Source organism: Rhinatrema bivittatum, chromosome 1 (genome assembly GCF_901001135.1).
Source record: "Rhinatrema bivittatum chromosome 1, aRhiBiv1.1, whole genome shotgun sequence".
Lineage (NCBI taxonomy): Eukaryota > Metazoa > Chordata > Amphibia > Gymnophiona > Rhinatrematidae > Rhinatrema > Rhinatrema bivittatum.
In genome coordinates, this window is record NC_042615.1 from 812,975,158 (window position 1) to 813,119,336 (window position 144,179).

The following is a 144,179-nucleotide window of genomic DNA, read 5'->3' on the forward strand; positions in this document are numbered from 1 at the left end:
AACCCCTAAAGGGGAAAAATCAAGCAAGAGACAGGAAGGGTGGAATAAAACTTCCTTGCTTCAAAAGTGAGGAGATTCTCCAAAAAGATAGTTACTTCAAAGATGAAACTCCTCTGCAACGGGTCACTGTCAGGTCTATCCTCTGAGGGAGCGATAGCGCACTGCAGGTCTTCCCTACCCCCAATCCAGCCTGGAATATAGGGACGCCCCAATCTACTGCAAGAAGGGGGACCAGGCTCTCACAGGGAATTACACAGGTCAACAGGAAGCTGACCCCAACAGGAAAATCCCCTCTCCATTCCAATAATTAAGGAAAAGGGGCAGCTCCAGTCCTTTTGAAAGGCTAACTCAAAATCAGTCTGAACAGAAGCTAAACTGTTCTAAAGCTAAAGTCTAGAGGATGTGAAATGAAGAGTGGGTGGCTCACGGGAACGACGGCTACTACCTGGTGACAATACCCTTATTCAATAAACATACACATGGTTAATGCGACTCCAACATTGCTCTAAGCTTCAGCGGCAATGAGGAAATGTGGAAAAAAGAATTTACATTCACAAAACAGCAGGGAGTAGCTTGCTTCTTACAGCGGTTACTACCCCAAACCAAATAAGCTTGATACTTCACTTTCAATGCATATAAAGCATAGCTCTCTGCTTCAATGGCAGGGGAGAAAGTCTGACACTTCACGCATATCCAGCATAGCTCTCTGCTTCAAGGCAGGGGCGAATGAAGAAACGTGGATCTATATTCAGGCAACAACCAACAAGGACTGAATTATATAGTCTGGATAAACAGATAAGCATGGATGTAGCTTGCTTGTTGCGGTGGTTAATACCCCTAACTAATTAAGCTATTTTACTTAGATGCAGTTCCAACACTACTCTCTACATTAATGGCAGGGGTGGAAGGGAAATAGAATAAAAAAGGTTAGTAAGAGCCAAGAGTAACAGATAAGTATGTGAGAGAAAAAAAAAGTGCGAAAGCTTGCTGGGCAGACTGGATGGGCCGTTTGGTCTTCTTCTGCCGTCATTTCTATGTTTCTATATGTTAAACTAAAACTCCATGGGGATACATGGTGCTTGGGGATGATAAACAGCTAGGACACACCATTTACAGCTTCCACATGGAGGAGTAAAACCCAAATCTTATTTCTAGTTTCTGCAATGAACCTCCCCATTCGAAATGGTATAGTCCTTTTGGTAAGGGAATCCATTCCTATAGGAAGATAAAGTGCTAGGGGTGTGCATTCATTTCCAACATATTGGTAATCCACAACGTATAGGGCCATCTTCGTTGTATTCGTGGGGAAACGAAACGAATCGCGATTCCCCATGGATACAACAAATCTTCGTCGAATTATTCGGCTGTCTAAAGGAGCGAATTTAAACAAACCCCCACCCTCCTGACCCCACCAAGACTTGCCAAAACTCCCTGGTGGTCCAGCGGGGGGTCCGGGAGCCATCTCCTGCACTCACGCCCTCGGCTGCCGGTATTCAAAATGGTGCCGATAGCCTTTGACCTTACTATGTCACAGGGGCTACCGGTGCCATTGGTCGGCCCCTGTCACATGGTAGGAGCAAACCATTGCTCCTACCATGTGACATGTGACAGTCTAATAGCGCTAATTACATGCAAATGCATGTGATTGAGACTATTAGCATTCACTCCAGAAGCAAAAAAAAAAAGAAATGTGCGACCAGATGCCTGACAACAGAGATGAGATTCCTACACCAGGACACACATTTAGAGCTCGGCAATTAACGCCTGCCTTGCATTATTAAGTAGGAGGAAAAACAAAATTAAATAAAGTTAAAAAATAGAAAAAAAACCCCACTGGCAGTCGGGTGCAGGAAACAGACGCTCGAATGACAAGCATCCGTTTCCTGAACCCCCTGGCTATACGGCATTTAGGAAACCCGACGCCGATAAACTCTGCATCGGTTTCCCTAACCGGCGGACCGCCGATGCCGATCGGATTCTCGTTAGCAAGGAGGCGCTAGGGGCGTGCAAGCAACCCTAGTACCTCCTTACTATCATGACCCCCTAATTTAAATATTGCATGGCGCCCCCCTGGGGGTGCCTGGGGTGCGTTAAGAAAGCGGGCACTGTCTGTTCAGCGCCTGTTTTCTGCACATATTTATTGCATCGGCCCCATGATGACTCAACCGCAGATAGGCAAAGTAATCTCTTGCTGCCAAGTCATAAGTCTGCTGAAAGGGCTGAAAAGATAGCATCTTCCCATCCTCATGTAGCACTGTCTTGGGATGAGTAATGCCTTTGGACGCCGGAGAAATGAACACTCTATAATGAGGCCCTGGCAGGAAACTTAAATTACCTTCAAATTACCTTGGCAAATAAGGGGAAACTTCTAAGGAAAGCCCCTTCCGTTCACAGAGTCATTTCCACGCCTTCCGTATTTCCAAGAGAAGTTTGTTGCTTTTAATACTACTCGGTAACGTCTGTAATAGAAAATGTAAATGAAGATGGGACACTAAGTGCCTCTCTAAGTCCACTGAAGTGTAATCAGTTGTATCCCAAAACCAGTCTTTAAGATGATCTAATGATGATCGAAAAAATGGCAACTGGGCTATCTTGTAAGTGTAAATGTAATTTTCTAGAGATCTGGAAAGCCTACATTCAGATATTACCCACCAGAGTACGCAGTTCAGTGCTTAATGTTCTAGTACCCCCATTGGACCTGGGCCAAACTGTGTTTTTACTCACTATCTGATTAATATTATTGTCTTCTAGGTAAGAACTAATCATTTTTAGACCCAGCTGGGTTTGAAGGACCTACATACATAAAATGACTGGCTCTAATAATAAAGACAGGTCTTAGATAATGTATATTCTTCAGGTTTAAATATTTTACCCTTGTATGCCGTTCAGGTTAGAGAGGATTTCACTGATATTTTCCTTTTGAATTATGATTGACAAAGGGTTGATAAAGGAAAAGTATATGATTAAGTTGTAATATGGTTAGATGTTTATTCAACTCAGTCATTATGATGTTTCAATGTTATATTTTGTTTATTGTAATGAAATGAAAAGCAATAAATAAAGAATTAAAAAAATAAACAATTATTGTCTTCTGTTCTCTCTCCTCTACTTGTGTACTTTCTTAAGATCTACAGAAGTCTGGGGGGAGGGGGTTGACTATTTCATTTGTATTCTGTGTAATTTTCACTTGTAGTATGGGAAAAAATGTAAATTGTATTTACTATATTTACCAGTGGCATGCATCAAAAACCACCAGGTGCTGCTATTCAGTGGCAAATTGGCCCACCAGGGGATCGGGCATCCCCTGGTGGGCCGTTCGCACTGGTCATGTGGTCTGCTGAGAGGGGTTACTGCGGAAGAAGGTCTCGGCAGGGGCGCAGTGAAGTTCTACCAGCTACCCGCTGAGGCCCGTAGAGAAAGGCCTACCTGGCTGGAAGAGTGATGCATCTGGCGGTTGCAGGGCCTCCCAGAAGCATTGTCCTCCTCCCACCTGTCCTCCAGCAGAAAATAAAGAATAGCGCCCATGTTAGGGCAGAAGAGCCCCAGAGAAGAGATAAAACCCCATGGACCTAGAAAAAGAGCAGTTTTCCCCCCCCCTGCATAGGAAGGACCTGGGAGGCATGGGCCTGCTATGGCCCTCTCAGAGAGCCCTGTGCCTGTGTCCAGATCAGAGCAGGGGCTGCATGTACCCTCTAGAAGAGGAGAGACAGAGGAAACATGCTAGGGACATTTAAATACTTGAAAGTTATTAACAATGCACAAGAAGTGAACCTTTTCCAGTTGAAAGGAAGCTGTAGAACTAAGGGTCATGACATGAAACTCTTAAGGGAGTAGACTTAGGAACATCAGGAAATATTGTATTCATGAAAAACAACGTGTCAACCTGACATGAACCACATATTGGAAATCATTCTGCGTCAGGGGAAACGTTTTTTTTCTCCAAAATGAGATCTGTATTGGGGAAAAAGGTTGAAAAGAAGATTGGGGTATTTAAGTTTTGGAAGATTTTCCCAGTAAGCTCCCTTCCCCCCTCCTATCCCCCCTTATAGTCACTGCATCGCTTTCGCATCCAGTTCACAACCCGCATTTAAGCGCGGTCCGCATATAAGTGCCACTTATACAAAACACTCTATATCAGACTCAAGGCACTTCCAGTACGCCCTTGTTAAGTTTGCTTCGTTTAAGTCTACTTCGTTAAAACTCTGCTTATGGCTAATTCAGCTCCCAAGTTGCTACAACCTTGTTTTATTGTAACTTTTGCTTCCTCTTCAATGTTAATGTTATAACCCCTTTGTTCCTTGTAAACCGATATGATATGATCTGTATCATGAATGTCGGTATAGAAAAGAGTTAAATAAATAAATAAGATAAGGGATTTTACGACATTGACTATACCATATAGTGTGAAGTGGTTTTAAATGCATAAAAAAATGGCAAAACAGACGCGGGCCCAATGATGAGAGTTTTAGGGGCACAATGGAAAAGAGGTTCGAAACGAGTCATATACTTGAGGCACCAACGCCCCTTTCTGATGAGCCTAAACATGATCAAACAATTGTTTTTCCAAAAAAAAGTCCCAATTGCTAACGTGCATATGCGGTCTGTGTTGGGATGAATATTGAGATGAAGTCTGGGCCCGTTTCCCCGCCAAAAGATTTTTGTGTGCCTGCTGGCAGATATGCGCGTACTCGCGCGCTTTTCAAAATCCCCGCGGCACACGCCGGCCCGACTTCAGCGTGTATCTCCCGGTTTTGGCGCACATAAGGGCTCTTAAAATTTGCCTTTCAGAGTAGAAGGAACGTTGCTGTCTGTGCTGAATAGAAAATGGAACATTCACTCTGGCAACCAGCCGTGAGCTCCAGAAGGGTTTGGGTAACAGGAGAAAGTTTATGACGTGTTAGTTGAAAGCAGTCTAAAAAAAAAGTAATTTTTCATTTTTAAAAAATCTTCTTAATGATCAAAGTCTGCTTTCTGTAAGTGATAGTTCCCTCGGGAAGACTTGCACTTGTCAGAGAAAATGCTCTTGACCTAAGTGGAAACGACTGCTGTCGGCTCGGAATGTCTGACTTGAGTCAGGGGTGATTTTTTTGGCATCGGAGTCCTTTGTTATGAGTCATTATTTTTATTCTGTATTGATGCATTACTTGGTGCCAGCACATTTGAAGGTCAAAAGACAACGGCTTTGGAACCTAGGAAAAAAATGTTGCAGGTGTTCAGGAAACTGCGGCCAAAGGTAAACCAAACCAATGAAACCAAAGCTGCCGGTGATGCTAGTTGAATGTCAGCCAGATCTAAGCAAACATGATTTTATTCAGTCCTAAACTGAATAAACCATGTGCCCCTCCAATTCTTTAATTAACCTATGATCATGGCTCTTAAAACTTTGGTAGTTCATTGCTTTTGGAATTGCCGTTGCATGGGTTGCTCTAAGCAGCAGACCCAGAGTAGGACCTTTTGTCTGTACCGCTCAAGGAATCTTCAGGAATATCATGGAATAGATGTGCTCGGGCCACAGTCCACGTTATTATGGGAAGCTCAACCCTAACCAAAGAGAATACTGAAGGGTTCCGCTTTCGATATGTAACGCCCCCTTCCCATGAAGGGGGTACTAGGTGTGGTTTGTTCTTGAGTTGGGGCCAAGATTTACTGCTGGATCCTTAGGGTGAAGTGCTAAGGACCCACGAAAACAGTATTCCAGTGCAAAATATTTGTTCCAAATAAAGTCTTTACCGTAACGAAACGTCTTCAATAGAGATGATTAAATTGACAAACTGGGTGCTTTGAAGAGTCTGAAGCCAGGACCTCCTTACCACGTCTGTGGCGGGTTGTCCTACTGACTCTGCTAACCGAACTCCTGCATCTTTTAGGATACCCTTGTACCTGGGAATCCTGGTACGCTGCACCTCCTCTCCTTACCTTCTGTGCAAAACGGCCCTCCTCCCAGTATACTTCTTCTTCTCTCTTAATATCACAGCAGACTGCTGAGTGGGTCCCAGATGCCTTCTGGACAGCCTGCCTGGATCTTTCCCTCTTTCAAGGAGAGGATCTTTTGCTTCCTTGAATACTGCAATCAGGGGCAAGAGCGTTCTTCCACTTCTTGGAGAATTCCTGCTTCTCTTGTCTTCGACCTTCGGACAGCAGGGATATACTAAGGGGGTGGAAAGGCTCGCCTCTGCTTCCCCTCCCTGACTTTCCTGGAGGGAGCTCACCGCTCAGCCTGCAGCTGCTCTCACTACACTTTTTCACATCACTAAACTCTCTAGAAAGTAACGCCAGACGCTCGGTATTCGAAGGGATCTAACAGGCCAAGTAGACACCTAGCCGGCTAGATCAAAGCCTCTGAAAACTGGCCAGGCTAGGCTGCTAAATTTGTCAGGTTTCACTATGCCCCTAAATTAAGCCAGCCAAATTCTGGGAGGTTCTCAGGGGGTCGGGTTAGGGCAGGGGAAGGAAGTTAGGAAGATAGACCGGATTTTCAGGGCTAGCCGACTAATTTGGCTGGCTAAATCTGGGTTCTGCAGGAGCAGGCCTACATCTGGACGGCCATCCTCACTCCGATGTTAACTGAAAGGCAAAACAAATCAAAAACATACGCCACGACACGAACCCCTCCCTCCTCATCCCCTTTTTAAATATTTTTTAAATCGCTGGCCCGCAGCAACGCTGAGCCTTTCCCTCCCAATTCCCCTTTTAAAAAGAGTAGGACTATTCCTTGGCAGTGCCCCAGTCCTCCTCCCCACCCAACCCTCTTCTCACATTAAAAAATAAATACATCTATAACCACTTTCCCTGTGGTGCCTCGATCCTTCCAGCTCCCCCTCTTTTTGATGGCTGAAAAAAATCCCCGCGGGGCCATCTTCCTTTCAAACTCCACGCGCTTCTGCGCCCCCCCCCCCCCCCCCGACCTCTCCCCAGAACCCCCGCAGAATGGTTTCCCCCACGAGGGCACGGACTCGCCTCCTTCCGCCTCGGCTCAGTACTGAGTTCTGAACAGGGATTGGCTCCTTTGGAAGGTGCCGTGAATAAATTAATACTAAGTGGCTGTCCGCTGTACCAGCACTTAGTGCTAAGTGGGGGTCTACGTCTTCCTCCCGCCTCATGGGGGAAGCTTTTCCAGAGGCTCTGGGACGTCCTGGGAGAGCGGGGGGGGGGGGGTGTCGGGAAATGGCTAATATATAGGGATTATTATTTTATTTATTTATTTTGTGATTGGAGAGGGGGGGGAGAGGGATCAAGGCAGTGTGCGGAAAGTAGGTCAGAAGGGAAGGTCCTATTTAAAAAAAAAAAAAAAAGTGAAAAGGGGTTCAGGAGGGAAAGGCAAGCTTTTCAAACATTAGAGGAAAGGGGTGCAAAGAGGAGCCCGGATAGATTTTGGGGTGGTTTTTTTTAAAGGACTTAGCCGGTTAATGTCCCTGAAGAGTGACGGTTAGCTGGGGGAGCCAGTGTGCAGCGGGACCCTTACAGTACCACCGAACTCCTCCACTCGAAAACTGTTCCCTCTGAGCGCCCCTACATTTCACTTATTTATTTCATGCCATGGGTCCCGTTTTTGTTCTTATTGCATTTTAACTTTATCGAATTTTAAAAATAACATTCAAGAGATTCTGGATCCAAGAAATCAAAAGGCATGTTGAGGAGACAGCTAGAAAGGAAACAAAACCTCAACAACCCTTCAAATCACATTAAGGGGGGAGAGAGAAAACAATTTTAAATGCTTATAAACAGCAAGAAACACCTCTAGCCATCTTATCTGTGTAGGCTTGACCTGAATTCAAGACCGTGTTGGGACTGAATGCAGTGAACTTATTCTATAGGAAATTTTCTATTTGACTGGGATCAAGGAAAATGTAGTTAACTCCTTGAGTCTTAATAACACATTTACATGGGAATTTCAATAAAAAGGTAGCCTGAAGAGCCAATAGTCTTGGTTTTTTTTAATCAAAAAAACAATCGCCTACGAGCTTACGTTTCCTTCACTTCATCTGGGAATAGAGCAAACTTATGCCCAAGAAAAAACAGCCTTTAAAACAAGTCACGAGCGTGAACTACTAAGTGAGTAGCTCTAGCCTTAATAACTGAGTTAGATTCTTAAAAAAAAAGCGTGGTAAATCAAAAGAATCTTCTTTAACATTTTTCCCCATCATCATCAATTGGATGTGAATTGCCTCCTTAGAGATCTTAAGAAAATCTAAATAAAATCTTCTAATCATCCTCAAAGGAGAAACAATAAACATCTTAGGAAAATTCAAAAAACCTCGGATTGTGTCACTTAAGTGTAATTAGCCATGCTTTCAGTCTTCCTGCGCAAAAGCTGATTTCCATTTCTCGGGGAAACACTAGTTTCAGGTAACATTTGAACACATTTCTGTAACGAGCAACAATCTGTTCAGCTTGCACTGAAGTCCTTTTTTTTTTTTTTTTTTTGAGAGTGTTCATTTACTCGGGCAGTCAGAATGCCTAAGGATCCTAAAACCGAATCAGTTCTAGAGGAAGCAGCGGTCTCCGGATTTGTAACCGCTGTCCACCGTGACTCCAAGGTTACTGCAGCAGGTTCAGCCACTGAAGTCGAATGAGGAGTAGATGTCCTAATTCCTCTGTTTAACTGAGGCCTCCCATCCGGGGCAAGAGGAGAGGCACTGGTGGTAGCCATGTCTTCTACCCCAGGCCCTAGCAGCACCCACGGAAGCCTCTTTTTGAATGCAAGCCATGGCTATTAGCGCCCAGCTCGGTAAGGCCCAAGGCTTGGCTAGCGAAATTGAAAGGTTGGGCTAGCTGAGGGGTAAGATGAGGCACAGCTAGGTCTACCTTCAAATTACCTTTCCTCTTCTTCCCCACATTAACTCAGGAACCCAAGAATTGGTTTATTGCATTTTAAAAGTTAATTTGGTTTCATTTTGTTACTTACATATGTAAAATATGTCATATGTCAGAGAAAGGGCCAATGGGGAACAGTCCTGCTAGAGGAGGCTCTCCAGCAAGGGTTCCCTGGTGGGGGAGGGGAGATTTAGGGAATTCGGGATTTGCATGGGCCCTTTATTTTCTAAGGATAGTGGGAGGGGCCTGCTGGGCCAACTTGAGCATTTTAAAAAGGTAAGCAAGATAGAGAGAGAGGACTCTCTGATCAGGACCCTGACCACCTGGCCCACTGGGCCAGATCTCAGCAAGGGGGTTTTGCATACTGGGGAGGGACAGCCGGTGCGTGGGAAGTTTAATGCCCACGGTAGCAGGAGACACGCTGCAAGGCCTCCCTAGTAGCATGACTCCTTGCATTGCACGGTAATTGCTGATTAGGCCGTTATCCTGCAATTTGCATCAGATGGGGCCGAGCTTACTGTAGGCTTTTTTTTTTTAGCATGGGTTTTCTCTGGCGCTAAAGCCCTTTTTTACATACCAGAGCAACATCAGTGCTGGAAAACCCACGTTAAAACGTGAGTACAAACCCAGGGTAGTCTCAGCACGGCTTATTCCATCACCCCCCCATAAAAGGCAGGACTACAACTCAGTACCCACAATGGGATAAGAGTTTGAAATAAGCAGTTAACCTGATCTGTCCCTCATAACCTCCCCACGTTGGGTAACCCTAGCTTTAACGGGGGCAGCAGAGGATCTCTAGTTACCTTTTACTATATAATAACATTGCTTATAAATGTTACCAGCGAGCTGCTGAACCGTCTGTCCTTTTTCATCTCTATGGCCTTCCACCTCAAACTACCTAGCAGGACACCCAGAGCAGACTGAACCACCAGGAAACCCAGAAAAATCCCTGTGGGACACTGCAGGTATCGGAACCCATAACTGGGGAATCTGTGGCATTGACCTAGTGTTACGCCTGTCGGTCGCATCCCCCCCCCCCCCCCCCCCCGGATGATGTCACTTCTCATGGACATTTAAGCCGGCTGGCCCTGCCTGCCTAAGACTTGGCAACGAGTTCCTTCATTGCTGAATCCGCTCACTCCGGACCTGCGTTCCAGCTCCTGCTTCCTTGACGAGAGACATTCTGGGTACCCGCTCCTCGGGGGCCCTACCTTGTCTCTGGCCATCCGCTCCTCGGAGGGCCTTGCCTCTTGGACTGCTCCTTGCCCTGTTCCCTGGGCTTCCTCCGGAACTTCGCTCTACTACAGTGAGTACCCCGCTCTGCGGAACATTGTCATACCAACGCTACCGCGGACCCTCTTCTGTGTACCCCGCTCTGCGGACCATTGCCGTACCAACGCTACCGCGGACCCTCTTCTGTGTACCCCGCTCTGCGGACCATTGCCGTACCAACGCTACCGCGGACCCTCTTCTGTGTACCCCGCTCTGCGGACCATTGCCGTACCAACGCTACCGCGGACCCTCTTCTGTGTACCCCGCTCTGCGGACCATTGTCGTACCAACGCTACCGCGGACCCTCTTCTGTGTACCCCGCTCTGCGGACCATTGTCGTACCAACGCTACCGCGGACCCTCATTGGTGTACCCCGCTCTGCGGACCATTGTCGTACCAACGCTACCGCGGACCCTCTTCTGTGTACCCCGCTCTGCGGACCATTGTTGTACCAACGCTACCGCGGACCCTCATTGGTGTACCCCGCTCTGCGGACCATTGTCGTACCAACGCTACCGCGGACCCTCTTCTGTGTACCCCGCTCTGCGGACCATTGCCGTACCAACGCTACCGCGGACCCTCTTCTGTGTACCCCGCTCTGCGGACCATTGTCGTACCAACGCTACCGCGGACCCTCTTCTGTGTACCCCGCTCTGCGGACCATTGCCGTACCAACGCTACCGCGGACCCTCTTCTGTGTACCCCGCTCTGCGGACCATTGTCGTACCAACGCTACCGCGGACCCTCTTCTGTGTACCCCGCTCTGCGGACCATTGTCGTACCAACGCTACCGCGGACCCTCATTGGTGTACCCCGCTCTGCGGACCATTGTCGTACCAACGCTACCGCGGACCCTCTTCTGTGTACCCCGCTCTGCGGACCATTGTTGTACCAACGCTACCGCGGACCCTCATTGGTGTACCCCGCTCTGCGGACCATTGTCGTACCAACGCTACTGCGGACCCTCTTCTGTGTACCCCGCTCTGCGGACCATTGCCGTACCAACGCTACCGCGGACCCTCTTCTGTGTACCCCGCTCTGCGGACCATTGCCGTACCAATGCTACTGCGGACCCTCTTCTGTGTACCCCGCTCTGCGGACCATTGCCGTATCAATGCAACTGCGGACCCTCTTCTGTGTACCCCGCTCTGCGGACAATTGTCGTACCAACGCTACTGCAGACCCTCTTCTGTGTACCCCGCTCTGCGGACCATTGCCGTATCAACGCTACCGCGGACCCTCTTCTGTGTACCCCGCTCTGCAGACCATTGCCGTACCAACGCTACCGCGGACCCTCTTCTGTGTACCCCGCTCTGCGGACCATCACCGTTCATCTGTACAGAGGACTCCTCCATGGGTATACCCCTCTGCACAGACCTGTGGCACCTGTACATCTGTGTGACTTTCTGCTTCACTCCCTGCTCCGCGGGCAGTGTCTCTCCGTTTCTTTAATAAAGACTCAAGGACATTCTAGCTAGACCTGACATCAGCTCCCTGTGCTGATGCTCTGTGGCTCCACCCCCTTGGGGTCACCATCTCTAGCTCTTCTGCCCTCTCCTCTCCACTCTCTCTCTCCAGCACCTGTTGCTCTGCGCGCACTCCTAGCTGAGACCTCGCCTCCCGATGGTGAGGCTCACGGGGCTCCTCCTCGTGGGCGGTACCACCTCTCACCTCGGCCCAGGGGCCCACATACTCACATATCGTAACACCTAGAGGCTGCAGGTTTACTACCACTGCTTATCATTTCTATAGCTCTATACGGTTGCACATAAGAGTCAATCCCTGCTCCGTAGAGCTTGCAATCTCTTCAAGATAGACAAACAGGACAAACAAGAGACTTAGAGAGTTTCACTTATTATGGAAAACGGTTAAAGCCACAAAGGCAGAACCAGGGGTTACGATTTAAAAAGCAGCCTCAAAGAAGTGGGTTTTTACAACCCAAATAGTGGCTTTCAGGAGGGTTCCCAGCTTGTTCAGAGCCTGACAGCCAGACCCCCCCTCCCCCCCCCCCCAAAAGGCTGCAAGAAGGAAAGGTTTCCTCTGGCCAGGGTTGCCCTCAGTAAAACTCTCTCTCCACTGCACTGCTGTCTCTCCACCCTCACAGCCGGCAGCACCATGGGAGTAGGTGGCAAATTCCTTCTCTTGCCTCAACAATTCAACTTTAGAAAATGCAGTCATAGCTGCAGGAAGGGCTATTTTAGTTGGTTGGGGGGTTTTTTTAGGGTTGAGTGACATGGTGGGGGGAAGGGGAGATGTTGAAGAGCTGCGAGGGAGGGAAATATGAGGGGAGAGATAACACCAGAGGGGCTACTCGGTGGGGAGGAAAAATGTGAGGTGAAGAGATCACATTGTTTGCTTACTATCTATTTTTAAAGCATTTCTCTTTCCAGAAGGCCGGCCCCAGTGAAGGAGGATTTATCATGCATTCTAGACAGAAGAGGTAAGTGGAAAAGACTCTAATTATATTTAGTCCTTCTGCTGAAACCTGGAACCCCGACCAGCTGAAGGAAGGGGAGCAGTCATTTCCTGACAGGGGTTTAGTCCAAGAAAACACAGAGGTCGGCGATCTATGATAGCCGTCAGGAAAAACACAAGGATAGATGCCTGGATCTTTTTCAATGTTTATTAAAACAGAGACGTATTTATGAAATTTGCCCGACTCAGGCCAAGTTTCGCGGCTCAAAAGCCGCTCCTCAGGGGCTTGAACACTTCACAGTTGCAAGCAACACTCAGTAGTACAAACTCATCCAATATACAATCATTGATTGTCAGCAATGCATAGAACAACGTTCGCACCGACATGCAGCATGTAGTCTCTGCTTCACATGCTGCACGTCGGGCCGAGCTGCTTTTCCACTTACTAAGGCCGCGCTGACCATGCTGTTGATTTTGATGGGGCTGTGCTGCTTTTTCTCTTGTTGAGGACTTGCTGCCTAACTCCTGCCGGCCCCGGGAACCCAAGGGCTCAACATGTGGGGAAAGGGACTGGTAAAGGTTCTGCCAGCTGTCGTTGAGCGCCTACAGGGCTTTCCCATAGGCTGCATCAACCTCATCACAGCAGCAAGGGGTCCACTTCATTTACACTGGACCTGGGTCTAGGCTAGGGCCCAGTCAAGGCCAGGTCCTGGCCACCTAGGTCCAAGTCTAAGGCTGGATCTGATGCTCGTCCAGTCAAGGCTGGGTCCTGATTCCGAGGCAAACACAGCCAAAGCGAAGAGTTCATTGCTTTATTTAGCAAGAAAATAGCTAACAACAAAATAATCTTTCATCCCAGATTCAAGAACACAAACTCCCGTAGGATACAGGGCCATTTGTTATGAGGGGCATTCCTTGATGATAATTATGGAATCTGTTTTATGCTTCTACAGAGCAGGATAAGCTAAAAACCACCTTGCACTATGCTGCTAGCATTAACCAGCGATCATTTGTTTAATAAGGTGCATAAGATCTGTAATTAAAAATAAAACAATGAACTTATAAATATAAAATATGGGCAGCAGTGTACAAACTGTTAATAAGCACTAAATTATTGAATTTTCCTTTTTCCTGAATGCGTCTACCGCTCTAGTTCTCTTGAAGTTTTGATGCTTGGTCTATATCTTGAGATAGACAGATAGATAGATGGAACATTGAAATGTGTTTGGTTATTGAATGATCCAATCTGATGATTAGGAGAGTTGGCTAATCCAAAGAACACCCTTGTAGCCTTTGCCATGTGTGTCCATCTGCCTCTGTCTTTCGGGCCATCCAGCCATTCATCCATACGTATCAGGCATGGGGTTGTGTAGGAAGAAGGAAGGGCCACGTCCGGCAAGGAGGAGGGAGAGGGTTGACCGCGCCCACTACTCTGCTTGCACAGTATCCCCCCTCTCTCCATCCCCCACTGGGAGTTTCTGTGGGAAACTGGAAAGAGAGGCAGCCCTATGAGAAGGACGGATAGGGCAAGCGGCGAGAGGGAGTGAGGAGCTGATGGCCAGCGATTGTCACCATGTGCGTGCGTCATTGTGGGGGCGGAGTAAAGATAGTTGGATATACATTTACCTGGTTGGCTTGAGCCATTTATTCAGCCCCATTCATTTATTTATTTTGAAATCCAGGGAAAACATTTCCATACCCCACAATGGGACCCACATCGCAGGACAATACAATTCTCAGTTATGAAACCATAAATAAACTAATTTTGCAGCTAAATATCTGACTAAATCTTCCTGCTGAAAATTTTGAGAAGGACATTTGCATGGCCGGATGGTTAAATTAAGTAATTTATTTACCCGTCCAGCTAAGTGGCATGCTACCTGTATAAATTCGGAAAACCCAGCCTAGGAGCTCCTCCAGCCAGCCCTTTATTTATTTATTTATTTTAGAAATTTTTATATACCGCGGCACATTAAGAACATCACCTCGGTTTACAATAAACAATAATTCAGCAACAGGCTTTACATTCTAATGACCATAGAACAAAACATGTATCCAAAAAAATTTGCAATTTAACCTCCCACATATTTAGCCAATTAAGGGGGTCATTTTCCAAGGAGTTACTGCAGGAGATAATTCAGCAAATTTCTAATTTGGTATTCAGGGGGTGGAGCACAAAAAAGCCTCATTTGCATGGGAAATGCCCCTTACTGCATTACCAATGCAATATTGGAAAATGAGGCCCTAAATGGGTCACATGTTCAATTTACCTGGTTAAAACCTGATTGTGCTGGGTTAATCTTTTGAATATTGGCCCGTGCGTGTTTGTGTATATATATTCGCGGTTCCCGTTTTGCGCAATGCGAATAGCATGGCATTTTCCCATCTTCTTCTGTTCACGGGACTGTCCTGGGGGTCAGGAGCTTTAGCATGAAGTATATTCAACTTCAATCAGACGACAAAAAGAGACGGCAGGAATAAAGTCAAAGAGACGAGGATGGACAAAATTAAAGCACTGACAAGGTGAAAGAGCTTTAAGCAACTTTGGGCACACTTTCTCCACCACTCTCTCTGCTGCCTTTCTGGAGCTGGCAATCGGGCTTTTATAATCTCATTGTACAACATAACCAGGCAGCAATACATTCCCCATGATTTACTGCCTCTTCTCAGAGAATCAGATTTGTTGCATTAATAATCCCAGGTTGCTTTACAAGCAGCAAATGATATATGCACGCTTTAAGGTTGGTGGTTTTTAAAATATATATATATATATATTTTTTTTTTTTTTTTTTTTGCTTGCATTGATCTCTCAGTTCATTTCATAGCACTCGCTCATTAGCTCAGGGGAATCTCTTGGCCCCCCAGTATTAGCACTCAGAGACAGAGGAAGGTATGGAATTAATCAGCTCGCGCTCTTCGCTCTGCTCGGGAGCTATTGATGGCTTTGTTAGTCGGGAGGAGGGAGTCCCTGACAGGGAAAACAGCAGGAAAACGGAGGCACACAAAGGTCATTCACTCACCTGTGGCTTTGCTCTTATTTCACGTTTGTGGAGTCTTCTATGGGAGTTTTGTTAATATCAATGTATTATTATTAATATTATTCCACCAGGGATTGCCAGGGTATATGTGTGTGTGTAGGGGGTGGGTCTCCCATCTCCTGGAATCTCACTATACAAAGGTGAGCATATATACAGACGCTGCCAAAGATTTTGTAAAACTGGATGCACTGTGCCTTGGAAGGGGGAAAATGGAAGGATTAGAGAGCGGACAGCTAAGCATGAGTTTTTCATGGTCAGCCTAATAATTTATGTTAAACATTTTAAGGTCCATATCGGAAGGGGTTTGATTTGTTAAGTTGGCACTTAACCAGTCAAATCCCGGGTTTCAAAAATCTCGCTGGTTTCACCAGCCCTGAATTGTCTGGTTAAGTAGTTAGCCAGCTAATGGGGATGTGCATGCATTTTGAACGAATGCCAATAATGCAACAAATGAGGTCCCTTCTGAAACGAAAAAAATGAAAATAGCCTTCTAAGTAAATATCCAAAACCTTTTGAGGATTTTTGTATTTGTGGTATTAAAAGAAAAAAAAAAAAGAAGAAGGGTCCCTGGCAACCCTGGCAGGTCTTCCCAAGCCAAAAATCTGCCCCGATGCTGGAACCTGCTCCAAGCCAACCCAGCGCCGCGGCCTGCACACGTACGCCCAATTTTATAACCGTAGCTGGGATTAGTTTTCCTTTCATGCATTACTTTCCACTTGTCCACATTAAATTGTATCTCCCTTTTCGAAGCCCAGTCTCTTGGCTTCATAAGGTCCTTTTGCAGTTTTTCATAATCCACTGTTTTAATGACTTGAAAAATTGTGTCATCTGCAAATTTGGTCATCTCACTGATCCCTTTTTACAGATAATTTATGAATATGCTAGATAGAACAGGTCACAGTACAGACCCCCTGGAACTCTCCACCGTCAACCTTTCTCTATTCAGAAATCTGATCATTTAGCCCTACCCTGTATTCCCTGTCTTTTAACCAGTTACCAATCCACAATAGGACATTGTCTCCAATCCCATGATCTCTCCAGTTCCCGAGGAGCTCCTTATGAGGGATCTTTTCAAATGTCTTCTGAAAATCCAAATGCACCGTATCTACCGGCTCCTCTTTGTTCACGTTTATTTACACTCTCAATAAAAACGAGTAAATTGGTAAGGCAAGACTTCCCTTTCCGAAACCTATGCTGACTCTCTCCCATTAAACCACGTCTATGTATGTGGTCAGTAATTTGGTTTTTAGAATAGCTTCGACCATTTTGCCCTGCAGCAATGTCAGGCTCACCGGTCTAGAATGGGTAGATGTGAATCGGTTATTTACTCTTTCAGATAAAAGAAGGACCAAGGGGCACTGGATATTTTGGCAATGGCATCAGCGCGCGCCCCTTTTAAAATCTCCCCACTTATGCGGTAGAAACGGAATTTGCACGCCCATTAAAACTGGGTGCACGTATACGCGGCCAGCTTATTTTATAACATGCGCGGGCCGACGCACGCGCACATACATGCGGTTTTAACAGTCACCTTTTAGAGAATAGCCACTGCAATTCACTGCACGATAGTAGCATGGGGGTTGGGGGGTGGTGGTGGTGCTGGTCTGTTTACCGTCTGGCATCCTGCCAGGTAACTGTGACCTGGATTGGCCACTTTTGGAGACAGGATGCTGGGCTTGATGGAACCTCAGTCTGACCCAGCATGGCATGTTCTTATGTTCTTATGCTTCTTTTTAAGTGGCATAAGCTTTGCCTCCTTCCTCCCATCTAGCTTAGAAATCAGGGGAATTAGTCCCTCTTTTTCATGAAGCGAAAGTATTCACACTCACACTCCCCCATGTGTCTTCTTTTCTTGTCAAGCAATGGGTTCCATTCAGTTTGATGGTCCACAGTTCTCCCCCTCCCCAGGGACTCATCGCCACTGCCCAGGATCCTGGAACAGACATCGCAATAAAAGAAATGAACCAATCAAGAAAGAAAGACGAGCCATGTGATGATTGATTCTGGGTTGTGCTCTTCCTGCTGCCGGCTGCTTCACAGAGGAAGGAGACTGGACGCTGCCCACTGTGGGGATAAGCCAAGGTTGATTAGCTCATCACTTCCTGTTGCATGTCAGGAGGTCTCCGTGAGGAGGGGGGCTTTTGATTCCGAGATGAACAGGAATCACGTGCCCAATGTATAAATTCAGACTGAAAGGAGACGTCGTAATCTTTTGCAACACCTGAGTGGGAAATCTTGGGTGTCAGGAGAAGGATCCTCTACTGGGGAACTCTAGTGGCCATACTGCAGTATCAGTATTATTTTATCGATTCATTTTGTTTATGAAGCATAAGGGAAAGAAGGAAAGTGGAAAAAAAAAAAAAGGGACTGTGAAAGAGGTGCAGTTTTTCCCGTTTTCCCTATGCTCATTTGAGAATTGTTTCTTTCAGCAGAGAATAAAGGTTTTCTTTTGTACTTAACTATTTTCCATGCAGAAATGACTAGGCCTAATTTTCAAAAGCACTCACACGCTTAAAACTGGGTTTTACATGTATAAATGCACTTTACCCCATGTAAGTTGCTTTTGAAAATTGCTGCAGTATGTGCCATTGTCTTGGCCATAGGATTTACCTGCGTTAAGTGCACTTAACATGGGTAAATGGCTTTTGAAAATTGCTACGACAGTATGTTACATTTACTTGCGTAAGCCTTTGAAAACCCACCTGATACTGTTTAGAGGAATTCGATCACTGTTAAGGTATCAGATTCCTGAATTTATTACTCCTTCGAGCCGATACAGTAAAGCCCGCTCAGCTGAGCGCGCTGTTTAACCCGGGCTGGACGTGCGTTTGAACGCGTGGCCACAGCCCCTTATACTGTAAGGGGTTTATCTTTGTATTTACTGGTACCAAGACCTGGTATACCTTTATGCTATCAGTGAGCCCACTATAATCCCCTTGGATATATCACTACACTAATCACTGGGCCCAGTAACACACATGCATAAATAAGTGCAATTATACCCTAACCCTCTACGGGTATGTGCTTGTCATGCTTAATGTTCCTTGAGCCACAGAGGTTAGGAAGCCACGTGATGCGCCTTTGGCCTTCTAAGGATGACAGGCAATAGTAACGCGCAGCACGGGTTTAACTGAGATGAGCACAGAGATGCCCCTTACGCACCTTCGTTATGGTGATGGGACTAGAGTTTAGAGGGCTAAAGCTGAACTTACATGTGATGCAAATGAATATCTTTAAGGAGATGAACTTCACTCTAGTGAGTCTGCAGCTCAGAAATCAGCACCGAGCCTAGAACCTTTTGCGAGTCTGAGAAAAAGGAACTCGCGCTCCCAATGGCTACTGGGCAGTATTCTGATCTTCACTCTAGGAGCCTTTATGGCACACAAAGTTTGTCTACAGCTAGCCGCTCTCCTGTCACAAAACTGTAACGGTACAGTAGCAGAATTAGCGAACGCAGCACTCACAATAGGGGGGGGGGACATTGCAACTTCTTATGTAGTTTGCCCCAAACTATCTGTTTATCTTCCGCCGCCCATTCTAAACAGGATACTCGCTGTGAAAATCCCCTACAAGGGACAGCCAACCTTATGGAGCTGAGTCTGAGTCGGTGCATCTGTTGCTTTCTCTGTCTCCAACCGTTCTTCTCACAAAAAGCCCAGCCAGAATTGAAAGCCGTCCCTCATGCACTCATTGGCTCTAAAAAGCACAGTGCGCAGTAACGTGATGCAGTGACAGGCTGGGGCAGCCATGTTGTGGAGGTCTGCAGGGGTCTCGGAGGCATCACCTCATTAGTGCCCCAGCTGCTTTGTGACGGGCACAAAAAGCCAGATAAGGGGCACCACACAAGCAAGGACAGGAGAACGCAGAATGATGTGATTAGAGGAGTAGTACTAGGTCCTAATTTTAGACTAGTTCTTGATGCTCTATTTCTTCCTTCTCTTTCCTTATGACTTATTGATATGGCACGCTAGTCCAGGGTCTTTTACAACAATCTAAGTTTCAGTGATGATACAGAAAGGAAATGGAGTTGAGAGAATTAATTGAAGGCCTGAGGATCCTCTGGCTGTCATGGTGCTAGTCTGCTTCATAAGTAATGTGCGAGAAAGCGAGACTGTCGGTAGTGGTTGATTATATGCAGGGGACCACCGGAAATATATGGGGTAGAAAAGTGGAAGCAGCTGGAGATAGAAGAAGAGGAGACTGAACAGAGTGAAGAAATATGGAGAAGCAAGTCCATGAAATATTTAAATGGAAGAGTTAAAAATTCTGAATCATCACCAAAATTTGCAGGGAAGTAGGGGATGCCTGGGCACACTTACGGAGTCGGGAAAACTGATTAGGCTGCAATGTTTTGGAGGGCTTGAAGCGGGCAAGAAGAGGATTCTGCTCAGCCAGCCAGAAGAGCACTTACAGTAGTCCAATTCCCTGCGCCGGGCATGTCCTGTGGCCTGGTGCGTTCCCACAGTGCACACTTCTTCTGTTGGTCGCACTAATTTATGTGCAGGCGGAGCAATCGCCACCTGCTTCAGAGCTCTGTCTACCAAAGGCCTGGGATGCATTTCCAGCACGAAAGAGAAACAGATGTTCTCCTTCTTTTGTGCTGGTCCCAGTCTTCTGTGTGTAGCGGGAATCAGGCTGTGTACGGTAAACGGCAGAGTCTGAGCGCAGTCTATTGGCTCCTTGTTTGTGAGGGTCTTTGGGTGATCTCGTCTTTTCCCTGGCTTGTAAATTCATTCCTGCTGAACAGCAAAAGAGAGGGAAGCTTATTGAAAAATAATGAGAAGTTGTGAGCTGTCCTTGCTTCTTCTGCATCTTTATTTTTAGTGTTCCCATAGACTTAAATAACAAAGTGACTACAAGTTTACGAGTTAAGACTATTTTATTGTTGTTTTTTTATATATATCTTTGGATTACTATATAAAGGGACAGCACTGTATTTAAATCATCTCAATTCCTTTGCATGTGAATTAGGCAGCGATGTTTTTGCATGTGAGCCAAGTCTCATTTTATATTGATCACTGCCCCTTCATCTTACTCAGTGAAAATGATGTAAAATAAGTAAGCCCCCTCTTCTCTCCCCTCCCCCCCCCCCCCACATACATATCAGCGAAATATGGAGGTATGCCAAAATATTTATTTATTTATTTATTTTGGTTTTTTATATACCGGTCTTCTTGCATTAGATGCAAATCAAATCGGTTTACATTGAACAATTAAACTTGCTTGAAAAGCATTACATGTAACAAAGAACATCCAAACATGAAAAACCTGTAGGAACAATAATAAAACATGGAGTTTGAATTATTCATCTTAACCAGATGCCTTACAGAAAAACCAAAGAGGGATTAAAAAATTAAAAATTAAATAACAAATATTAAATATCATACCTAGACATGCATCTCCATGGGAAAGAGCTACATACCTGCCGAGAAAATCCGACTGCCTTTTGCAGAGCAAGAGAAAAAGAAAATGCAGCGGGGCAAACTCCTCCATGTGCCCAGCCGCAGACACCACTCAGGAACCTTTCAGACCTGTGGCCACAGCAGCTCGAAGACTGAAGTGGGAGACGTGAAATCCTTCAGTGCGAACTAAGACGAAGGGGCAGCCCGTCTACCCCCAGGCTGAAGAGATTTGCGCCGTTCCTTATCGCAGATCGGTTTAGCTGCATTAAAGCTGCGAGGCAAACTCATCGCGGTTTCCCATTGTTTTAGTCAATACCTTAGCGCATTTCTCGTTTCAGCCCCTACCCCCCCCCCCCGAAGACATGACTTAAATCAGACGCGGCACGGGGGGGTTCTGAAGGCCCGCAGGTACGTGCGGTGCATGCATTGTAAATACTGAGGCAGGTTACACGTGAACAAAGAGGTCGGTGAAAAACGTTCTTTTTTTTGCTCTACGGAAGTTCCTGATCTTTTCAGAAGGCTTGTAATGTCAGACCACGAATGAAAAGATGCGCTGGTGGTTTTAGAAGAGATGGTACAAAGTACGATGACGGGTCTTGAACATAATCAGTCTCTAAGCGCGCTTTGAGAAGGTTTTCTACGAAGCCATACTAGTTTGGTGGTGGTGAAGATGCAGAAAGATAATAACAGCACGATATAACTTATAATAAAAGACTGAAGATTTTTCTCTTACTGGCTGTTGGAATTCAGTGTTTACTAGCAACTCCTACAAGTTAAATCATGTTTGGAGATGTGTCGAATTTTCTCACAGCAAGAAAAGAAGCAAGATTTCCATCCTTTCACAGAGTACATTGGTCTAAATTGCATAGGATAATCTGTGGAACATCGCAGAATCACATGGCATTCCTTATCAAATATTAACGTATTGTTTAGAATTTCACAGCAAATTCCACATCATTCCAGAGAATTCTGTAGTGTTTTGCGGAATTATACCAACTCACTAGTCTGTTATACAGGCCTGGATTCATGCACAGGCCTACTAGGACCTCACCTAGGTTGGCAAAATTTGGAGGGTGGCAAATTTCCTGCCAGTCGTGCTCCAGGAGTATTACTACTACAGTAACATCAGTAACTTGTGCTACCAGAATTGCTCTCAAGGTAACATATGACGCTGCCACAAGCAGTACGTTTATATAGGTAGAGTGTTGCAGGGGCGGGAAGCTTGGAGGGGTTGGGAGGTAGAGGGAGCTAGCTGCTTTACTTTGACTCTAGCTGACGCTGCGGGGGAGGGCTGCATCATGGGCATTTTGGCCAACCACATTTTTTAAAGATTTCAAAGGACTCGAGGAGTAGGGGGTATGGTCCCGCTGGCTCCAAATTCAACACCTCTTGGGGGGTGGAGGAGTGCATGGATCACAAACCCAAATCTTGTTTATTTTTAAGTCCCATCAGCGCTTATAAAAACATAAGAAGTGCCATAGTGGGTCAGATTAAAGGCCTGGTATGTTCCCACATCTTGCTTCAGACAGTGACCAATCCATTAAAGTAGATCCAGCGTCTTGTTGTTCACTCCCTATATGACCAGTGGTGGGTCACCCAGTTTCTTCCAAGAACTTCTACAAATCCTTTTCAAGATCAGTTATGCTATTTGCCTTGCCCACATCCCCTGGCAGTGAATTCCTCGGCTTGATTGTGCACTGCGTTTGTTTTAAGCCTGCTGCCTATTAGCTTAAAGGAGTGTCCCCTAGTCCTAAGCGTTATTTGAAATTGTAAATAGACATTCTCCATTTACCGGTTCTACTCCACTCACGATTTTGTAGACCTCAACATATTCCTTCTCAATCGTCGCTTCTCCAAGCTGAACAGCCATAATCTGTTTCACCTTTCTTCATAAGGGAGCTGTTCCAAACTCTTAACCATTTCAGTTGCCCTTCTCTGTACCTTTTCTTTCTCCTGGGACAAGCAGGATGGGAGTCCTCACACATGGATGACATCATCAGATGGAGCCCAGCAGGGAAAACCTTTTTTCAAAGTTTCTAGAACTTTGACTAGGCACACTGAGCATGCCCAGCATGCCACTATCCACGCGTCCATGCGGGGTCCCTCTTCAGTCTCTTCTTTTCCGTAGAGCTGTCGTCTCACAGATGTGAAGCTCACGCTTTTCATTGGTGCCACTGCCCCGGGAGTCTTCAATGCCCTGGGGAGCACCGATGCTGCCTCCAGCAGAACTGATCCCGGTCGCCAATTCCTTGGATGAGGGCGGACCAGTGGGTCCGATGGCGTCGCTATGGCGTCGCTGTCACGGCCATCTCCACGGTCGGCATTGCCTGAGCCTCTGCCAGGCCCCTGGAAGCCCTTGGGGATGTCAATGCCCTCAGTGCCATCAGTGCCTTGGGCTGCAGACATGGTCCAGCCACCTCCACCGGTGTCCCAATGGATCCTAAGTGAAGAGGATGCCCCGTGCAACCCATGGGGTGATGATGCGTCCGAGTCCTCATCAGAGGACACCGAGGATCTGCCCTCTGAGCTGTCACCTTCTGAGGAGAGATGTCGGTCCCTGCCAGAATACTTGACATTTGCAGGCTGTGTGCGAGCCATGGTGGAGGGCCCTTTTCAGCTCCTGACTGAGGAGGACTCTTGCCACAAACTCTTGGAGATTCTCCAATTGGGAATGTGCTGAAAGAGGTGGTAGCTGTCGCGGTACATGACATCTTTAAAGATCACTTTCACTGGCTCTGGGAACACCCCCATCTTGGTAACTCCCCGGTGAACAGGAAGACCGATACAGTGTACCTGGTTCAGCCCACCAAGGGGTTTGAGAAGCGTCAGCTCCTGCACCAGTCGGTGGTGGTGGAGTCCGCCCTCAAAAAGGTGAAGCATTCTTGGACCCACGCCTCGGCACCCCCAGGCCAAGAACATAGAGCTTTGGATGCCCTGGGGAGGAAAGTCTTCCAAGGGTCCATGCTGGCGGTGCATATTGCTTACTATCAACTGTACATGAATCAGTATTCCAGGAATCTCTGGAAGCAAGTCCAGGATCTGGTTGAGCGCCTGCCCCAGCAACTGCAGGAGGATTTCCTGAAGGTGGTCCAGTAGGGTTGGAATGTACAACATAAAGTCAGCTTTGCCTATGATGTCTTCAAGATGTCAGTGAGAGTGGCAGCTGCTGGCATTGGTGCCCAGTGCATGGCTCCGTGCCTCCGACTTCTGTCCGGATGTTCAGCAGCACATTGCAGACTTACCGTATAGCTGGGAGAAACTCTTTGGTGATAAGATTAAAGAGGCAGTGGCGCAGCTGAAGGATCACCATGAGACCCTCCAGTACCTTTTGGCCAGCACTTCGGACCAGCAGTCCTCGGGCAAGAGGTCTTCACGGCAGGGACCTAAATGTCTGTTTTACTGCCCGAGAAAGTATTACCCTCCAGCGACCCAGGTGAGAACTAAACGGGCTGGTCAATGGCCTCGCCCTCGGCAACCCCAGGTTCCTAGGCCTCCACCAGCCCCCAACAAAGCCAGCCACGGCCCTCCAGTCGGAGGCCGGCTATGGCTCTTTGTGGGTCATTGGCCATCCATCACCTCGGATCAGTGGGTCCTGTCCATCATTTGTTGAGGGCACAGACTAATCTTTCAGGGTACCCTGCCAGACTCTCTGCCCTGCCTCTCCTGGGGCATCTCAGCGGATCAGGAGATACTTTTCACAGAACTCTCCACCCTTTTAATATCTAGGGCGGTCGAGACGTTCCGCCGCATCAACAGAGGAGAGATTTCTGCTTGAGATATTTCCTGATTCCAAAGAGAACTAGAGATCTCCATCCTATCTTGGACTTATGGACTTTGAACATGTTCCAGTTCCTGAAAAGGGAGAATTTCAAGATGGTTTCTCTCGGCTCCATGATACGTCTCCTGCAGAGGGGAGTCTGTCTTTGCTTCCTCGACCTAAAAAATGCCTATAACCATATCGAAATTTCCCGCACCCACAGAAAGTATCTGTGGTTCATGGTGGGTGGGCAGCACCAGAGCAAACGGACTCTTTATAGCCTGGATTGCAAGACAGCCTTGGCCTTTTACCTGGAGTGTATGGTAGGCAAAGGCAATCCATACAACTCTTTCTTCTTTTGACAAGAACCATTTAGGAGTTGCTGTGACCAAGCAAACCTTATTCAACTGGTTGGCGGATTGCATCTTGTATTGCTATGCGCAAGCAGGAATGGAGCTGGATGGCCATGTCAAAGTCCATTCTGTTAGAGCCATGGTGACTTTGGTGGTACACTTACAAGCAGTCCCCGTGGATGAGATCTGTAAACCTGCGTCATGGAGTTCTCTCCACATCTTTGCTTCACATTACTGCTGGACAAGGACAGATGATGCGACAGCAGTTTTGGCCAGTCTGTCTTCCAAAATCTTTTTCAGCTATGAAACCCACCTCTTCCAGTCTATGGCCCTGTTTTTTCAGGTTCAGGCTGTCTCCCTTTGTTACCAACAGCTCTTGTTGTGCTTGTTGGCACCTAGTTCCATTCTTGTGTTTTTTAATAGGTGTTCAGGAGCAGCCTGCAGCTAGGGATTCACCCATGTTTGAGGACTATCATCCTGCTTGTCCCAGGAGAAAGCAAAGTTGCTTACCTGTAACAGGTGTTCTCCTGAGACAGCAGGATGTTTGTCCTCATGAAACCCACCTGCCACTCCGTGGAGTTTGGTTTCTCCTTCGTTTATTATTTTCTTTTTTCGTAATTCTATGTCACGAGACTGAAGAGGGACCCCGTTTGGACATGTGGATAGTGGCATGCTGGGCATGCTGTGTGCCTAGTCAAAGTCATGGAAACTTTGACAAACGTTGTCCGTGCCTGGCTCCATCTTATGTGAGGACTAACAAACATCCTGCTGTCCCAGGAGAACACCTACTACAGGTAAGCAACTTTGCTAAATCCACTAAATTCCTTTTGAAATGGGGTACTAGAATTGCACATAAAATTTAAAGAGTGGCTGCACCATTGATCTACTCAGAGGCATTATGATAGCCTCTATTTTATTCTCCATGCCTTTCCAAATAATTTCTAGCATTGTGTTTGCTTTCTTGGCTGCTGCTGCACACTAAGCTGAGGATTTCAACATACCGTCTGCATTGATTCCTAGATCCTTTTCCTGGGTGGTTATGCCGAATGTGGAACCATCGTGTACCTAAAAATTAGGGTTGTTTTTTTCCTATGTGCATCACTTTGCCCTTGTTAACATTAAATTTCATCTGCTAGTTAAATGCCCAGTTCTCCAGTCTAACAAGGTCCTTCTGTAGTACCTCACAATCAGCCTGTATTTTAACTACCCTGAATATGTTTGTGTCATCTACAGATTTGATCTCTTCGCTCATTCTTTGAATACAGCCGTATAAGATTAAAGTAATCCAGCAACACGTTCTTGGATAACTTTATGCCTGCTAGTGACCACATTTAGAATTAGGTCTTTGGTTAGCTCCAAATATCAGAGTTGGCTGAATAAGTTTTTCGAGTAATTCAACTCTGGCCTGGAACACCCGCAAAATGCTCCTAAGTTATCCGGATAAACGTTAGTCAGGTAAGCGCTGGCAATATTCAAACATTGGCATTTATCCGGATGACTCAAAAGCTATCGGGGCAAATGCCTTTCAATATCGGCTCCACTTGCGTTCATCGCACGCTTTTAAAACACAGAGGCTCCCTAGTGGCGCGAGGATGGACATGAAGTACATTCCCGATGGACCTGCACAGAGCGGCAGGGACGACCCAAAGCAGCAAGTGACACAATTGCATCAGGACTCCCGAAAAAAGCCTGGATTGGAGAAGACGATAGGCTGGCTGGTCCAAATCTCTAGAGCAGTTTTTATTGGAAAGATGGGGGGGGCGAAAGATAAAAGACAAATAAAGAAAAGGATAGAAATAGAAAAGAGTAGAGGGGAAAGACATATATACCCCAGCAGCCAGGTGAACAGAGGGCATTGTGTGCAAGCATAGATCGGATGCTGTGACAATGGATATTTGGGGGTAGCAGAGCGATCTTTTCCAGACCCTCAACGCTGCGGGTTCAGTGGGACTCCGCTGCCACCAGTGCAAGCTTTAAGGCCTTTGATTTATTCTGCGAGCTCCATAAATGAAATCATCTCCCCCGGCGCCCTGCTTCCCCGAGAAGATCAGAGTGCTGTGAGATCTCTGGCAGGATATTTTCCTCCTGCCCCCCTCCCCTTTCCTCCTTCTGTTTTTCTTGGCTCTGTGCAAAATTCATCTTCCAGAGCCTTGCTGTTCGGAGTAGCATTAGCGCAGGGTAATTTATCTCACTTGGGCTGATTGCTTCGAACGCTTATGGAACGTCAAGCCCTCAGTCCTTGGGGGGAACCGGGAGACACCGCCTGGTCCATTAAACTGCTCCCACGACATGCCTAAGTGAAACAAAGGACAAGACCCATGCTATGGATCTGTTTTAAAAGTCAACATTTATTCTCCTAAATAGGATAAAAAGCCAGAGGGCAGGTCACCTACCAGACTGGGGACAAACAAATGGAATTCTATATGATACTCGGAGGACGGCATTGGCACAGTAGACTATTTACTTTCTGCTTTTTTATATTCTGATGCAACACACTTTGGCATTGTTTAGATAAGAGTATCCTGAAAACAAATGCAACACAACACCGCAACAGTGTTAATCAAAAGTCTGCATATATAAATAGGTGTAGCAATCTTTCTAATGATAGTGAAACATATTTTTACAACAAATTCAACCAATGAACAGGGTATCAAAGAGGCATATCAAAGTGCATACATTTATCTGATGTCTCCTGCCATGCAATGGGCTTCAGGCATTTTCAAAACAAGCACTTTCAATTAATATCATTTACCTGTTCGTTGAACTATGTAATACCCCTATAATTTATTGTTCATACATCTTCTTATTATCTCATTATATCTCATAAAATAGGACTCTTCAAAAAGACATGAACACTGAATTATTCACCGGGCAAAAAACAAACATACCCTCATCTAATCCACAATGTATATTTTATCAATGTGTATTTTATCAACTGTTCTCACACGAGTTTAAGCGAAGGCTTCAGCATGCCTGAACCCGACACAGGCCTATATTTCAACAGAGTAACCATCTTTCTCAGGGCTCAAGAATTCTGAAAAAATAAAAACGTGCAGAGGAAAGGGGAAGCGCACATCTACAAAAGTCTGAAAAAACATTAAATTGAAAGTAAGCACAATGGAGGGCTCTCACCTTTTCATCTTACGTGCATATACCAATCAGTACAGAAACATGGCAGAGAAAACACAAACGCCTTCACGTTCACAATGCATGATTTAAATTGCCCATCACATGCATGGCTTAGAAACGTGAAAGGCGTGCTTAGGAGCACGTACATGACACGTACTTCAAGGCGCATACTTCAAAGCGCATGTTTAAATCACACCAAGAGGGCTATTCAACATAAATGCCAATCTACTTTTATTCAGACCAAATGGTTGCGCAGTTCGTAACTTATATATCCATCGCTGTTCTACCCAGGTGAGCAATGTTTCATATTCACCTCCTCTCTGTTGAGAACAGGTGTTTCTAAAACTGAAAAAGTATAATCACTGAAAGAATGCTGCTTTTGCATCCTATGTTCAACTATTGGGGCGTCCGACTTTCACTGAGAGATCGCACTCTTGTGCGCAATGCTCCGTGTGCGCAGTGCTCTTCTAGTTTTCCCAATGCACAAGAGTGTGTTTGTTTTTGTCCAGTGAATCATTCAATGTTGATGTTTTTTGAAGAGACCATTTTTTATGAGATATAATGAGATAATAAGGAGATATATGAATAATAAATTATAGGGGTATTACATAGTTCAACGAACAGGTAAATGATATTAATTGAAAGTGCTTGTTTTGAAAATGCCTGAAGCCCATTGCATGCCAGGAGACGTCAGATAAATGTTTGCACCTTGATATGCATCTTTGACACCCTGTTCATTGGTTGAATTTGTTGTAAAAATGTTTTTCACTATCACTAGAAAGATTGCTTCACCTCTTTATAGAGAGAGATCTCTTGATTTTTTTTTTTACACAGACCCATAGTGAGGGTGTCTCCTGCTTTTTATTTTAATGTACTTTTGGCACAGCCATTTCCTTCTCATCTGGGCCTTCCACTCAATAGGAATCAGACTTGACTGGACAACAGCACCTTAAGCTTTCATTCATAACAAGCTGGGGGGAGGAGGGAGGGTTCTCCTTACTTTTATAATCCTTCCTGGCCCAAACATTGCAGTGGGCAGGGATGAGAGGCTGCAGCTCTCTCCAAAGCCCAGGGTGCTTGTATACTGGTCCCAGCCAGTAACTGTTGCTGTTGACTGATGACCGGAACTCCCTTTACCCCTCTCCCCCCCCCCCCCCCCCCCCCCCCCCCCCCCCCCCCCCCCAGGGATTGTGAGTGCTGCCTCCGCAGCTTCCCTAGCCCTGGGAAGCAACAGGCCGGGTCATGGAATTAAATCTGAGTCTTCTGTACGGCAGTACACCGCACTCTCCTCCGAGCTCGCCCTCCTGGTTCGTGTCGCTTTGCACTGCTGCGCGTTCACACTTCTTTACTGGCGGTTTCTTACTTGTGTATCTTTTTCTTTATTGGGATTTTCCGTCCACCCAAAGCCCATCATAGCACTTCATAGCGCTACATGTGCAATGCACTCACCAGCGTGTCTTTTCAGTTCTCCTCTGACATGCAGACATAAGGAAAAAAGCACAGGACTACTTCTACAGCCGCCTCCCAAAGCAAAGCAAGTCAAGCAGCACCATCTGAATTATCAAGAAGGCTCCTCGCCCAGTTAAAATGTTGCTAGCAGTAATTTTATTATGGGTTTGACAGTTGCTTGGCTTTAATTGTAAATATTATTACCCTTATCATAAGGCTTGGGGTAACCTGTTTGGAGTGGCAGTCACTACCGTGAGAGAAAAATGGGGATATCCTTCACAGAGAAACAGATACTGCCATAAGAAGCTGGCTGGGCAGACTGGATGAGCCATCTGGTCCTTTTCTGCCGTCGTTGCTATGTTACTATGTATTTTGTACATCTTCAACGTTTCAGTTCACCCCAGCATGCTCTTATCTGCAGTTCAAGATGCCCCATAAACTCACATTCACTTTCTTCTCAGCTTTTGCAGTAGTCTTAATTCAAGTACTGTGCAGAACAGTGATTCTCAAGCTGATCCCAGAGTACCCCCTAGCCAGCCTGGTTTTCAGGATAGCCAAAATGAATATGCAAGAAATATGCAAACCCTGCTCTAACACAGCTCTAACTGAGTCATCATTCTATATAAACTGCAGAGCCTTGATTTTTTTTTCCCCTCTTTTTTTCTCCTAATATACTCATTTAAGTTTTTTTTAGAAGCCTTGGGTTGTCTATCATTTCTAATAAAATACATCTCTAATACTCTTCCTGAATCAATTATGCCCTCACTCCTTCACTGCAGTTTCTATCCTGGTGCTTTAACTTCCAAACCACATACATCTCTTTCTCGCGCTCTCTCTCTCACTCGCGCTCTCTCTTTCTCTCTGCATTGGGGCACAAGAATAACTCTGTTTATGAATGAAGTCCGCTGGCTCCCAATTTATGAGTGCATTATTTTTAAAGTTCTTACAATTGTATATAAGGTGCTATCTACTGAAACCTTCTGTTTAAAGGAAAAGATAAACTGGTAGGTTCCGTCTCGGGTGTCGCGCTCTTCAACGCCAAGATTATTAATGGTTCCAGCTGTTGGTATATATCACTTGCAGGAAATGAGGCGGAAAGCTTTCTCAAGAACAGCCTTACAATTATGGAATTCACTGTCCTTTGAACTTCATAACGTACAAGGATTTTTTAAAATTTTTCGTAAACAACTTAAGGCAATGCTATTTACACAGGCTTATTCAGATTAGCCCAGGGTAGATGGCAGTGATAGTTTTAAAAAAATGCATAAAATGTTTTAGTTTTTAATGGTTCATTTTATGATTTTTTTTAATGTTACATTGTTTTATTTATGAATGCATTTTTGTAATAAATAAATATATATACATATATATTATATATATTGCATAAACAGTATATACATTACACATTTATAAAAATACATGCATACACTCAAATGCAGAGTGATTGAGAGCAAAAGCTCAGTAAGATAGTGGGAGACACAAAGGGGCAGATTTTCAACGGGATTCAGATGCTACCTAGAGTTAGTTGGCTAGAACCTGCAGGATGAAATTTCCACTCTGCACAGCAGCTATCTCACTGACTCAATCTGTCTGTCTGTCTGGGGGAATGATATATTCCATAAAAGACAACCAAACACGTCTGAATTGGGGGGAGGGGGGAGGGGAGAAAAGAGAAGGTGGAACATGGGCCCGACGTTTACCAGGCTGAAAATGATTTCGATCCGATAAAGGTAAGGTCATTTTCTATAGGGTCAAAGTTGAAGAGAGATAGAAAATCCATGAGTAAGCATGGTTTTCACTTCCTTCCTTGTTTTTGCTCTGCGATCTGTATGTGCAGATTGAAAGATGACCATCCTGCAAGTAGGGTTGCTAACTCAGCCCAGGTCGACCAAACAGGTTGATCCAGTCCTGGTTTGTTGCCCCACTGTGTGCAAGGAGTTGTAGTTCTATCTAAGGACCTACGACTCTGTGCGTGCAATGGGGCAAAACCAGAACTGGATGAGCCTGGGGTGAATTGGCAACCCTAACTGTAAGGTGTAATGAGTGGGCAGCAGCGGGCGTTCTACTATATATGCAAACATCTGGAAGCTCTTAAGCAGGAGATTTGAGGTAAGAACAAGAGGCATGCCTTAATATTCCACTAAAATACATTTATAGATGAAAAACTGTTAGGAGAACGAAAGAGGAAGTGGGCATATGGTTTTAGCCAGAGAAGGAGGGAAGGCCACAACTGTAGTGTGGGATCACTGCTCAGTGCTGTCTATACAGCTGCATCAAGTTCTTTAAGGAGTCACCAGAACCGGACGTTTTTAAGAGCAGATTAGATAAACTCTGCTTGCCATAATCTAGATGCAGGGGAGTGAGGACTGGATGGGCCTCCTGAAGTGCCTTTTCAGTCTTTATCCTTTCTATGCAAATTAGCTCATTCCACTGTGCGTCTGACTGATATGTGGGTTTAACAAACTCGTGGCTGTTGATCCATGAGGTGACCACCTACTGTATGCAGGGTTAAGGAGGAGTTGGATGGAAGGATTCAAGCACTTTCCTGAATGCTTCAGAGCGGATGCTGTTTCCTGAAGGCTCTCCGGGGGATGGAGGGGAACTGGACCACCAGCTTAATTGAAACCTCCTCAGCGTGCAGGGATGAGCCACCACCATAGGTCACCGACCCCTGCTCGTCCAACTCAACCAAGGAGCTTGGCCACCCCAGGGACCTAACAACCCCCTAGGAGGAAGGTCTTGAAAGAAATCTCTCTCTCTTTTTTTTTTTTTATTCCAGACTGCAGGTTTTGTACCTATACCATCTGCTGGAGACAGAGAAATACAGAGGGACTACAGGTTAAGCAGCAGTGTCAGTAAAGCTTTTCTTTTCTGTCTCCATCAGCTGGCAGGGAGGCAAAACCCAGGCGACTTGGCTGATCTGGGGTACAAACAGGAACTGGAGATTTTCTGGTTCTGCCCCAAGAGATGGAGAATCTAAACTGCTTGGGCGCACAGCAAGTATATTATATACAACAATATTAAATGCTCATATATAGTGAGGCCCCTTCTCCCATGGGACCTATTTTGATTTTTCATTCTATTCTTTTTTTTGGGGGGGGGGGGGGGAAGGGAGTATAAAATTCTTTAAATATTGTTAAAGCAGATTAAAAACATCTAGCTGCATCACAGTATTTAGGACAAATGCACGAGAAAGGAAGAAAAATATATTGGCACAGGCAGCTTTTAAGAAAACCCAAAAAAATTAAAGTTGGGAGAGAAAACAAACCATAATGTTAGGTAATTACAATCATATGAAAAGGTCCTCCACAAAGACCTAGGGTCCTTCTATTGGAGAAGGTATTGAGATAGTCAGAGTAGTGAGTAGCCTAAAACCTTTGCTGTGGAATCCCCCTCTAGGAGTGGCCACAATAGCGTAGTTCAGGGTGCTAGTCAGAGAAGCTCAAGAATATTCTTATTAGTTATGAAGAGTTTGGACAGGGATGAAGCAATTCTCTTGTTTCCAGAGTCTAGCAGTGGGTATAGAGGTCCACACTGAGAAGTTCCTGTGGTGGTGCTTCTGATACGTCACAGAAAGCAGAGTTGCTTACCTGTAACAGGCGTTCTCCGAGGACAGCAGGATGTCAGTCCTCACACATGGGTGACATCATCAGATGGAGCCCTGATGCGGAAAACTTATGTCAGAGTTTCTAGAACTTTGACTAGGCACACTGAGCATGCCCAGCATGCCCTATACCAAGCATCCACATGGGATCTCTCTCCAGTCTTGTAACAAAGAATTATAATTAAAATTAAAAAATAAGAGAAACCCAACTCCGCGGGATGGTGGGCGGGTTTCGTGAAGACTAACATCCTGCTGTCCTCAGAGAACACTTGTTACAGGTAAGCAACTCTGCTTTCTCCGAGGACAAGCAGGATGGTAGTCTTCACACATGGGTGAATCCCTAGCCACAGGCTGCTCCCCAGCACAAAAGGGGACCAACAGGCACCCAACCATGTGTCAACGGGCACAACAACACCTGTGCTGTTGGTAACAGAGGGGGCAGACAGTCTGAAACAAAACAATGGGCCCTAGGCAGGAAAGTTGGGTCCTACCACCTCAAACATGTTCTGAAGGACAGACTGGCCGAGCTTACTGTCGCATCGGCCATCCCTATCCAGACAGTATTGAGATGTAAATGTATGGAAAGAACTCCATGTTGCAGCCTTGCAGATCTCCTCCATGGGAAGCGCTTGGAAGTGGGCCAACAATGCTGCCATAGCTCTGAAAGAATGAACCTTGACTTGACCCCCAAGATGCATTTCCACCTGGGCATAAAAGAAGGAGATTCAATCAGCTAGCCAATTGGATAGTATCTGTTTGGCAAAGGCAAACCCAACCTATTCTTATCAAAAGAAATATAAAAGCTGACTGGACTGTCTATGGGATTCTTTCCACTCCAGATAAAAGGCTAAGGCTCGCTTGCAGTCCAAACTGTGCAGTGCTCGTTCACCATGGTGCAAATGGGGCCTGGGAAAGAATATTGGCAGGATGATTGGTTAAGATGGAAGTCCATCACCACCTTAGACTGGAACTTAGGTTGAGTTTGCAAGACCACCCTCTCATAATAAACTTACTGTAAGCTGGATAAGTCACTAAGGCCTGGAGCTAGCTGATCCTGTGCGCTGAAGTGACCACCACCAAAAATATGACTTTCCAGGTCAGGCATTTCAGGTCACAGGTGTGTAGTGGCTCAAAAGGAGCTTTTATCAGCTGAGCTAACACCACGTTGAGAACCCAAGACATAGTGGGAGGCCTTAGGGGAGGATTCAATTGAAGTAGGCCCCACATGAAATGTGCAACTATAAGCTTTACAGAGACGGGCGTACCACCTGTATCATGATGGAATGTGCCAATTGCACTAAGATGAACTCTTAACGGAATTGGTTTTTAAGCCAGCCTCCAATAGGTGTAGTATGTAGTCAAGCAGTTTTTGTGTGGGGCAGGAGAACAGATCTAGGGCCTTCTGCTTATACCACATGGAAAACCTCCTCCACTTTAGTCCATTGGCCTTCCTCGTGGAAAGCTTTCTAGAAGCCACCAGGACCCGAGACACATCCTCTGAAAAGTCAAGCAGCTGCAAGCTTAACCTCTCAACTTCTAGGCTGTGAGCAACAGGACTTGGAGGTTGAATGCCACAGCCTGCCTTGATCTTGCGTGATGAGATCTGGGGAAGTCCCCAGACTGATCGATCTCCGGATGGACAACTCCTATCCGATTCACTACTACCTGGTTCAGAGACCACTCATAGGGTCTGAAGGCTTGACTCAGCTTGTCTGCTACTACATTCTCCATCCCGGCCAGGTATATGACCTTGAGTTCCATTCCTTGGTACAGGACCCACGACCAGATCTGGACTGCTTTTGACATACCACATAGCTACCTGGTTGTCGGTTTGGATCAGGACAACTTTGTTGGACAGCCAATCTCTAAAAGCCTATATTGTGTAACTGATCACTTGAAGCTCCAGGAATTTGATTTGACAAAAGCATTCCTGAGCAAACCAGATATCCTGGGTGCTGAGCCCATCTATATGAGCTCCCAAACCCCAGGGTGGATGCATCCGTGGTTAGGACAATTTGGGTAGGGAGACTTTGAAAAGAGATCCCCTGTTCCAGATTGGAATGCACCCGCCACTAGGACAATAAATCCTGGAGAGATTGGGTGATTCAGATGCAATCCTGGAGGCTCTGAGTGGTCTGGTGCCACTGTGACCTCTGCGCATGTGTATATGTGCCATGGGTGTGACGTGGACAGTTGCAGCCATATGGCGCAAGAGCTACAACATGTGCCAGGCTGTCACCTGCTGGCTCTGTTGGATCTCTGCTGAGATGGTCTTCAAACTGACAGCCCTCTCAATAAAGCAGGAAGGCCTTGGCCTGAGCCGTGTCTAGCAGGGCTCCTATAAAGTCCAATTGAAATGATGGGCTGAGATGGGACTTTGGGTAGTTGAGAACGAACCCTAGTGACTCCAATACCCAGATGGTCAAGTGCATAGACCTGGCGGCCCCTCCCTGAGACATGCTTTTGACCAATCAATCGTACAGAAAATGAAAACATGCACTCCTAGCCTGCAGAGGTGTGCCACCAGCACAGCCAGGCATTTTGTGAAGACCTGTGGGGCTGACGTGCCGGAACGGCAATATCTGAAACTAGAAGTGCTGTTTTCCCCACCACAAATCAGAGATACTTCCTGTGACTGGGGAAGATCTCAATATGAGTGTATGCATCCTTTAGGTCAAGGGAGCATAGCAAATCCCCTTTTTGCAAAAGGGTGATAAAGGTGCCCAGGGAAACAATTCTGAACTTTTATTTTCTTAGAAACTTGTTCAAGGCCCTTAGGTCTAGAATGGGATAGAACCCTCCTGCTCTCTTTGGAATCAGGAAGTACCTAGAGTAGAATCCCCACCCTCTTTGCCTTGGTGTTATGGGCTCGACCGTTCTGGCTGTTAAGAGGGAGGAGAGCTCCGCTAGTAGAACCTCGTGATGCACTACCGGCCCCCAATTTGGTGGAACATCCAAAAGATTAAATTGGTACTCTTGACCCACTGGTCCAAAGTTATATTGGGTCACTGGTTTGCAAATAACCACAGCTTGCCACCAACCAGAGGGTCCAAAGTCCCGGGTATGGGCAACTGCCCTATGCTCCCTATGACCCAGTCAAAATCCCAACCCCAGAGTTGACTGAGGAGCCGGCTGGGGCTTGGGGGTTCTCTGCTGCCTAGGATGGCCGCGGGAGCCCTGATGGTGTTTGATGAGAGCGAGGAGGTGGAGGAAAGTACTTCCATTGGCATAAGAAAGACTACCATAGCCCCTGTCTTGCTGGCCTCCTAGAACAGGAGGATGGGTCTAGAGTGCTGGCAGAGAGTTGTTTGAGGGTTTCATGGTGGTCCCGAAGCTGGGCCACATGATCCCTCACCTCCGCACAAATTCTCCCCAGTACACGGCATGTCTGCGAGTCATTCCTGTACTTCTGGGCAGAGATCCGAGGTTTGCAGACATGCCATTCTGCAGGCACTAATTCTCGCTGCAGAGATTCTCGATGCCATCTCAAAAACATCTTAGGTCACACGGATCTCGTGTTTTCCACACTTCAGGCTCTTTTGCACAAGTGACATGAGGGTGTCCTGCTGCTGTTTAGGCAGCTGCTCAGTCACCTCCTGCACCAGCTTGAAATACATACCTCCCAAAAGCATCCATCACTCTATGGTCCTTCCCCAGGGGTGCCAGGGAATGGGTGCGAGAGCTGGTTGAGGGGCCGCAGGCCTTGGCAGCCTCGGTGGAGCTTTCTCGGAGGAGGAACTAACAACAACCACGATATCGGTAGGGGGAGACCTCGGGGCACCAATGCTGTTCCAGGAATTGACACCAGCTGGGTTGGTAACACACCAATGAGGACATTGAGCTTCTTCAAATGCGGTGGCAGATGGATGGCACCGGGTCTCATGCCATCAGTGCCACAGGACCAAAACCCTGCAGCACCGGGTCCACCGCTACCTGGACTGAGAGCTCCAGCTCCTTCTCAAAAGTTGCTGATGCCAACACTGACTGGGAAAAAGGAGGGGTGGCTAGATCCTCTTCAGACCCTTGACGTGGATTGGTGATTGGCATCAGGACTGGAGGAGACCGCTGCAGACCCCCAGCACCAATGGAGTATTGGCACTCCTCGCTGCAGAGTCGCTTTGGGGGCATCGCGGCAAAAGCAGTAAAGCCACATGCCCGGCATCTTGCATCGATGGGGACTGGTACCAATGCTTCTTCGGCTTCCCTAGATGCTCAGCCCAGGCCTTCCCTGGTGCAAAGGCCAAAGACAAAGAACCCGACATTCTCAGCCTGGAGGAGATCAATGATGCACCCCTGACCACCAGTGGCATCAACAGAACCGACGATTCTGACGATGTTGATAGCTCGGTGTCTATTATTGCGGCTCCTTGGTCTTTTGATGCTGATGCCAATGGCTCAGACTTCACCGACCCAAAGAGCTGCTCCATCTTGTTCAGTCAAAGCCGAAGTTCCTTCAGAGTCATCTGGGTGCATAAACAGCAATCCTGAATGTTATACGATGCCCCCAGGCAGAGGACACAAATTTCATGCGGATCCGTGATGGACATGATCCTTGGGCACCAGGGGCAGTGGCCGAAAACAGGATGTGGCCGTGTCGGATGATACAAAAGGCGCATGAACTGCGAGTGATGGCAGTGGAGCGTCGATCGCAGGCAGGACTGATGCACCGCTGCCTCAGGGAATCAACCACGAAAGGAAACTTACCCGAATTGCTGAAAACCCTGACTAAAAGATACTACGGGAAGGAACAAGAAGAAAAAAACCTGTGAAAAATGGTGAGAAAAAGCAGTCTTCCACAAGGCCAAAAATCAGTCAAAGTGAGCTCACTCACATCATGAGGCTTACAGCTTCGCGGAAAAAGGGAGACTGAAGAGGGACTCCATGTGGACACGTGGTATAGGGCATGCTCAGTGTGCCTAGTCAAAGTTCTAGAAACTCTGACATAAGTTTTCCGCATCAGGGCTCCATCTGATGATGTCACCCATGTGAGAACCACCATCTTGCCTGTCCTCGGAGAAGTAGCTGATCCTGAGGGCTTCGGCTATGGAAAGTATCTCCACTCTGAGGGAGCAAATCTCTCAGTCTGGGTCTGTCTCTTATGGGGAAAGAAGATGCTGATCTAAGTGATATGTGGAACAAAGATCTACACAGGAGTAATGAGACATGAGTGTCAGGAACCTGACCTGGGAAATGAAGTAAAGGAGTGATGGAGAGAGCTAATCAGCCAGTACTGTGATCTATTGATCCAGGGGTCCAGTGGAGCCCAGAGGAGAGAAGAAATGTGGAATAGGATAAAGATTCAAGGCTTGGAGAATCAGGTACCAAAACGGTGTCTTTGGAAGTCAGGGAGCCTTAAACACAAGGAAAAGGAGTGAGGGGATCCCAGGAGAGTGCAAGGATTAGAAACCACCTTTTTTTTGTAAAGTTAATACCTGTTTTGGGATTTTCAATACCAAAAGTCTATATCATTTGCAACTTAGGGGGGATATGATAGAGGTGTTTAAAATCATGAGAGGTCTAGAACGGGTAGATGTGAATCGGTTATTTACTCTTTCGGATAATAGAAAGACTCGGGGGCACTCCATGAAGTTAGCATGTGGCACATTTAAAACTAATCGGAGAAAGTTCTTTTTTACTCAACGCACAATTAAACTCTGGAATTTGTTGCCAGAGGATGTGGTTAGTGCAGTTAGTATAGCTGTGTTTAAAAAAGGATTGGATAAGTTCTTGGAGGAGAAGTCCATTACCTGCTATTAAGTTGACTTAGAAAATAGCCACTGCCATTAGCAATGGTAACATAGAATAGACTTAGTTTTTGGGTACTTGCCAGGTTCTTATGGCCTGGATTGGCCACTGTTGGAAACAGGATCCTGGGCTTGATGGACCCTTGGTCTGACCCAGTATGGCATTTTCTTATATTCTTATGTTCTTATTAACCTGAGCTGTTCAGTAGAGACCTTTTTATTTTGGAATACCACAACATTCTGCGCATTATTTCCAGGGAGTTGTTTCCATTTATGACATCTTGGGTCCTGGAGGTAAGTCCTCCCCGCCCACATCATGGTTTGGAAGAGTGAGTCAGGGGCAAAGTCCATTTTACATCCATTTGCTGGTGCCTTCCCAACAATGGGATATAGACGGAGCCTAAAAACCCTGAAGAACTCTTACCCATTTCAAGAGAGCGAGCAAAGAGTTGCCAATGGAAGAACAGAATGCTGAGGATGGCAAACAGAGAACATAATCATTGCTCCAAGTGACGATTTTAATGGTACCTCATGCATCCCTATTTAGATCGCACCACAAAAGGGTTTTGTGTCTCTGAACGGCAGCAAAGTCTCCAGACTGGCTGTAAAGCCTCAGCCATTCCATCAAAATTCGTATTTTCCATAATTAGGCTACGGTACAGTAAGCAGCCAGGATTTAATGGCGCGCACAATTGTGGGCTCCATACCTAATAACAGCAGAGAAGCATCCAGAGCAATCTCAAGGGGCAGCCATTTATTGACAATGGACTTTAAGGGTGTTTAGACATTGGAAAGCTTTAACTTGCAGAGGAGCTTTAATCCCTCGGTTCATGCAAGACTTTCAGCTTTAGAATTTGCCTTGTCAAAACATGGCCATGCTGGGGGTTCAGGATAAGCTTTGGACTTGAAGTTTTTTGCCAATAGCGATATCAATTTTTTTTTTTTTTTTTTACTTGTGTGTGGGTAAAAACTATATTGGAAAAAGTAAAAAAAAAAACCTGTTTGGAGGGAGGAGAAGGAAGGTGATTTGATGATTATGAAACTTAAAAGTCATTTCAGAAGGCTCAGGTAGCATCTTAGGACGATGACTCTTCGATGGAAAGATTACTTTACTCTAGAGGTCTGGTTAAAATCTTTTGAATCAGTAGGTCTGCAAAAATCATAAATGCACTCAAGAGTTGGTCAGTTTGAGCTAGGAAGATGTTCATTGCTGTTTCTATGATTATAAAGCTACCTTGTGCTAATAATGATAATAGTTGTGCATACAACAAACAAGTATTACTTGCTCTCTATCACTGACAAAAAAAAAAAACCCCCTCCAAGCACAGACTGGAAAGCTATTTCATTTTTAAAATATTTATACTGCTTTTCTGCCATTTCCTAGATTTTTCAGGTGGGGCAGTCATGGAAAACAGTGCTACAACTTCCATCACACGGAGTGAGATCAGATTGGTTTCCACGCTGTGTGCGCCACACAGTTTCCGCTGCTTTGTATCCCTCCGGGGAAATAGATGGAAGGCAGTCTCCCAGGGAAGGTGCGCCTGCAAAACGAGGATGGGAACAGAAGGCAGGCACAGAGGACCCTGAGTTAAAGAGGCAAAGCCGGAGATGAATTCGGTTCCGAGTGAGGCAGAAGGTAGTGAAAAGGGGACAGAGTGAGCAGGGCCTGATAATCTTTTCTCCATCCTCGGTGGCGTTGATTCCCAAGATTTCATGGCTGTCCCCAGGCGAAAAGCAGCACAGATATGGTGGGAGGAAAACAAAAAAAAAACAACACATGACCACCCTTTAAAAAAAAAAAAAAAATCACTATTTTACATCCTGACATTACTGCAAACCGCATCGTATAACGCTGGGTCCTGTCCAGCGCAGCTCTTGTGTGAATGTGCTGCGCAGCACTGTTGGCTTTGCTCGGCATAAGCAGCCGGGCCATGCGACCACACTGAAGACTTGGGCGACTGGAACAGGCTTTTCTGATTTATGCCTTTTTTTTTTTGTTTGTTTTTCATTGAGTTTAATTTAAAAAAAGAAACAAACTATTTATTCCTTTCGGAAAGCTGCTTTTGTGGTTGTGATTTTTAGTGATTGCAAACAGTAACAGAGAGTTGCTGCGATCTCCGTTTTAAACTGAATGGATCCTCATTGGGGACCCCATTTCTCCCATTAGGCACAACAGGTATGCGCCTGGGGGGGGGGGGCACCTGTACCACCCTTCCTTCTCTCCGCCCCATTCCCCCCCCCCCAATCACCTATCTTATAACTTATATTATATAAGCATGTACCGACACTGTAATGGCACTTTCATTGATACATTTTTTAACCAAACTAAATATACGTGCCTCTACGTAAACCGTTGTGATGGTACGTCACTAAACGACGGTATAGAAAAGATTTTAAATAAATAAAATAAAATAAACTATCTTCTCTCCCTCCCATTGGCAGGAGAAGGTGAAATTCTGGCTTTCATCCTCCTTCCCCTACATATTTTATTTATGTATTCTTTTGTGTATCTTTAGATTTAGCTCAGGCCTTTTTATTGGTAGCTCAAGATGAGTTACATTCAGGTACAGTAAGTATTTCCCTGCCTCTGAGGGCTCACAATCTAAGGGGGTCATTTTACTAGGCCACAATAATTCATCTTTATTTGAATTTCTTAATCGCCTATATCATAGGCGATATACAGGAGGAAAACAAGCATAAAATCTGTACATATACAATCCAAAACAATAATTACAGCAACAGAAGAAAATACCAAACTATCAGAAACCATCCAAGGGCCTAGTAAAATGCCTGTCTGCATAGCCATGTTTTTAACAAAGTCTTGAAGGACTTCACACCGTCTGCCAGGTGCAGTGCTTCAGGGAGAGAGTTCCAAAAGATGGGAGCAACCACTGAGAACGCGCAATCCCTGGTGCCACTAAGGGGCCGACGCAATAAAGCCGCGTAGGAAGCGGGCGCTGAATAGTCAGCGCCTGCTCTCAATGCACCCCAGGCGCCACCAAGGGGGGGGCGCCATGCAATATTTAAATGAGGGGGTCGCATTAGCAAAGAGTTGCCGCGCATCCTTCCTAACGCGAACCCAGTCGGTTTTCGTGACTGCCGTACGCCGGTCAGGAAAGCCGACGCCGAGTTTATCGGCATTGGTCATCTTTACCTGCGGACAGCCACGAAAACCGACGCTGGTAAACCCGACGTCGGTTTTCGTGACAACCGTTCGCCTGCACGGAGCAGGAGAGGGACCTTGGGGTGACTGTGTCTGGTGATCTGAAAGTGGCAAAGCAATGTGACAAGGTGATAGCTAAAGCCAGAAGGATGCTGGGCTGCATAGAGAGAGGAATAACCAGTAAGAAAAAGGAGGCGGTGATGCCCCTTGTACAGGTCCTTGGTGAGGCCTCACCTGGATACCCTGTTCAGTTCTGGAGATTGTATCTCAAAAAAGATCGAGGCAGGATGGAAACAGTCTAGAGCAAGGCGACCAAAATGGTGGTGGTGGGTTGGGGGAGGTCTGTTTCAGAAGACCTAAGAGGAGAGGGCTGAAGGATCTGAATGTGTGCACCCTGGAAGAGAGGAGATGCAGGGAAGATATGATACAGACCTTCAGCTACTTGATGGGCATTAACGATGCACAAACTTCAAACCTTTTCCGCTGGATATGAAATTCTAGGGGAGGACGACTCAGAACCAACGTCAGGAAATATTTCTTCACGGAGAGGGTGGTGGATGCCTGGAATGCCCTCCCAGAAGAGGTGCTACAGACTAGAACAGTTAATGAATTCAAAAGGGCAAACACTGCGCTTCTCTAAAGGCTTAAAGAAAGCGATGGTGTAACATTTCTGTATGGGGATAACCTGCCCGGAGCGACAGTTACTACCCTTTAACAGAGCACATGGGAGTAACCATGCCATAAGCAAATTGCTGGGTGGTCTGGACGAACCATCTGGACTTTATCTGCCCAACGTTACCATGTTACTATGTAACTAGGGTACATCCTTAGCAATGTGCATAGGAATTAATGGGCCAACTGGTCTTTTACAATTATCATCTATTATGTTATTATGTATGTACCTACAGGACCTGAATATAATCCGCTTTGAAGTGCTTAAAAAAGTGCGAATATAAAACATCTAAATAAATAAATACATTTCAATATGGTAATATCCAGGAATTTAGGAGGCATATGGAATAATTGACAAAAAAAAGCTAGGATTTGCAAGAAGTTATTAACGTCAAAGGGCTTAGGTGCATGATATAAAGTCATTTGATAAGCTAATACTTTCTTCCAATGGTTTTGTTCATGCTTGGCTCCAGTGAGAACTGAGAACTAGACTGGGAGCTTTTGCTTATGCAACCATTTGTTACTAACGCCTTTGGTATACTCCAGCTTCAACCCTTAGGCAGCAGATAAAGTAGGTCCAATCTGAGATTACAGAACAAGCTCCCGCAGAGGATGTGAATCAGATGATGAATAGGATGTGGAGAATATGGAAGCTGTAGCGGACTGGGTATGTGAAATGGCAGCTCTATCCACCATGCCATCTCTCTGGTAGAGCTTCCGACTGCTCCCAGAAGGGATCCTGCATGATGCCATTATGTGAACTTCCAGGTGGAGGGATCTCGGCTGAAGAGCCCATTTTTATGTCAGCACTAAGAAGAGAAGCTGAAGGGAATTAACGCTGTGAATTGATGCTTGGACATTCCTGTTTTACCCAGGACACTGTGCAAACTGATTATGGGATTGCAATCATATCTGAAATAGAAAATACTTTAATACCATCTGGGTCAAGCAGCGAATTAACATCAGTTTTTAGTGTCAAGGAAAAAAAACAACCCATCAATTATTTTTGCCAGCACTATAACATCTTTCCATATTGCTAAATAAATTCAATTCACCTTGCATGGATAGGATATTGGCTTTTATTAAGAACAACACCAATAAGCTGAGCAAAACTGGCCTCCAGAGCCCCCTTTTGAAGAGGAGGCAGCCTGGTAAACCCTGATAGTCTTCGCGGTTCCCTGGAAATAGTGGAGGCTGTGAGGGACTGGAGAAGGTCTGAGGTGGTGTTGCTCTGTAAGAATGGGGACAAGCAGAAATCACAGAACCGCGGGCCCTGCTGGTTCAAGCTCAGCAATGGGCCAGGGTAATTAAAGTGACAATGAAGCACAGAATGGTGCAAAGCCTAAAGGCCCCTGGGAGGTATTTATTTATTTATTTTATTTATTAATTTGCTTTTATATATCAACATTCGTGAATACATCATGCCAGTTTACAATATAACTGAAGGAGGAAAATACAAAAAACCAGGGTGGGGGAGGGGAGCAGATAGGAAGAGAGAAGGGGCGAGAGAAGAGAGGGAAAAACAGGAAGAGGAGAAAAGGAACAGTACCTGATGGAAAACAACCAAAGAACATAACATTGCAAATTATACACTCAAAAAGGGACTGTGTATAACTTTTACACTATATATAAATTATACACTCCAAAAGGTATTATATACAATAATATACATTATCTTTAACTAGTACATACAGAAGACACTATATATGACATTACAAATTATACCTTCAGAAAGGCAACTATATATAGTCTAGCAGGGTTGCTATAGGGAAAAGTAGGGTTTAAGGACAGGGGAAGGGGGTATATAAGGAGGTGCAGAGATATGGGAGACAAATCAGAGTACAATTAAAGGAATAAAGGAGAAGGCTATGAGTATGTTAATGACAAGGGCTCTTTCTCTGAAGGAGTAGAGGGAGCAGGGGGACTACGTAGGATCCGAGTCAGGGTAGGCCATTTTAAAGATACAGGATCATAGGCAACAGGATGTCGCCAGGGAAAAATCTTGCCAAGCCAACTGGACTGAATTCTTGGTTGACCTGACCAGAGCTGCAGATTAGGGGGTGTGGTTAATGTAACCTTACCTGGATATCAGTGAAGTCTTTGATACTGTTTCAAACTGAAGAATGGTGAGCAAAGCCAGGCAGTCAGGGCACTGGAAGAAAAATGCTATACACTGGATGAGGATTTGTCTGAGCAACAGGACCCAGGCAGCGATAAAAATTAAGGTCCACGACAGTGAAGGGAGCGAGGCTTTCAGGAGGTTGAAGGGAGCGAGCCAACCAGGAGGTTGAAGAGATTAAGCTGGATAGAGCGCACAGAGCGCTGCGCCTGCCGAGAGCCAATGCCCCAAGGGACATAATTGTTTGCTTCCACAGCTATTCACAAAAGGAGAAAATAGCCACTGCAGCACGCAAACAGACCAAATGGCTGTGGGAGAACCAGGAAATATCTGTTTATGCAGACCTTTCTCAGGCAACGCTGCAGAGCTGTTTTGAGTTTAGGGAGGTCACACGGTTCCTTAGGAGTGAGAATATTAAATATCGCTGGATGCATCCCTTTGGACTTACTTTTACCTGGGAAGGGAAGACTTCTCAGGCGCAAACGGTGGCGGAGGCGACTTTACTTCTGAAGGAAAAAGGATTTCGCCCTACAGCTGCTGCCGACGCCCCCACTCGAAAAGTCAGTTCCCAGGGGCAGCCTCCAAGATGGCAGAGAGCCACTTCTAGGAACAGCAGGCTGAAGAGAAACTCAGACGCTGCCAAGCAAGCAGAAGGTAAACCTGAGGGGAAACGTTTTGCACACCTATTGCTGGTTATATCTTTGAATAAGCTGAACTTGGACCAGAGCTGTAAATTTCAGGGGTCAATAAGCATAAGATGTTTAGCAAGGTTTATATGTTTCAGCACATGTTTAAAGTTGAAGAAACACAGGTTTGTCACTATTTTTCTTTATGACACACGGGAAGGGGGGAGCATAGTTAGTTATATTCTTCCTCCATAGGCAAAGAAAGTATGGATCTACAGGGTGGTGTGTGTAGATCTCTCAAGAAGGAGGGGAGGGGGGAAGGGAGGGGGAGAGAAAGGGTTAGAAGTAGGAGATTTTCGCAATCACCGCTAATGGCTTACTACCGCAATAAGGGAGAGAGCACGGACAGTAGTTTGTTAGGGATACGGTTGCACGAAGTAAGGCTTGGGGCTCAGCCTTCCAAAGCAAGTGGGGAGGACAGTGTCGATTGGATAAAATGACAAATATATGTATAGCCTCTCTCAATGTGAAGGGGCTAAATATTCCTTTCAAAAGGCATTTGTTGTATAGGGAATTAGGATACCTGAAGATAGATGTCGCTTTCATCCAGGAAACGCATCTATGGGCTAGATATGAAACATTAATGAAGTCCCCAGCATACCCACATCAATTCTACGCAGCAAGCTCTAAGAAAGCTAAGTATGCAGGGGTGGGAGTATTGCTAGGTCAACATGTGGTCTTTGAATGCCAAAGCTGCATCAGAGATCCAATGGGTCGTTACCTCATATTAGCAATCACGATTGATGGGGTTGATTACACCCTAGTGAACATTTATGCCCCCAATAAGGAGCAGGGACTGTTCTTCGAACAACTCAATTCCCTTCTCTTGTTGCATAGCAGGGGATATTTACTGTTAGGTGGGGATTTTAATGTGGTTTGTTCACCCCAGATTGATGCCTCCAAGGGCTATGTTTCGACCTCACGCACTCAGAGAGCTAAGCTGCAAGATTTGATGGATACATGGCAGCTCCTTGATGTCTGGAGGGTGCACTATCCCACATCTCGGGAGTACACATTCTATTCAGCATCGCACCTCTCCTATTCAAGAATAGATTTTATCCTAACAGATAAGGGGCTGTTTCATCATGTTCTCGAATCAGATATCCATCCGGTAGTATGGTCTGATCATGCTGCTGTGGTTCTAGAGGTAACTTTACGAGGGTATGATACTGGAGTGCGGTTCTGGCGCTTAAATGAATCACTATTGCGGGAGGAGGATTTTAATAAAGCTCTTATTGAAAACATAAAGAGCTTTTTTCAGCACAATGCAGGGGAGGACGTCTCCGACCCAATAGTTTGGGAAACCTTTAAGGCCTATCTTAGGGGACTTTTAATTTCCCGGGGCACCTTTGTTAAGAAACGAGATTCGAAGGCTGCCCAAGAACTGAGAGACACCATAAAACATCTATCCAAGCTACATCAGGCTCGAGGATCGGGGAAGGTCTTGTTGAAACTCACAAAGGCTAGGGAGGAACTATTAAGGTTGGAATCCAAAAAGATCACCCATTTAATGTCATTAGCAAAACAGGAATACTTTGAGGGTGGCAATAAAGCGGGAAAACAGTTGGCTAATAAATTAAAACATATACAATATCAAAATAATATAGCCAAGATCAAAACAGACAAAGATTGTATACTTACCAATAACACAGAAATTCGCATGAGATTTTTAGAAATCTACTCTCAATTATATGCGACAAATGTAAACATCACGCAAGCTAAAGTGGATGACTATTTGGCAGACATACCATTACCTTGCCTAACCACTGAAGCACAATCCGACCTTGATGCTGAGATCACGGTGGCTGAGATTCTAGATAGCATACACACCCTGAGGGTGGGGAAGTCACCGGGACCAGATGGTCTGACGGCCAAATTTTACAAGCAATTCGGGCCTTACATAGTTGTCCACTTGCAAAAAGTATATAATTCACTAAGACATGGTACTTCACTGGGCCCACAGGCAAACTTGGTGGGAATCACGGTGCTCCCCAAGCCAGGCTGTGATCCCACGGTTTGCGGATCATACCGTCCCATCTCATTGATAAATTTAGACCTCAAGATTCTAGCGAAAATCCTAGCAGGCCGCATGAATACATATATTACTAGTCTTATTCACCAAGATCAGGCAGGATTCATACAAGGGAGGATGGCTGGAGATAATTTCCGCAAGTTGGTCGACTTGCTATGGATTGCCCATGAACGCACAGACGAAGCGCTTTTCTCTCCATGGATGTGGAAAAAGCGTTTGATATGGTGCATTGGCCATTTCTGTTCGGGGTACTATGGAAAATGGGGTTTGGCCCGTACTTTTGTGAATGGTTGCTTAAATTATATGACCGACCAAAAGCATGCCTCAAAATCAATGGGGGGTATTCTGATTGTTTCGAAGTTGGGAGAGGCACGAGGCAAGGGTGTCCCCTTTCGCCCATCCTTTTTGCTATCTTCTTAGAGCCCTTAGCGATTAATATTCGGAATAATCCAAATATACACGGTCTGCAGCCAGGTGGTTCCCTTCATAAACTTTGTCTTTTTGCTGACCACATTATATTCACAGTTAAGGATCCCCATACATCACTATTAGAAATTGAACAGGAAATAAGACATTTTAGTGAGGCATCTGGTTACAAAGTCAACTGGGAGAAATCAGAGATACTCAATGTTACTTGCACCTCAGATACAGTGCAATTTTTAAAACCTCTGCATCCCTTCCACTGGGCACAAAAAAACCTCAAATATTTGGGTATTTATCTCACTAGCCATCCAAAAGATCTTTTTGGTTGCAATTATCCGCCTCTCATTAAGAAAATATTCTTTGATCTAGACAAATGGCATAGGCTACCTATTTCCTGACTGGGTCGTATAGCTACCATCAAAATGAACATTAAACCTAAGTTATTATACTTGTTTCAGTCCCTACCCATTGCTATTCCAAATGCAGCTATAAAACTATGGCAGCGGCAATTTTTCAGTTTTATTTGGAGAAGGCGCCTGCCACGGATCAGCAGGCAGGTGCTGTATCAGTCCAAACCAGAGGGGGGACTTAGTGTGCCCAATTTCCAATGGAACTTTGTTGCGGGCCAAGTCCAACCTATTATTGAGTGGCATGAGGAGCGGGACAAGAAACATTGGGTTTTAATCGAACAAGATAGGGTACCTGGGATGAAGCTAGCTGCAATGCCTTGGCAACCTCGACGCATGTGGCAGGAGTGTCAGGACTTACTGCCTACAACTAGGCATACACTGTCAATGTGGGTTAAATGGAAGACAAAATTAGTGGGCACCAAGAATGATTTCTATTTAACTAGTTTATATCATAATACTGACTTTAAGCCGGGCATCCCAGCATTAGCATTCCACGCCTGGAAATTACGATCTATAACTCGACTGGAACATATATGGGGAGGCGATTAAATTACTCTCTTACTCTTCTCTACAGGAAACATTAGGTCTGCCGGCTACGGAATTCCTAGCCTATAAACAACTGGCCCACTTTTGTCTCACTAGTGGGGCAACGGCGGATCTAATAAGAGGGAAAACTTTGTTTGAAGGTTTTTGCTCTAGTCCTCATAGAACGAGGGGACAGCTTTCTAAGATTTATAAATTGCTGAATACCAGGATTCTGGCTACTCCTCGCTATGCTTTGGCATGGAGTGCTGATCTCAAACGGGAGATACCCCAGCATGAATGGGACCGTATCTATCTCCACATTAGTAAAGCTTCAGTGTCCTCGTTACTTATAGAAAATGGGTATAAACTTTTATACCGCTGGTATATTACCCCAGATAGGTTGGGGAAAATGTTGCCCAATTATGACGGAAACTGTTGGAGAGGCTTTGCCACTAAGGGAACATTCTTACATATGTGGTGGGAAGGGGATTGTATAAAACCCCTTTGGCAGCAAGTGGAATGTTGGTTATCTGAGGTGCTTGCTAACACAATTTGCCTTTCAGTAGAAGGAGCTTTGCTAAATGACTCTGAACGAGGGGATTCCACTGTAGCATCGGACTTTTGTACTCAAGCTTGTATAGCAGTGAGACTGGAAATTGCGTGGCTGTGGAAGCACAAAACAGGTCCGACCTTGGCTGCGGTACAGAGTAGTATAGACCAAATATGCACCCTAAATAAAATCACGGCGGAGAAGCATAAAAGGTTGAAATCTTTCCATCAAGCCTGGAATCCAGTGGAGAGCTTCCTGGACGTTCCAACCTCAAGAATAGCTGGATGTATATACTTTAAATGAACACTAATCATATGCAATGATTATATTCGCCAGTCTTATGCAACAAGGACTAGTAGTCTTTTCTCCTAGGGTTGGGACTTAATTCTTTGTCATTTTCTCTATATCAGGTATTCGTCTCTATCTTGCTTACCTGAGCTGTTGATCCAGAACACTACTGTTGTTGGTGATGATTGCGAGGGCTTTCCCTCACATGTTACACTGTGGTAATATCTATCTCTCTGATACCTCAAGTGGGGGGGGGGGGGGGGGGGGGGATTGTGTTCAAAGGAGAAACGTGATGCATTTACCTATTTTATGTACCTTTTTATTGTTGTTGTAATATACATTTCTATGCATCAATAAAAATGTTAAACCAAAAAAAAACAAAACTAAGTCTATTCCATGTTACCGTTGCTAGTAATAGTGGTGGTTATTATCTAAGTCAACTTAATTAATAGCAGGTAATGGACTTCTCCTCCAAGAACTTATCCAAACCTTTTTTAAACCAGCTACACTAACTGCACTAACCACATCCTCTGGCAACAAATCCCAGAGTTTAATTGTGCATTGAGTGAAAAAGAACTTTCTCTGATTAGTTTTAAATGTGCTACTTGCTAACTTCATGGAGTGCCCCCTAGTCTTTCTATTATTCAAAAGAGTAAACAACCGATTCACATCTACCCGTTCTAGACCTCTCATGATCTTAAAGACCTCTATCATATCCCCCCTCAGCCGTCTCTTCTCCAAGCTGAAAAGTCCTAACCTCTTTAGTCTTTCCTCATAGGGGATCTGTTCCATCCCCTTTATCAATTTGGTCGCCCTTCTCCGTATCTTCTCTATTGCAACCATATCTTTTTTGAGATGCTGCGACCAGAATTGTACACAGTATTCAAGGTGTGGTCTCACCATGGAGCGATACAGAGGCATTATGACATTTTCCGTTTTATTCACCATTCCCTTCCTAATAATTCCCAACATTCTGTTTGCTTTTTTGACTGCTGCAGCACACTGAGCCGATGATTTTAAAGTATTATCCACTATGATGCCTAGATCTGTTTCCTGGGTGGTAGCTCTTAATATGGAACCTAACATCATGGGTTATTTTTCCTATATACATCATCTTGCACTTATCCACATTAAATTTCATCTGCTATTTGGATGCTCAATTTTCCAGTCTCACAAGGTCTTCCTGCAATTTATCACAATCCGCTTGTGATTTAACTACTCTGAACAATTTTGTGTCATCTGCAAATTTGATAACCCCTCTTGTCATATTCCTTTCCATATCATTTATAAATATATTGAAAAGCACCGGTCCCAATACAGATCCCTGAGGCACTCCACTGTCCACTCCCTTCCACTGAGAAAATTGACCATTTAATCCTACTCTCTGTTTCCTGTCTTTTAGCCAGTTTGTAATCCACGAAAGGACATCGCCTCATATCCCATGACTTTTTACTTTTCTTAGAAGCCTCTCATGAGGAACTTTGTTAAGTAGACAACATCTCATCTGCAACCATCTTATTAATTATAAAGAACACTCTAGGTTCCTCACTAACTATATTGCCCCTTTTTCCCTCGGGTTCAGCCTTTGGGTTTCAGGGGCCGTCAGGTCTCTTAGGGGGCAGCAGTGATGGATTTAGGATTTTGGCGCCCCTAGACGCTGTTAGTGCTGTCACCCCCCTGTCACCCCTCCCCCCCCCCCTCTTCCCCCCCAAGGCTGTACAACAGGGGACAGAAAGTATAAGGCACAGTCTCCCCTGTGGCATCCCAGGGGAAGATCCTGTGGCAACAATTTAACAATTCTGAAACATTTACATCTTTTATATTACTTTATGAAACTAAAGTAGCTTTACGTTATATTTATTCGTATAATAATTTCTATTATTTTTATTGGAAGGCAGGAAATCTTCAGCTAGCCTGCTGCCACCCAGATCTCTGCTGCCTTAGGTACAGGCCTAGGGTGCCTATTGACAAATCTAGGCCTGGGTGGCAGTCCCTGGGGCATAGGCAGGAGAGTAGTTCCGGCTGAGGGGCAGAGGCAGGTGGCAAGTGATGAATGGTGAGACTCTGGGCGGTGGTCGAAGGCAGGCGCCCGGTAAGGGAGGTGCTGCTCCAGGCTAAGATCTGAGGTAGTCAGCAACGAGAGTGGTCGGGTCACAGGCTATATGGTCAGCTTCCGAGAATCAGTCCCAGGGCAGGCAGGCTAGGAGTAGAGCGGTGAGGACAAGGAGGGAGAACAAAGGCAAAAGACGAAGGCAAGGCTGGACGAGTGGAGGAAGCCGCAAGTCACACTCTGAACCAGAGTCCCAGGGGGCAGGTAGGAGAGGCAGGACCCGGACAATAACCACCCCTTTGGGACGGCCAGAAATTCCTCCTTGAAACAGAATTGAGTAAAGCCAGTAAATAAAATGCTTCATACTTGCCCTGCAGGTTGATTTTTCTAATTACCAAAACAACACAATTACCGAAATTGATTAGGCATGAAAGAGAAAAATTTAGCTGCCATGTATTTAACTAACGATAACGGGATTCCTAATTATACATCAGAATGATAAACGCTCCATGTTTAAATGTAGCTTTCCTTTGCAACAATATCAGAATCAATTATTGCCTACAATAAAACATTTTATCATTATAATAATGAAGTGGATTGAATCAATTGCTTAGTCAAACTTTAATTTCAGGGGCTCAGAATTCATTAGGAGTTCCGTTCCCTAACGACTCACTCACCTCCCCAAAATATTTAAGTTTGGCATCGAAAGAGGAACAGGGCAATCATCGTTAATTCCGATCCTGAATCACAGCACAAATCGCATTAGCGTTTTTCGTACACCGCGTTTCAGTCTCGGTACGAAACATTTGGGGAATGAACGGGGGTGTTGTCGGCTCATTTAAATAATTTGGAGGTGTGACATTTTCCCTGCGTTGACGGAGTTATTCAATTAAGGGGGTTTTTACTTAGAGCAGGCCTTTTATTAGAGAAAAAAAAAAACAGAGCCTCTTCAGTGAGCAGTGTACATGAACGTAATGAGATTTCTTTTTATTTTGATTTTACCTGATTACCAAGGAGATATTAGGGTTTCTTTTTTAAATTGTATTTTATCTGATTGCTAACGACATATGAATGTTTAAGGCTGGTGAAAGCTCCTCTTGCTTCAGCATGCCCATGCCCGCCGTTATGAATACAAGTATGTCAGGAAGCTCCCCTGCCAGTTCCCATCTGGCCCTCAGATGTGTTAAGAAAAATGAATAAAGACGTAAATCTCTGAGGAGCGGACTCGGAGAAGGAAGGTTTGAAAGAAATTTAGGAGTGGGGAAAGTAATCATCCTAAAAAAAAAAAAAAAAAGAAGTGTATACTACTTAGTATTCCTCCATTTACACTCTCCCCCCCCCCCCCCCAAAAAAAAGGATTTAATAAAGAAAACAAAATATAGTAGGGCAAAAAGAAAAAAATGAGACAGACTGTAGACCAATAGAGGAAGAAATAAAGAAAGGGGGGAAATTGATATTTTTCACAATGAGGATAGCCGCGTCTGCGTGCAAACGTAAGGGGGCTAGTGCCGCCTACCTAACGATGGACGATCATGCAGGGAGACTGACCGACTACTACCTGCTTTCCCAGTCAAACTGAGAGCCCGTTCCTGCTCGCGCACTGGCCGTAGGCTGATCAGAACTTTCTCTGGCTCTCCCCATTAGGACGTCGGATGGTTTCGTGTTCACGTGACTACGTGCCGACATTTCAGATCTCTCACCTGGGACACCTAAGAAGGAAATGAAGACAGAGGCGCGTGGCCACGTCATGATGCCTCGTTTCCCTTTTTTGGCACGGAGATTTTCTCGTGGTTGAGATAACGGTTTGGCCGTCACTCGGCTTCCTGTCTAATCAGTGCATCATTAACGATTAAAGACGGTCCCTACAGGAAACTAAGAAAGAAGTAGAGTCAAGTGTTGACCAGAGGCACTAACCAATGGCAGGGCAACCTTCAAGATTCTCAAAGAGAGCATGATGTGCCCTGATCCTGCTGAACTGGATTGTTTCCCTATAAAGAAAAAGAAAACAGGATTCCAAGTCTTCGGAGCTTTGAGGGCACGTGAAAAGAGTGAGTATGGGGGGAGGTGGCACTCTGTGGCTTGAACTGAAATGAAATTCAGTGAACAGATCAAAATGTTATTGGGGGAGGAGGGGCTGGACAGTTGGACACACAGACATGATAATCTTGATCTTATAAAGCTAGCTTCCTGCAAGAAACTAAGCTCAAAGGGGATCGCCTTAATTACGGATGGACTGATCCACATTTTGTGATCTGCGGATCATGATGCAATTGGTTAATGATTCATGGATCATGTTCCAGAAAATACCCTGCAATAACACTGAGAACTGGAGCCAGCTGGATCGTAATTATTCCTGTTGAGCTTAGGCTTTGCGCTCTGTGTCGATTTTAGGCGTTCTTATTTCATTCAATTATGGGGCCATTTTCAAAGGGGAGTAAGGTTCTTAAATTGGCCCTTTTGAAAGTGTACTAGAACTAAGTGTCTACCTTTTAGGCTTCTAGTTTCACTGGTCTCCTAAATTTAGGAGCCTAAAAGGTGCAGGGGCCACAGATGTGAAATTAGGGTCAATTTTCAGCCATGACCCAATTTTGACTGCCTAAGTTTAAGTGAATTTTCAGCTGAGTTTAGGCACCTAAATTTGCAGTTGAAAATTCCCTAACTCCAGGTAGCCATGATTGGGTTGCTTAGATTGAGGCCTGCTCTAGCAGTGCCTATTTGGCCATCTAAGTTAGGTTCCTAATGCCGAAAATCAGTGCTGGGTGCCTTGCTTTCAGATCTAACCCTGCCCACCAGAGCTGCCCAATTTTTGGTATCTAAATTTGGTTACTATGAGGGAGGAAACCTGCTCCCTCCTTCCCCTGTGAGATCTAGTCCCATGTTAAGTGGCTCAAGTCCCACTGAAAATCTACTCCATAGGGGAACTTTTCAAAGACTTATGATCTTTTTAATTGCATAAATCAGAGATTAATCTCCCTAAATTAGCTATACCCAGCTAAATGAACTTTTAGCCAGCTGAATGCAAATTGCATAATTTCACAGCATGCATACTTTTTAGCTGCACATTAAGGAGGCATTCTGGGGAAAAGGGGAGCATTTTGAAGGCACGGTTGGAAACCACGCCCGTACAGGGAATGCTCCAAGACGTACCCAGCTACGTTGACATGCGCACTTTATACCCACTTGCCTGATGGTATAAGTGTACTCGCTTGCTTTTCGCTACATGACAAGCCGATATGCAAAGATGCTGCTCGTGGGTGCCTTGTGTTTGATCGAGACGTTGGTTTGGGAGTGCCTAAAGTGCCTTGCAGTTAGACACGGACTTTTGGAACTCTTCCTGCCCCGACTCCAACATGTCTTCCATGCCTCCATTCCTACACATGGAATTCCGCCTTTAATCATGACATCCTTATTGTCATACAGGGCCATTGTAGAGTCAAAGAGATAACATGCCATACAAATTTTACGATATCGTGGCATGGCTATGTGACGTGGCACCATTGACTGCAATGGTGTGAATCACGGGCTGTTGCTGTACATATACAGGAGTCTGAAGCTTGCTGGCAGGTTTAAGAAGCCGCTGATGTGCTTTTTTTTCCTTCTTTCCCTTGGTGGGGGGGGGGGGGGGGAATCTCTTACAAACACATTTTTTTGCTAATGTTAAAACAATAGACTTGACAACTTCTGTCAGTTGGAGTTTTGACTTCTTGTAGGGAAGGCAACAGGGCTCCTTAATTACACATACGATTAACTCCACTAATAAGAGTACCCCTGCTCTGCCAGCGATCCCGTCCCAGGTTTAATTGCCGAAAGAGCAAGCAGTGCAAATCATGTGTAATTGCTTCCAGCAAGTCCTGTGCATAAAAGGCCACAAAAACAAACGTTCACAGATTCCTCTTTTTAAAAAAAAAAAAAAAATTTGGCCGGCTGCAGCGCGGCGTTTTCCCAGGGTCTGCGATCCAGACAGAAAACCCACACATTTTCACTGGGATTCTAGCATCGCTCTGCTCTTGAAATGTACATAAAGAAGTGGTCCTGGGCTCCTCAAGATATCCTGCTGCCTGAGGCGAGGGATGAAATGGTGCACACCCCCCCCCCTCTTTCCCATGGCCCGGTGCAGGTGAAATCACCGAGGGCCAGGGCAGGGGGAAGGCAATACAGTAAAATGGATTGCACTTCATGGACGCGCGTTGGACGCGGCTTGTATTTGCATGCCATTTAAATACAGTATCGAGCGGTATGTGATCCAGACTGTGCGTGCGGCAAACGTGGGTGAGCCCGGCACTAACGCACCTCTTTCTACCGCACCTTACTGTATCAACCTGTTAGAGAGGTGAGAACAAGACATCGTGGACCCAACTCTAGATTCACTATTATCTCCAGGAGAAAAGATATGTAAATCAGATACCTATCAGATATCACACGAGTAGTCAGGAGAAGAAGGAAGATAAACCGCAAGAGAAGTAGGATAATTCGGAACTTTGTAAATGGAGTAGAATCAGAGGTTATCAACTGCCCAAACTTATTGGAAAGGAAAATAATTTGCACATATTAATTGGAATTTCAACTTTTTCATCGATACAAGTTGATTGAAAGATGAAAAGTCACAAATGTATTCAAGAATTAAATTTGTAACAACATATATTGAAACAACTAAAACTGTAAAGAATTCTTCCATCAACTACAAGAGCTATCAGTAAAAGTTACGTTGGAGACCATCCACTGCTTCCAGCATGATTATTGCTGTTGTTTACATTTAAGTGATCATCAGTGCTTTTTACATGTGACTTTAAATTGGGAATTGACTTGAAATAATGCACAGGGCATAGAAGATTATTCTCCTCTCTTCTGCTCAGGGAATCATGGATGCTCAGATGAATTAACAGCATGGGAAGAATTTAACCTTTAGAGACTTTATTTAAAGTGTGGTTCCTAGGGCCTTATCAGGGACTATTAGCCCAGGGGTTACATTAGAATAATCAAGAAATGTGACCCAACAGATGATGGGAGCTCTGTGCTCTTGAAAACTCATAAATTGCATCTACCAATTATTCTTATGTTGGGTGAATAAAAGATATCATATCCTAATAGGATTTAAGTTTTCCCTAAGACTAATACAGTTACTAGAACTACACACTACAGTTGATAAGCCAAGCCTCCCGCCTTAACTATGATTCTTGTTTTCTTTTGTTTAAGTAGTTTATGTGTAGTTGTCATTTATAACTAATTAGAAGTCCATTAACGGCTATTAATCAAGTTTACTTAGGGAATAGCCACTGCTATTAATTGCATCAGTAGCATGGGATCTTCTTGGTGTTTGGGTATTTGCCAGGTTCTTATGGCCTGGATTGGCCTCTATTGGAAACAGGATGCTGGGCTTGATGGACCCTTGGTCTGACCCAGCATGGCAATGTCTTATGTTCTTATGTTCTTATTTATGAATGCTTCATTTATAACCTGTCTAGAATGGATGATGGGCAGTAATAAATATTTTGCATAAATAAATATTTAATTGTTTTGGCAGGTAGGTGTCATGACCCACGCATTTGTCTGGACTCTGCCCCCAGGGACCTGTTAATCAGCACTCTAGAGAGAATAAGCCTGAATTTCCTGAGGCTTTATCTGGTGTGTGCACACCCAACCCCTAGTTTTTCCTCCTGACCTGGATTGCAAAAGGTCTGGACACCCCATCACGCACACACCCAGGGAGATCCTTGGCCTAAAAGATACCACACAAGGAAGACAAGACAGGAATGGAGTTAGAATATATCACGTGTGTGACAAACTTATACCTTCACAAGAAACGAGGCCAGGGGACAAGTACCATTGTGTTTAGTTTGTGGCAGACCCTGCCGGTCTGGCCACGAGATGCCACTATCCCTATCCACTCAGAAAGGGAGCCATCCATACCCTTCAGTCCCTCCCACCTGGAAGATCTGGATTGGAAGCCTGAATACGATTTAGCCCAGCCATTTTATTACATCGTGGGATTTAGTTAGAGAGAAGTCAGAGAGTGAGATGTATTTTTCCCACACTCTTGGTGAGGCCTCCCAGTCTCACCCAAAGGAGTTTCTTTTAGAAGGGACACCTCCCAGCGCACTCCCTGCCTGAGGGTCCTTCTCCTATGTTACAGAGAGAGAGAGATTTTAAGCTGATACCCTTTGGGGGTGAAGGGACTCTCTTCAGGGGACCAAAGACCTGGGAGCCTCCTCTACTCACTTAGGGGCGGATTTTAAAAAGCATTTACATGCGTAAATCTGGGTTTTACGCATGTAAATGCACTTTACTCGAGTAAGTGGGCTTTTGAAAATTGCTACAATATATGCCATTGAATCGTCCATAGGATTTATTCGCATAAGTGCACTTTACGTGAGTAAATGGCTTTTGAAAATTGCTACAATAGTAGTTACATTTATGCGCGTAACTCCTTTGAAAATTACCCCCTAGGTAAAGAGCACCAGTGATGGATCCTGCTGTGAGGGCCAGGGAGGGCAGAGAAGATATCTCATTGTAACCTTTGAAAGGATGATTTGGACTTTGAGTTAAGTGGGGAGTCCCCCTTCCCCGCTGAGATGCCAGTGCTGAGGAACAGCCCCGATCCCCTGATTTTTCTACAAAAGAAATCCCAGAAGTATCGGCTAAAGAAACGGAACAACTGAGTCAACAGGAAGAAAGAGCAAGAGGAGACCCCCATCCGGATCTCTGTACATCCAGGAAGCAGGACGGGCTGGGTGTCTTAAGGGAAAGACGAGGTCTAAAGGTCGGATTTTTTGCCCAGGAATCCCTTTCAGCCGCTGGGAGATTAAGCAGCACATTTAAAATCACCATGAGCCCTACCCAGATGTCTGTAAGAAAGGACATCCCTGTGTCATCAGTCAGACGTAATCTCATACTTCTGAATAATGGACTTTATTTTGCCTTACACTAATCAGTCAATTATTATTTAGCACCCTGTTCCTGGTCCTGCCTGTTCTTTTCCAGCATCTCCCTCCTGGGGATGCCGCAGCTACAACACAAAAGGGACACACTACCGTTCTTTATCACTGTTTGGGCCATAGACGAGAGTTCCCCCCCCCCAATGGAAAGAATCCCCCCCCCCCCCCAGAGATCAAGAGTCAAGCTGGGAAGGAGTCAGCTAGCCGGAGCAGCCCCAGAGGGTATAACTATGAGTGCGTTCCCTTGGGTCTAAACACCCTGGCTAAAGGTTACAAATCTAAATAGCAACATAGAAGATGACAGCAGAGAACAATGAATCTGCCCTGTTGTTCCTGTCTACACTATTCACGCTAAGGATATCTCCTAGGGTCGGGCAGACAAATTTGCCCACCCTCGGGATATCATGCATGACGATTCTTGTATTTTGTTGTGTTCAGTTATTGTATCCTTGTTATATATATATATATTGTAAGTCACTATGAGGGAATCAGCTGGGCCATTAGTTGCCCAGGGGGTAAAAGGGGGGAACTAAGGAAGGATAAGACCAGAGCAGAAAAACTAAATTAATTCTTTATTTTGCTCTTAACTATGGAAGGTGTTGAGCACATACCACACTGGAACCATTCTTTGAGATGATAATTCAGAGGAATTGAAGCAAATAAATATAAATCTCCACAAAATACCCAGTAACAAACCACCAGGACCTGGAGGTATTCACCCCAGGACACTAACGTAACTCAAATATGAAATTGCAGACCTGCTACTGGTAATCTGTAACCTCATTCCAATCTGCCTCAGAGTAAAGCCAATTATTAAAATGCGCCAGGCACAATTCAAGTAAATTCAGACTGGTGAGCCGGACATCAGTGTTGGGTAAAATGGTAAAAACTATTGCTAAGTATAAACTTATTAAACAAATGAATAAACATAATTAACATAAGAAATTGCCATACTGGTTCAGACCAAAGGTCCATCAAGCCCAGCATCCTGTTTCCAACAGTGGCCAATCCAGGCCATAAGTACCTGGCAAGTACCCAAAAACTAAGTCTATTCCATGTTACCGTTGCTAGTAATAGCAGTGGCTATTTTCTAAGTCAACTTAATTAACAGCGGGTAATGGACTTCTCCTCCAAGAACTTATTCAATCTTTTTTTAAACCCAGCTACACCAATTGCACTAACCACATTCCCTGGCTACAAATTCCAGAGATTAATTGTGCATTGAGTGAAAAAGAATTTTTTTTCGATTAGTTTTAAATGTGCTACATGCTAACTTCATGGAGTGCCCCCTAGTCCTTCTATTATCCGATTCACATTTACCCATTTTAAAGACCTCTATCATATCCCCCCCTCAGCTGTCTCTTCTCCAAGCTGAACAGTTCTAACCTCTTTAGTCTTTCCTCATAGGGGAACTGTTCCATCCCCTTTATCATTTTGGTAGCCCTTCTCTGTACCTTCTCCATTGCAACTATATCTTTCTTGAGATGAGGCGACCAGAATTGAACACAGTATTCAAGGTGCGGTCTCACCATGGAGGTATACAGAGGCATTATGACATTTTCCGTTTTATTAATCATTCCTAATTGTGCGTTGAGTAAAAAAGAACTTTCTCCAATTAGTTTTAAATGTGCCCCATGCTAACTTCATGGAGTGCCCCCTAGTCTTTCTACTATCTGTATTCCTTTCCAGATCATTTATATATATATATATTGTAAAGCATATATATATATATATATATATATATATATATATATATATATATATATATTGAAAAGCACCGGTCCAAGTACAGATCCTTGAGGCACTCCACTGTTTACCCTTTTACACTGAGAAAATTGACCATTTAATCCTACTCTCTGTTTCCTGACTTTTGGCCAGTTTGTAATCCACGAAAGGACATCGCCTCCTCTCCCATGACTTTTTACTTTTCTTAGAAGGCTCTCATGAGGAACTTTGTCAAATGCCTTCTAAAAGAGGGAAGAGTCAGCAGGGATTTAGCCTACTCAAAATTGTTGATTAAAGGTAGAAGCCTATATTCACCAGAAACGGTAGGGTGGAGGCAGCTGGACAGAAAGAGAAGCAAAGCATCACCAGTATCCTGACACACTTGTGAATCAGGGATATTCAGACCGGATGGTTTCAGGATTGTCAGTCAGCAAAGTCCAACAGTTATCAACATATCTATTTAGGTTTAGTATTTGGGATTTAACTCTTCCATAGGTGATCACCACCTTAAACTTTATGAAACCTTGAGGACTCTTATTCAGAGAGATTCCACAATGTACTACATTTATTCACTCAAAAATGGATTTGATGGTTCCACAAGAGAGCCAACAGCACAATTATAGACATAAGAACATAAGAACATGCCATACTGGGTCAGACCAAGGGTCCATCAAGCCCAGCATCCTGTTTCCAACAGTGGCCAATCCAGGCCATAAGAACCTGGCAAGTACCCATCATTATGTAAGCATATATTACACAAAGTAATGCAGTTTGGTTTGCAATAGAAAAGAACATTAAAAAAAAAGCTTGCAGACTGTAGTTTTTTTTTTCACTGTTTAATAATTCTGACTTATCTTTCAACATTTAATTTAAAAAAAAAACAAAAACAAAACAGTTTCCCCTCCTTATAAATTACCATTGCTAATGTCTCCAGGCAGATGCAGCGCAGGCTAAGCAGATGCCAAACCCAGTTCCTGTTTATCGTGTAATAAATATTCAGAGAGCCCTGTCCAAGGCAAACGGTTTGGAGCCAAGCCCCAAACGAGGAGCTGCATCTCCTGGACAGCAAAGTCAAACCGAGGCACTTGGGGCGCAGTCCGCGCCATATTGAGTAAATTTGCACCAGAAGCACGGAGGATTCAGTCCTTTTGACAGACTCGCCCATCCGAAGAGGTAGCCCACGTGCAGATAGGTTTGTCTGAAAGCTAAGATCGCTGGCAGAGGGGGGGAAAACGCAGCAACATCTGTGTGTTAATGTGCGGCTGAAAAGGAGCAGGATGACAAGGATTTGTCTGCTGTTGGGATGAACTCTTGTTGGTCAAGGGGAAAGGGATATGTGTTAATCTTCACCCTCCCCTCACTGAAATACATTTGACTAGATGGGAGTTTTGGCAGTGAATGAGTGGAAAATTGTCTCTTTCCTTGTTTTTTTTTTTTTAGAAAATAGAAGAGCCAATCTAAATAGGGACATCTGGTAAGCTTAATTCTTTTTGTAGCACTACAGACTATTGTGTTCCTTCCCAAAGTTCACTGAAAGCAGGAAAAGTAGGTGTGATGAGCGAAAACTAGCATCTGTGTTGATCAGTTTCTTAAACTGTTGTCCTATGTAACCTTCCACCTTGGCATATCCCGCCGTATATTTACCATCCGTGGATTTAAAAAAAGCCCAAAGGCACAAAACTTGCTTCACTCAGATTACTGGACAGGGAAGTTTGACCTGGTCTAAACGTAAATTCAATTTATTATAAAATCCAAGATAAAATAAAAAATTTGTATTTGGTCTTCACAAAAAATAAAATTGGTTCTAGTCACTGATCTTCTCTATTCCAACACAATGTCATGGGGCAAAAAGTAATAATAAAAACTTTTGCATGTTCAATGGAAGCAAAAAGCTTGTGAAAGAATCTGTTGTGCCACTATATGACCAAGAGAAGAAAAGGGGTGCTCAAGGAGGACAAGATAATAACAGAAAAAATGGAATGAATTCTTTGCCTTGACCTTTACTGAGGAGAATATTAGGGACATACCCTTAAAACATTCTTTCATGGTGATGATTCTGAATAACTATAGCAAATATATGTGATAATGTAAGTTGTAATAGATCAAATAAATTCATTAATTAAATCAAATTGACAAATGCAAAAATCACCAGGACCAGATGGTATCCACCTCAGAGTTTTTAAACAGCCACAATTCCTGTAGATTGGAGGGAAGGCAATGTAACCACATGTTTCCAGAACTATCTGGAAAACTAAAGATGGTGAGCCTGGCATGAGGTGCCAAGTGAAATGAAAGAAGCTATTTTAAAAAAACAAAATTACTGACCATATAGATAGACATGGCTTAATGGGGAAGAGTCAACATGGTTTTAGCAAATGGAAATCTTCCTTACAAAGCTATTAGATTTTTTTGAAGGTATACATAAACATATAGATAAAGATGAGTCAGTTGATATAGTGTATATGGATTTTCAGAAAGCATTTGACCAAGTTCCTCATAAAAATGAAAAAAATCATGGGATAGAAGACAGTGTCCTATTGTGGACTGGTAACTGGTTAAAAGACAGGAAACAGACAGTAGGTTAGGTTAGTTTTCCAAATGGAGAAAAAGCATTAGTGGAATGCTTTTTGCACAGTCATAAATGATCTGGAAAAGGGAACAATGAGAGAGGTGATCAGATTTGCAGAAGACATAAAACTACTCCAAGTTTTTAAAACAGCCGTGGATTGCGAGGAACTGCAGAAGGACCCGCGAGACTGGGCAACTGAATGGCAGATGAAATTTAATGTGAAAGGTGCAAAGTGTTGCACACGGGGAAATGTAAACCCAACTACAGGTACATAACATGGACATCGCATTGAAATTCTCAGCTCGGTGTGTGGTGGTGGTCAAAAAAATGAATAGATTGTTAGGAATGATCGGAAAAGGAATGGAGAATAAAACAGAAAATATTATACTGCGCTGTGACCGCACTTCGAGCACTGTGTGTGGTTCTGCTTGCCCCATCTGAAAAAAAGACACAGTGGAGCTAGAAAAGGTGCAGAGGAGGGCAAGAAAAATGATTAAAGGGTGGGAATGACTCCCTTATGATGAAATACAGTTAGGGCTCATAAGCTGGGAAAAGAGAAGGCTGAGAGGGGACAGGATAGAAGTTTATAAATTCACGAGTGGGTTGGAACAGGTAAATAAAGGACGGTTATTTACCCTTTCAAAGAATACACTTCTTGAAACTAACAACCAGCAGCTTTAAAACAAAGGACTTATTCGCTCAGCAATGCGCACAATCAAGCTGTGGTATCTGTTACCAGAGGACGTGCTCAAGGCGACTCGCATAGCGGGATTTAAAAGTGGTTTGGATACGTTCCTGGGTAAAAACAATCCATAAAACATTATTAGCCCATAACTATTCCCTGGGAGTGAGTAGCAAGAAATAGATCTACTTTCTGGGATCTGCTATGCTTGTGACTCAGACTGGCCACAGGATGCTGGGCTGGATGCACCATGGCGTATCTTACGTTTTCATGTTCCTTCTGCAATCCGGAGGGGCAAGGCTGGCAGAGTTCTCCAGACCCTTTACCACCTGCAGAGGAACAGAGGCCTGCTAGCAGCTGGAGGAGGATCCTAAGAGAAGCGGGAGCCGGCTGGCAGCCAGAGGCGCAGGACAAGTGTGGCTCCTCAAGCTACGCCATCTGGAGAGATGCAGGAGTCAGCTGGCAGCTAGCGGGAGAAGCAGAACCTGAGGATTCTCCAGCCCACACCAGTCAAAGAGGCTTAGGATCTTGCCGGCAACAGGGGGCTGCAGGGCCAGTGTGGCCCTTCGAGCCCTGCCAACTGATAAAAAAAACAGGTGCCATGTCGGTGGCAGGTATATTTTGGGATTGGGCACAAATGCGTTTTGCTTTGAAAACTGGGGTTTTGTCAGCATGCAATGCTTGTGAACCACACCATTCAGCGAGAGCAAAAATTAAAATAGAGCTTAAGTGACCCGGAGACAGATCTAACATGAGAAGCCAAAAAGACCAGGCCTGTCTTTAAGAGCCTCGCTGGCTAACAAGCAGGCCGATACAGTACAGTGCACTCCGGCAGAGCGCACTGTTATCCCGGCGTTTGGACGTGCGTTTTCGACACGCTACCTTTACCCGTCGAAAACGCGTGTCCAACCCCCCCGAAACTAATAGCGCCCGCAACATGCAAATGCATGTTGATGGTCCTATTAGTTATTCCAGCGCGATTCACTAAGTAAAATGTGCAGCCAAGCCGCACATTTTACTTTCAGAAATTAGCGCCTACCCAAAGGTAGGCGTTAATTTCTGCCGGCACCGGGAAAGTGCACAGAAAAGCAGTTTTTACTGCTTTTCTGTGCATCCTCCGACTTAATATCATGGCGATATTAAGTCGGAGGTCCTGAAGGGTAAAAATAATTTTAAAAAAAAATGTTAAATCGGCCCGCGGCTTGAAAACCGGACGCTGAATTTTGCCGGCATCTGGTTTCCAAACTCGTGGCTGTCAGCGGGTTTGAGAACCGACGCCAGCAAAATTGAGTGTCAGCCGAGCGTCGGCTGTCAAACTCGCTGACAGCCACCGCTCCTGTCAAAAAAGAGGCGCTAGGGACGCGCTTGTGTCCCTAGCGCCTCTTTTTACCACGGGCCCTAATTTAAATATTTTTAGTGAATCGCGCGCACAGGAGAGTGGCCTGTGCGTGCGCCGGGCCGCTCTCCCGCAAACTTTACTGCATCGGCCTGTTTGGTTGAGTACTGCAAGGTGAGTGCCATGTGATGCCCTGTGGATCAAAGCATTTCCAAGGCATGGTCACGTTACGTCACCATTTCATGAAGCACAGTAGCAGCTCATATAGAAACTTTTGTACCAGTGCCTCGGACAATAACAACCTCTGCCATGTTCCTCCAAAACCCTGCGTGTCCATGGACATTTTGATTTGTAACTGAGCATGTTCTAAAGTGAGTGAAAGTGTTATGGTTATTGATGTTTGGGTGGATCCTTGGACACTGTGGCAGCTGACCACGCCCACAGGGGGCAGTCCCGTGAGGGACCACGGTGTCAGGCTAGACTCTGGACACAAAAACACAGATTTGAATCTTTATTTAAACAGTTTTGGAAACCACCAGAGGTGGCAGTAGTGAGTAGTAGATGTTGAGCCCGGCTGGGCGAGTATCCCACAGGGCGCTGGAACAGCGAATCCTCTGCTTGGCTGTGCTGTAGTGGAAAGAGACTGAGAGTTATGAGTACACAGTGAGAAACATACAGAGTCCCAGGTAGAATAGGAGAAGCTCAGAGACAGGGAGAGCAGGCCCTCGAGGAGCGAGTACCTGATCCCTTAGAGCAGGGAGACTCAGTGGTATTGTACTCACACAACGGTTCCACTAGACGAGAGGTCTGGCACTGGAACAGAGGGCAGGCCCTCGAGGAGCGAGTACCTGGTTCCAGGGAAGCAGTACTGTGGAATAGATGGTAGTTGTACTCACAGATGGAAACTGTTAGTGAAGTCTTCCAAGTAGAAAGGGTTGTAGATGCAGGCAGCGACTCAGGGAACATGGGCCCTGAAGGAGCGAGTACCGGTTTCCTGATAGCACCTGAAAGAAGCAGAAGAGACCCCACGAGAAGCGGGTACCCCATTAGCAGTAAGAGTTCCAGATAACGCTGGAGTGGCAGAGCAGCTTCGGTACGGAGAGCGAATCCCATCCGTAGAGTTCCGTTGCTAACTCGATTAGCTAGCAAAGTTGTAGGCTTAAATATCCAGGCAGAGTGACGTCATCTCAGGGGGACGCCCCTGAGGTTCGCGCCAATGAGGAAATAAAGATGAGGGTGGCGTGTGCGCGCGCATGCCCTATGGTACCTTGGAGGAGCACGTCGGGAAGCAGCACCAAAGCCGGTCCGGGGACGCCAGAGAGGTCGGCAGACAGACACCGCGGCAGCCAGTAGTCCAAGGTGAGCGGGAGGAGCCGCAAGAAGAGTAAGGTAGGCGGGGCGAAGCCATCGTAGACTGGTCGCAACAGAAAGGAAGGACACTTACATATATCTCAGTCATTTACATGTGCGTTGCTTGCCAGGTGCACGAGTCCAAATTCCAGCAGAGACTAATAGAACTGTGCAGTTATCAGAAATAGGCAAAATATAATAATAAAGTAGAACAAGCATGCAAACAGCTAGTGCATGGGTACAGCTTGGCCAACTCCTTTGGGCGTTTGCTTCCCACCCTTTAGTAAAACGGTACTGAATATCTCAAACGCCAGAGCACACCAACGCGAGAGCCATCTCCTAACGGGGGTGGCAATGGAGCGGAGCATCATTACAGCGACCTCCGCTCCAGTAAATTTCCTGAAAGCCTGCTTCAATCTAATGTGTTTCGGTAGCACAAAATCCCTCTTCCACCAAAACGAGCCTCCCGATAACACTGATTAGGCATTGCATAGCATCAATTACCTCTCCGGCTGCATCACTGTAAATGAAGAGTTCCATCTGCTCCACAGCCTTAATTGTGAATGCAAAGAGAACTTAATTCATAATTGCAGCATAACAGCGGGAGATGTAAGTGATCTAAATGCCTGTACATATATATATATATATTCTTTACTCAGTGTAGCGTGGCTGAGAGGATGGGAATGGCGGCGTCTGCCTTCAGTCTGTGCAACGAGGTAGAAGGGGTACAGACATCTCCGAACGGAGCTGCACTTTATTCCGTGCCGGCTGATAACAGCGATAAGAGAAGTAGCAGCTGTGGAACTCGTGCGTGGCTTCTTATTCCACGGAGGGTGCACAGCGTGCCAGGGAAAAAGAAAATAGAGAGAGGAAAGCCCGGGCGCGCAATTAGCAATCCCTGAAGTGAAACGCTGGTGACGTGGAAGGAGCAGAAGTATCTGGCGATCCTGCTTCAGCTCATGCAGTGAAATACAGCAGATTTCTTGCCATTTCATGCTTATATTGCGCTGGAAAGGGGGCCGATGCAATACGGTGCGCTCAGCCGTTGGACGCGGTTTGTGCAGGTGCTACGTAATCCCCTTATGCAAGAAGGGGATTACGTAGCACCACAATGTGCGTCCAACGCGCGGCGAAACTAATAGCGCTCATCACGTGCAAATACATGTTGATGAGGCTATTAGCGATTCACCCGCACTGCAAAAGAAAAACCTGTGCAGACATCCTCCTACTTAATATCATTGCTCAGTTAACAAGCGTCCGTTTCCCACACCCCTGGATGTGCGCTGATTAGGAAAACACGGGCGCCGATAAACTCGGCATCTGTTTTGTAAATCGGCGGACTGCCGACCGCTCGTGGGCTACCGCTGTCAAGGAGGCGCTGGGGGCGCGCAAGTGACCCCAGCGTCTCCTTGACAACGTGACCCCCCTAATTTAAATATTGCATGGCGCACCCAGGAGGTGCGCCCGGGGACGCGTTAGGAAAGCGGGCGCTGAAAATTCGGCGCCCGCTTTCAGAGCACTTTAATTGCATCGGCCCCAAAGGTCGTGAGGCTCTGTGCGCAAAACAGCGCAGATGCATCGATACAGGACAGCGGGCAGTACGGTGTTCTGTCAGCCATATTGTTCTTGGGCCTTTTTTGATACCCATGATAGCTTTCATTGAGCCAGCAGAAAGGATGGGGTAGTGCAAGAGCTCTGGACAGCACACGGGCCCCTTTTTTTCAGTTATCCAAAGCTCATCTACTGCGGCAGCCATTTTGTTAGTCCGCTAAGAGGTACTTCCAAGTATGGGAATGTAGGACGAGTCAGAGAGGTGCAATAGATAAACAGGCAGGGGCATCTCCTGCCCCAAGACCTTACAGTCTAAGATTAAAGATAAACAGCTACACATAAGATAGGACGGCGAGACACCTGTAGGGATAGTTTAATGGTAGATCATGGTAGAGGTAGTAAAATTCAGTTGCATTTAGAGACCAGTGGAAAATATCTCAGAAGAAGTCTTGTCTTTGGGTGGGACTTCAGGTTTTTTTTTTGTCAAGTGTAGGCACATATTGTTGATTTTGGTCTTGAGGAAGGCAATTTTCAAAGGCATTTGCCAGTGTAAAAACATCATTTGAAAAGTGCCTCTGTGAATGCAGGTAAAAGTATGCCCATTGTATGTCAGAGCGCCAACATTGCTTGGGGTGGGCACAGTAAAGCATGCCAGGGGGATTTCACGGTGAAATTCTAGCAAGCACTTTAGGCTGTGCAATCTGTGCCTGCGATGTGCACGGGCTCACAAGTCTGCCCGCTTCCCCAAACTTTCAAAGGGAAACTCCACAGGGAGTTTCCTTTTGAAAATCTGCTTGTAGGCTCGAAGGTAGAAAACACCCACAGGCCTATAAGTGCCGTACTCATTTTTGGACTTTTCGTGCCAAAGGCTGTAAATTGTCGCTTTTGTCAGCTTGCACTATTATTTTTTTTTCAGTAAAGATTTTTAATTGCGGAACACTCCACCTGGGTTATGAGTCTTCTTGGTGTCACACCAGCCAAATGCCTTGGGAACTTGGACATTAATTCCTGCCCTGTTTCAGAGAATCCACCCCAGGGTTGCAGGAGTAAGTCAGGACTACGTCCTGGAACTAAGTAGGCCCCCAGATAACTATTGCACCCAGAAGGGGGGGGGGGGGGCAGAAGGAGGGGGCAACTTGTCTATGGAATTCTGAAACCAGGATCTCACAATGCTCCAAGTAAAAGCTATACTAGAAGCAAGGCTTTAATGGAAAGGAATGAGGAATAATTGGTCACGTCTGGAATACCAGGAGCAGCAGCAGCACGCTGAATAAACCTCACATTTGTCCATCAGCTGACTGTGTAGGGAAATAACCCGAAACCCATGATCTCTGTCAGATGCATAAAACTGAGAATCTGATTCGCTCTGAACATGAACTGAGACCCGTGCCACTCACTGCTCCTGTGAAAAGCAACTGTGTCAATAAAGCAGCCCTGATTTGAACTTCTGGGAGTTATATCGACTTATTCCTGGCTCTTTTCATAGGACAACCAGCTGTACAGAGAGGATTGGTCAACCTTAGTTGTGAGTGGAAATCCCCTACACCTTCCGAAGGATTGCTTTCAAAAGAATGACTGCCTGATGCAGGGGTTGCACTTACTAAGCTGTCCATGGTGGAAGAGGTTTTTGCTGGTTCGCTATCTGGCCTTTCAATGGGAAAAGGCCATCAGCCTTTAGCCAGCATAGGTGAAGCTGATGCCAGCACTATGTCCACTATGGTTCTGCCCTCTTAGCCCACGTTATTATACAAGAGCCGCATGGAGCTATATCACTGGATGGGACCATCTAAGCCCAATGACCACAAGACTTGTTTCTATGCAAAAACCTGTGCACCGCAGTTGAGCTCAGGTCTTCAGTGTGCCAGAGTCTCATGCTGCTGGCGAACAGAGGTAAGAATCTCTCACGTGTCTGCCATCGGGGATCTGCTGCGCTCCTTGAGAGAAGATGAAACCGACCGGGATTTAGGCCTGTGCCTCAGGGACACAGCTTTGGAAATCTTGCACGCCGGCGACTTGGTGACCTCTGCCAGAGCATTCATTAATACTTTGGCCGAAGCGAGCCGACAACATATCGTATGGCTCCTGCACCTTGATAGCTTCAAGGAACCAGGAACAGATGCCCAGAACACTCACTGGGCATTGTCACGGACGGCTTGAGTCAGAGGCATAAGGAAGCAAGGACTCAGCTTCAAGTTTTGAAAAAAAACCCAACACAAAACCATACAAATCCTTTTAATAATAATCATACAAAAGAAATAATAATAACCATACAAAAGAAATATGCACACACACACACACACACACAGATATGTATATATATAATCTGAAATAAAAAGTCTTTGGATTACTAAACATTTGAACTCTTATTTGTGATTATTGAAGTCTGATGTGTTTTCAGCTTAAGGTCAGGTTATGCAGATTATATATATATATATATATATATATATATATATATACACACACACACACACCAGGCTTCTTCTTATGCCTGGACTCTGGCCATGATAGTGCTTACTTATACAATCACCTAACGCACACTTGATCTCATGCACTACCCTTCAGCTTTGCTTCCAGCACCAACCTATCTGAAGGCCCTGAGCTGAGGGTTCACGTATCCTACCTGTAACTCCCCTCTGGGGAAACTGAGCGTGCTCCAAAAGCCCCTTCATAGCGCCAGCCGCTTGGCTGGGGACCGGTTAGTCCGTTTGCACCAGAGTTACAGGGGCAAGTTTTGAAAGCTTGTCTGTTTTCCAAAAGCATCGCTTTTCTACGGCCTGTCTTCTTTTATTACACATCAGCATGTTACCAAAGGGTACTTCCATCTTTGCTTGTTTGGAGAATGAGAGACAGAAGCAAGTGAAGTTAGGGGGGGAGGACAAAGTGGATTTGCTGTGCCACATAGGAAAAAAAGAGGGAAGAGAAAAAAACCATAAGAAAGTGCGTTTAACTCCACTTTCAAACAGCCAACAAGTAAATATATTAGCCTTCTTTTTATTTTTGAGGTGGATTTGCAAGCAGATTTTAACCTGCTTGAAGAACTGAATATATCTGTTTGTGTGCCCCGTAGAGTCATGGAAACCCTTTGAGGGTACCACGTTCCTCTTCCCGGGCGCCAGCTCTGGGCAGGGGACTGCGATAAGCGTTGGCAATGCCAGTCCTGGAGTTGCCAGGGTCAGGGTCTGCTTTTCGGGATTTCCACACAACGAATCTGCCTGAGGTACATTTTGCATACAGCGGAGTCCGCCCATGTAAATATTAGCTCATACATATTCATTGTGGATATCTTGAAGACCAGAGCTGTTTGTAGCAACGCTAGGACCGCAGTTGCCTACCCTGAACTAGACTGACCGGGTGCCTATGGAGGGGATGATGAAGAAGGAAGCCAGGGCTCTTAGAGGAATAAAGAACCATCTGGCAGATATCTCTTATGCATTTTAAGGTAAGGGTTTTTTGACCCAGTACCTGAGTGCAGCCTTCACATTGTTTAAGAAGACAATGAATGTTGAGCGGCAGAAAGTAATTTAACCAGGAAACATGCTCAGAAGCCAGCCCGCAAATTGCTCCTGGGGACTTACGAAGTAAGGCTTTGACTCTCCCTATAAAAAAAACAATGCCCGATAATTTTGCTGTGTTTCAGAATTCAAAGCAATCTATCAGCCAGCCTGCCGGCTGTCCTAAATAAATGTTAAAAAGAAAGATGAAAATATTGGATTTCAGTAATGAAGAAAGCCAAGACATCTATTCATGAAGCAAATACAGACTGATGCATTCTCTGTGCTAATTACATGCCACAGATAGTGGTTTTCCTCTGACCGCCTTCTTCAGGCAGTTCAATAAAATCAACATTTACTGATTTTTGACCTATAAATTCCTAGGACACTCATTTAAGATAACAAAATCAGATGTTTTTCTTGTTTCCTTGCATTTTTCACTGCTGTCTTCTTTTTTTTTTTTTTCATTCTCTTTGAGCTCAGTTTTCAACAGCCTGCATCAGTCGGCACGCATAAAATTACAGCGGGATTTTATGACCCGTGCAGAGGCTGTTGCGCTGGAGGTGGACCCTTGGCCTGGTGCAGGATTGGTACGGCCCTCTGGTCGGACCCAGAGAGCGCCTGCCGCCAGGAGGCGGAGCACAGGAGGGGACAGAGGCTAGCTGGAGCTTAGCCAATAGCAGTCCGGGGTTTCCACAGGTTGAGCCCTTGGGTACCCAGACTGCCTGGATTTAGGTGGGCCTCGGAGGGTCTCCTGGAGAGGTAGTGGAAAGGTGCACGGCTGATGGAAAGCAGGTGGGCTAGATCAGAGCAGAGGGTCCCAGAGACCACTGGAAGAGAACAGGAACTGATGGTCCCCCGGACAGGATAGGCAGCGCCTAGTGGTCTAGCTTGTAGAGGGCCATGGACAGCATCAGAGCAGGCAGACCCGGTGGTCACAGGAGGAGCGAAGCAAGTGTCCAAGTGAAGTGCAAGGGTCAAAGCCAGGGTATCCATCCAAGGGTGGTCAGCCAAAGCGAGGGTCAGTTCCAGGTATCAGTCCGAGCATGGTCAATGGAAAGCCTAGGTCAGTTCCAGGTATCAGTCCGAGCGTGGTCAATGGAAAGCCGAGGTCAGTTCCAGGTATCAGTCCAAGAAGGTACAACCTGGGAAGTGGAGTAGGAATCAGGAAGGACCACGGGAACAGAGACGCAGGACACTGGAACACAGGAACGCAGGAACACTGGAGCAAGGACAGGAACACAGGACAGCAAGTAGCTTCTCATGAATGAGACGACCTATTTGCCAAGGCAAGGAACTGGAGACTGATCCCTGCCTTTTATGCAGGGTTCAGGTGATGTCATCGTCGTGCGCCGCGGAGGAGTTTCCCGCGCTTGGCCCTTTAAAGGGCCGGGTGATCCGCACGCGCGTGCGTGCCTGGGGGCGGACCCAACACCGACGAGGACACTGAGCCCCGTTGTGAAGAGCAGCATGGAGTCGAAGGCCCCGAAGGACCTGGAGACGTCGTGGGATGCCGCGGACGCTGGGGGCTGGCTGCGGCTGTGAGGGAGGATGGACCAGGCCTCGTGGAGGGAAGCTCGAGGTGAGCAGGGCCGGCCATGGCACCAGCACGGCCGGGACGCACAGCAGAGGCAGCCACGCAGTTCCTAACCCAACGTGCTGTACCTGTCCAGAAAGTAACGTGCGGGCTTGGGCAGGTCTGGAGTGCAAGGAAACGCTTGCATCCCCCTGCCTATTTCACAAAAGTACGCGTAACTATGTTTTATGTATGGTAATTTTTGCATTTGCACAAAAAAATGTAAAAAGAAGACAGACAGATAAACACAATCAATACACACAAGGAAAAAGTCAAGAACATAAAAACCACACCTCTGTATTTTCTGACCCAGCTACCCTAAGGAGGCATCCGAGTGGCATAGAGGAAAATAACTCCCCCTCCCCTCCCCCAAAATGAAAAGAAAAAGAATATAATATAAACAAAAACACAAACTAAACACCCTCAGACACATGGAACCACCTCAAATATTTTAATACAGTGAAAACGAAATATATCATCAGTTCAACTGTCTATCAGAAACAAACTTCTCTAAAAGAAAACACATCTACTCCCCTGAAATTCAGAAATACATTACCTGGGAATTTAGGGAAAACAGGACCTAACTCTTGAAAAATAAGTTTTTTCCTGGTTTTCTGCTTTGCTTCAGCTAAATCTAGAAAAACACTCACTTCCTGTACAAAATATCAGCGAATCACGATTTCGAAAATACATTTTCAGAACTAAATGACGATCTACATCCGAGACAAAGACAAGCACTGAAGTCCCCCCTCCCTGCTGCTTCTTCCCGAGGTGAATCCAAAAGAGCTGAAACATCCAGTAAAAACGCCAAAGGTTCAACGGCCCCCATCCTTGCCAGCTAATGCTCTCTGAAAGGTGAGTTTTAAAAGCCCTCCATGTGCCAGAGCTGGGAAATATGCACTGAAGATGGGCTGGCGTGCGCTGCGCGGATTTTAAAAGGCGCACGAGTACGAGCGTAACTCCTGGTACGCGCATGCACAGTTTTTGGGAAAGAAGAAAGCGGTGGTCTGGGCAGGGCATGTGCCGTCCTGGACTTCTCGGTGAAATCCGCGCGGAAGTACATAAAGCTGCACAAGCAGGCGCCGGGATCCCCGACCGTGTTTTAAGTCCTGAAACAAAAAAAACGAAAGAGGTTAGGAGGGTTCTAAGGCTTGGGGGCTCACATGGTAAAAGGTAGCTGGGGGGGAGGTTTGGGACGTCCTATCCCTTACCTGGGCAAACTGAGAACGAACTGGGGAAACTGGTAATTTCGTCGGTGCGCATGTCTACTAAACCCCCCCCTCACTTATGCGGGAGAGGCGGCATTTTTGTGCGTGTGCATATAACATTGTACGCGCGTGCTGCCTATTTTATAAGAACATAAGAACGTGCCATACTGGGTCAGACCAAGGGTCCAGCAAGCCCAGCATCCTGTTTCCAACAGTGGCCAATCCGGGCCACAAGAACCTGGCAAGTACCCAAAAACTAAGTCTATTCCATGTTACCATTGCTAATGGCAGTGGCTATTCTCAAAGTGAACTTAATAGCAGGTAATGGACTTCTCCAAGAACTTATCCAATCCTTTTTTAAACACAGCTATACTAACTGCACTAACCACATCCTCTGACAACAAATTCCAGAGTTTAATTGTGCGTTGAGTAAAAAAGAACTTTCTCCGATTAGTTTTAAATGTGCCCCATGCTAACTTCATGGAGTGCCCCCTAGTCTTTCTATTATCCGAAAGAGTAAATAACCGATTCACATCTACCCGTTCTAGACCTCTCATGATTTTAAACTCCTCTATCATATCCCCCCTCAGTCGTCTCTTCTCCAAGCTGAAAAGTCCTAACCTCTTTATTTATTTATTTATTTAAGATTCTTAGATACCGACATTCCTGTATAAAATACAAATCACACCGGTTTACAGTACAACAGAACAGACGCAAGGGTGTGATACAAGGAACATTGAAACATTGAAACATTTGTACATTGAAATAAGGAATAATTACAACCAAAAGAACAAAAACAGAGATTCAATACAAGTCCGAAAGTGATGATGTGCCGAATACCTGTAGCGAATAGATATGGAAGAAAGCCGAGTGCATAATATAGGTTACTAGGTTGGGAAAGCTAGTGCTTAGGTCCGAAAATCTGAGGTGTACCTAAAGATAAACTGAAGGGGAGAGGCTCAGTATAGGGGCAGGCGAAGAAAGAGGGGTGGGGCAGAGAAGGTAGAATGAAGGAAAGAGGGCCCCAGATAATGCATGGGATGACAAGATGAGAGAGTGGCGTGCCTTTGTCTGGGGGACCCTTGTCAGGGTCCGTGTAGAGGCTTCAGAGAGTGCTTAAGTCTCCGTAAAAGCTTGACTGAAGAGCCAAGTTTTGAGGGGTTTTTTTTGAATGTCTGAGGGCAGAGTTCTTGACGTAGATCCGGGGGGAGCGTGTTCCATAGGGTGGGACCTGCTGTGGATAAGGCTCGCTTTCTTAAGGAGGTTTTAGCTGGGGGGGGGGTATAAAGTGAACCTTTGTAGGCTCTTCTGACAGGGTCTGTCTGAGGTGTGCGGACGAAGTTGGTTACTTAGCTTCAGGGGAGAGATGTCATGGATGTCTTTGTGGATCATCATGAGAACCTTGAAGGAAATCCTAAATTTGATGGGTAGCCAGTGAAGTGACTGAAGGATGGGAGTGATGAGGTCTCCTTTTTTTTGAGTTGGTGAGAATCCTGGCGGCGGCATTCTGAACCATCTGCAGTGGTTTGATTGTGATTGCAGGGAGACCGAGGAGGAGGGAGTTGCAATAATCGATTTTGGACAGGATAATGGATTGCAGCACCAGGCGGAAGTCTTGGAAGTGAAGAAGAAGTTTCAGTTTTTTAAGTACTTGCAGTTTGAAGAAGCTTTCTTTAGCGGTGTTTTGCACAAACATTTTGAGGTTAAATTGGTTATCAAGCCGAACTCCTAAATCTCTGACGGAGAGTGAGTGGTTAATGGAGGTTTTTGCGAATTGTGACGAGCTTGAGGAGTTGAAGAGTACGTTGTTTTCGTCCGGCGAAATGATGAGAATCTTTAGTCTTTCCTCATAGGGGCGTGTATGTTCTAATGTGGCCACATCCTTTGGCGTGAGCCGGCATATGCGCATACATGTGTGCCCACGTGCCAGTATTAAATTTACCGTCCCTAAGCCTGGGCAGACTTGATGGGGTCAGTTGGTCCTTTTCTGCCATCATTTACCGTGGTACTCTGCTTTGCGTTTTTCGGGGCCAGTGTTTCCCAGATATTGTGCATGCCAGTTTAAGGGAGAACCTTTGCCAATCTGGGGCTTTAATCTTGCAGGGAGCGGAAGATAATGGACACATAAGCATGCGATCATATAAAAGCCATTTTCCAGGAGATCACGTGACCTGATGAGTGGGTAGGCTACAGGCAGACCACGCTCCTGGCTCCCCCGCCGTGAATCTTTCCAAAACCGGCGCAAAAATCGCCAGATCCACACCGTGGTGGCCCCAGCAGAACCGGGGTCCCTCTCAGCCAACGATAGATTCATTTTTTTAGCGGCAGTGAGCCCAGAATGGTGGCGAAACCACAGCGCAGGGAAAAGACAACGGGCAGGCAGACCGAAGGAAAAATGGCCACCGGAACCCTGAGCCCCAGTGCGCCGGCAGAAAAATCGGACCTCGTGGGGGATGTCACACAGGCGGTTGTGATGGTGCTGGAACCCCGTTTCACCGATCTGGTTCAAAAAATCAGTGCAGATAATGAAACTCTACAAGAAATCAAAAATCATGTAGCAGACACAACAGCGCATTGCTGATGTGGAAGCAGACACTCAAAACCTATTGCAAAAGCAGGGAGTGCTGGTTATACAGGTGACTGCCCTAGAATGCAAGGTGGAGGATTTAGAGAACAGATCTAGGAGAAATAATTTGCGAATTGTGGGAATCCCAGAGACTGTTCCTGAGCGGGAATTGGCAAAAATCCTGAAAACCTGGCTACCGCAGGAGCTTGGCCTCACAGGGATCATAGGCAGCATGACAGTTGAAAGGGCACACAGACTGGGGTCAAAGAAATCGGATGCCACAAGACCTAGGGTAGTGCTGGCGAGATTCTTAAATTTTTGTCATAAAACTGCTATTCTCCAGGCTTTTCGGCGTAATATGAATCTGACTTACGAGAACAGCAAAATCATGACTTTTCAAGACTACTCGGTAGCGCTCTCAGAAAAAAAGGCAGGAATTCTCTCCTACTTGTGCGGACCTATTCAAAAGAAAAGTATTCTCATTTTTTCTCATTTACTATATCCTGTTCAGATTATTTATTTTCCAATGTACAGGGATCAAGTAACTGGAGGATCTAACCACTGTAGTACAGTTTGGCCTATCTACCTCAGTTACCATGTTTTGGCGGGGAAGCCAGAAAGGTAGTTCGGGTGATCTCCTATCTCCGTTTATGGAGATCGTATGTGTGATTATAAAGTTGGGTTTTTGGGTATTGGGAAGGGAAGGGGGGGGGGGGAATGGGGCAGCGCTGAAGTTTGTCTCTATAACTATCTTGTATGTATTAAGGGACATAGATGTACGCTCATTGTACGCCTACGAACACTATCAAGTGCCATGGCAGGCCCAGTGGTGACACCTCTAGGCTGGGAGGGGTGTGCCGTTTGGCTTTTCAGTTGTACTACCACTAGCACTTCTGTTATCCCCTTACCTCGGGATAATGGCTGATAGGTTAAGATGCATTTCTTGGAATGTCGCTGACCTTGATCGCCAGTCAAAAGGGCAAAAGTACTGCAATCCCTACGCAGGAGTAAAGCACAAACTGCTTTTCTACAAGAGATGCATTTAACAACAGTAGAAAGTCAAAAGCTAGCTCGGGACTGGGTGGGGACTGTTTTCCACTCCCTGGCACAGAACAGGAAAGCAGGAGTTGCAATATTACTTGGGAAGCAAACAGTTTTTGAAGATGCCCGTGTACTTTCTGACAATGAGGGCCGCTTTGTCTTAGTGGTGGGGAAACTCTTCGGGGTCGAAGTTACCCTTTGTAGTATCTATGCACCAAATTCATATCAACACTCTTTTTTTACAACCTTAGCACAAAATATAACATTGAACAGGAAAGGTTTAGCTATCATAGCTGGGGATTTTAATCAGGTGATGGATCCCAGTTTGGACCAATCTAACTCACATTCAACTGCGCAGATTTCTTTGTACAAAGGACTGCCCTATCTTTGTCACCACTTGCACTTAGTTGACCCCTGGAGGATTCTCCATCCTGAACAGAAAGTCTACACACACGTAGCCCGTGCTCATCAATCTATGTCACGAATAGATTATATTCTAGTCTCTCCCCAGTGTTTTGAGAAACTTGAAAAAGCAGAGATAGGCCCCGAGGAGTTCTCCGATCATGCTATGATATGGATGGATGCTCGTCTGGGGGGTCCACGGCAGGAACGGCCTAGGTGGCGCTTCCCAGCCCACCTTTCTGAGGATAGCAGCTTTAGAGCTTATCTTCAGGAAAAATGGGAAAACTATAAATCTCACAACTCCCGATATCAAGATAACCCAACCTTGTTTTGGGAAGCGGGTAAAGCCACGATGAGAGGGGAAATAATTGCATATGTCATCAGACAGCGGAAAATAGTTAATAAGCAACTTATAGATCTCGGGAAGGAAGTACATACGGCGAAACGTAAGTTGGTGACGTATCCCTCTAGTCAAACCAAACAGAAATATAGGGACCTATTGAACACTGTAAATTGCTACATACATCGTAGGGCCCAACACGACTTGCTCTGCTATTCACATAAGCTTTTTAGATTTGGAAATAAAATGGGCAAATTGCTGGCAAACCAGGACAGGCCCAACGTGGAACGGCTTTTATAGCAGCCCTTAAAGACATACAAGGGGTACGCCACACCCCAGGCTCCAAAATCTGCGAGATATTTAGAATGTTTTATGAGAAGCTTTATGCTGCAGAACCTCAGGCTCATGCCGCCACTGAGGAAAATAATTTTTTCAATTCCCTTATGTTGCCCACACTCACCGCTCAGCAGTTACAAGGATTAAATGCCCCAATTACAATGCAGGAAATCTGGGAAAATATCGGATCTAGTCAGTCACACAAAGCACCAGGACCAGATTGTTTCAATGCTGACTACTATAAGTTATTAAAATTTGATATTGGGCTTTATTTTGCAAAGGTCTCCCATCAAGGGTTTTCTAGGGATCCCACCACTGCTTATATCACAGTACTTCCAAAACCTGGCAAGGATGCACTCAATCCAGCATCCTATAGGCCCATCTCTCTGCTAAATTATGATGTCAAACTATTTGTAAGGATACTGGCCACGAGAATGAGTACAATATTGCCTCATCTGATATCAGATAACCAAGTTGGCTTCATGAAAGGCAGAAAGGCTAGCAAGCATCTCCTTAGTCTTTGGGTGGCCATGACCCATTGTAAGGTAAGAAATATCCTGGCCCTAGCAGTAGGATTCGATCTGGATTCAACAGCCACATCTCACGGACTTACATAGAGCACTTCGTGGTTTACTCTGGAGAAACAAGAAAGCACGCATTAGCCTGCCAGTGTTAATGCAACCCTTGGCTGCCGGAGGCCTGCAGTGCCCTAACATCCACCTCTATAATGTTGCTAACTTGCTTTGCCATGTGCGAGATTGGCTTGGCGCCACAAGCATCCTAACACCTACGTCTCTACTTCAAGATTGGTGCCAACCCCTTGCGCTGTGCAATCTCTTGGTAGCTCCGAGGGCGAGCTTCCCCAGCATATTCAAGACTTCCCTTACATCGCGGCTTGTCGCTTAACGTGGAAAAAGCTATGCACACAGCTGTGTATCTCGTGGCACACCTTGATTCTTGCTACAAAAAAAAGGACTACCGGCGTTCTCTCCCAGTTGGGAACATTCTGTTTTCAACCTATGGCAGGAGAATGGCTTAACCCACGTCCATCAATTGTTTGACTCCACTGGAAGCCACTTACAGTCTTTTACGGACTTACAAATAGCATATGCCCTGCCTTCAACTGGTTTTTTTGCTTACTTACAGATCCGTCACTTTTTACAAACGTGGGCTTGCCAACCCGCCATACTATCAAGCCAGTGCATACTGAAGGGGTTCTTTTCCCTATCACTGTCAAGTATGTCCTGTTCCAGTATGGTGAAAAAACTTCTCTCCTTGGAAACCTCGGACAGAATTCTCACCCTAGCGGAGCTGTGGACTCATGATCTCAACAGTCTTATATCTGCTGCTCAGCTCAAGCAATGTTTCACCGCTATAGCTAAATGCGTGGAAAATGTGCAATTGAGAGAAACCCAATATAAACTTTTGCATAGAGTTTATATTTCCCCTCTACAGGCGTCCAAATGGAAGTTGACGTCCTCCCCAAACTGCTTCAAATGCCCCTCGAACTGTGCAACTCTTCTACATAATTTCTGGGACTGCAATCCCATCCAACAATTTTGGATTAAAGTCCTGCGCTTCCTCGGTGGCCTTCTCAAGATGGATCTGCCTGTAGACCCGAAAGTATGCTTACTACACATTATGAAGGACAACGGTCCTGGACTATGTCAGCAAGTCCACCGTCTTTTTCTTAGTAAAGCCCTGCTATTGGCGAAACAGGCAATACTGACACAGTGGTTAAATAAGGAACCACCATCAGTAACGCATTGGCGGCTGAAGTTGCACCAATTAGTCGTTTATGAACACTTGTCGGCGAAATCTTCACCATCTCACAAACGATACAAACTGTGATTGGATGTGTGGAACCCGTACTTGCTCTCTCTTAATCCTCGAGCCCGCAGCAAAATTCTGGATCCGTCTACATGATTTCATACCATCCATATCCCCAAACGCAAGGAAGGACTTCCGGAAGTAGCAGGCTGAGTTTGGTGACCCTCAACACTAACGGCAAACAGGACTCGTTATCTATCTAGTCTGTTCATTTATTTATCTGATCTGTGGACTTACCTGGGTGTCTTACATTACTGTCATTAATATTTTTATACATTACTGTCATTGATTTTTTATATGTTACTGTACTATTGCAGAGCGTACTCAGATCTCAGATTTCGGATTATATTGGACAGCGCCTGGGGGGGGGGGGGGGGGAAGTTGGGAGGGAAAGGGGGGGTGATGTTTTATTGATTCCTACTTTATGGCCTTGTGAATGACTTTGTTGTTCATTTGTTTTATTTGAAAAATTGATAAATAAAAGTTAAAAAAACCCAAACAAACAAACATTTTCCATTTCTGAGTTTCTGTTTAACACTATAAGACACAAATGGCTGGCATAAAGCTAACCTGCAACGAGACAGTTTGTTTAGCGATAATGTCCTCACTGATAGGCATTGTATTTTACTTCACTGGTAGCCCATTAAAGTGGCAGTCTTTTACTTTTATTTCCAGTACTTGTTGCTGCCTCTTAACTATAAATATCTCAGGCATACACAGCGCTGAATAAAAGACATAAGTGAAACAAGGCTGCTACTAAAGTGAAGAATAACGTCCTTGTGCTTAGGCTGCTCCTCTATGTGTGTGTCTCGGTAATGAAAGGGGTTTTTGAAGCACAGTCAGACCTAGATGCAAGCGGATTTGGCTCCTTGTCGGGGTGGACTACGGGGTTAGAGGAATGGCTTCTCCCAGGCTCCAGTCCTAGAAGGGGGCCCGTGCAAGGCGGGTGCTGCCTGTTTTACCACCCGATGCGAATGATTACTTGTGTTGCCCTTTCCAGCAGTAGTGGTGGTCTCGGGGGCATAAAACAAGGAGCTCAGTGTTTGTGAGGCAGCTGTCCCGCCTCCTGCATGTGCTTCCTCCTTAAACAGGAAGCCCGACCCCCTGAGGAAGAGACGGAACCACTGAGGGACCTGCAAGCAACTGGATCACGGGTTCTGGGCTCCAAGGCAGCTGCTGTCTCTACTGGGAAAAGCCAGTGCTATATCAAGGGGGGGAGCCCCCCTGGGTGCAGGGCCATAGGGGGGGCGCTGATGGCCGACATGGAGGCCCATGCGGCTGCTGGTGGACCTCATCCCACCGGGGGCTGAGCAGGGAACTACTGCCGGATACACACAGCAGAAAGATCGGCAGGGCCGTGGCAGAGCTCCTCTCACCACGGCCCGAAGAAAAAGTGCTCATCACATAAATATGTATATTGATGAGGCTATTGCTTAGTCACGCGGGATACCGAAAGTAAAATGTCCTAGCGATATTAAGTCGGAGAAACCAAAATTGTAAAAAAAAAAAAACAAAAAAAAAAACCGAATACAAAAATGTATAAAAAAAATGTGCCAGCCAGTCAGGATAGGAAAATGGATGCTCAATTTTAACGGCACCCATTTTCCTAACCGATGGCTGTCAGCGGGTCTGGAAAACTGACACTCCTAAAATTGAGCGTCTGTTTCCTTAACCTGCTGACAGCCATCTTTCCTCAGCCAAGGAGGTGCCAGGGGCATGTAATCTTCCATAGTGCCACCTTTTAGCGCGTCCCCTCATTTAAATACAGGATTGTGCACCCAGGAAAGGTGGCTGAGCGGGCACTCAACACGGAGCACCCGTCCTCCCATGTTTCTTACTGAATCTGCATGACCGTTACCTCTTGCACCAAATCCTGTGTTCCACTAAGGACCGGGTCTAAAATAAGTTTCCCCTCTTGTTGGTTCTTATCCCAGCTGCTCCATGAAGCAGTCATTTATTTCATCTGGGAACTTTACTGCTCTAGCATGTCCTGATGTAACATTCACCCAGTCAATACTCAGGTAATTGAAATCACCCATTATTACTGTGCTGGTGATTTTGTTAGCTTCCCTAATTTCTTTTAGCATTTCATTATCTGTTTGTTCATTTTGGTTAGGTGGACGGTAATACAGCCACATTGCTATTTTATTCTCCTTTTCACCTGGGATTCAACACTGCTTTTTGTTCCCTGCAGAACCTTTATCCCGTTTGACTCAATGCCCTCTTTAACATATAGTGCCCACCCCCTCCACCAATTTGATCCACCCTATCATTTCAATATAATTTGTACCCTGGTATCACACCTTCCACCAGGTCTCTGAGACACCAATTATATCTACCTCTTCATCCAGTGCTATTCACTCTAACTCTCCCATCTTCTTGTTTAGACTTAAGAACATAAGAACATAAGAACATAAGAAAATGCCATACTGGGTCAGACCAAGGGTCCATCAAGCCCAGCATCCTGTTTCCAACAGTGGCCAATCCAGGCCATAAGAACCTGGCAAGTACCCAAAAACTAAGTCTATTCCATGTAACCATTGCTAATGGCAGTGGCTATTCTCTAAGTGAACTTAATAGCAGGTAATGGACTTCTCCTCCAAGAACTTATCCAATCCTTTTTTAAACACAGCTATACTAACTGCACGAACCACATTCTCTGGCAACAAATTCCAGAGTTTAATTGTGCGTTGAGTAAAAAAGAACTTTCTCCGATTAGTTTTAAATGTGCCCCATGCTAACTTCATGGAATGTCCCCTAGTCTTTCTATTATCCGAAAGAGTAAATAACCGATTCACATCTACCCGTTCTAGACCTCTCATGATTTTAAACACCTCTATCATATCCCCCCTCAGTCGTCTCTTCTCCAAGCTGAAAAGTCCTAACCTCTTTAGTCTTTCCTCATAGGGGAGTTGTTCCATTCCCCTTATCATTTTGGTAGCCCTTCTCTGTACCTTCTCCATCGCAATTATATCTTTTTTGAGATGCGGCGACCAGAATTGTACACAGTATTCAAGGTGCGGTCTCACCATGGAGCGATACAGAGGCATTATGACATTTTCCGTTTTATTCACCATTCCCTTCCTAATAATTCCCAACATTCTGTTTGCTTTTTTGACTGCCGCAGCACACTGAACTGACGATTTCAATGTGTTATCCACTATGACACCTTTCTTGGGTTGTAGCACCTAATATGGAACCCAACATCGTGTAATTATAGCATGGGTTATTTTTCCCTATATGCATCACCTTGCACTTATCCACATTAAATTTCATCTGCCATTTGGATGCCCAATTTTCCAGTCTCACAAGGTCTTCCTGCAATTTATCACAATCTGCTTGTGATTTAACTACTCTGAACAATTTTGTGTCATCTGCAAATTTGATTATCTCACTTCTATCATTTGTACACAGACATTTCAAAGTATGTTTCTTGTTTGCATTAACAACCTGCTCATCGGTTGACGGGGTAATTTGGAATCTTTCTGCTCTTTACTTAAAGGCACCTGGTCCCCTTTGGCATTTATTGCAACCTCTGTACTGGGATGCCCTCTTTTCCCTGTTCTCTTAGTATCCTTCAAAGATACATCGTTCTGAGCCATGCATTTCTGAGCAACTATCGGCTTTCCCACATTATCTAGTTTAAAAGCTGCGCTAGCTCCTATTTAAAGGTTAGTGCCAGCAGACTGCTTCCACTCTGGTTAAGGTGGAGCCCATCCTTCTGGAAAAAGCCGCCCCCCTTCCCCATGATGATGCTCAGTTTCTAACAAACCTAGAACCCTCTTCCCTGCACCATTGTCTCATCCATGCATTGAGACTCTGGAGTGAGGCCTGCCTCTGGGTTCCTGAATGTGGAACGGGGAGCATTTCTGAGAATGCTATCCTGGAGGCTCTGAATTTCAACATTCTAGTCCTAAATTTGGCTTCCAGAACCTCTTTTCTATGTCATTGGTTCCCGCATGTACCAAGAAAGCTGACTCCTCCCCAACACTTTCTAAAATCTTATCTATGTGATGAGTGAGGTCCACCACCTTCACACGAGGCAGGCAAATTACCAAGTGATCCTCACGTCCATCAGCTACCCAGCTGTCAACCATCTTAATAGTCGAATCACCAACTGCAATGACCGTCCTAACCCTTCCCTCCTGGGCACGTGCCCCTGGAGACCTATCCTCGGTGTGAGAGGATACTACATCACCTTGAGGGCAGGTCCTAGCTTCAGGATTGCTTCCTGCCTCATCAAGCTGATGCTCTCCTTCCAGGTGATCTTCCTCCTCCAAGGCAGCACAGGAGGTGGGACTTCTCTACTATATCCTTGAAGGTCTCCTCTCTGTACCTCTCTGCCTCCCTTATAGCTCCTCCGGGTCTGCCACTCTACCCTCCAGAGATTGGACTCATTTTCCAGTCATAAGGCCTGGCCCTTCCAGATTGCTCTCGCTCCCCCACAGGCTCAATAACTCTCCCCATCTCTCTCTCCCTTATAGCTTGAACCCCTTCCCCATGCTTGATCTGGAAGGGCCAGGCCTTATAACTGGAAAATTCTGCACAAAAATAAAAAAGCTTATATTGTATTATTTTAACTGAACACAAGATTTCTGCAGAATTTTAAAATATTGTGCACAGAATCTCTTATTTATTTTTTTTTTGTACCCAACTTTATGTGCCTCACCAGGTTCAAATCCCCAACTTGTTCTCCTTCTCCCCACCCTCCAGGAAGACCTCCAGCTCATTCCCTCTGGCACCCCCCTACCTTCTCTCTTGGTTCCCAAAAGGGTTGAACCCTTCCCCAGCTCTCTCTCTCTCTCTCTCTCTGTTCCTCCCCTACCACCACCGCCAATTTTTCTTCCCTCACTCCAGCAAGTCCCCATAACTTTCCCTCTGTCTGCCTCAGGCTTGACTCCTGGGCAAGAGCAGGGAGAAGACAGACGGAAAGAAAGCTTTTTCCTCCCTCAGTTCTTTCCCCCTCACCAACAAGACCTCTTCGTTTTATCTCTGTCTCCCCCCCTGCTTTAGCAAGATCCCCTAAGCTTTCTCTCTGTCACCGCCTCTAGCAAGATCCCCGGCTCTTTCCTACCTTTCCCCAAGCTCGCTGCCTACGTCTCTCGTTCAGGCTCCACCAGACCACCACTGCTTTCTTCTGCGTTTGGGTCACGCAGGCCGGACCCGACGCTGCAGGCTCCTCTCTTCAGGCTCGCCTGGGCTAACGTCGGTGGCTCCCCCCAACTCTCTTCTGATCCGTGCAGGCCGGCCCGCTGCTGCTTCCATTCTCGCTTCCGGGTGACTCCGAAGCTATCCCTTCCTGCCTTCAGGCCTGCACAGGCCTCCACTATTGCTGCTGCTGCTTCCTGCGCCTAATTCTGTGGGATAAATGTAAGAATTCTGTTCAGGAAGGAAATCTGCACAACTGCACAATGCTGAATCCCCTGCCCCCCCCCCCCCCCCGAGCATCGGTATAAGTGTCCAGCACAGTCCTCCCTGAATTATCTGACAAACCAGCAGGCCGCTGCAGAAAGGTGCATTCAGGCCAGCACACGGCAATGCCTGCACCTGAATGCTCATTTTGTGACTATAAACCTTACAGTCAATGCAGGAAAATGGGGCATTCAAAAATGGGAGGGCTGCTTAGCGCCCTCTCATGGAAATCCCATGCAAATAAGGGCAATAAGCAGTGCTCCCCGATGCAGAGAGGTGCGCTGGCCTAAGGATGTCTTCCTTAGCGCTGGAAACTTAACTTCTAGCGCTACTTAAAACCCTCTAAAAATGGACAGAAAGAAAAAAATAACTCTGGACTTATCAGGCTTTCTGCAGTAACTTACAGGCAGATACAGTACAGTGCGCTCCGGCAGAGCGCACTGTTAACCCGCGTTTGGATGCGCGTTTTCCCTTACCCCTTATTCAGTAAGGGGTAATAGCGCGACGAAAATGCACGTCCAACCCCCCCGAACCTAATTGCGCCCGCAACATGCAAATGCATGTTGATGACCCTATTGGTTATTCCCACGCAATTCAGAAAGTAAAATGTGCAGCCAAGCCGCACATTTTACTTTCAGAAATTAGCGCCGACCCAAAGGTAGGCGCTAATTTCTGCCGGCACCGGGAAAGTGCACAGAAAAGCAGTAAAAACTGCTTTTCTGTGCACCCTCCGCCTTAATATCATGGCGATATTAAGTCTGAGGCCCCGAAAGTTAAAAATAATAATAAATAAATAAATAAAAAATCAGTCCGTGGCTTGAAAACCGGACGCTCAATTTTGCCGGCGTCCGGTTTCCGAACCCGTGGCTGTCAGCGGGCTCGAGAACCGACGCCGGCAAAATTGAGCGGCGGCTGTCAAACCCGCTGACGGCCGCCGCTCCGGGCCAAAAAGAGGCGCTAGGGACACTAGCGTCCCTAGCGCCTCTTTTTACCGCGGGCCCTCATTTGCCTGCGGGCCGATACTAAATTGCGTGCACAGGAGAGTGGCCTGTGCGCGTGCCTGGGCGTTCGCCCGCTCTCCCGCGACTTTTACTGTATCGGCCCGTTAGCCGGATAAGTAGAAACCTATCCTGCTAAGTGCAGCAGCTAAGGACTGTCAGGGAAGCATTTTGCAGGTTCGGAGCTGGCTCCCCATGCCCGTCGGTCAGGGAAGTGAAATGAAACCTGCACTTTATTTACAGGACAGCATCATCTCTTCCGTCGGGCGCAGCCTGGGATGCGGTGCTTGGTCCTCAGGGGCAGCAGGGGATCTCCCAGCACAGCGCAGAACCCACTGGCAACGCTGTGCTGCTGCTTTTCCTTTCTCTCCCTCCGAGTCCCTCGTTTCCTCTCTTTTTTTTTTTTTTAGCTTCCCTGAAATCACGGAGTCACTTCACAGTTCCCTGCTGTTGGCGTTGGTGTCTCTAAAAGCCACTTATTACAGTCCCTTGCCCTCGTGGCGGGTAGCGAGTCAGTCATTACGCGCTGACAGACCGTCCCCAGATTTGCAGAAGCTGAGATGTTTTTATTACGCAGGGATAATTCCTAGTCAGCTGTGCTGCAATATTCAAAACACTGTGAAGGACGTTACGTCTTCCGGGACGGGTCACTCGCTGGCAATTCACCTAGAATCGATTTGACATGTACAGGAGGGTTGCCAGACCAGTGGGTGTCACACAGTGGTGAGAGCAGTGGGCTGAGAGCGAGGGAAGCCAGCAGGCGAATCCCAGAGCTTGGGCACGTCGCTATACCCTCCGTTCGCTCAGGTACAAATTTAGATTACAAACCCTCTGGGGAGAGGGAAATACTTACAGCACCTGAATGCGGTGTGGGATAGAAACAAATACGTGGCAAGCTGACTCAGTTCTGGTTTGCAGCGCAGCTGGGCATTCAATTTCTATTCCGCTTTTCAGGCAGTTCAAAGCGGATTACATTCAGGTACAGTAGATATTTCCCTATCCCCAGAGGCAGGGCCAGTGCAAGGGTATTAGGTGCCCTAGGCGAACCTTGTGCCTGTCCCCCTCCTCCCCCCAGGGTCCAGGCCCCAGTTCTGACCCCGACCTCATTCACTCAGACAGGTCCCCTCTCTTATTTACACTTAGGTTCCTTGTCTCGTTCACACACGCACCCTTACACAGGCTCCCTCTCTCTCTCTCTCTCACTAACTCCATTGCTCTCTTGTACACACATAGGGGTAGATTTTATAAAAGTACGCCCGCGCGTACTTTTGATCGCGCACCAAGCGTAAACAAAAGCACGCCGGATTTTAATAGATACGCACGTAGCCGCGCGTATCTTTTAAAATCCGGGGTTGGCGTGCGCAAGGTTGCGCAAAATCGGCAGCCTGTGCGTGCTGAGCCGCACAGCCTGCCTCCGTTCCCTCCGAGGCCGCTCCAAAATTGGAGCGGCCTCGGAGGGAACTTTCCTTCCACCCCCCCGCCCCCAACTAATCCACCCCCTACCTTTATCGCGAAAGTTAAGCCTGCCCGAGGCAGGCATAACTTGCGCACGCCGGGCTGGCTGCCGGCACGCCATGGTCCGGTCGCTGATCCGGAGGCCACGGCCACGCCCCAGGAACGCCCCGATGACACGCCAACTGTGACACACCCCCGACACGCCCCCGATGATGCGCCATCCGCGACACGCCCCCCCCAGGAAAGCCCCGGGCTTTGCGCGCGTCGGCAGCCTATGCAACATAGGCTCAGCGCGCTCAGGGGGAGCTTGGGGCAGGTTTTCGGGGGTACGCGTTTATCTTACACGAAGGCACCATTGTGGCCCGCCAAGACTCTTCTCTCAGCCGTAAGCAGGATGGGTGCTGCTCGCGGCCACCGAGTGTCGGCATTTCTCGGCCGAGAGCAGGATGGGTGCTGCTTGCGACCCACCAGGTCTCTGCTCCTCTCAGCCATGAGTGGAATGGGCTCCACTCAACTGCCATATTATTGCGCGATATGACAAAAATTTGCATGCACTGGGCATAAAATGTCCTAATGCATGCAGAGCAGCTTATGCTTAGACAAATCAATGTAAATAAAATAACGCAGCTGACATAGAAAAAAGTCAGCCCCATTATTTTATTGCATTTGATAGAGCTGTAGATATTTTCCAAAGGGAGCATTGGGAAGCTACTGCGAGTCCCCGATGGTCTCTTGGGAAAATTAAAGGGCCCGATGCCCAAAATATCAGCTCCTTCTCAAAGAAGAAATCACCCCAGGGCTTAATGGCGATCCCTGCCCGACCCTCTTCCCTACTGCCTTCTGCGGTGGCACTGGCCCCATAAAATGAAAAATAAAAATTTATGTCAACCACACAGCGAAAACCTGCTCTATTCCCCCACCCCTCACCCTTATTAAATCAAAGTTGCCCCTTTGGATATATCCACTCCCCAAATCCCCATGCCTTCGCCCCATCCAAATAAATCCATATCCTTGGTGTCTAGGGCAACCCCTCACCCAACCCCGGTGGTATGTGTGGGGGGACAGGTGACCCCCTCCCCCACCTCCTAACTCCCCTGTACTGTAATCTTCAATACTCAGTGCAGAGCCTGGGGCGCCCTCTAGCCCTGGGCCCAGTCAGCGCCATTTTTCAAAATGGTGCCAACCAGGCCTTGCCCTTATCAAATACTTGAAAGGTTTTAATGATCCAAAGACAACGACAAACCTTTTCTTTCGGAAAAAAATCAGCAGAACCAGGGGTCACGATTTGAAGCTTCAGGTAGGAAGACTCAGAACCAATGTCAGGAAGTATTTCTTCACGGAGAGGGTGGTGGATGCCTGGAATGCCCTTCCGGAGGAAGTGGTGAAGACCAGAACTGTGAAGGACTTCAAAGGGGGCGTGGGATAAACACTGTGGATCCATAAAGTCTAGAGGACGTGAATGAATGTGGAAAAAAAGATTTGCATTCACAAAAAAGCGGGGAGTAGCTTGCTTTTTAACGGCAGTTACTACCCCAAACCAAATAAGCCTGATACTTCACTTTCAATGCATATCCAGCATAGCTCTCTGCTTCTACAGCAAGGGAGAAAGACTGATACTTCATGCATATCCAGCATCGCTCTCTGCTTCAACGGCAGGGGAGAAAGACTGATACTTCACGCATATCCAGCATAGCTCTCTGCTTCAATGGCAGGGGAGAAAGACTGATACTTCATGCATATCCAGCACAGCTCTCTGCTTCAACAGCAAGGGAGAAAGACTGATACTTCACGCATATCCAACACAGCTCTCTGCTTCAATGGCAGGGGAGATAGACTGATACTTCATGCATATCCAGCATAGCTGTCTGCTTCAACAGCAGGGGAGAAAGACTGATACTTCATGCATATCCAGCATAGCTCTCTGCTTCAATGGCAGGGGAGAAAGACTGATACTTCATGCATATCCAGCATAGCTCTCTGCTTCAACAGCAGGGGAGAAAGACTGATACTTCATGCATATCCAGCATAGCTCTCTGCTTCAACGGCAGGGGAGAAAGACTGATACTTCTCACATATCCAGCATAGCTGTCTGCTTCAATGGCAGGGGAGAAAGACTGATACTTCACGCATATCCAGCATAGCTCTCTGCTTAAACAGCAGGGGAGAAAGACTGATACTTCACGCATATCCTGCATAGCTCTCTGCTTCAACGGCAGGGGAAAAAGTCTGATACTTCATGCATATCCAGCATAGCTGTCTGCTTCAACGGCAGGGGGAAAAGTCTGATACTTCATGCATATCCAGCATAGCTGTCTGCTTCAATGGCAAGGGAGAAAGTCTGATACTTCACGCATATCCAGCATAGCAATCTGCTTCAACGGCAGGGGAGAAAGTCTGATACTTCACGCACATCCAGCATAGCTCTCTGCTGCAATGGCAGGGGAGAAAGTCTGATACTTCACGCATATCCAGCTTAGCTCTCTGCTTCAACGGCAGGGGCTGATGAAGAAAAGTGGATCTATATACAGACAACCAACAAGGACTGAATTATATAGTCTGGGTAAGCAAATAAGCATGGGTGTAGCTTGCTTATTGCGGCGGTTACTACCCCTAACTAATTAAGCTAGATATTTCACTTAGATGCAGCTCCAACACTGCTCTCTACATTAATGGTGGGGGTGGAAGGGAAATAGAACCAAAAGGTTACTAAGAGCCAAGAGTAACAGATAAGTATGAGAAAAAAACAAAAAAAAAAGTGCGAAACTTGCTGGGCAGACTGGATAGGCCGTTTGGTCTTCTTCTGCCATCATTTCTATGTTTCTATAGGGGCAAGGTCTGGTCAGAAGAGAGGGAGAACGGGGTCACCATTGGTCCCTGGGTGATTTCTTCTTCTTTGAGAGAGGGCTGCTGAGTTTTCTGGCCTTGAGCCCTTTAAGCAATGGCAGCCCCAGCCGAGGTGGGCCGCCATCGCGCAGGATACAAAAGTACCACATTGTGATAGTTTGTCAAGGAAGGCCCCCCACCCCCTGTAATATTTGTCCCCTCCCATAATAAACTATCACGGCTTATAATTCTCCCTGTAAGTTTGTAGCAGAGGCAACAGAGGATGAAGTGGCTTGCTCAAGGTTACAAGGAGCAGCAGTGGGATTTGTATCCTGGCTTTCCTAATTCTTAGCCTGCTGCTCTAAGAGCTAAGTTACTGCTTCATGCCTAAGACGAGCCGGTCTGCAAGTCTGATCACGCCAAGTGGCAAAAAATGCCAGGACTGTCTCAGCTTATCCCATGTGACTTGAAGCTCTTCTGCTAACCATGGCTTCCACGATATCGTTCAAGAAAATGGGCAAGCAAGTGGCTTCTGGGCTGAAACCCTGCCCTGCTCTACAGTGGTGGGAAATCCACATTTAGAGGAGCAGGATTTGTATTGTAAAGTGGTAGAAATGAAGGTCAAACAAACAAGTTAAAGGTGATCCCTTTTTCTTTAGCTCCAGACAATAATATACAGGCTCTCTGAATCAGGACAGGAGGTATATCTGTTCTGCAATGGCTGGGACTCCCTCCCTTCTCCTCTACTCGCCAGGGCTCTGAATCCTGTATCCACAACAGGAGCAACGGCGTCAAAGAGACCCCCACTTCCACCAAGGATGAAACCAGCGGCCTTCTCCCCGTAAGAGAACTACATGAGCTTACCACACTCTACGCCTGCCATGGGTGGTACCTATGGGTTTTAGCCGTTAACTTTGTAGTCATTACTAAGAGAACCAGACGTGGCCCGAAAGCTAGAGCCCGAATCATCTCTGACCATAAGCAATATAAAAGAAACAATCGCAGGCCTCAACTTCTTACGCCACCGTATCCAGGTTCTTCAGCCCTACCTTCTGCTCTAACCTTAAGAGCTTTCGTTTCAGATTCCTAACTCTCCATTATCTTTCCGCTCCTCTCTTCCCCTCTATTCTCTCATCATTCAGCTCCTTCCGTGAGTACCAGCTGACCCTCTGCGTGCACCTGCCGACTTTACAAACTTCCCTGCCACGTCCTCTTTCTAAACGTCTTCCTCTTTGCATCTGGAGATCTCTCCCTAATGCCGTTTATCCCTACTGATTCCTCACCCCACAAGCCTGCTTCGTCTGTCTTTGGAAGACATCTTCCATCCAGCATGCCTTTCTCTCTCCATAATCATTTTAGCTTGGGTCTAACTTGCTGTATCCATTTCTCAACCCATGATTCTGCTCCTATTGTGATTTTTATTTTTTTTTGTACTTTGGTTGCCTTATTTTTTCCCCTGTATTTCATGATAGTGTTGGGCTCTCCTGCTGCTGCTTTTACCAACAGAAACGTCTTCCATGCGTTTGACTTTCCAGCTTTGAAATCAGTGCTGTATGTTTATTCTCTGTCTCTTTCTCACCCCCTCCATGTTGCCAACATCTTCAGGGCACGTGGCCCTACTTGACCTCGATGTCTAGCTCTCCCACGTTCCCTGCTAGGACATTCCCTCTTTCATTCTGAGTGAATTTAGCTGCCCCACAGATGGTCCCAGGAACCCCTCAGACTTTCATCAGCTTGTACTTTCCTCCTTCTTTACTTCCAGTATTGTACGTTATCCTCCACCCACCCTTGACCTTATTTTTACTAAGCACTGCTCAGTCTCTCTCGCTCTCTCTTTTTCACTTTTTCTGCCGCTTTTCCCTTTGATCACCACTTACTATTTTTTTCATCTTTCAGACTCTCCTTGTCTGATTCTCTCCTCTTCTGTTTAGAACGTTAGATCTTCAAGCCATCAGTCTTCAAGTCATCTGATAGCAGAGGGTTAGCAGATCTGTAAGTAAGACAAGCAGAATCTGTAAAGCACAGGGAACACCTTTAATAGTGCACACAAAAAGAAAGGAGATAAAACAACTTCCTGCTAATTGTACAGAGTGCAGAGGAAAAAGGCTCTTTAAAAAAAACAAACTTTAAGCAACATAAGGCTGACAAACACACAGTTTCTATACAACACTAGCACACAGCTGAGAACAGTTGTAATAACATACTGGATTCAAAATACAAGTCTCACACCCCCACTCAACAACTGCTTCTCAGATAAGTCCAAACTTAGATCTGACTCTCTCAAACTTTGGCCTTGAAATTGCCTTAGTCAAAATATCTGCTAGCATATTTTCAGACTCGCAATATTCAAACACAATCACATCTTGTTCCACTAAATCTCAAAGATAATGATGTTTGACATTGACATACTTGGTTCTGGCATTTATTTTCTCATTATTTGCAAGCTTTATACATCCTTGATTGTCCTCAAATAAGAATGTTGACTGAGCAACTGACTCTAATATCTTGTAGTAGCTGACGCAGCCAAAAGCTTCTTGACTAGCTCAGGCCGCTGCGATGTATTCTGCTTCTGTTGATGATAGTGCAACTGACAGTTGCTTTTCACTAGACCAAGAAATTAGACTGTCGCCAAGTTTAAACAAGTAGCCACTTGTTGATTTACAATCACTGGAATCACCAGTGCAATCAGAGACGACATATCCTTTGAGCTCAAAATCATCTTTCGCAGACGTTCTTAGAGTTAAGTCTTGAGTGTGCTTAAGATTCTGCACAACTCTTTTAAATAAATAAGTAAATAAATAAATGGCCTCTCCAATATCTGGTTGAGCAGTGGTTGCCACATACAAAAGTGCCCCCACTGCTTATCTATCCTGATCATTACTTGGGTGTTGCATTCATGGACCCTTAGGCTCAGGCAGGGTTGATGTAACTTGCAGATAAGAGAGCTTACAGAGTTACCCCCAGGAAAACATACTATCAGATGTAAATGGGTTTTCTAAATCAAGTGTGACTCTAAAAGTAAAGTCCATGGGTAAAAGGCAAGATTATTGGCAAAGGGTTTTTCTCAGAAATATGGGGAAGATTAAACTTTTGCACCAGTGGTTAAGCAAAGTACTTTCAGAAGTGTCATTGCTATAGTCCCTTTGAGAAATATGGAAGTGAGACATTATGACATTAAAACTGCTTTTCTCAATGGAGATACTGAAAAAGAGATGTACATGGTACAACCTGAAGGTTACATTAAAAAGGAAAAAGAACATTTTGTCTGCAAACTACAAAAATCTCTCTATGGTCTTAAGCAATTGGCTAGAGCATAGAACTGCAAATTAAATAAATTTTTGCTAGAACAAACATTCATGCAAAGCAAAGCTGATCCATGCCTATGCTCTAAGTCTGAGGATGGGAAAATGGATGTATCTATTGCTATATGTAGATGACTTGATTATTGCCCATGAAGAAAGCTCAAAAATGTCAAAGCTAAATGAAGTTCTTAACCTGCACTTCTAAATCAGTCTGGTAAAATCAGTGCAATTCTCGACCAATTTGGGAAGTCAGAAGCTAAGGGTGTAGCAACGCCGATGGCTGCATCTTATCTGAACTTGGAAAGAGAGGATGATCTCTTCCCCAGACTGGATTCAAAATAGAGGCCTAATATCATCACTCTTTTTTGTCTTTTCCCCGTCTTCTTTCACTGCTGCTGACCCCTTGTCTCAGTTAATGCAGCACAGAACACTGCTCTGTCAGTCACTCAGTCACTATGACCCATCCAACCTTCTTGTCCTGTCAACCCTCAGTCATGATGAGCGCTTGCCAAATCCACTTTCTTTGTTCCTGTACTTGTGCAGAGAAGCTCTGGAAGAGGTCCCACTCTGTCTGTTTTCCCTGCTGATTTCTTCTCAGCCGCTCTACCTCCTGTTCCTTTTCTTCCCTAATACTCCCCAGTGCCTTCAACCAAAGCTGCTTCTTTTCCACATCTGACCTATGACCTTCCCAGTCTTTCAGTCCTTGCCCGCTGCCTCTTGCTCCTTTCTCTTCTCACGTCCTTGTTGACATTACAGAAGTATGACTAAAACGGTCAGACAAGAATTCTCCTCAGTGCTCCTCTCTTTCTTACTTTCCATCTCCATCCTTGATAATTTCTCTCTCAACTCCCAGGTCGAAGCCCCTCTCTCAACCTCCATCCCCACAGCCTACCTTCTCACCTTCTTGACCTGGCCCCTTCTACAGTCCATACTTTTGTAAGCTCTTTAACCCCCACCCACCTGCTCCCAGATTTAAAAAATGCCCAGACTTATTCTCAAAGAATCTGCACATGATTCCTTTAGACCTTCTAACACCTGATTCATTTCCATCCAAGATCCCTGAATATCTGCTCAACATCCACAACTTCTCTCCTTATTCCCCACTTTACCTCCTTTGGCTAGGTTTGTGTATCTTTTCTTGGAGTAAACCTCTCTGAGATGAAGGCACATGTAGAGCAACCTTGCTATTCCTCTAACTAAAGGCACGCAACCTCTGGTAGGGGTTCGTAAAATAAAAGTCCTGGAACCAAAAGCATCTGTTATGTGGGTTCAAAGGTGGTCGAGAAGCTTGTTAAATGAACCAGACTCAGAGGGAATGAAGGTCACATAAGAAACTTGCTGGGCAGACTGGATGGACCAGCTGGTCTTTTTCTGCTATCATTACTCTGTTACTATATTGGACAGGAAAACAGTAAACATAAACCTGATTTCCCCTCTGTAACTGTTACCTGCCTCCACCCTCACTCCATGTAAAATCTGGCCATATTCTTCAGTCCCTTCTTGTCAGACTTGGGATCTAATGATCCTCTTGACTCCAACTTAAAAGCAATTTACTTACTCTCCTGGGGGATCAGCAGTTACATACACGAATTAATGAGTAACAGGCTTCTGCAAAACAGCACAGTAGCCATGGTAATAAAACAAACTAATAAGTTGCTAAGAATAATTTGGAACCCACCCAAAGGACATGGACTATATTTTCTTACAGAGTGATGGAAGCATGTGAGAAAAAAAATATATACTGTCATCATGTATACGCTGATGTATTTTCAGAATGGGGTTACAAATGGGCTAAAAAAAAGTGTGATAGCAGATTGTGATGCAAAACCCCACCTGTAGTTCTGAGTTTTTCCCATGGGTGGGATTCATTTTGTAGAACTTGACTACAAAAACCCTGGTATCCCTCTTACCTTGTTCTTTGTGCCTATCACAGGGGAACAGCTGGGACACTAAAGATTTAATGCTCCTGAGACCCCCCTGCAGACCTTCACAACATGACTGCCAATGATTTAATATTTGTGGGACTCCTGCAGACTACAAACAATATGGCTGTTTCAGCTGTCACTGCATCATGTGACTGCACTATGCTTCAGAACACATGACTCTACCAGCCAATGAGGGAGGAGGAGGATTCTTGAAGTCAGCCCAGGCTTTTGGGAGAACAGTTAGAGACAGGGTAAACAGCAAATGTGCAAACTCTGGCGCAGCTCAAACAGGTCGGCTGTCTTCTGCAGGGAGTTTTAGACTGAGTATCCTGTTAGACTGCGCAGCTAAACAGGCAGCTAGGATGAGCTGCACAAGGAATTGCAGTGTTGCAGCTGTATTATTGTGTTTGCTGAAAGCTGTTATTTGATTGCTGCAGCTCGGGACATGAGAGATGGGATAAAGGCTCCTGGAGTGACACACAGAACACTATCCAGTAATCCTTGGGAGTATGAGTGCTTTTCTCAGATATACCCAGGAAGGAGGACTTTGGGTACTGGGCTCTGTGCTGATTTCAGAGCTGCCAATTCACTATTGTGATATTCACCACTACCTTTAAAATAGTTATTCTGCAACACTTGCAAGCCTGTGAGTGAATTACAACTAAACCTAAGTTTTGTGTTGTTTCAGTGTTAATCCCCGGTCCCATCACCATACTACAGGGGCATCTTTTTGCTCATCCCTCTTGAACCAGAGTTGTGCTTCAATATTATCTATCACCCTTAGAAGGTCAAGGGCAGATCACGGTGGCTGCTACTTGCTAACCCCTGTGGTTTAAGGAATGTTAAGCATTGCAGCACGTACCTGGGAAGGGCCTGGGGACAACTGTACACATGCATGTTATTACTGGACCCAGTGATTACTACAGTGATATACCTTCGAGAGTTAAAGGTATACCGGGTCTTGATACCAGTACATACAAAGATATACAGTATCCATGGTAATTATTCTAAGGACAGAATGTTACTATAAAAATGTTCTGATTATGAGTATCTGCACATGTTATATATGTTTAACATTTACTGCCCAGCTTCTTGATTTAGTCCTGATTCCTGCAACAACAAAAGCAGTGTTGTTTTACTTCATTGTGTTTGCTGGTTCACAGGTTCGGCTCCCCTTAGACGTCTGTTCTCAGATGGGGGAATCTAGCTCTACGCAGGCCATGCCCCTGGGTGGGGCCACACAGGATTAGGGATGGGAATCTGAACTGTGATGCACAATCGCAATTTTTTGACCTGGTTCTGCTTCTCATCTAAGATTGAAAAACCCTGCCCTAGCAAGTCAGCCCACCTGCACGATTTTGAAAGAGTGTGCCTGTTTGTTCCATGCTATAAATTTCCTGAAACTTCAAGCAGAGAAAAAAAAAGCACAGGAAATATTATGGATAAAATAGTCAAAGGGCCCACGTGAGTGCAAACCCTGTTGGTACATTTCACCTGCGGAGTGTGCATTAGCAATCACAGCACAACTAGGCGGGTAGTTTTGCTTTAATTACTGCCTTGGGGAAAAAATCGCCTGCAGAGATTTGCACCCGCATTCTCTGCGGGTAATCTTGGATTTTACAAAACTAACCCCATTATTGCATAGCCTGCTCTGTCCCCACCCCTGGGAACATGTCCAAGCAATGTAAGAAAACTTACGGATAATGTACAAAAGCGCAGGTAGGGAGGGCAGTTGTCAGAGCATCATTTCCACGAATAAAATGTTTTCTTTACCTATGGAAATGGCTTTGAAAATCGTCCTCTATGCAAAGAGCATTTCATTCGTTTCGTTCCATTTTCCGATTTAAACTGTGTTGAAATCTCGATTTTTATACATTTACCAAAATCTAAAAACTGTATATATATCCACTTATCTATCCCTCTCTTTACTGGGCACAGAAAACATACCCATACTGTACAACCCACAGAATCACATTAGACACAACATCATAACAACATAAGCATAAACGCCCCAAAAAGGGAAAAAATACAACAGAAGAAAAAACAAAAATCAACAAACACAAAAAGTCACCATGTTATTAAAAACTCTTTCAATAAAATCCCACAGGATATTTACTAATAGAGATTTAAACATGGATTGTCAGCTGATGATGGTGAGCATGCCTGTATGACTGTCTCGTTTTTGGTGTCATTACAGTTCATAAACGAAAAAGTGTGTGTGGGGGGGGGGGGGGGGGGAGAATGCCAGAGGTATCGACAGTATAGACCTGATAATGGGTGAGAAAGCCAATCTCCTTATTAGTTATTAAGCCCTTTTCTGTTTGTTTCACAAGGTTGGATCATCCTAATTTCAAAGCTTTTCTGTTCTTGTGTACTTCTCATATTCCTTTTCAGTATCCTTACTTGAGGGCGTTAAGGCAGTGTATTCAAGTCCAGGGCACACACCTTTGGGCTCCCTAACTAAAAGGAACGTGCCAAGTGACTGGGGCGGTGCTGTGCAGAAATAGGTGAGGGAGCTTTGAGTTTTGCTCCCCCATGTTGGAACTACAGATGGTGTCGCCTAGCTGTTTATCATCCCAAAGCACCATTTATCCTCATGGATTTCTAGGTACAGTTTCAAGCTGACAGGAGCCCTTTGACTCCTGCTTGCTATTTTTCTCCTACGTTATGGGAAAGGGGTAAGGAAGTCTTCCTATTTAGGGATCAGCCACCCGTTGATTCATCTATCAAGCCTTTAAGCTTGCTTTGCACTCTTTTAAGGCAATTTTGAGAATTCCCTATGGTAGCCGGTCCCCATTGTTGCAGTGCATTGGGGGTCCCTGTATGCGAGGCTGGATTTGGGGTAAGGAAGACCCACTGTGTGCTATCTCTCCTTCACAGGATGGATCTGACAGTGACCTGATAACAGAGAAAGCATATTTTGTAGTAACTCTCTTTTTGCACTATCCCCTTTGTTTGGAGGCAAGGAAGATTTATTCCACCCTTCCTGCTTCTTGCTTGCTTTTTCCCCTTTTTGGGTACAAAGACTATTTTTGTTCTGCTGGGAGCTGATGGCCCTTGGTACTCAGCACTCAGTAACCAAACCATTGAGAGAGAAGAGTCTTTCATTCTGAGGGAGACAGAAGTGTGAAGGAATTCATCTGGAAGAGGGGATCCCATCAAAGGACACTAAAGGAAGGAAACTAAAGGATACACAGTAGATGTAACAAGAACCTGCTGCATGGAGGACATAAGAACATAAGAACATGCCATACTGGGTCAGACCAAAGGTCCATCAAGCCCAGCATCCTGTTTCCAACAGAGGCCAAAACCAGGCCACAAGTACCTGGCAATTACCCAAAGACTAAGAAGATCCCATGCCACTGATGCAATTAATAGCAGTGGCTATTCCCTAAGTAAACCTGATTAATAGCAGTTAATGGACTTCTCCAAACCTTTTTTGAACCTAGCTACACCAACTGCACTAACCACATCCTCTGGTAACAGAGCTTTATTGTGCGTTGAGTGAAAAAGAATGTTCTCAGATAGATTAGTCTTAAATGTGCCCCATGCTAACTTCATGGAGTGTCCCCTAGTCTTTCTATTATCCAAAAAAGTAAATAATCGATTCACATCTACTCGTTCAAGAACTCTCATGATCTTAAACACCTCTATCATATCCCCCCTCAGCCGTCTCTTCTCCAAGCTGAACAGCCCTAACCTCTTCAGCCTTTCCTCATAGGGGAGTTCCATCCCCTTTATCATTTTGGTTGCCCACCTGGAGCTGCCTGAGGAGTTAACTGATTCAGGAGGATTTAGGAAGAGAAAAATCTGGACTAAATTCTGATAAATTTTTGGGACTGCTATTCTAACCACCTTCAGTGGGATGAATTAAGGAAGCAATTGGGATTTTGAAGGAGGATTGAACTAAATTAAATCTGATAAAAACTCTCCAAGATTAGTAATTGAGAAGAAAGGGAAATTAAATGTTAAAGAAGTACTTCCAGTAAAAGTAGAGACTTTACTAATGAAGTGGAGTCACAAGTTTGTTACATCTTTCTGCTGTCTTATTATTTATTGACTTGAACCAAGGAACGAATTGTAGCTGTAAATACTGTTCAGTCATCTAATCAACTATCAGTTAAGAAGTTGGAAACCACCATTCTTCTGTGTGTTTATTGGATGCAGAAACAGTGTTAATTATCAGTGCTGTGTACAGAGGATGGAGAAAGGGCTAGTCATGCAAAAAGCAGGGTACAAGAAGTATTGTTCGTCCCCATGCTGGAATCCTGGAACTCAAAAAGTAAAGCTATCTGGAGGGATGAAGGACAGACTGAGAGACAGTGAAGAAGTGTTACGCAGAAAGGGTCCATCTCTGTATCTTTTCCTGTGTGCCCCTGGGTGCAAGTAAAAGGATCCGTCCCATACAGGGGTTACACCTCTGTTAACAAAAATACCAGCTTCCATGGAGCAGGCACTGCAGACATGGAGAGCATAGAAGCAGTGAAAGCTCCCCCAGTCTCTCTTCCAAATTTTAAAACAAAGGGAGAAAGGGGACAGACTCACACATGAACTTACCTAGGTCCAGGCCCAGGCCTTAGCGATGGGACCTGGCCTCGACTGGTCCCCAGTATCGTATCCGGGTCTAGGCAACCAGGACCTGGCCTCGGGCTGGGCTCCGGTGACATGACTAGGCCAAGGCTAGAACTGACAGACACAGTTTTGTTTATTTTTAAGTAAACAAATATGAATATACACAAAAATGTTCATGTATATTTGTCCGAGGCATATTTTTAGTTCATGTCATTTGTATGAACCGAAAATGACCTCTTTTGTTGTGTTTTTCCCATTCGTTCAAAATGAATGTACATCCCTATCTGCCACAGCTCCTCCTTTGTGTTGCTGCCAACACTCAGAGTGAGTCATATCCAGTGCTTAGTGTCTGCCCTCCCCTTCTCACTCAGCCTAGGGATAAATTACAGGAGTCCCTTGTGAGATTGGAAGATTGGGCATCCAAATGGCAGATGAAATTTAATGTGGACAAGTGCAAGGTGATGCATGGAGGGAAAAATAACCCTTGCTGTAGTTACACAGTGTTATCTTAGGAGATACCACCCAGGAAAAAGATCTAGGCATCATAGTGGATAATATTTTAAAATCGTCGGCTCAGTGTGCTGTGGCAGTCAAAAAAGCAAACAGAATGTTGGGAATTATTAGGAAGGGAATGGTGAATAAAACGGAAAATGTCATAATGCCTCTGTATCGCTCCATGGTGAGACAGCACCTTGAATACTGTGTGCACTTCTGGTCACCGCATCTCAAAAAAGATATAATTGCGATGGAGAAGGTACAGAGAAGGGCGACCAAAATGATAAAGGGGATGGAAGAGCTCCCCTAAGAGGAAAGGCTGAAGAGGTTAGGGCTGTTCAGCTTGGAGAAGAGACGGCTGAGGGGGGATATGATAGAGGTCTATAAAATCATGAAAGGACATGAACAAGTTAATGTAAATCGGTTATTTGTTCTCTCAGATAATAGAAGGACCAGGGGGTACTCCATGAAATTAGCAAGTAGCTCATTTAAAACAAAGAAAATTATTTTTTACTCAGCGCATAGTTAAGATCTGGAATTCATTGCCAGAGGATGTGGTTATGGAAGTTGGTGTAACTGGGTTTAAAAAAGGTTTGGATAAGTTCCTAGAGGAAAAATTCATAAACTGCAATAAATTAATTAATTAATTAAGCAATAGTAGCTAGCATGGCATATCTTATGTCCTTAGGGATAAGACAGAGGCTGGAAGCACTCAAAGAAGGAGGTTCATGAGGGGGAACATGAGAAGGTGCTTTGTGCAATGTATGTGCCACACAAAGTGCATGCTGCCCATTAATTACTAGACTCCAGGGCTCATGCTCTAGCTAGGAAGAGGAGGCGTGCATGGTTACACAGCCTCTCAGAAAGGAGCTCCTACACGTTGGAGAGCCACCGCTGGTGTCTCTTGCTGCTGCGAGGTGCTGAGAGCAGAGCCCAGGGGCTGGCCTGGATATGAGTATCAGTCAGTGGTGAATTTTCCTGGCACACCTGATCAGATCTGAAGACACATTGGTTGGGAATCATTGTGTTATGGGAAACGATCCTCCTTGGAGAAGTGCTCAGCTCTCATTCTACTTTTCTCTGTAATGTTTTATGTTGCGTCTATGAAGATTGATTCTTGTCTTGAATTTTTGCCTTGGTTCACCAATGATGCATCCTTTTTCAAGTTGTTTTTTTTTTTTGCTTGCATTGGATCATGTACACAGTATTCACAGAGACGCATGAATGTGACCCTCTTATTCTGAATATCTTTCCCATGTGGGTAGCTGTAGGGTCCTGTGATACGGGTTTCATGGTGCATAACATCCCCAAGACAATTGATGGTGGGTGCGCAATAAAGGCTTCCAATGTATTTTCTGGATGCTGGAAGCCACTTGACACGGGTGACAGTTCTGCTATGTAATGGGCGAGCCCAATGTATCCCCTCACTCAATAATGCATTTATTCCACACTTCCTGAAGGAGTTCACAGACATCATTATGGAATCCTGCCTGCAGAATGTGCCAGACATCGCGGAAGGAGGTGATACGTTTTTCCATTATGAATTCTTGACATGTTTTCCTAAACTTCCATGGCTGTATTTTGAGATTCAGTGACAAAACATGTTAACCGTTCCAGCTTTTCACTGTGAGCCTGACTGGCAGCTCCGTTCAGGCAGAAAGATTTCAGATGCTCTCTGCAAGGCTTAGGATCAGACCCTTTCAATTACAGAATGTCACAACTGCGCTTTACAATATTTAAATATGGGGAATTTGTGGAAACACAAAACCAGCCAGTCTGACATTTTCACCTATGCGTTGGATCCAGCAGCTAAAGTGACCTAATGGTGAAAATAATGGACCAGAAACCAGGGTTCAAATCCAGCTTCTTCAGCTAACACACCTTGGGCAAGTCACTTTATCTTTCATTGCCTCGGGTACCCATTTTGTAAGCTCACCAGGGCAGGGACTTGTCATATCTGAATGCTTATCACCATTGTGCAATGTTGCATATTTCCTGTAGCACTACAAAAATGACAAATAGTACTATATATATTGCCTGCTTTCTACCATAATACTTAAGAAAACATTGAAATGGGAGTGTGAGTTGTTTTTCCCCATTTACATGGCAGCACAGTAATCGGGTCTGAAGATAAATGGGATTTAGTTATGTGAGATCCACAAGACCCTCAACGTTTCAAGAACATATTGAGAAAAATAACTGGTAAAGGAGAAATACTTAATAATGACCAGGAATGTCTGAATAAATAATGTGCTGGCCTCCTAAAAGGAGCCCTAAGTCATTGAGGAATCCCATGGAAAGGGTAGGGGAGTGAGTTCACTTGACCTCTACTTGGGGTTTTGTAATATTCTGATAAAGTGGGACAGTTCCATGGAACCACCACTAGATGGCATCATGTATAGTACATATTCAATTAGGATGTATTGGGAGGGTTTCTTTTAAGAGGCCTGGAAAAGAAATCCACTAGGGGGAGTGTTTTTAGGACTATATAATCCTGGCAGGAGGAGTTAGAGGGAACCATCGGAAGGCTGGTGGGCCCGGGATGCCTTTCCTCATGGAGAGAGCTCTGCAGCGGCTTTTCCCCTCAAGCAGAAAGGCCCAAAGCTAAAGAGATGTTTCATCTCACCAGAGGAATGCATGCGAGATCCATCCTGGACCCCCAAGGACTCTGTCATTTGTATGATAGAGCTTGGAGTGACAGATGTACCCCCTTCATGGAAGGACTGGAAGTGGGGTACTCTGGAATCCAGGGGAATCCCTCGTCAAGGTCTCCGGGAAAAACAGGAGCATGTGGTGAGACTCCAGGGAGGTAAGAAGAAGAAGTCTTTGTCTAAGTCGTGAATTGGGTCCCCAAGTAATATAGTGAAGAGAACTGGTGAAGTGCGATGCTGTAAAGGGGATTGCATGGAGTAACAGGAGGAGGAGGAGAGATCGGGGAAAAGCATTCTGCACCATTTTGAAAATAATGGTTGTGAGAATAACAATTGTTTATGGAAATTGATGCTATTGCCGCCTAGCTGTGGGAGCCTGGGAACCCCTGATATAATCAGAGACTTTTAGCACTCTTTTTGTAAATGCTGACTGTAGGTAACCCCAGAAACTAAAAATGTGTTTTGTTGAAATATGCCTTTGGTGTGAATTTGTACGTGGAGGATTTTGGAAGCAGTCAGAAGGGGTTCATAGAGAGGATACCTATATAGTTTGGGCTCCCTGTTCGGCCCAGGAATATTGATCGTGCCTCTGGGCCCAGATCCAATACACTATCTGCTTGACCCACTGATTACTGAGAGGCCGGTGCTGTGCTCCCTAACAGGTACCAGATCATCTCATATCAGAGGGGTTGCCCAGTGTCCCACTTAGGAGGCTCGTAGATAAACCGAGCTGCCTGGGGCTGGAGGCCTGGATTAGAAGCTGGCTGAGCGATAGGCAGCAGAGAGCAGTGTGTAACTCCTGCCTCACTGGTTACCTGAGCACAGGGGCACAATGCACACATGGGGACCGGGCACATTTTCTGCCCCGTGTGTGCACTTGGTTCTTCTCCCAGCAAGAGGGAGAAGGAAATCTTCCAAGGCCCTTAAAATTTCTGGAGGGTTTCTGCTAAAATAAACTCCCCGCCACCACGGTAGATGTTGTTCAAAAATACATCCTTTGACTGCTAAAACTGTACTGCCTGTGAAAAGTCACAGTGGGTAGATTTTTTTTTTTAGTGCACTTAAATACAGAAAAAGAAAGATCCAAAAAAATCACAGTCTCATTCCACAGTAAATCTGCACACCCTGGCAGGAGGTACTCTTACAAGGAACCCCTTAGTGGTACCTGCAAGCTGACGCAGACTCGGGATGCCGTAGAACCGGATGCTCTTTGTTAGACAAAGACAGTTGGGCCTCTGCCTGATATGATTTTCCTTGACTTTGCAATCCTCCTCGTGACTTCAGCCAGCAAACTTCCCACTTGTCACAGCTTGACGCGATCTACCTCGAGGAGTATGGGACTAACGTCTCTCTTCCTCAGTATCGTCTCTGGTTCTTAAATAGGCTCATTGGTCCCCTTGGAACCCAAGGCAGAAAACTCTCCCATGTACTGAACACCCTGGCATCCCAACCTTGGGGCCCCAACCAGTTTCTCAGGACGGAAGAAATAGCCTCTACCCTGGAAAGAAAGACTCCAAGGAAGAGCTCTGAATCTGGAGGGCGCAATAGTTTAATCAAACTCAAGGCAAGTCCCACTGGGAAGTTAAAACAGTTTTACCGTTCCTACTCTCTCTGACCTCCACAGGTTTTGTGACCTCCATACAAGTGGAATGAATTTCACTTTGAGGAAAGAAGGGTGTTTAGTGGCATCATGCATCAGGGATAGCTCTTGAGCAGGCTCTGTTCAATATTTTCTTGTCTGATAGGGCAGTGGGGCTACAAGGAACGGTTTTCCCTTTTGTTCTAAGATTCTGGACAATCCTGATGGACGAGGCAAAATGAAGAGTGCTGCAGGTCATTCATCTAGTTTGAAGAAATCCAAGGGAGCAGTACACAATGAGTGGTGCATCAGCAGGAGTGAGATCTGATTTCAAGGTTGCAGAATGGTGAAAGCCAGAGGCATGCTAGGGTGCCCGGGGACAGATATTACCAGCAGGAATAAAGGAGACGGGAATGCATCCGACAGGTCATTGGCGAAACCTCATCTGGAGGATTGTGTCTTGTTCTGGAGGACGTACCTCCAAAAGGTTACAGACAGAATAGAGACAGTCCAGTGAAGGCCTAACCAAAATTGTACAGACTCTGCATTAAAAGTCCTATAAACGAGATTTAAAGACCTAAATATGTATAACCTACAGGAGAGAGGAGGGAATGTGTTAGACACATTCAGATACCTCAAAGGTATAAATAATGCAGCAGACACAAACCTTTTTCCGTAGAAAGGAAGTTCTAAAACAAGAGGGTAGATTCAGAAAATATTTTTTTTCACTGAAAGGCTGGAGGTGGATGCCTGGAGCAGCCTCCCAGGGGAGGTGCTGGAGGCTAAAACAGTAAGAGGATTCTAGAAAGCCTGGGATAAACACAGAAGATCTTTAGCTGTGAAGGACTGAAGGCCTGTCGAGAAGAAGAGTTGGTCACCTTCCAGGCATAGAAAATAGAGTTTGCCCCTTTTTTTGGGAGTGGTGATTCCCTCAGGGCACACATCTAATTTATAACCTTCATTGCTGCTCCAGCTAGCTGACTCCATCCCAAACTCGACTCTTGATGCCTGGGGGGCATCGTCTATGGCCCAGTCAGTGGTGTGTAACCCTCTGTGTGTGTTTGTTAGCTGTGGCATCCCCAGGAGGGAGATGCTGGGAAAGAACAGGCAGGACCAGGCCCTGGGTGTTAAATTTAGAATTTACTGATTAGTTTAAAGTCAAATTCAGTTAGATTCAGCTCTTTCTCTGTGCTCACAAACTCAGCTTCTTCTTCGTAAATGTTTTCTCAAACTTTGTATGTTACGTACTATCGAGCCTACGTTATCTCCATCTGACTTCCATCTTGTTACATTAATCCTTACTTCATGAGATTACTGTAATTCTCTCTATTTGGGTCGTCCTTAGTCCATTCTAACAGCTTTACAAGCCATTCTAGTCTTCTGGTTTTGGGAATGCTTCTTCATTCCCATATATCTCCGATTTTACATCACCCTCATCAGCTCCCCATATAGTGCTTTATACATTTTAAAGTTTTTACACTAGTTTTCAAAGCAGTGAATGATCTTGCTCCCAAAAGTTTACCCAGGCCTGTCAGTTATCTGCCTATGTGCCTTTTACGCTCTGCCTCAAAAGGCTTCCTTGTCATCCCTACTGTCAAATTTATTCACCTGGCTCAATGCCATGAGCGAATGTTCTCTGTTGCTGGCTTTCAGTTGTGGAATGAGCTCCCTGACTTTCTTAAGGCCGAGAAGGATCTATTACATTTCAGAAAACTTTTGAAAACCCATCTGTTCCTACTTGCATTTCCTCCCTAGCTCCTGCAATAAGTGGAGATGTGACAATTCAGGTTAAATGAATAGGCTTTTGTTTTATTTTTTTGCTTTGTTTATGTTGGTTTTATTTTTATTTTTGTTTTAACTGTAATTGTATTATATATGTCTATTATGTATGTTTATTGCAGCCTGCTGAGGTCTGTGGATCAGCAGGTTCTAAATTTTATAAAGCAATTAATTCATTAATTAAAGTCCATCCTGAAATACTTGTGCAGTTACAGCTGAATTTGTTAGGGTGTCTCACTCTGGGTAGGTGTCCTTTCCTTCAGTAAACTGGTTGAGCTTCTCATGGTGGTGTAAAGTGTGCATTTAAAGCTCTCCCAACAGCTTACCCGAGATTCCCAAGTCATACCAAAAATCCTACCCGATGATCCAGCATCTCCCCAAGCACCCAGCCCTGTGTCCTGGTCCTATACTTATGGAGATCCAGAGGGGTCTCCTTGATCTTACTTCACTCTTGGTAATTGACCTTGGGTTGAAAAGTCTTAAGTTGAGAACCTGCTGACCCAGCCAGGCTCCCAGTGAGGAGGGGTGGCCAAAAAGCCTCCTCAGAACAAAAGAGAAACACTCTCTTCTACAAAATCATCCTAGACCGGACTTCTGCTGTCACGGGGGCTTGCCTCATTCAGGGAGTGAATGGGCTCGCTGGTCTTCAGCCCCTGCCCTATGGGTACAGCCAGCGAGGATGACCTTCCCCGATGGAGCAGGGTGAAATGCAGTCCCTTCTGTGGTAGAGCTCTCCCATCCTTCACGCTCCTCACACAGCCCAGCCTATCGCAGGGGCTTGCCTCATTCATGGGGGAATGGGCTCACTGGTCTTCAGCCCCTGCCCTATGGATACAGCCAGCGAGGATGACCTTCCCCGATGGAGCAGGGTGAAATGCAGTCCCTTCTGTGGTAGAGCTCTCCCATCCTTCACGCTCCTCACACAGCCCAGCCTATCGCAGGGGCTTGCCTCATTCATGGGGGAATGGGCTCACTGGTCTTCAGCCCCTGCCCTATGGGTACAGCCAGCGAGGATGACCTTCCCCGATGGAGCAGGGTGAAATGCAGTCCCTTCTGTGGTAGAGCTCTCCCATCCTTCACGCTCCTCACACAGCCCAGCCTATCGCAGGGGCTTGCCTCATTCAGGGAGTGAATGGGCTCGCTGGTCTTCAGCCCCTGCCCTATGGGTACAGCCAGCGAGGATGACCTTCCCCGATGGAGCAGGGTGAAATGCAGTCCCTTCTGTGGTAGAGCTCTCCCATCCTTCACGCTCCTCACACAGCCCAGCCTATCGCAGGGGCTTGCCTCATTCAGGGAGTGAATGGGCTCGCTGGTCTTCAGCCCCTGCCCTATGGGTACAGCCAGCGAGGATGACCTTCCCCGATGGAGCAGGGTGAAATGCAGTCCCTTCTGTGGCAGAGCTCTCCCAGCCTTCACGCACCTCACACAGCCCAGCCTGTCACAGGGGCTTGCCTCATTCATGGGGGAATGGGCTCATTGGTCTTCAGACAAGGAATGCAAGTTCCAAAAGGATTCAGGTGAAAAAGATATCCTTACTGCAACTAAATACCAAGAATCCACTGGCAGGTTATGCAGAGCGAATCCTCCTCCACCAAGGAGGGAAAAATCTACATCCTGTCTCTCTGGTTTCTGCTTTGCACTGAATCTAGCCACATCTCAAAATGGCTGCTTATAAAGGCCTGAGCCACCAATCCCAGCCCTCCTAGGTGGGAGGAGGGCGAGAGGGGATGGATAGCTCAAGATGTTTAAGAAATGGGAAATGGAACTAAGGGTACACTGTGACGGACTGGGGGGTGCACTCACACAGAGTAAAAGTGAGGGCAGTCTCTCATGGGCACAGAGCAAGAGAAGAAGGTAAAAGAGCCAAAATATTGGGATCAGTGTTTACCAGTCTTCCAGACCCATAACCTGATGCAATTTTTAGAATATCCATACAGAATATTCATGAGAAATATTTGTATACATTTGGTCTAAGAGCCAGGTTGATTTGTGCCTTTTACTTGCCCTGAAATTAGTTCTAGTTGAGTGCCCCAAGGACCACAGTGTGGGAGCTATTGTGTTACATTCACAGCCATAAATAAGGGAAACCCACAGATGGATCTGGAGAAGGTGATGTAGCACCGAGGCTCGAGATTGAATTAAACCCATTTATGAAGCGATGGGCCTTACAGTCAGTGCTACCTCGGCCTGCCTGTGTGGGTATGGAGACTGAACCTCCGCTCCCCATGGCAGCTTAGCAGTGCTATCCCCAACACATCCTGGTCAGGATTACTGGGACATCTCTCACCAACACATCCTAGGGGGCAGGGCCCTTACGCCCCAAGATCTGGGAATCTTCCCAAGAAGCGAGGTGAATGCAGGGTGGAGGGGTGTACAGTTAGAAATGGGTTATGATGATTAAGGCACTGAGGGAGCAAAGGAAGCCATGACCTGTAGGGTTTCTAGAGACAGGCAGGATGCGAAGGTAGCCAAGACGGGGCCGGCATATCCATTAGGCAAACTGGGCGGTCGCCTAGCGTGCCAAAGTTTTGCCAGCATGCGACCCGATGGGGTGTTGTGCCGAAGCCACTGCCGCTGGTAGGAGGAAGTGCTCTGCTAGAGGTAAGCTGGGGGAGGGGGTGCATGACCTAGGGCGCAAAATAATCTTGCACCGGCCCTGAGCCAAGAGGCTGGTGGGTGGGTGGGGGGCAAGGGGGGATGACTGGTGAACAGAAAAGGGAGAGGCAGCAAAACAAAACGTGCATGTTGAAAACAGAGGAGACTCCACAGGTTAGATGTGGCTGAGGGAGCTAATTGATAAAGCTAAGTGTGCGTGAAATAATTGAAAAAGGAAAAACGTTACATTCTGGTGATTTAAACACTGGAATTATACAAATGGGAGGCCGCAAACAACAGTGCAAGCTGAGTAAGGGCCTGGCCACGAGGCACAGAGAATGAATTCAACTAACAGTTTTCCTTTCCCGAGCAGTTATTCACTTCTGTCATTGTTGCAGGAGATGGGTTTTGCTTTGGTAAACAGAGAATGTGATCCAGAGGTTCATCCTCAGCCATAATTCCCTCTTGCAATTTACATTCTGCTGCCTTAAAAATGTAATTGTCTAATAGGTTTCTGTTTCTTTGTTTAATCAGTTCATTTATTCTGTTGTCAACCTCATTATAGTTTTGGTCTGATGCATGGGAAATAATCAGGGGATCTCTGGGTAAGATCTATAAAGCCCGTTAATTAGTTAAAGCAGACGAGAAGAACAGCTAAACCTGTTCAGAGTTGATTCGGGTCGCTTTCTGACCCGAGGGAGGGAGAAGGGGGTTGCCCTCTGTATTTTCCGATTCACAACCCAACATATGCAAAGCGAAGTGCTGCGCCAGGAAAAAAAAAAACCCTCTCGCTCTGGATGCCTACATTAAGCCCATCGACAAAGCGTGCCGACCTCACCCTTCTGACACAAACAGGCAGGGGGAAAGGTTTGGCAGTAACTGCCTGGCGCGTGTGGCCGGACGGGGCACATAAAATGTGAGAGGGTCTGGCGTCTGGGCCAGCTGAGCTCCAGTCCCTCGGGTTAGGGATCAGCAGTGCGGAAACGGGTCGAGTAGCTGGTCTAATGGGCCCAGGCCCAGCGGCAGGACGAGTAGAGAATTTTTCTTGAGTTGGAACGGGGAAACCCTCCAGTTGGGGATCTCCCCCTCTCTGAACCCTGTTACTCATGATCGCAAACGTCTGTGGTGCTATCCAACCTGTTCCCCAAATAAGATCCACCCCATAGTATATGCCAAACAATTTAACTTTTATTTCTGGGGTGACCAGCACAGGAAATATTTAGTACAGGATAGTAAAGGTCGCCGAGTTATTCAGGAGTTCGCAGGCTTTCACAGCCAAGACAAAGCGTTGGAGATATCACATAAACACTTATCAACAAGTTGTACAGAAAGCTCTAGAGAATTATTCCAATCTCTCAACAGGGCACTACAGTCCTCCTCATTGCCATTACATTAGAAACACATTACTCACACTCGCTCCTCAATTCTCAGTCCTAGATTGACAATATCACACCCACCATCGGTGAGGGCACATCAGCTTCCTTTCAATTCTCAGCACTAACTTCCGTTACATCATGCACTCACTTATGAGCAACAGAGTACCACCTCTCCTTAGGTCCAGTAACTGTCCCAGGACGTTTGCGTGCACTTCTCCGGCATTCTCCTTATTGTTATGATATCGAGGTGTTTGGTGGATTCTCAGGGGCAACAGTGATGGTATCTCCTATGGGGAGGAGCCCCGTAGGGAACTGAAGCACCGGGCTAGACTCAGATGCACAAACACAGAGAATGTATCTTTTATTATACAGCCAGAGTGGTCCACCAGAGATGGCAGTAGAGAGCAGATTAGATAGCAACAGTCTGTGATCCTTGGCGTAGGAGACCCGTTCCACAATGGTGGTGTAAGGCCCCGATGCAGATGTCCAGTAAGGCACGGTAGGAGAGACAGACTGGCAGAAATTGTACTCACTCTCTGTAGCTGATAGGTAGTATTCCAGCAGGTTGAAGAGTTGGTAGCAGGCACCAGGATAGACACACAGGCCCTCGAGGAGCGAGTACCTGTAAATAGGATAGGCACCTGGATATAAGCAAAGGGCCCCCGAGGAGTGGGTACCCAGGTTAGTAGAACCACGGAGGGTGAAGGTGGCTTCCAGCAGAGTAGAAGCGGCAGAGCAGCTTCAAATCGGAGCAAATCCAATCTTTTGCGAACTCGGCGAGAGTCAGCAAATGGGCAACCTTTTGTATACGGAGGCAGTGATGTCACTCGAGGGGGACGCCCCCAAGGTTCGCACCAACACTGCTACAAGACATGAGGCGTGAGTGCGTGCACACCTTAGGAGGTCTCAGGTCAACATGGCAGGACGCCGTGCCAAAGCCGCTCCGGGGAAGCTGGAGGGAGCGGCAAGGAGACGCTACGGATGCCATTCTCCCAAGGCTAGTAGAGAAGGCTGAAATAAAGGTGAGGCATGTCAGGCGAAGCCGTCTGAGACTGATGGATGCAACAGTACCCCCTTCAAAGGGCCTCCTCCAGACCCCCTATCTGGTCTTGGTTTCTGAGGATGTGCACGATGATACTGGTTCAGCATCTCTTTGTCCAAAATGTTAGAAATCGGTTCCCATGAGTTATTTTCTGGTCCAAAGTCCTCCCATGATGATGTATTTCCATACTCTGCCTCTCTTCCGTACATCAAGTATAGCGTCTACTTTGTACTCAAGGTCCTCTTCTGTGTCAACAGGAGGGGGATCTGATATCTTGGTGCTGAATTTGTTGAGTATGAACGGTTTCAGTAATGAGACATGAAACGTGTTATGGATCTTCATTGCTGGAGTAAGTTTGAGACTGTAAGAGAGATTGCCCAGACTTCGGAGGATAGAGAATGGTCCGACATAGCATGGAGCGAAGCGAGCAGATGGAAACTTCAATCTAAGGTGCTTTGTAGACAACTAGACCTTATCATCAGGCTTAAGTTCAGGAGCCTTGCCTTGATGCATGTCATAATCTCGTTTTGCTCGAATTCCAGCTTTGATGAGCATCTCCTTTGTCTTCTTCCAAAGATGTTGAATTTCATCGGCAGTGGCTTGTGCTGCCGGGGACGACACTTAAAGCAGAAGTGGCAAAGGTGGTGAAGGTAGTCGTCCATATACCACTTCACCCAACACTTAAGTTAGGGGGCCCATCACATAATAGGCAGGAAGGAAGAGGGAGAGTAGGCTCACTACTATAGATTATATCCTGTCTAGGTAACCTCTACTGTCCCATCCCTTCCCATATAGGGTAAGATTGCCAGCTGGCTCCAGATTTTCAGGACAGGCTGATCCAGTCCTGGCTTTACTCCACTGCATGCAGGGACTTGTAGTCTTGCTTTTATCTGAGAATGTAACAGGGAAGTCAGAACTACAAGCTCATGCATGTAGTGGGGTAAAACCAAGACTGGATCAGCCTGTCCTAAAAATATGAAGCCAGTTGGCAGCCCTAATGTAGGATCAGGTGACTCAGCAGGGGGAATGTTAAACCCTGGCTGTTTGGTCTGGAGAATGACCTTTTGCTATTGGTCCTCCAGTGCCCATTTTCAATAGCTGAATGATTAACCTTTGTGGCTTTGAGACCCATCTTCTCCAGGACGTCCCTGTGGCAGTCTCTAGAGGAAATCCCGTGCCTTTCCATGCCGTGCCCTCCTGGAGGGAGAATTTTATTTCTCCTCCATTCCCCATCTGGGCAATCTTTCAATGTCCTCCAAAGATGAGGATTCCGGTATTTCTTGGACCTGCATTCTGTACGAAAGTCTGTGAGCCTAGGAGATGGGCTAGGACGTAGGAGAGGAGCGTACCATTTCACAACAGCACTTCCCTATGAGACTGCTGGAGTGGGGAGCGCCTATCTGTATAACAGCATTTTTTGTCAGCTTTTGAAGGACTAGGATTCTTTTCATTTTTGTGTTCCCCTGTCTCTATTATCAAGCCTCGTGGCCAGAGACTTAGTAAAAGGGAGGCGTATCTTTTCCAGTACATACCCTGTCTGGTAGGGGTTGTCTCAAGTTTTCAGATAGATATTTATTCTTTTGGAGCCTAATTTTTGGAATTTTCTTTTGAGAATTTCTGGTCCTGGCTCAGAGAGGGGAAAGCCTTGCCTTGGGAAGGACAGGGGTAGAGAAAAACTGCTGCTCCCACCTCACACCCAGTGGAGGGACAGTAGTGACTCACTGCAAGAGAAGCCTTGGCTTTTGGTATTTTTGGAGGAGATTTTGCTTTTTTGTTTTGGGAGAAAGTTTGTCCTGACACTCTTCTAGCCCAGTATTTTGGGAACGGAAAGGAGATGATCATTTCCCTGTGGCCTGGGCCTTTCTGTCTGAAAAATCTCAATTTACCATATGGGAAGGAGAACAGTGAGTAAGAGTGGTTTGTTCAGGCAATGGTCCCGATCGGACTCTCTGCAATGCGAGGTCATTCGAGAGTTTGAAGAATCCTCAGCGTTTTGGCGTGTTTCAGTGAATGAAGCTGTGTTTCAGTAAATGGAGGGCGTCTCCATTCACTGAAACACACCAAAACGCTGAGGAGTCTTATCCGCAGAGAAATATTTAAATTCAAGCCCGAGCCCCTGATGAGTTCTTTAAACGAAACATACGCTGTGTCGGGCATTGTGGAATAAAGCAGTTTAAGGCTGAAACTGCGGTACACATTCGGGCGTTTTGGAGAGGGCACATGAAGTGAAAGTGCCTTCGCGATTCAACATCACGATAAGTGTTTTTTTTTGTTTTTCTTCTTCTGTGCGGCAAAAATAGAAATCAAAAAGAAAAAATTTTGAAAAAAAGGAAAAAGAAAACCGTCAAGGCTTAGATTTTGAAAAAATACCCATTTTAGGCTATTGCAACAAACCCGATGATTATATATGATTCATTGTGAGCCATTCACTTTATAATGGGTTACAAATCCCATATACATTTAAGTGAATAAAAAAACACACATTTTAAGTGTAAAGATTTGGCTCCCGTATGAGGGTTGTTGTTATAGGTATAAGTGTATTGGCACTTGATTTAAACGTGGTTTACTGTAACTAGACTGTTTTTCTTTTCCTGCACCTTTGCTGCTTTGTTTCCCCTTCATGGTGCCTTAGGATATTCATGCCACTCTCATTGCCTCTTCTCCCCTTTCAGCTGCCTCAGGGGCTCATGCCACTGTTAAGGTGCCCTCTTTTGAAGTCTTGAAGTGTTCTTTACACTCTTGCTGCTGCTGCTGCTCCTTTGATCCTCTGACATTGCCTTGGACAACTCCCATCACCACTGGTACTCTTTTGGCCCTTTACAATGCCTTAGGCTATTCATGCCAATTTTGGTGCCACTTTGCCACAGTCCTGGTGCCTTTGGGGTTCTCTTCCCCCTTCTCATGTTGTCTATTCATGTTTCTTTGGAATTAATTAGAAAACTCCAATGTTGAAGCTCGAAATAGGCTGCATTGCTTCCTCCATTGATTTTAATGGGAAATGAATGAAAGGAATAAACAAAAAAAAACCAAAACGTTTATTTGAAACAAATGAAATGAATGGAAATAAAAAACGAATGAACATTTTGACTTTTCACGTCTCTATTGGACACTATCACCCCGAGGTTTGTCGTCCGGTTTGTGCCCAACAGTCTTTCGTGTACTTCTTGGCATCGAATCACAGCGTCCATATTGTCAACCATTCTTCTAGCTTTCTTACATTGCTTCTCATTTTTCTACTCCTTCACGCTACTGCAGATTTTACTGTCATCTGCAAAAAGGCAGAATTTTTCTTCTAACCGTTGCGTAACATCACTCACAAAGATGTTGAGCAGAACCGGTCCCAGAACCAGTCCTTGAGGCACTCTACTTACGACTCTTCTTTCCTCAGAGTAGCTTCCATTTTTACCACCACTCGCTGACATCCCTCAGTCAAGCAATTTGTAATCCATTCCACCTCCCTGGGACTCACTCTCAGGCTTCTCCTTTTATTCATGAGCCCCATTTTAATGAGGTTTTTTTTTTAAATTTATTGTTTTATGGTAGTGAATGGTCTTTACGTTTATTGTAATTTTATTTTAGCTTGTTTTACATCTGTGAACTGCTCTGGCCGGATCTGGTATCTGTTGTGTGGTATATAAGAAATAATAAATAAACATGTGGGTCATATCAAAAGCCTTACTGAAATCCATGTAAACCACACTGAGTGCTCTTTCTGGATCTAATTCTCTAGTCGCCCAATCAGATTCGTTTGACAGGAACTTCCTCTGGTAACACCATGTTGCCTTGGATCCTGCAACCCATTGGATTGTAGATAAGTTTACTATCCGTTCCTCCAGCAGCATCTCCGTTAAGTTATGCACCACTGAGGTAAGGCTCATTGGCCTGCAGATTCCCACCTCTTCCTTGCTGCCACTTTTGTGAAGTGGGTCCAGAACCGCTCTTCTCTAATACTGATATAGCATCCATCCACAGAAAGAGACACTTCCTTGCACCTCGGGGCCTAGAGGTTTATCTTCCTCTCCCTCCTCCCACCCTAGCACCATCAGAGAACAGACTTTGTAGAAGGACTCAGCCCTGGGCCTGAGTGTGATCAAACCGGACGAGAAGCTACATAAAACTAGCACCTCACATTGGGAGACCTTTTTATGTAGCCCTTCTGTCTGGTTTTATCTGGGACGGCATTTGGTGGGGTGGGGGGTCACACTCATGCCTTGAGGCTGAACAGACTTTGTAACTGTGTACAGGGACTTAGCCCCAGAATTAATTATGACCTCTGCCCTCTTGGATAAAATCAAAAGAGGAGCTACAGTCAGAATCCCATTTTCACTACACCACCTTGCCTTCCTGTACATCTAGGCCAGTTCTCATGGCCTCCTTTCTGGTTTCCAAATGGTTGAATCTACCCCCTTAAAAAAAGGTAGCTATAGATAGATAGACAGATAGATAGATATAGCCTTAAATTTAAAGTTCCCTAGTGCTTTTGCATCTTTTTTTGCTTGCATGATTTTTTTTTTTTTTTTTAGGTGGAATTGTTTTCCCTTCCAGGAGTTGTAGGAAATGAGGTTCTTAGACAAAAGCTCTTGCACGTCAAAGCTTTATGTGCAGACTGACTTGTCGGGAATCTTTCCTTCTGCAATCTTTTGGCCCTTCTCTTTTCTACTCCTTAATCCTAGAGCAAATGGCATGGGCTGGGGGAGTGGGGTCTTCAGCTCACATCCCAGACATTTTCCTGAATCACAGTGCAGTGCACTGTATTACACACAGAGTCAAATTATCTAAAAAAAAACCCCAAAAATACATCGATGGCATCTCTTTAATTAGTTTGACCTGCAGTGACAGCAATGGGGGTTGGGCAGTGCCTACGAGTTTCCACATCCAGTCAGGCTTCTGCATGACAAACCTACAATTATTACCCGTGGGCCGTAAGAACATTATTATATAAGAGATATTAATCTATAAAACAGGCACGATGTGTAGGAAGCCAGGCACTGAGAGTCCCTCCAGCTCTGATTGATTCGCAGATACTTGAATTGTTGGCATCATAAGCACATTTCTGTTCCCTGCTGTTTGAGAAAAAAAAAAAATTAAAAGGGTAATTAATGCTTTCCTCAGATTCCGCCTATACTAGATGCTACTCTGGGGGACCCAAAAAATGCAGAAGGGTATTACATTCATATCTGATCGATTGAAAAAATGGACAATACATAATGTTAAAAGGAGGCAAGGGGACAAGCCCTGTGGGCTCCCTGGAGTCTCACAGTCCGCTCGCCGTTCATCTCAGTGCTCTGCAAAGCCACGAGAAGTCCAGAATAGGTTCAACAGTCTCTATGCACTTGTCCACATAATTCTGATTTAAAAAAAAAAAAAATAATAATAATAATAATACTGCCAGCTAATTCCATTAAGCAAAGAAGGTGCATGAGATAAGGGGGGCTGGGCTGCGGAGGAAGCTGGGACCGATGCCCGTACGGTTTTGGCTTCCGTCCCGTGGGGTAATTATTAGAGCACCCCCTCCCCCACCCACCCTCACATGCCTTTTCACAGATCTACGCTGTAATAATTAAAAGCAACTTTTTTTTTTTTTTTTTTTTACAAGTGGACAGTTGGGATTTTAGGTTAAAAGCGGCAGGCTTTTTCCTCTTTTTTTTTTTCTGTTGTTGTCAGAAGGATAGTCTGACACAAATTCCCCCCCCAGGCAGAGATATTTCTATTTGGAGGTCTTTTCCCGCAAACCTTATGCGACTGCAGCAGAAGGCCATCGCCAGGGCGCGTTTCTTTCGGTCGCCTTCGTTCCTGAGCGTTTGAAGCTCACCTCGCACATAATTATTCTACAATCTGCAAGGCGTTTCTGGGCAGGAGGAGCAGAGGGAAGGTGTGCAGAATTTTATTAATGAAATACTTTATTTAAAAACAAACAAAACATTCTTACGCTGATATATTGGTTGCAAAGTGACAGGTTCACAGTTCACCTTTGATTGATTGCAGGGGAGGAAAGCAGCCCCGGGATGAGATTAACTTCAGAGAGATGCTGGCGACAATGGGGGAAGGATGCACTGAGTGACATTTCATGCCGCTGCCTCTCTGCCCCGGCCGCATCCATCATGTAAACTCTTGTGAAGGCTCTGCAGCACTAGCCCATCAGCGTCATGACACAAAGCGGGGTCTACTGGAATCGCATCACACTGCAGCGTGGCAGCCTGTCACGGATGCCACCCGGTGCTGTTCAACATGGCATTCTAGCATGCATTCTGTGTCATTTCATTTTCAAGTTATTACATTTAGAAACTGCCTTCCAGATAAAATCTTCCAAAGCGATGTACAAAATTGCATTTACAATCACATATAATACCAAATTATGATAAAAACAAACAATCACAATAAAGATAAAATAAAATAACATAAAACAAAACAAAAATTACAAAAAAGAAATGCCTTCCAAAACTAATACAAACAATAAAACATGCTGGGCTTGATATCCAAAACATGTTCAGCGCTATTTATCCAGACAAGCGGGACTTATGCGGCTTAATTATGGACAAGGTCATAGTTCATTCTGGCAACCAGGTTAAGAGCTTTGGCATATTTATTATTAGACCCACTGTTAACATTTGAAACACAGGTCCAGGCTACATCTAAATTTACATTTATTCATCTATCCAGAATCAAGCAACTACATCCTTTCCTGGAAGACGATGCTCTTGTAATGTGCATTTGTTCAGTTTCAGCTTAAAATCTCTATATTGGCTTGCGATATACGACTGTTTTCTATTTTCTCTCTAGTATTCAAAATCTTAAATACGGCAACTCCATCCTATTTGAAAGCTACATTATTATATTGCAAGCCTGAGCAACACCTCTGATTGGCAAAGGAGCATCTATAAACAAAACTCCTGTGTTCTCAGAAGCTAGGTTATCTACCACACAAAATAGGTCTCTTTCCCTCATCGTGGAACCAACTTCCATGAGAGATTTGCATCTGCAAGGACCTTTTGTCCTTTAGGAAAGCAGTTAAGATCCGGTTGTTTCAGTAAGCTCTCTCATAATTCTTAGGGGGTGCAATTTCAGACGATCTGTTTAACAATTTATATTCCACTTATGCCTGGACTTCCCATCTAAGTGGATCACAATCGTACATAAATGTTAAAAGAACATAAACCCCCCCCCAAACTGACACAAGTTAAATTAACACAAACGTAACCAGAACAAGATATCATAAAAACGGATAAAAAAGCTTTTAACAGCTTCCTAAAAGTCTTACAGTCCAGCAGAAGAGGTTGTTGCGGTCCTGCCCGCGAGGAGCACGGGCAGGATCCTCACCTCATGCAGCTGGTCGGGCCGCTGATGCTGTCCTCTTCGCGGCGGTCGTGCCACTGTCTCCAGGCTCCTCCCCGGCTGCCGTTTGCTCCACGCAGCGGGGCCGACCCGCCGCGAGCTCTTCCTCGCAGTCGGGACCCTCGCTGCCGCTTCTGGCTTTCCCTGGCGTGCTTGGTCACTCCTGGGGTCCTCAGCCGGCAGGGAAGCCGCTGCTGTTCGGGTTCTCACCCGGCAGGGAAGCCGTCCCTGCCGGTGCCTGCAGCCCTCTGCTCTCCATGGCTGGGAACGCCACCAGCCTGAAGCCTTCCTTCTCTTCCTGCTCCAATCTTCACGGCACGGAGCCGCTCCGGCAGCCTGTCTTCTCTCAGCTTGTGGGCAGGGCTGCCCCTGCTGCCTACCTTGCTCTTGGGCCTTCCACGTGGCTGGTAGGACACCACCAGCCTATCTTGCTCTTCGCTCTCCAGCTTCCTAGGGCGTGGGCGCCCACCTCTCTCCCCCTCTTCAAGGGCCAGCCAGGTGTAGCCCCCTGCTGACCCCTCCCTGGGCTTTGTCCTCCTCAGCCCTACAAAAGGGCTCAGCATCCATTCCCGCTTTGCCTTCGCAAGGAGTTGGTCACTCCTGGGATCCTGCTGTCCTTCGCTCCAGGAGTCGGCCGTGTTCCAGTACTTCTGCAAGGTCCTGTGTTTCCTGTTCTTTGTTGGAGCTCCTCGTCTTGTCTTCTTGTCTACGTTCCAGTCTTGATGTTCACCTGCTCTTCCAGATGTCCGTGTGCAAGCCCTAAGGTCTGTCTCCTGTTCCAGTCCTGATGTTTGTTCCTGATATCCGTCATCCAGCCTGATGTTGCTTCTCCTGATCCTGAAGTCTGTGAGTCTGTCTTGCTCTTCTGAACCCTGGTTCCTCATCCCCGAGTCTTCTGTATGCTTGGTACCTCGCGGCAAGCCATGTCGTGGTCTGCGACCAGCCCCATGGGCGGGCTGAGTAAGGCGCTTCATGATGCAAGCCTTGTTCCTGAGTCTTCTGAAAGCTAAGTACCTTGTTCCTGAGTCTTCTGAAAGCCAAGTTCCTTGTTCCTGAATCTTCTGTATGCTTGGTACCTCGCGGCAAGCCATGTCGTGGTCCTCGACCAGCCCCACGGGCGGGCTGAGTAAGGCACTTCATGATGCAAGCCTTGTACCTTGTTCCTGAGTCTTCTGAAAGCTAAGTACCTTGTTCCTGAGTCTTCTGAAAGCCAAGTACCTTGTTCCTGAATCTTCTGTATGCTTGGTACCTCGTGGCAAACCATGTCATGGTCCGCGACCAGCCCCACGGGTGGGCTGAGTAGGGCGCTTCATGATGCAAGCCTTGTACCTTGTTCCTGAGTCTAAAGCCTAGTACCTCGTTCCTGAGTCTTCATCTGTGCATCCCAGAACCTCGTTCCTGAGTCTTCGTCTGTGCATCCAAGTACCTCGTTCCTGAGTCTCGTCTGAATCTCCATGTTCCGGTCTTCGCTGCCCTGGCCTCCATCCGGCCTGCCGCTTCTTGCCGTACCCTGTGGCAGGTCCGAAAGGGCTTGGAACGGTCGGGGGACATCATTGCGTTGTTGGTCTTCGGAAGCGTGCAGGTCCGGAGGAGGGTCAGTGTCTCCAGTCTTCAGTCCAGCCTCGCTCCTGTCCAGCCCATGCTCGGGCATGCCTCGCCTACCGCGGCACCTCTTCGAAGTTTCTCTGAGGTCGAGCCGTGGCCCAAGGACACACACCTCTTGGTAAGTGGGACCGCTCTCCTAGCACTCCCCAACAGAGGTAAACACAGGGGGAGACTGTTCCATATGACAGGGGCTCTACGAGAGAAAGCTCTGTTACAGGTTTCCTTTAATCTCACACCATTAATACTCAGGACAGACAACAGCTGAGATGCAGGAGATCACAAAGAATATGTGTAGGCATATACCAGTTAAGTTAATTTCTCAAGGCAATGGGCCATCATTATATAATGCACAATAAACCAATACCAGAATTTTAAAACGCATCCTTTCTTTGCTTTACTGGGAGGCAATGTAAAGAGTGTAGGTCCAGAGAGAGATGATCTCTCCAACTATAGCCCAAGATTAGTCTAGCTGCCGCATTCAATAATAATTGTAGCGTGCTCGAAGTTGACAATCAGGTAACCCAATATACAGGGCACTGCAGTAATCTACAACAGACAGGACAAAAGCTTGCATTACTGTCCTAAAATGATTCCTGTCTAAAATATATTTCAATTTCCACAATTTTCATAGTTTAAAACATCCTGATCTAACTATCCTCTTCACCTGGGGACAAAAAGTAAAAGCAGAATCAAAATAAAACCCCAGGCTCCTTACAGCCACAGATAAAGGAATTATGCAACCTTCAAGGAAAATCCCTGCTAGATGGTCGGGCAGTCCAGATGGCTTCTGTCTTTGATACATTCATTCAACAAAACGTTATCTTAACAATTCGTAAGGCGTCTGAAATATGTGTTAATACAGAGTCCAAGAACACCCGAACAGGAAATATAAGCTGTATGTCATTGGCATATATGTTAAAGCAGATTCCCGAACTCTGTGTTACATCACAGAGGAGTCGCAGACAAGGTCACTGACAATGCAGACCCCATTGTGTCACAGCCCATTGTACCGGGAATCCACACAGAGGGGCTGTAAGCTGGACCCCACTTCTCGTAATCATCCGGTCAGAAAGGAGATGAGCCGCCTTATTACTGTATCTCCAGTTCCTAAGGCTGGGCTACTGGGTCAAAAGCTCCAGATAGGTTCAACATTGTCATAATAATAGCATGGCCCTTATGCCATACATTCAAAATGCAGTCAGACACAGATCAGGGCTTGCGTACTGTGCCTTTCATGCAAAAAAAAATCTACCAATTGTGTTAGCACAGTTTTCTCTAAAATCTTGGATAGCGATGCAATAATAGATATCGGCCCATAATTACTGTTGAGAGTACCTGTGAACATTTTGTGATGTTGGTATTAGAGGAAATATTTGTTAGGGTGAAGGCCTCGGTCATGCTCCTGATCACCATGGAAGAATAATTTTGTTTAGTACAGTCTGATGGGTCACAAGCCTTATCTTAATGTATTTATTTACATTTCACTGATATAACTGTATGAACAGTGCGTGCTGGATCTTTGTGTTATGGTGTGCCTGTCCTGCCCGGGTGGGTACACAAACGTAGTTGTTACTCTTTGGGGCTGAAACCTCTCCCTTGCTAGCTGCTCTGTCTCCCTCACGTCCCCAGGTGTGGATTCTCTGCACTGGGGGAAGAAAGGAATCCTTTCAGGTCCCGATGTGACGGGGGGGGGGGGGGGGGAGGTTCCCACATTCCCTTGTGTTTCCCCTGGGGAGGAGAATGTCTGATCCTTTATGTGGGTGCAGTGAGTGCAAAACAAAGACTCCGGAGTCGCTGTGGTAGTGTCCAAAATAAAAGCCTTTACTGTAAACGCCGATGATGAACGGCACAAAACTCAAACTGTGCGGCACCACAGAATTATCTTCTCAGTTTCTTTACACTCTCTTTCCTCTATCTGTGCAGGACTCACTTGTATCGTGGCAGGGGAATATCTCACTCTCTTGTAGGGATGTGAATCGTTTTTCTGACAGAATTTGGGGGGGCCCCCGAACCCGATAGAAAAACCCCACGAAATTTTTTGTGGGGTTCTCTTATCGTTTGGGGGGGGGGGGACGGGAAGAAAGGGCATTTAAAAATTAACCCCAAACCCACCCCGAGCATCCATTGCTCCTACCTTGTGATAGGGGCCGGCCAATGGCACGGATACCCTGTCACATGCTAAGGGCCATCGGCGCCATTTTGATTAGTGGCAGCCGATGGCCCGAGAGCAGGAGATCGCTCCCGGGACCCCCGCTGGACCACCAGGTATTTAAAAAAATTTGGGGGGGGGGGGAGTCGGGAGGGTGGGGGATGCGAAAGAATTAAATTTAAAGGGTTGGGGTGTTTTATTTTTTTTTTCGGCACAACACAGCCGATTAAAACGGGTAAGAATCGCGGGAACGAAGATTTCCCACGGTTTTTACCCGAACTCGATACCGGAAACGAGTCCGGTACCGATTCACATCCCTACTCTCTTGCATTAACGCCTCCTTGGTCCAAAGGTCCTCTTCCCTAACACCTCCATCACACACACACACAGGGAGGAGCCCTGCAGGCCCCCACCATCGGCAGGCAGAGCTGGCTGGAGCAGAGGCCCAACAGGAACTTCACCAATACTATCACTTCTTCCCCTTAGGTTGAGCCCTCGGGTGCCGGGGCCGGCTGGACTTAGGCGCAGGCCTCTGAGGAGAGGCGAATCTGTCACAGGTGGTGTTGCAGGCCAGCAGGAGTGAAACAGAGTCAGCGCAAGCAGCGTTTGGGGCAGGAGGCAGACAGCAGAGACTGGTGCAGGCTGTGGTCAGGGGCAGGCGGAGATCGTGCAGGGTCAAGATCCGGGCAGAGGTCTGGGCATGCAGAGTTCAAACGAAACGATTAGCAGGCAGAGTCAATGGGCAGGCCGAGGTCGAGCAGCGTCAAGGAACAATCCAAAGTCAAGCCAGGAATCCAACCAATGACATCGCCAAAGTGCAGATCAAAGTCAAACCAGAAGTCCAAATCAAGGGAGTGAAGCGAGGTGGAACGACAGGACAGGCAGGACGCTGAAGACAGATGAGGGACCACGAAGACAGGAACTCAGAAGACCAGATTGAGGAAGGCCCAAGAATAGACACATGAACTCAGAACACATACAGCAGAACCAGGAACACGAAGACGAGATTCAGGAACAAGATCAGGATCAGGAATGCTGAGGCAAACCACTGCTCTGAGGAGTCGACCTATTGCCGAGGCATCTGAGGAAGGTCCAGACAGGCTTTAAATGGTGGAGGCCTTGTGATGTCATCAGAGGGCACCGCGGTAGAATTCCTGCCGCGGGCCTTTTAAATCCAGCAGAGCTGAGCGCGCGCCTAGGGATGCCCCAATCAGCTGAGCAGCATCCCTAGCGCAGTGTGCCAGACCTACTCAGCTGTGGCGGTCTGCCACATCCTCATTTGGGGGACCTGCTGTGGTGTCGGCAGGCCCCCTCCATGGCTCAGGGAAAGGGGGAAGAGCAGCCAGTCGCAGGATGGACCGGCAACTGGTCAAATGCAACACTTTGTCCACTCTGTCTCATATACACACATTTTCTATCATGCTCACTCACACATTTTCTCTCATGCTCACTCACACTCTATCACATGCTCATATATTCAAATACACACACTCGCTCACACTCTCATATGCTTATACCCACACACACACTCACAATCTTTCACATGCTCACACACATTCTTCCTCACACTTTCTCATATGCTCACACAAACATGCTCACTTACACTCTTTCACATGCTCACACACACATGCTCACTCAGACTCTCTCATATGCTCACACACATAGTCGCTCAGACTCTCACTTGCTCATTCACATGTGAAATCATTCACATGCTCCCTCTTGTTCCACCTTTCCTTCTATTCCCTCTCAACCCCTTTTCTTCCTTTCCTCCTCATTCTCTTACCCCACTTTCCCTTTCATCCTCTCACTCATTCATCCTCCTTTGCTTCCCTTCCATCCCATATCATTCACTTAAACCCCTCCCCCCATGCCATTCTCTCTCACTCATCCCTCCACTGCTCACACCCTACCTCTTCCCTTTCACCTCGATCACTGTATCTTTTTCCTTCTGTCCGTGGGGCCTGGAATACTCCCAGGCATGTCATAATTCCACGCCGCCGGCTCGGGGTGAGTCTTCCTGCCCGTGGGCCAGGGATCCACTCAGGCACGTCATAATCCCATGCCATTATCACCAGTGACTTTCTGCCCGTGAGGCCGCGGCATTTCAGACTTCTGCCCCACCGGCACTAAGTTTGTCTTCCTGCCCGCAGGGCCTGGGATCCCCACGGGCGCGTCATTTTTAGGGGTGGTTGGCGATTTTTTATTTTATTTGAGTGTGTATGCAAAGGGAGGTGGCTGCCATCGGTGTGTTTTGAGGGGCACTTTTTGCCGCTCTAAAATGTTGCCGCCTGAGGCCGCCGCTTCACCCTGCTTCATGATGGAGCCACCCCCTGGGAGGGAATGCTGCAGTCTTCCAAGGCTCCTAGGCTGTTTGCACCTGGAAATTAACTGGGCAGACTAGAAGGGCCTTAATGTCTCTCATCTGCCATCATATTCTATGGTTCCAAGTCACTTAAATCCCTACGTACTAAGCTGTGAAGATTTTTATGCAGAAGTTGCAATTTTTCTTGTGTAACTTTTCTGCTGGGACTTGTATGCAAATGAGCCCAGCTGGAAAGTTATTTACATGCGCAATTTTATTACAGGTGACTTCGCCAAAAAAAAAAAAATATATATAACTGAACTTTGGGTTGTTTTTGTTTTTTTTGCGAAGACCAGCCTGCGAAATGGTTTTCACTTGCAGGTTCTCGCAGTATTCCTGAAGAACGAGCTGTTTTACGTGATTTTGTATCACAGCAGCTGATTAATGTTGACTTTAAAATAAATTTTGCGTGTGGTGGACTACTTGCATAACTTTTCTGCTTGCAAAAGCCCCCCAAATTTGCAAAATCCACCATAATTCATAAAAAATGGGGAAGCTGCGTGCCCAGCTTGCCGCTCATACATGTGAAACTCTGCACAACTTACTGCAGCTTACCGTTACGTTTTCTGCCCTCTGAGTTAACATCGTAAACTCTTTTCTGCAAGGACGTTAGAGCCGTGGACAGGATTCGTGCCCGGTGTTCTTACACTCCAGAGGACGACTATCCCGTTATTCAGGCTTTCCCATTTAAGAAGCGACGTAAAAAGGGGTATTCTTGGCCCCCACCCAAAAAAAACATAAGGTACCTACAGAGTGAAGGAGACATTCCCTTAACGCCCTCCATTAACGGCACAGCAGACCATAACAGGGTTAATCAGCCCCACCACTATGGGCCTTTTATTCACCTCTGGAGTCCTCGGGCTGGAATTTCTCCAGTCTGGAGCACTGCCTCAGCTGCGTAACTTCCATTATAAGTCAGTGGGAAAGATGTTGTCACTTTTCTTTCTCTTCTTTTTCCTTATTCCTCTAAAAACAGGAAACCGAGCTACGCCAAGTCCTGCCATTCTGCTCTACCACATGGTATCAGAGGGGTATCTGAAAACTCCACGGACTACAGTTCAGCTGGCTAGTTGCTTTTAAAGAGGCAGTACTGCTTTCTCCGCAAGAGATGGCGGCACTTAAAATCGATTGGTCACACCCTGCGTCCCACAGACCCGGCCTAACACGATCACCAACCGCACGTTACATCCTCTTCTTAGGAATTTATTTATTTAATTTACATTCTGCCTTTCAGACCCTTCAGAGTGGAATATATTCAGGTACAATAGCTTTTTCCCTGCCCCCAGTGTTGCGCCCGTCGGTCGCAGACGGCTGCGACCACTCTGTCTTACCTCTTTTATTCCTCTCTCCTCCTCCTTGGGCAAAATGGCTGCCTCCGGTGCCGAGGGTCGAGGGTCAGCGTCTCGTCTGCCATGCTCACATCCGTGGCCTCCTAGGGCGCGAGCGCGCACAACTCCTGCGTTCAAATAAACGTCATGGCAGGAACCTCGGGGGCGTCCCCACCGCATGACGTCAGTACCTCCGGGTATATCTGGCCTCCACTTCCGATACCAAATCGAGTTAGCAAAGACTTCGGTTTAAGCTGCTCTGACCGCTCTGAGCTGCTCGCTTAAGACGCTGCTTCGCTCCAAGGGCCTCGCTCCTCAGAAGCTCTAGACACCCGCTCCTCGTGGGTCTTTCTCGCTTTCTACCTTACAGGATATCGGACATTCGGCACTCGCTCCTCGAGGGCCTATCAGCTAGTATCCTGCACCTCGGACATTCGGTCCCTATCTACCATCACCAGGAGGACTTCTACTTCTGTGAGTTCCTCTTCGATCCGGTGCTCCAACTCTACCTACCTGCAACGGCATTGCCGGACTGCGGGCTACAGCCTACCATATCATCTGGGTGAGATTCTGCATCCGGGGACCTGTTGAACGTATTGGCACTTCCCGGACCTCAGTGCCTACCTGCCTACATCATAAATACAGCAGTACAATAAAGCCTCCATCCATGCTGTGTGTGTTCCTTAACTCCAGCCTATCACTGCAGCTCCCCGCAGGGCTCCTCCCCTGTGGGCGGTGTCATCACGGCAGTGACCAAAAGTCCACAGTGCCTCAAACACAGCACCCAGAGGGCATGCAATCCCAGGGGGTCATTTACTAAACAGCAGTGTTATGTCCCCTCTGGCAGGGTTTACTAGCCCGCGTCATCCAGTACTGCACATCAGTAAACCCCGAGCTATTTTCAAACTTCCCCCCTGTGGTAAAATGGCGCTGGGGAAAATACTGTGACTTAGCTGCCCCAAGCAGGCCCGGATTTAGGCACAAGCCCAAGGTGGCAAATTTTAAAGGTGCCAAATAGCCAGGCCAAAGAGAATTCTGCTTCTGCTTGCTTTAGGACCGTGGTGCCGGCACATTTCCAAGAGGGTGCCTCCATGGCGCTCTGCCTGTGGGCGCCCAAACTTGAAATCCGACCCTGGGTCGGGGAGGGATTTGGAGGCAGGGGGGGCTGTTCAGAGGACCTGGGAACAATTTTGACAAAGGGAGGGGGTTAGGAAGGGAGAGAGAGGTCCTGTGCCGTGTAACTAAAATCTTTTTTTTTTTAAAGTTATTGCATTAGGGGTCACCTGTAGAGGTAGTGGGGGGGGGGGGGAGGGGTGCTCGGCAGGAGGGTCTCACAAAACCTCTGGTGTGTTTTCTACTTTCGGATGGGGGGGATCTTTGGGCCGCTCGGGCCCATTAACAAGACGGCGTCTCAGGGCTGTGGAGGTTGAAGATGATGCCACCTAGAGGCAGAGGTCTTGGGGCAAGGTGTTCCCTCCTTCTTCTCCTGCCTCTGGAAATGAAAGAGCAGCAGAGGGAGTTCCAGTTTTTTGAGCACCTCTGGAATTTGGCATCCGAGCCACTTCCCTCTGTTGCCCATGCCTGAATCCGGCCCCGAGGACTTGGGAGGTTCTGTTAGGATTTACTTCAGCACTGGATTTGCAAGAAGATTCCGCTTATTAAAAATGGTCCCCGACCAACTCTTAGTCATGCTGATATGGGAAGGGGGTTGATAATCCCGGTGCCCTGGGTGCAGTTGGCCTTAACTAATTGGACCAGACATCATCGGGAATTGTTTACATCTTCCGGGAGAAGCATCCCTATTGATGTGGGGGCCAAGTATACAAGATCTGAACTGAGGCTAATTGAAAGTGAACATTAAAGTAATTGAACAGGACTATACCTTGCCTTCCATGCTATCTATCTCAAAATAAAAGCAGATTTTTTGGAAACAGTGAAATGCGCTTGTAGAGTTGTTGTTTTTCTCATGTGAGTGGAATACATTTTCCCCCCTCTGGATAATCCAATTTTACAGTCTTGAGTATCGAGGCAAAATTTGGTATGGCCATGTGGAACACCCAATAATTACTCAGGATCAGCCAGCAAATATGTAAGCGCAAACATGCCTTATACTGTAAGTCACTACCCTGAAAATAATTGATTTTTTGTTTATCTTTGTTGTTCTGAGTTTGATTTTCTTGCTGTGTTAGTCTGTTTCTCCTGCAGTTTCTCTCTGTTCATGAGAACTTTTCCTGTTTCCTTTTCTTTAAATTTACATAATGACGCACACACTAAATGTCAATGCTTCCACATAGCAATGAGATGCTATAAAAAATAAGACTGTGTTACCTTGCTTTTATCATTATTATCATATCTGCTTAAAAGCAACCAAAAGTCAAGACAAGATAGTCATATTCCCATTCACAAATAGCTGTTTATTAAGCCAGTGATCTGACGCAAGACTACAGTAAAACAAGTTTTAGACAGTGCTGGGGAGGAGCCGGCTGTCGTGGTACATGTGGGCACCAATGACATAGGAAAATGTGGGAGGGAGGTTCTGGAAGCCAAATTTAGACTCCTGGGTGTTGTGTTCGTGCCTCTTCTCGCCCCTCGCTCCATCCTCTCTACCTGGGATGCGACTCCCTTCGGCTCTGACGGACAGTGCAGCCGCGACTTCTCTCCGCCTCTTGGTCCCGGTATCCCCGGGCTGGCTTGACGCTACGGATCCACCATGTTCCCGATGACGTAAGGGTGCACACACGCGCGTGCTCCAGACTTTGTACCAGCAAGGGCGTGAACCTCGGGGGCGTCCCCCTGTAGTGACGTCATCCATCTGCACTTTAAAAGGTCTTTGTTTGCTAACCTCTAACGAGTTAGCAAGGGACTCCAACGGGACTTGCTTCGGTAGTCCACGATACTTGCAACTACGATCCGAGTTAGCTGGGGAACCCGTCCCCACTGCTCAGCCTTTTCAAACTTACCAGGAGTACCCGCTCCACGGGGGCTCCGCTCTCTCTTCTTGATTTCAGATTGCCAGAACACTCGGAAGACTCCTCATCTCCTGGAAGTGATCGCGGACGTGAACACAGTGAGTTCTATTACATAGGAATCGGTACTCGCTCCATGAGGGCCTACATTCCTATTGCTCTGAAGACTCCCTTCCGTCCAAGACGTTATCGCAGGTACAGAGATCAAGAGTGACATTGGCAAGATTACAGATAGGACCGGTACTCGCTCCTCGAGGGCCCATGTTCCTAGAATCTTATACAGACTCTCTTCTATTCTAGAAGTCATTTCAAATACAGCAATTGTGAGTTCTTATTACAGACTGTTTGTGGGAACCAGTGCTCGCCTATGGCTCCTGTTCCTGAATGTACTGAAGACTCTCTGTGGCATAGAGACCATTGCAGACATTTACTATTGTGAGTGTACCATCTTGTATCCAGCATACCCTGTCTACTCACTGCTTCTAGTCTCTCTCTACAGCTCAGCGACCCAGAGATTATATTCCAGTATCAGAAGGACTTCAGCCTTGTCGGACACAGCGACTCACTACTGCCACCTCTGGTGGTCCAGCTTCCAGCATAATAAAGAACTATTGTGTTTATCTCATATTCTAGCCTAGCCACAATCTGTAAGGAAGCCAAGCTGAGGATTGCAGTGGAATGTGTATTAGGTAAGCAACCCAGACTCCACCATTGACAGTAGGCTTTTTGGGCACTACATGCTGCAGAACTGCCCAACCCACCACAGAATCTGAAGATACAAGGTTATCCAGGCAGTAGTGGAATGTGAAAGTATTATGGAAGACCATGTAGTAGCCTTAAAGATGTCCTCCTTAGAAACCTCACGTAGATGGGCAATGGATGATGCCACGGTACAAGCTTGATAAGCCCTGATCGGGTTTTGTAGTTTGAGTCCTGTTGGAGATAGGAGATGTCATGGCTCACGGGTCCAGATTGTGGGCCGAACACCATTTAAAGGAGTAGTTATGTCTAGTAGATGGTATCCTAGCCAAGAGTACGATAAACTTTATTTGCACTGACAAAAATAATTACGCTAGAACTGCTCGTTCAACATCCACTCCATGAGATTGAAGGTCTACAGTAGACATGGGTTCATCCCTAGATGTATTGGAGGAAGGGATGATAGCTGTATGAGATATGTGAACCATACTTATTTTGGCCACGCAGCGGTGACGAGGAGTATATGAGCTCAATCTCGAAGGAGCTTTTGAATTGTTCGTACTATAAGTGTTAATGGAGGAAAAGCTACACGAGGTCCACCCCACAGTCTAGAAAGAAGGCATCTAGCATGATTTGGAGGCCACTTGGCAGAATGGAGTAAAATCAATCTAGTTTTCTATTCTGTACTGTTGCAAAGAGGTCAATCAACGCTCAGTCCCACAATCTAAATAGTTGATCGACTATGTCTTGTTTGAGTTGCCACTGATGAGCTGAAAACTCTGCTGAGGTTAGCCATAAGTGTATTGGCCACCCCCAGGAGGTATGTTGCCTGTAGCATCACATGGTAAATTGTCCACTGCCAGATGTGTAACATTTCCTGTCATAGTGTCCATGAACCCATTCCACTGTGCTTGTTCACTTAGAACATAGCCACTTGGTTGTTTGTTTGAATCATAATGCTCATCCCTTGAAGTAAGCAAGTAAAGGAAAGAAGGGCATTCTTGATACCCCTTAACTCGAGTAAGTTGATTTGCAGAAGGCATCCTTGCAAGGACCACATGCCTTGAGTGCAAAAGGCTCTGATGTGAGCACCTCAATCGGCATTGGAGACATCGATTGTCAGCATCAGTTGGTAGGGAGGGGGATGGAGAGAAGCACCATTCCGAATCATTCAAGGTTGCAACCACCATGAGATCTTGTTCCTCATTTCTGATATAAGAATTATGATGGTGGTCAATGGCTGCGTTAGTTGATTTAATTGGGAACACAGTCCCCAATGCAAGCAGCGGAAGTGGAGACAAGTTAATGGCACCACATGCATTGCAACTGCCATATGTCCCAAGAGCACCAAAATCTGGCATGCAGTTGGGGTTGGCATGGATCAAAGATGGCGAGCGAGGTGGTTCAGACATATTACCCTGTCTGAAGGTAGATACACCCTTTGAAGCAAAGAGGCTATCATGGCTCCTATAAACTGCATTGAGTCAGCGTCAGAGTAGATTTTTCGAAGTTGATCTCAATTGTAAACCTTAGGGCGCATTGCACACCCTCCTTGGTGGGGAAGCAACAAAGACAATCACCCAGATATGGAAAAACTTGGATTCTCTGATGATGCAGATGGACCGCCCATTACTGCAAGGCAATTTGTGAAGACATGAGGGGCTACTGAAAGTTAAAACGGAAGAACATTATACTGGTAGTGGATCAAATTCACTTGGAAATGAAAACGCTGCCAAAAAGCCAAGTGGATAAGAATGTGAGCAATGGTATCCTTGAGGTCCAATGAGTACATCTAATCTCTCTGCTAAATATACAGCAGGATCATGCCCAGTGAGCTCATTTTGAATTTCTCCCATTGAAAAAGTTGTTTAGATTTTTCAGATCTAGAATTGGTCGTAATCCCCCCAATTTCTTGGGTATCAGGAAATATTGGGAGTAGAAGCTTCCATTACACTGACATGGAGCTACCCTCTCCACTGCATGCTGAGAGAGCAAATTTTCCACCTCTAAGCAGAGTTGAGGGAGATGTGATGGATTCGATGGTGGCACGCAATGGTTCATGATAGGAAGCACACAGGAGAAATGCAATCGGTAGCCAAATTGGGCAATCTTGAACAGCCATTAGTCATTCATTATGAGGTGCGATGCTGGAAAGAATGCTTGAATCTTGCCCCCTGCTGATTCTAGCAGCTAATAATTTGGTGATTTCAAAAGCTCTGCCCCAGTTTCGGTTGGGATGGCTGCAATGCCTTTTGCTAATGACAAACCCTTTGGTGGCTGTGCTGTGGTTAACATAAGAACATAAGAAATTGCCATGCTGTGTCAGACCAAGGGTCCATCAAGCCCAGCATCCTATTTCCAACAGAGGCTAAACCAGGCCACAAGAACCTGGCAAGTACCCAAACACTAAGAAGATCCCATGCTACTGATACCAGTAATAGCAGAGGCTATTCCCTAAGTCAACTTTGATTAACAGCAGTTAATGGACTTCTCCTCCAAGAACTTCTCCAAACCTTTTTAAAACCAAGCTACACTCACTGCACTAACCATATCCTCTGGCAACAAATTCCAGAGCTTAATTGTGCATTGAGAGAAACAATTTTCTCCGATTAGTCTTAAATGTGCTGCTTGCTAACTTCATGGAGTGTCCCCTAGTCCTTCTATTATCCAAAAGTGTAAATAACTGATTCACATCTACTTAAAGACTTCTATCATATCCCCCCTCAGCCACTAACCTCTTTAGCCTTTTCTCATAGGGGACCTATTCCATCCCCTTTATCATTTTGGTTGCCCTTCTCTGTACTTTCTCCAGTGCAACTATATCTTTTTTGAGATGTGGTGACCAGAATAGCACACAATTTTCAAGTGTGGTCTAACAATTGAGAGAATCAGAGGCATTATGACATCCTCCATTTTATTTTTATTCTCTTCCTAATAATTACTAACATTCTTTTTGCATTTTTAACCACCACACCACACTGAGCCGATAATTTCAATGTAATATCAACTATGACGCCCAGATCTTTTTTCTGGGTGGTAACTCCTGGGTGGTAACTCCTAAAATGGAACCTAATATCAAGGGTTATTTTTCCCTATTTGCATCACCTTGCACTTGACCACATTATATTTCATCTTCCATATGGATGCCCAGTTGCAAGGTCTTCCTGCAATTTATCACAACTTGCTTGTGATTTAACAACTTTGAATAATTTTATATCCTTTGCAAATTTGATCACCTCATTCATCATATCTCTTCCTAGATCATTTAAAAATATATTAAAAAGCACCAGTTCAAGTACAGATCCATGAGGCACGCCATTGTTTAGCTTAAACACTGTGAAAACTGATCATTTAATCCTATTGTTTCCTGGCTTTTAACCTGTTTGCAATCCACAAAAGGACATCACTTCCTATCCATGCCTTTTTAGTTTACTTAGAAACCTCTCACGTGAAACTTTGTCAAACACCTGAAGAAAATCCAAATACACCACATCTACCAGTTTACCTTTGTCCACATGCTTATTCACCCCTTCATAAAAATGTAGCAGGTTTGTAAGGCAAGAATTCCCTTGGGTAAATTCATACTGGCTGTATCCCATTAAATCATGTCTATCTATATGTTCTGTGATTTCGTTCTTTATAACAGTTTCCATGATATTTTCTGCCACTGAAGTCAGGCTTATCGGTCTATAGTTTCCCGGATCATATCTGGAGCCCTTTTTAAATATTGGGGTTACATTGGCCATCTTCCAATCTTCAGGTACATAGGATGATTTTAATTATTTATTTATTTATTTATTTATTTATTTAAGCTTTTTATTTACCAGCATTCATGATACATGATTCATGATAGATTACAAATTTTTACTAATAGGTCTGAAATTTCTTTTTGGAGTTGTTTCAGAACCCTGGGACGTATACTATCCGGTCCAGGTGATTTGCTACTCTTCAGTTTGTCAATCTGGCCCACTACATCTTCCAGGCTCACTGTGATTTAGGTCAGTTCACCTGAATCATCACTCCTGAAAACCAGCTCTGGAACGGTTTCTCCCCAACATCCTCCTCAGTAAACACTGAAGCAAAAAATGTGTTTAGTCTTTCCACAATGGCCTTATCTACCTTAAGTGCCCCTTTAACCCGTCGATCATCTAATTGTCCGTACAACTCCCTCGCAGGAACATATATGAACATAAGAACATAAGATATGCCATACTGGGTCATATCAAGGGTCCATCAAGCCCAGTATCCTGTTTCCAATCCAAGTCACAAGTACCTGGCAAGTATTTATTTATTTATTTTAAACTTTTATATACCGACATTCATGTGCAAACAGTACATATCATATCGGTTTACATCGAAACGGGGGAAGCATAAAACGAAAGCCTTACATCGAACAGGGTTACAGGAACTGGGATCAAAATAACATGTAAATAGTGTGAACTTCCTGATATATATCAGCCTTACATTAAACAAGGTAATAGGAGCTGGGGTCAAGAATAAACATAAATATAAGTATTAAGATACTATGATACTTGACTGAGAAAAAAGTTGATGGCAAAACGTGACTGAAAAACTTGAAAGAAACAAGACCTGTCTGCGAGGAAAAGTCTGGTTAGAGGTTTGGAAAGCTTGACTGAGGAGGTATTCCTGTTATACTGGGAGGCAGATGGAACCTAAGATTTTACTGAAAGGCTTGAGTGAATAGCCATGTTTTGAGTCTTTTTTTAAAGGTGGTCAAAGATCTTTCTTGCCGGAGGTCTGGCGGGAGAGTATTCCAATGTGAAGGGCCAGTTGTGGAGAGGGCACCAAACATTAGATAGATCACAAGCTACTATTACTTTATTTATTTATTTATTTATTAATTTTCAAATAAACATACAAAGTATCCACTTTGAAAACAGAAATTTGGTATTACAGAGAAACAGAAAATCATTTCAAGTAAACATTACAGCATAACAATCTCTTCTACTGTTAATACCCATTAGACCACTAGCTAAGGGGGGGGGTGGGGGGTGGGCGGGTATTCCATACTAGGGAGACATAATTAAGAAACATTTAAACAGAAAGGCATCCCTAGAACCATTATTCTTCCTTACCGATCAGACATTGGTATTTAATTGAAGGGAAGCCTTTTTCCCTTCAACAAAGCTTTTAAGATGCTCTGGTTGATAAAATATATGCGTATTTTCTTTATACTTCACAATGCACTTACAAGGAAAGCGTAAGAAGTAAGACGCCCCCAGAGCCAAAACTTCTGGTTTTAACTCTAAAAAAGCCCTTCTTCTCTGTTGAGTTATTTTAGATACATCAGGGTATATACCAACATTGACCCCCATGAAATTTTTATTGGGCTTCTTAAAATAAGCCCTCATTATATCTCCCAAGTCTTTTTCATTAAAGAAGGAAATCAGGAGAGTAGCTCTCTCTGCCACCTCGTACGCTGATGATTCCAGGAATTTCGTAAGGTCTTCCAGGACATTGGTGGATATTATTTGTTCTTGTTGAGATTTGCGATTAGGTAGGAAATAGACTTTGTCCAGTGGGGGAGATATGTCAGTGGAAATATCCAAAACTTCAGTGAAGTATCTCTTAATTGTAGATCGGGGAAACTCTCCCACCACTCTTGGGAAATTCAAGATCCTAAGATTTAAATGTCTATTCGCATTCTCCAAATATTCAATCTTTTTATTCACGGTCCCAAAGTTCTGCACCATAGTAGTTTGTACTTGTTTCAATTCTTCTTCCATCTTTTTCAAGTTTTCTATGGTTTCAAATTTAGATTTCCCAAAATTGTCATTCATCGTGCATAGCTGAGAAGATAAAGTGCTTATATTTGCAGAGCATTCATTTAAAGACTTTACCATTATAGATGTTCAGGTCCACAAGGACTCCAAAGTAACTACCTCCGGTTTTTCGATGTTTAAGGTTTCACCGGGAATAAGAGGAATAATAGAAGTCAAGATCTCACCGCTTCTGTTGTTCTGACTCACTTCCTTGTTCAGCTCAAGGCCTCCGGCTGCAAACTCTCCAGCATACCTGGAGCTCCGGACGTTCTGCCCTCCTAACACATCCCCCTCATCTCGAGCAGTCAGGGCACCCACTTCGGATCCTGTGTTCAAGCTCAATGTTGGACGCTCCCGCTCCGCTGGAGGCAGTCTCTGATCTAGCGGGCTGAGAGAGAACAATTCCGTGGTCGGGTCGTGTGCTCTCTCCACCGGCCTGACAGCCGGATTAACCAGCCCGCTCTCACCGATTTTTGTGGTGCATTGTGCGATGGTTCGCTGCCCTGGAGGTAACGGAGACGTCGAGGGAAACGTTCTCTGTTTGCCCTTTCGCTTTGGAGGCATATTTCAGTAAATACAACGAAGAATCTTACTTTAAAAAAAGAAAACGCCAGAGCAGCTTCACAATGCAACCAAAGGCGATGCCATCTTAACTCCGCCCCCAGCTACTATTACTTATTAATTACCGTCATAGCAGTTTATGGATTTATCCTCTAGGAACTTATCCAAACCTTTTTTTAAACCCAGTTATACTAACTTCTGTAACCACATCCTCTGGTAATGAATTCCAGAGCTTAATTATGCGCTGATTGAAAAATAATTTTCTTCGATTTGTTTTAAATGAGCTACTTGCTAACTTCATGGAGTGCCCCCTAGTCCTTCTATTATCTGAGAGAGTAAACAACTGATTTACATTAACTTGGTCAAGTCCTTTCATGATTTTGTAAACTTCTATGATATCTCCTCTCAGTCGTTTCTTCTCCAAACTGAACAGCCCTAACTTCTTTAGCCTTTCCTCTTAGGGGAGCTGTTCCATGCCTCTTATCAATTTGGTTGCCCTTCTCTGCACTTTCTCCAGTGCAGCTATATCCTTTTTGAGATGCGGTGACCAGAAGTGCACACAGTATTCAAGGTGCAGTCTAACCATGGAGCGATACAGAGGCATTATGACATCCTCCAGTTTATTTTCCATTCCCTTCTAAATTCCTAACATTCTGTTTGCTTTTTTGATCGCCATAGCACACTAGGCTGACAATTTCAATGTATTATCCACCATGATGCCTAGTTCTCTTTCCTGGGTGGTAACTCCTAAGATACAATCTAACATTGTGTAATTACAGCATGGGTTATTTTTCCCAATATGCATCACTTTGCACTTGTCCATGTTAAATGTCATCTGCCATTTGGAACACCAATCTTCCAGTCTTGCAAGATCCTCATGCAATTCATCACAATCCGCTTGAGATTTAACCACTCTGCATAATTTTGTGACATTCACAAATGTGATCACCTCACTCATTGTACCCCTTTCCAGATCATTTATAAATATATTAAAAAGCACCGGCCCAAGCACAGATCCCTGAGGCACTCCACTGTTTACCTTTTTCCACTGTGAAAACAGACCATTTAATCCTACTCTCTGTTTCCTCTCTTTTTACCAGCTTGCAATCCACAAAAGGACATCGCCTCCTATCCTGTGACTTTTTAGTTTTCTTAGAAGCCTCTCATGCGGGACTTTGTCGAACGTCTTCTGAAAATCCAAATACACCACATCTACCGGTTCACCTTTGTACACATGTTTATTCACCCCTTCAAAAAAAATGTAGGAGATATCAAGACTTCACTTGGGTAAATGGCTGTGTCCCATTAAATCATGTCTATCTAAATGTTTTGTGATTTTATTCTTTATAACAGTTTCCACAATGTTTCCCGGTGCTGAAGTCAGGCTCACCGGTCTATAGTTACCCGGATCACTCCTGGATCCCTTTTTAAATATTGGGGTTACATTGGCCATCTTCCAATCTTCAGGTCCATTAACAGCTATTAATCAAGTTTACTTAGGGAATAGCCACTGCTATTAATTGCATCAGTAGCATGGGATCTTCTTAGTGTTTGGGTAATTGCCAGGTTCTTGTGGCCTGGTGTGGCCTCTGTTGGAAACAGGATGCTGGGCTTGATGGACCCTTGGTCTGACCTAACATGGCAATTTCTTAGGTTCTTACTCCAACTCTCCCATCTTACTTCTTAGGGTTCTGGCATTGGCTTGCAGACATTTCAAAATGTGTTTTTGTTTGTATTAACAGCCTGCTTTTCAGTTGACAGGGATAATTTGGAATTTTTTAGCTCAGGTGATTCTTAACTTATAGGCGCACAGACTACTTTTGCTTTTATTGGGACCTCTTTGTTGGGATGCCCTAATCTGCTGTTTCATTAGTATCCTTTGAATATTTCTCCCTCTGAACCATGCCCCTTTGTTCTAGATTAAAAGCTACTCTCTCTCCTTTTTAAAGGTTAACACCTACAGCCTGGTTACACCCTGATTAAGGTGGAACCCGTCCCTTCAGAAAAGACTCCCCTTCCCCAAAAGGTTCCCCAGTTCCTAAAAAAAACTGAATCTCTCTTCCTTGCACCATCGTCTCAATCATTCATTGAGACTCCGGAGCTCTGCCTGCCTCTGGTGACCTGCGCATGGAACAGGAAGCATTTCAGAGAATGCTACCCTGGAGGTTCTGGATTTCAACTTTCTACCTAAGAGCCTAAATTTGGCTTCCAGAACTTCCCTCCAACATTTTCCTATGTCATTGGTGCCCAGATGTACTATGACAGCTGGCTTCTACCCACCATTGTCTAAAATCTTATCTAAGTGAAACGTGAGATCCGCTGCCTTCGCACCAGGCAGGCATTTTAACTAGGCGATCCACACGCCCATCAGCCACCCAACTATCTACATTCCTAATAATCAAATCACCTACTATGATGGTCAACTTAACCCTTCCCTCCTGGGCAGCAACTCTGGGAGACACATCCTCGGTGTGAGAGGACAATGCATCATCAGGAGTGCAGGTCCTTGTTAAGAACATAAGAAATTGCCATGCTGGGTCAGACCAAGGGTCCATCAAGCCCAGCATCCTGTGTCCAACAGAGGCCAAACCAGGCCACAAGAACCTGGCAATTACCCAAATACTAAGAAGATCCCATGCTACTGATGCAATTAATAACAGTGGCTATTCCCTAAGTAAAATTGATTAATAGCCATTAATGGACTTCTCCTCCAAGAACTTATCCAAACCTTTTTTGAATCCAGCTACACTAACTGGATCATATTCTGCTACACTAGGTTGATGCTCTCTAACCAAGAGACCTTCTATCTCCAAAGCAGTACGAAGGCTGCCAGACTGGAGTTGGGACTTGGCTACTATGTTCCTGAAGATCTCATCTATAAACCTCTCTGTCTGCCTCAGCTCCTCCAAGACTGTTACTCTAGCCTCCAGAGATCGGACTCATTCTCTGAGAGTGGGAGTGCCTAGATGGTACAAGAACATGGAAAGAGGTGATAAGTAACATTTATAGTCTGACTCTTCAGAAGAAGAGTGTGCCTCAGAGATTGCATTGGTTGCATCTATGGATCCGGCAAAGAACAGCGTTCCAGTTCAATGCTGGTATTAAAATCTTTCCATGCATGGAGGATTAATCCAGATGCATTTGTACATACTGTGTCAAGTACCCCAAATTATGCGTTGGGTGCTCCAATGTGCCATGCACCAGGTGACCCAATTTTCTGTGTGTCAGATCTCCAAGCACCTTGCTTATGTGCCGATGCACCATGCGCTTTTGATGCAGTGCTGCCTCTTTGAGGCACTGTATGCCAGCATTTTCAAGGTGCCATGCCCCGGCATCTTCAAGATGCTGTGCCTTGATGTCTTCGAGGCACCATGCATTGATAACATGGAGGAGCCTTGCATTGATGCCATTGAGGTGCCATGTGTCAGAGCTTGTGTCACGCCATATATAAATGTCTTTAAGGCACCATGCATCAAGGTTTTTGACGCATCTTGGAGCTGCGGTACTTGCGATGAGGTTTTCTTCTTTTTTTGATGGAGAATGTTGGAGCACTGATGGTGCTGACAAATCTCATTGCTTATGCTGGTGCAATGTGGTGATCAACTCTGAAGAGTGCCTGGGTTTTGGCATTGATTTTTGTCGCCTTTCCTAGTTGGGGGTCCCTTGCATGGGATGATTGAGAGGCCTCAGATAAGATGAGAATCCAACACAGGCTAGCAATCCTGGCCACTCTAGAGCACTGCAAATTTGGGGACATCTTACCACAGGCCCAACAGTTGGGCTGTTCGTGGTTGGGTCCCAAGCAGATGCAGTGTGGATTATGTTCATCAGTAAGGAACATAATCTGGCCATAGTCTACTGCTTAACATTTTTATAGTGCTACACGACATATGCAGCGCTGTACAAACATACAAAAAGACAGTCTCTGCTCAATAGAGCTTACAATCTAATAAGACAAACACACAGGACAAGAGACTTGGGGTATAAAGCAAGACAATGGTTAAAAAGAAAAGAAACCCCTAGATTAATCAAAATGCGATAATGCATGGATAATCCTGTGCTAAGAAAAAGGGGTGTGTTTATGGAAATTTTAGAATTACTGTACCACATGATAACATACTACTTTGTATTATGTAATAAACCTTTTGTGCCCTGTGATAAGAGAGAGACTGAGAGACTATTTATAAGGCTTGCATAGTAGTCAAGTATTTATATCTCTATAGAAGGGGCATCTAATACCTCGAGGTGAGGTGTAGGTGGTGGTTTAGGGGCCAGTTTTCCATGCAGAGTGAGACGTACAAACAGCACAGTACACCTCGGTGAAGATTTGAAGTAATTTGGAGTAAGGAAAGTCTCACAAAGATGACATTTCTACTATGTTCTCTCAACCTAGCTTGACGGACTCTATAACAGCTAGATCGAGATAACATAGCACAAAATTTAATCTTTGTGAGACTTTCCTCACTCCAAATAATGTCAAATCTTCACCGAGATGTACTGTGCTGTTCATACATCTCACTCTACATGAAAAACTTGCCCCTAACCCTAAACTATCACCAACAGCTTACCTCAAGTATTAGATGCCCCTCCTATAGGCATATAAATAGTTGCCCACTGTGAGGGGCTCCCCAGAGGCTCTCTCTTTCTCCCTCCCCCCCCCCCCCCCCCCCCCCCCCAAGAAATAGCCAAAATGCAATTCCAAAAATGTATCGCGAATTGCGTTACAGCCATTTTGGACATATCGCACAGCTTAGTGCCAAGAAAAAAGATGTAGGTGTAATTATTTCTGGCATTAAAACCAGGAGAGCTTGTCTTATGCTATCGCATGGTATGATATTGCCCCTCATTTTCATAAATCCCACCCAAACACCTCCCTAATCCCACTCCTTCCCAAAATTTACATTTGCGCTGTCCGCTAGCATTATTGCGTGTGTTAATGCCATAACACATTTTGATGAATGACCTTGAAAGTTAGTTAACAAGACATGATTTGAAGCTGCTAAACAGTACATTTCTCACACATTCTAAAGATTCTCTGAGAAAACTTTCAATTTGTGGTGCCTTTTCCTTTTTTATTGTTTCGATAGCACTAAAAAGTGCTGTTTTGGATAGCTGCAAGCAACTGAGTAGAAAAAAAGGCAATTCTGAGAAAAAATTTCATGAAAAATTTGAGGAAAAACAGAGGAACCATCCGAGCAATAGCTCAGACAAAAATAGACTGAGAAGATTCCTGAAACAACACCCGTGTGAGAATTCCCACACATGCTCAATAGAGCTCAGAGCTTTACCAGCTTGGAGGGTTTGGTGCTGCCGGATGACATCTCCCATAGATCTTGGATAATTCAGCCTGCTTATCACTGGAAAATGAACCTTTATACTGCAGAGGTACAGCATATTAGAACTCACCTCATGCCTTTTGATAAACCTTATTAAGAATTGTTTGCATGTATTTGGCATCTAGTTTTTCCAGTGACATCTACTCCAACATTAAACTATTCCATAGTTGAAAAGGCAGTGGTTTTGGCTTAATCCAAAATTTCAGTATATCAAATTTTGCTAACAAAATAGCAGTTTGAGCAAATTTCAAATATCCATTTGGGAGTTCAGATGTCCAATCTATAGAACCCAAAAGCAATATTTCCGCAGTAAAAGCTGGTTTAACAGAGATCATCTTTATCATAAGATAATATAGCATCCCAACAGTCTTACAACTTAACACATACAGTAATAAGAAATTATGAGTTCCTTCCATGATATGACATTTAATATATAGATAAGAATTCTAAGTCGCATTTGAAATATTCTGGCTATATCAAAATAGTTGCTATGAAGAATCTTAAATTGCATCTCTTGGAGCTTAGAATCGACTGACACCTTGCTCAAACTATTAAACAATATTTCAAAGTCAGCTGTAGAGAGAGACAGCAATACCATTTCCTTATTCTATTGAAGAGAGAGTTTGATTATAGTGGCCTTAAGTTTTTCAAAACGCATTTTATACTAAAGGGCAATCCTATTATTTCTAGTGTCGAACATTTTTATTAAATTCCCCAAAGAATCAGGATGAAATATACTGGGACCCTGTTTCTTAACCTCTAATATATTATGTCTAGCTTGCAAGTTAGCATAGAAATGCTGGTTTGGAACATAAAAGCTGGTTTTTAATTGCTTGAAAGAATAAATTGTATCCTGAGCTAAGCAATAAAGATGTGAAATTCTTTTAATTCCTAACTCTCGCCACATACGAAAACCACTATTTTGCAGACCAGGAAAGAAATCAAAATTGCCTACCAACGGCATGAACTCCAAAAGCATCCATGAAGTACCCCAGCACTGACAAAGAGATTTCCAAGCCTTCTCAGCTACACTTAGCCATGGGAATGTTTTTAATGAGAGGCATTCTAGAGTCTTTTAAATTAATATACCCCATGGAGAGAGTGGGCTAACTGCAGATGCTATCATATTAGGAGTACAAAGTTTAAATTCCCTTTTAAGCCACTCCTACCCAAAATGTATCGGGCTAAGTTAAACCTCCCAAAGACTTTTCATTCCATCAAAGA

The 144,179-nt window shown here is 45.6% G+C and overlaps 1 long non-coding RNA gene across 1 annotated transcript; it reads right to left on the bottom strand.

Annotated features, from left to right (window-relative positions):
* Positions 1-73,542: 73,542 nt before the first annotated feature.
* Positions 73,543-96,839, bottom strand: LOC115082392. The gene is made up of 4 exons (XR_003854159.1): positions 96,731-96,839; positions 93,396-93,508; positions 85,905-86,187; positions 73,543-74,216 (listed from the first exon to the last, which is right to left on the bottom strand). It is a non-coding gene; the product is annotated as an uncharacterized LOC115082392 (long non-coding RNA).
* Between the last annotated feature and the right edge of the window lie 47,340 nt (positions 96,840-144,179).